Raw genomic sequence first — 144,179 nt, forward strand, 5'->3', positions numbered from 1 at the left:
TAGTAATGGGGGTGTCTTATAGACGCCTCTCCATTACTAACCTGGGCTTGATGTCAGCTGGCATTATAAGCTGACATCAACCCCAGCCCTATTACCCCACTGCCACCGCTACAGGGCAGTGGGAAGAGCGAGGCTAAGTGCCAGAATTGGCGCATCCTATGGATGCGCCATTTCTGGGGCGGCTGACGGCTGGTGTTTCTAGCCTGGGAGGGGGCCAATATTCATGGCACCCTTCCTGGGCTATTAAAATCAGCCCCCAGCTGTCTGCCGAGCCTTTGCTAGCTATTAAAATAGGGGGGACCCCACGTCATTTTTTGGGGGGGGGTCCCCCATTTTAATAGCTAGTAAAGGCTAGGTATTCAGCTGGGGGCTGATATTAGTAGCCTGGGAAGCTCCGTGGGTATTACCCCCTTCCCAGGCTTCAAACATCTGCCCCAGCAGTCTGCTTAACCTTCGCTAGAGACTAAAATTAGGGGGAACCCCACGCCAATTTTTTTTAAATAAATCCTTTATTTTAACACTAAATGACAAGTACAGTAATCAACACTATCACTGTACTTCTTATATATGTGACTGACATGTTTCTATGTATCTAATCTATGTGTGATGCTCTATTCTTTCTATTCTAAATTGTCGGGTACAGATGCTGAATTGCAGGCCGGCTTTTTTAAAGAGACAGTGCATTAAAACACTAATTTTTTTAAATAAATCCTTTACACTAAATGACAAGTACAGTATGCAATACTGTCACTGTACTTCATATATATGTGACTGACATGTTTCTATCTATCTAATCTATGTGTGAAGCTCTATTCTTTCTGTTATAAATTGTCGGGTACCGTTGTATGCCGCTGCTGAATTGCCGGCTTTTCATATTTCACTGTGAGCACTGTTCCCATCGATTTGGGCAACCACCTCCCCCAAAACATTCTACAATATTGTTAATTGTTTTCCTTCATGTAGAATTAACCTACAAGGAAAGAAAGGGTTTATTTTCATTCCGATATTTGTGTCCCATTGACTTGCATTGGTTTCCGGTACCGGAATCAGCGATATCCGATACTTTTTGGGTATCGGTCCGATCCAATCCGATCCGATATTTCCTGATATCGGAAGGTATCGCTCAACACTAGTGAGCAGCATATCTACAAGGATGAGGGAGCAGCATATATACAAGGATGAGGGAGCAGCATATATACAAGGATGAGGGAGCAGCATATATACAAGGATGGGGGAGCAGCATATATACAAGGATGGGGGAGCAGCATATATACAAGGATAGGGGAGCAACATATATACAAGGATGGGGGAGCATATATACAAGGATGGGCAAACATATACCAGGATGGAAGGGGGAGCATATTTTTTCTATCTGCAGACTCATGCCCCTGCTCCTGTTTGTGGCTGCTTTCGGTTCCCCTCGCCTGCTCTATGTAGGAGTTGTTTTTCTAAACTAAAACCTCAGTATTCTGGTTAAATGACCGTGTTGGCACTATGGGATAAATAAGTGGGTTTTGGGTTGCAGTTTGGGCTCTCGGTCTGTAAAAGGTTCGCCATCACTGACCTAGGATATTTTGGAGATATTGTCACTGCAGTATTCAGGTGTCACCATCTAGAGGTCGAAATGCAAATTACTACATGGATTCTTAAATTAAGAAATAGGGAGTCACATAGCAAGAGTGATTTGTATCATACTATCAAAAAATACTGCATCTTTTTGTAAAATCATCTCATATACAGTACTGTGCAAAAGTTTTAGGCAGGTGTGGAAAATATGCCGCAGAGTAAAAAGCTTTAAAAATAGAAGTGATAATAGTTTATTTTTAAGAACAGTTATTAGGCTATGTTCACATGCTGCGTTTTTTCAACCCTTTGCATAACTAATAATCTTTTTATTTATATAGCGCCAACATATTCTGCAGCTCTTTACAATTCAGACAATTTACAGACATTCTGAGCGCTGTCCCCATCAGGGCTCACAATCTACATTCCCTATCAGTATGTCTGATACAAATGGAAGCAAGGGGACCCTCTGGGTTCTGTTATAGGACGGAAAATAATACTCCAATATTTGCAGTGGGTTTTTCTGCTGCAATTACTGAACATGTGAACATACCCTTATGACGTTTCTTTATATTTTAGTGGTTAAAATATAATTCAGAACCTTAAATTGTTTGTTCCTCCATATTCTGAGACCTGCATCTTTCCGCTCATGGAGCGGAGTGAGGTCTTGGTTATTTTTCGCTGGGAGCTGATGCTTTTAACCCCTTCACCACCTTGGGTTTTTCCATTTTTGCGTTTTCGTTTTTTGCTCCCCTTCTTCCCAGAGCCATAACTTTTTTTTTTTCCTTCTTCATGTTTAACATATTGTCTGAATAATTTAATATTTCGATAGATCGGACTTTTTTTTAGTCATGACGATATCAATTTTTTTTAAAATTTTTCCATTTTTGAATGGGGACAAAGGAGGTGCAGTTTTTTATACATTTTTATTTTTTAAATGGAACCTATCATGTGAAAAAACGCTATCAACCTGCAGATGTGGGGTTACTCTGAACTTGCTCGGCGCCCGCACTTTTAGCCCCGCTGCCAGGAGGAAGCTTTATTCCTCCCGGCACTGGTGTAACCGCACCCCCCGGCATTGATTGACAGCAGCTCAGCAGTACGACCGGACGACAGTCAGTGCTGGAGGCGCCACTCTCTATGTACAGAGCAGTGACTGTACCCGCGCCACCGCACCTATGACTGGAAGCTGACCGCTGCCAGGAGGAATACACATAATTTCCTCCCGGCAGCGGGGCTCTAAATGCCAGGGCCAGACAGGTTCAGAACGCTATTAACCTGCAGATTAACCCTGTTTTTTCACGTGACAGGTTCCCATCTTTTTATTTCTACTTTTTTTGTACCACTAGGGGATCTCAACCTGCAATTGTTCAATTGCTTACACTAAACTTACCGGCTGCCATGGTAATGTGGCGCCCCTGCGGGTCCAGTTGCCACAGAGGTACTGCATCTCACCCAGAGGTGTGGTACTCCACACTCAGGTAAGGACGGAGTACTACCCGGGACCCACACACCCACATCCAATACTCTCCACTACAGTAGGGAAGGGCGAGATTGATCCTAAGGGAGAGCAGTCCCTGGTCCCTAGCTGGAGGGTGTAACCAGGTAGAGGAGGTGGGTGGAGGAAGACGTTCAGGGGAGCACAGACAGAAAGAGTATAAAAGACAAGGGGAACCATCTAGAAGCGGACAGTACAGAGAGGAGCTCAGTTGGGAGTGGGAGCTCAGGAGGAACTCCGCTCAGGAGAGCAAGTTAGGAGAGAGAGGAGTCGGACCTAGTAAGAGAGGCCCAGGAGGAGAGTGAGAGAAGACGGGAGCAGCGAGAGAAAGGCTCCAGAGACAGAAGGGATCCCAGCGGCACGGTGAGTGCAGGAAGCCACCCGTGCGCCCGAATTCATGCTGACGTGGAGGGATCAGGCCGCAGAGGGGTACCAGCCCCACACTAGTGGAGAACAACCAGGTTCAGCTAGCCAACCGGAGGCTGCAGCATTTGCAAGGTGTTGCAGCCAAAATTCTCAATTATATCGCTGAAAAGGTGGCCACATAGGGTACAGGAGATTGCAAGTCGCCCGACAAGGCCCGAGGCCACTGGCTTGGGACACTGATTGTGAGGCGCAGGGTAGGTGGGTGAGAACCAGCGCCGTGAGACGACCAGGAAAGGTACATAGAACGGGGTCCCGTCCAAGTGCTCCTGAGGTACCTTATAGTTTGCTGGATCACTACCCTGGAGGGGACAGGGCGACGTGGGAAGTTGCTGTTAGAACCTTGCTCTTAGGTTTTTTCTATTGCTGGTCACATGGCCTTGTTGGCCTATTTGGTCCTGCTCCGCCCTTCTGGCTTTGCTGGACTTCATTGTATTACTACTCTTTAGCTAGCCGGTGCTCAGTATCTTACTCTGTTAGTTTGCTTGGTCTTCGGACCTCTGTGTTCTATATATATTGTTTGTTCGTCTGTCTGCTACTATTTCTGTTAGGAGGTGTCCATTTTGCTCCCAGTCCCTAGTACTTGTAGGGATTCCTTCCCCACATCTATAGGTCTCCGTACAGACTAGCTGAGGACTTTAGCAGGTCTGATTGCAGGATCAGGTTCCCTGTTACATCGTAGGGATCAAGCTGAGTTCTATCGTAGGGACAGATCTCCTCTCTTTCCTTAGCTCTGGTAGCAGAACATAACAGTTGCACACTGGTGACTGTAACCTGAGGAACTTAACAACTGTGAGTAAAACCTGAAGACTGCACCCCACTGTGTCCTTGAATAATTGCTGCGCCATCACCTGCATTACACCGCACCAACAACATCTACCTTCAAAATTCATCTTATTCTGCCCTGGGGCTTAGCTCTGCCTGTGGAGAGCTGAACCAACTCTACTGCGTCACCATCAGCTCCAGTGGATCTGCACCACAGCGGCGGCCCGATATAGCCGCATACCACAGGTGGCGTCACGAACATTATCTCTAAAAAAACTTTATTCCCCTTTTACTTATCCTTTAATTTGACTACCCGGGGCCACGGACCGGGTCACTGCCACCGTGACATCCCGAGCACCAACCGGCCCAGCTACCGAGTACCCCACAGCCCCAGGGGGCGCGTCAGTAACCCATCAGCTCCCTGCAATCGCCATTCAGTGATTGACAAAGGCATTTAGATGGATAAACCTCAGCGATCGGAGCGAGCTCTGGTTGCTGCAGTTACAGGCAGTTTTTGGCTGTGTAGCACAGCCGGCATCTGCTACATATGATGTGAGCTCTACTACTCAGTCGGTTTCATACAGGCCTTAGAGACCTGGGACAAAACTACATCATGGGTTTAAGGGAACCTGTCATGTAATATAACACTATTAACCTGCAGATATGGGGTAAATCTGCAAGTAATAGCATTGTGACACTGTGCGGTGCCTGCACTGAGAGCCCGCTGCCAGGAGGAAATTAACTTTATGTCACCCAGCAGCCTCTCTCTGTCAGTCACAGGGGCGGCGCCTGCGCGGCTTCAATCACCGCTCTGTGTATAGTGAGCGGCAGCTGTAGAAAACCCAATATCCAAATGGCATTTTATGGGAATCTGAAGTTCTGTATTCTCATCCATTAGTCAGAATGAAAACGACCACCAAACAGCGTCTCCTGCCCTGGAGGACCAAACACTAGATTTCCAGGTACAGCCCAGTGATTACAGAGAATCACTTGTAATACTTAATTTCTGTCTTGGGAGGCGCTGTAGGGAAATTCAGCACCTGCTGCCGGGTACTCGCTTACTGCAGAAGGGATCAGTTTGGTCTTTATCCGCAGCACATTGGGGTTTCACCTCTGACCCATATGGAGAAACCTTACATGAGACCGTACGACCCCATCAAGACTCAGGGGCGAAACCCACATTCACTACATGGACGACCGATGGAATAAAAACAAGAACAACGATGTAGGGGGTAAACGAAAGATTTTATTTATATATGGGGTTATTATATGTTATAGCATCATGTATATGTGTAAATTATTCTTCTATCAGAATAATCCTATTTATGGGCCGCGTTGATCCAGAGGAAGGCGAAAACCCCCTGTGAGGAATAAGCCAATTGTCCTCATATCAGGGGGGAAAATTCCTTCCTGACCCCAAATATGGCGATCAGAATAAATCCCAGGATCAAGGGCTGAGACCGAAATTAAATTAATTTCTAAAAAATGTATTAAACTATTTATCTTTTCCTTATTTAAGTTCAGAGCTACGGTATATATTATACATTATCTGAAAATCTGCCTATACTTTAAAATGTTTTTATGTATTTATAATAAGCCATTAATATGGGAATTACTTATATAACGGTCAGTTTATATCTATTTAAGGCCGTGTTGATCCAGAAGAAGGTGAAAAATTCCTTCCTGATCCCAAATATGACGATCGGGATGAATCCCAGGATCAACGGCTCATAGCTAATGTGTGATACGTAAGTGTACATTTTTTATTTAAATATTTAATTATTTTCAATTTTTGGAGTAATTTATTTTTATATTTATTTTAACTAATTTTTCTTAAACCAAAAAATAAATTATTTTTTCAGATATTTTTTCATTATAAATATAAGAACCTACTTATTTCTTCTATTTTACTAAACCTATCTATGGGCCGTGTTGATCTAGAGGAAGGCGAAAACCACAGGTGAGAAATGGGCCAATTATTCTCATGACGGGGGAAAAATTCCTTCCTGACCCCAAATATGGCGATCAGATTAAATCCCAGGATCAAAGGCTCGTACCTCCCTGTGTGTAATGGAAGTGAGATTTTTAAAAAATATATTTACATTTTTTAATTTTTATATATTTAGACTAAAAATGTTTTTGGTTTGTGTAAAATAAACTATTTTTGAATTTTATTTTTTTAAACTTATTTTTTTGCACTACTTATGTGTGAATCTACTTATTGATATATTACTAAACCTATTTAAGGCCGTGTAGATCCAGAGGAAGGCGAAAACCCCCTATGAGGAATGGGCCAATTATCCTCATATTAGGGGGGAAAATTCCTTCCTGACCCCAAATATGGCGATCAGATTAAATCCCAGGATCAAAAGCCGAAATCTCTATCTACGTCCTATGTGTCTATGTTTGTGTGCCTATACCTGTAGTGTAGTGTAGGGTCTACACCTATCATGTACTGTGGATGTGATGGATGATGGGTGCAGTACTTACCCGGCCTGCGCTGAGGTAAGTTCAGGGATAATGGCCAATATTATACTATTGTTCCTGAACTCACCAGATGGAAACTTAGCACAGGCCGCTCCTGGGGCGCAGAAGACCTTCGGGCTGGAGGGATCTCAGATGCCAGCCATGGATTGGAGGAGGCCAAGTCAAGGGCCTGGTGCAGCGACACGATGGCAGTGGTCCGACATGAAGGTGTTAATGAGAGACATGATGTTCTAGGGCAGCCGAGGTGACAAACAGCAGCAGAGATGTGAGGTACGGGTCAGGAGGCAAGAAGTTCTGGGCAGTTGGCACGGGTTCATCCTGCAAGACATAAGAGGAAGACATTTCAATAACTTCTAGCTCCTGGATCTTCTGTTATCTTAGAGGAATGGTCATTATAATGAACCATTCCCCTATGTAACATCAGATATAATGTACACATCTAATGATCGGTGTCCTGTGTGTACAGCGGTCACTCACCAGATGGTCGTGGATTCTTTCACAGCCCAGATATTCTCATCCACCTAAGAATGACAGAGACATAGTCATTGACAGAAACAGTGGGAGAAGACAAAGATGGTCATAATGGCCACAAGGTGAGAAGAACATTTGATGGGATTTATCCTCACAGAGGATGATCTTACCGGGCCCAGCTTGATGACCCATAATTGAATCCGGCCATGGGGTTAAAGGCTTTCTTATCCTCCGGCCACTGTAGCTGATGGTTGTCCAGAACTGGCCTGAATGGTACGAATGGCGGCTTTGCTCTCCTTTTCTCTAGATCCTCCCAGCCGATGTTGGTAAAGAATGGATGCTCTCTGATGTTCCCGCACACATCCAATCGTTTCTCAGGATTTTTGCACAGCAGCTTCTTGATAAGAGCTTTCAAGTCAGCATCAAGCCAAGATGGAATTTCAGGCTCTCCTCTGGTTATCGCTGTGTAAGCCATTTTGCTGAAAGAGCCGGTGTAAAATGGGGAGCGTCCTGTTGCCATCTTGGACACCACAATCCCCAGGCTCCACCAATCCACTGCTGTGCCATATCCTTTTTTGAGAAGCACCTCAGGGGCCATGAAGTGGAAAGTGCCCGTCACTCCTGAGATGTTTTTGGAGGAGGTGACCCCATCTTGGGCAAGCCCCAGGTCAACTACACGGATGTGGCCATCGGCATCCAACATGATGTTTACTGGCTTAATATCTCTGCAATGAAATAAGAAAACATAATAAGAAATCTACCCCATGATACAGGAGATGGAAAATGGGTCACTGCAAGATCAGATGGACTAGGCAGACAGGAGCCCAGGAAAGTTGGGGGCAATTTTTTGAGCATGTAGAGGGGACAGAGAGAAGGAGGAAAGTTGTGCTTACCGGTGGACGATGTTGTGTCCGTGGAGGAACTGGAGACCACATACAATCTCTGCTGTGTAGAATCTGATGGAGAGAACAGAGTGTAGTATCAATGTCATCACTGATACCTCCTTCCCTCCTGGGCTACATGACCTGCCAGTCCTCTCCCAGCTACATCTCCACCTCTGCTTTTATTTTCACCCCTCTGCTCTCTTTTTCGTATATCTTCCTCATACTCACCTTACGCTGTCGATGTTCAGGCAGCCGCACATGTCAATCAAAGCCTCGAGGCTGCCGCCGGACAGATACTCCGTGATGAAATACGCCAGCTTCCGAGACTGCTGTGCGGTATAGAGGTGACATAAGAATGGGCAGTCTCGGGCCGCGAGGAGTATCCGCCGCTCTCTCATAAGGATGTTTTCCTTCACCTTCTTTTTCTTGATCATTTTTACAGCCATAAAGATGTTTCGGCTGGGGACTGATGTCAGGACCACCTGAAGAAAGAAATAGGGAATGCTTAGAAAATGTGTATGGGAGGTGGAGAACAGCTGGTTTATCACTGCACAAGAAACGGGTGGGCTGAGTGGTGAGAGAGTCTGATGGTAATGTGGCGCCCCTGAGGGTTCTGTCGCCACAGGGGTACTGCATCTCTTTAATGAGGTGTGGTATCTCCTCTCCGAGGTAAGGATTAGTGTTGAGCCACCCCCGTAGTCTTCGAGTTCGGTTAGTCGAACACCCGTATGTTCGCCGAACTGTTCGACGAACTGTTCGACAAACACCTTCGAAAACCATTAAAACCAATAGCAGGCAAAAAAAAACACATAGAAACACATAGAAAACACCTTCAACGGTGTCGAAAAGCTGACAAACTGCTCAGAAGACATAACTAACACATGGAAAAGTGACAAGTACATATAGTCATGCGAAAAGAAAAGAGGTGGAGGAGTAAAAGGAGGGGGAGACACAGATATAGGCATGTCATGCCCTTCTAAAACCAAAAAAGTGCGAAGCCGACACGGCCAGTCCGTTCCTGCCCGTGCCACCTCCGTGTCGCCGGGTTTGTGCCAGAGCCGAGGTGGACCCTGACGGCCAGACCCCCTCTCCCAATACTGGTGCCTGTCCGCTGGTGGGTCGAGCCCCCCCGCGGTGGGGGGGGAGGGGGGAGTAACATCTGCAGAAGAAAGACCATCTTCCAGCCAAACTAAGATGTCGACTTCTTTTCGTGGACAATGTGATAAGATCCCTTTCTTACGGACATGCCCATCGCTACAAATTCCAGATGAGGCACAAAAACAGCAGGTGCTTCAACGGATATCAAGTGCTCCTTCAAGTGGGCTCTCCTCCACCTCAACTTCAACATCACAAATACTCCAGTCCTCAGAGGTGTCACCCCAATCGCACTTGCTTCCTCACAGCTCCCAAGTCTCCAGCTGCCCGTCTGAGTATGGGGTAACACAGATGGTTGAGTCTGCACAGCTGTTTACTCATACTATAGCCTGGGAAACGGAGGTCTGCTCCAGAGCTTCGGTTAATCCAGACGAGGAAATGATCTGCACTGATGCCCAGAATCTTTATAAGTTGGATCCAGGACCTGATGAAGAAGGTTCTGAGCATAATGTAGACCCTCGTTCCCAAACTGTAACTCCTGTTGGTGGAGACAATGATGAAGACGATGATGAGACTCAAATATCTGATTGGAGCGACAACTTGACTTTTCGGTCAGGGCAGGAAGAGGTTGGCTCTGAGGACGACGGGTGTGAGAACACACAGGGTGATGATGACGAGGTTGGAGATCCCACTTCCTGTCAACCCACAGTCAGCTAGTCGATGAGGTCAGCAGAGGAGGTGGAGGAGGATGTGACTAGCCCAGGGGATGGGGATGACTCGGTACCCGGGCCTTTGCCTGGCTTTGGGGATGTCGCGGTGGTCAGCTCCCTGGCCCGTACCCTGGGGTCACTCTTTAAAAGGGTGGATAATTGTTAATTTTATAAGAGTTCGTGACGCCACCTGTGGTATCTGGTGAGAAGCACCAGCGCTGCAGCAGTCCACTGAGGCCCGTGATAAGGCAGCTCGATGGTATAGCTCCCCACAGGTGGAGCTAGGTCTCAGGGCAGCGTATGCAGGGGGAATGCAGCACAGGCAAGACCCAGCTGGGTCAGAGCAAGAACGGGAACGGACACGGTAGTCACTTCAGTACCTTTTACTGGTGGAAATTCAGGCACATCCCGGAGCACTGTAGGGTGAAGGGTGCATATCAGGATCCTCCCCAATGAGCGGGTGTAGGGCCTCCTGTTTCTTGCCTCTGCGTAGTAAGTTTCTGACCTGCCTGGAGCTAGGCCTAACTTTGTCTCTGTCCTGCGCTGGCTGACCTTGTGGTAGGGCCTTCTCTTGGAGTTCACGCTCCCAGTATGCGGGGCCTAAGCGTCTCCTGGCTCTGTTATGTATCAGCACCTTAGCGATCCTGGGACTTGTAGTTCTCCAGGGATTCCAGTTATGCCTTACTGGGTCATAGAGATCCCGGTAAGCTCGGATCCGGTGTCCGGTAAATGCTTCGGGGTGAGCTGGTTAAGCTCCTCTGCCCCTTATGTACTAACTCGCCACTCGCCTTCGGCCTACTCGGGCCCTCACTAGGCTATACACACTAACGGCAGCTTGCCGCGCTTCACCGATCTTATGGCGCCGGCACACCTTAAGCTCTAACTGGGCTCCCTGAATCTAGCGAGCAGGAGCCTCGTGCTCCACTGCTGAACTATTAACTGAGTTCTCTAGACTAGACTGAGCTCCACTGCAGACTGACCTCTCTTAGGCTTCTCTACTGCAGGAACTCTTCAGAAGAACTGAACTGCCTAGCTCCACCTTCCCTATTTATATCCCTAACGGGCTCCCTCTGGTGGTCTGAGGTGGAAGGTGGAGATGTGTGAATGTTTATGGGGGCCTCTTGTGGAGGGTTCCATCAATGCACTCTTCTAGGATCTGTGATACCAAGAGCAGCGGGGCATCACAGATGCTATTGATGATGAGGTTAGGTTGCGCCTTCCTGGACAGAGACGTAGTACTGGAAGCACGTCAACAACTGCATCCTCAACCACAACTCTGCCTCTGACCACAAGTCATAGTGGCTCTTCAGGTCGCATGGGCTCTAAGCCTTGCATAGCCTGGGCATTTTTTCAGATCGATAAGGATGACCCAACTCGTGTTATCTGTAATATTTGTCACCAAAAGCTAAGTAGAGGCCAAAAAATCCATAGTTTGAGTACTTCATGCATGTACCGTCACATGGATATGAAGCATAAGTTACAGTGGGAAGCTCACTGTGCTACAATGCGGCCTAGCGGGCCGGGCCAACCACTGTCTGCCCCATCTTGTGCATCCGCAGCCTCTTCATCCTCTGTGACTGGGGGGACAGCAGTCACACATGTTTTTGGACGTAGACCTGCCACCTCTTTACCCGCAACAGCCAGTGTGATTGGCAGGTCGTCAGTTCATTGGGAAGTGGAAACACCTGCTGGTGTTGAGCGCTCTCCGACATCGAGAGTACCACCTTTGGATCAAGGCAACCTAACATGTCCGCCTGCATCTTCCTCACAGACCGGCAGTTTGCCGGGGACACCCTACTCAACCCCGTCTAAGCACAACAGCCAGCCCTCGGTTCCTCAGATGTGGAAAAGTAAAAGACCATTTCCTCCTAGCCATGACAAAGCTAAGAGGTTGAATTTCACCATCTGCAAGCTCTTGGCTACAGAAATGCTGCCTTTCCGCCTGGAGGACACAGAGGATTTTCAAGACCTTATGTCCATCGCAGTGCCCCAGTACCAGATGCCCAGTCGGCACTACTTCTCAAAGAAAGGTGTGCCTGCTCTCCACCAGCATGTCGCACACAACATCACCGCTTCTTTGAGAAACTCTGTGTGTGACAGGGTGCATTTCACCACAGACACTTGGACAAGTAGGCATGGACAGGGGCATTACATGTCGCTGACTGGGCACTGGGTAACTATGGTGACAGCAGGACAAGGGGCTGCTGTCCAAGTCTTACCATCCCCACGAGTTGTGCGTCAATCCTCTTTATCTCGAAGTTCCTCCACTGCTTCTGCCTCCTCAACCTCCTCTCGGTCCTCCACCTGCACCCAAAGCCTGTCTGGAAATGCCACCTGCTTTCTAACTGCACAGAAAGAATCCTGCACACCTCCTTACTATGCTGGCAGCAGGGCTCAATGGCATCAGTGTTCACTTTGAAATGTCTGGGAAATGTGAGTCACACAGCTGAGGAGTTGTTGTCAGCTCTGGAGACCCAGTTTCATGAATGGTTGTCTCCACTGGACCTGAAACCAGGGAAGGCCGTGTGCGACAATGCTGCAAACCTGGGTGCGGCCCTTCGCCGGGGCAATGTCACACACGTGCCTTGTATGGCTCACATGTTGAACCTGGTTGTCCATCAATTTTTAGCCCACTATCCCGGACTAGATGGCCTTCTGCAGACGGCACGGTCGCTGTGTGCTCACTTCCGCCGTTCGCATCCCGCAGCTCAACGACTTACATCTCTACAGAAGTCGTTGGGCCTGCCAGTTCACCGGCTGAAATGCGATGTGCCGACACGGTGGAATTCAACTCTGCACATGTTGCAGCGACTGTGGCAGCACCGACAAGCCCTGGTGCAATACGTTCTGACGTATAGCCTGGGCCAACGAGATCCAGAGGTGGGGCAAATCACGCTGCAGGAGTGGTCTCAGATCAGGGACCTATGAAGTTGACGCGCCCCCTGGGCCGTGGGGTACCCGGAGCCGGGCCGGTAGACGCTGGGGGTTGTAGTCACTGTGGCGGTGACCCAGGGCGGTCAATCCAAGGGTAATTTGTATATATGGGTTTTATGATGTCCGACTACGCCACCTCTGGAGTGCGGCAAAAGGGGCCGCTGCTGCGGAACAGTCCTCTGAAGCTGGTGGTTTTGCAGCAATGGTATTATTACTCCCCACAGGAAGAGTGTAGCTTCAGGGCAGTGTGGGTGGATGATGGTAGTTGTAGGGCAGGGAGTCAGTAATGAACACAGAGTCCATGTGATGCAGTCCCAAGATCTTTACTCACAGTTGTTGCAGTCCAGATTACAGGTACCAGAGCAATCTCCCCCGTTGTGCTGTGCATACTCAGTGAGGGGCTCAGTCCACCCCCAGATAGCTCTGGGGTACTTAGCAGGACCCCCTTCTGTGTGTCCTTTCTCTGGCCTTCTCCCTGCACCTCACACCCAGTGACACTTCTATCCGGTATCCTCGGGCCTTGGCGGGCGACGTGTGTTCCGTCCCCTGGGTCCTATGTGGCTACCTTCTTAGTGAGACTGGTGTGGACTTTGGCCTGCAGTAAATGAAATGCTGCAGCCTCCGGTTTCTAGTTGAGCCTTGCTGTTTCTCCGCTAGTTGAGGGACCGGTTCCCCTTATCTGGCCTGACCCCTCTACCTCCTGGTAGCAGCGGGAGTACAGGTGGCCTTCTGCACGGCCCGTACCCCTAGGGTCCCTTCGGTTCCTGGAGCCTTCCTGCTCCCACTCCTCTCTTCTCTCCTTCAGTCCTGGGCCTCCCAGGCTAGGCCCGCCTCCGGCGCAGAGCCTCTGCTCCTGTCACTTTTCCTCCTCTGACTGGCTTGCTCTTTCTAAGATGGCTTCCTATTTATACTCTCCCTGTCATGTGCTCCCCTAAGCTGCTCCCCTAAGCACCCACTATATAGGACCCTCCCGCCAGCTAGGGACCTGGGACTGTGCTCTCCCTTAGGAGTAATCTCACCCTACACCCACTGCGGGTATGTGTTGGATGCAGGTGTTAGGGTCCCGAGCCATACTCCTTCCTTACCTGAGGGTGAGATACCACACCTCTGGGTGAGATGCAGTAACTCTGTGGCGACTGAACCCTCAGGGGCGCCACACACCCTTCTGCACAGTTTTGAAATGGCTACGAAGATGTTTAGTGCTGACGACGATGCCATTATTAGCATGACTATTCCGGTTATTTACATGCTGGAGCACACATTAAACAGAATTCAGAGTCAGGTGGTGGGACAAGAGGAGGTGGAGGAAGTAGAGGATTGGTTTGCGGAAGGGATAACATCTCCAAGGTCCAGACGGTTGGCAGCACCAAGGCAGCAGGCATGGGAGGGTGGGGGAGAGGGATTAACCAGGGCGCATGGTAGCAGCCAAACTGTTGAGGAAGGTGCAGGAGCCGAGGAAGAAGTGGAGGACGAACTGGCGATGGGCATGGAAGACTCATCAGATGAGGGAGACCTTGATCACATTTCTGTTGTGCGAGGTTGGGGGGAGAGGGCAGAGGAAGGAAGCATGATTGTTACCTCGCTACCAACACAACAAGGACTTTGTCCTCCTGGATGCGCAAGACACATGAGTGCCTTCTTGCTGCACTACCTGCAACATGACCCTCGGATTGTCAGAATTCGAAGTAATCCCGACTACTGGGTTGCCACACTCTTAGATCCCCGGTACAAAAGTAAATTTGCCGAAATAATTCCTGCCATAAAAAGGGATTTACGCATGCAGGAGTATCTGCAGACTCTGTTGCAGAATCTTACATGCGCTTTTCCACAAAACACCAGTGGTGCACGTAGTGAATCTCACAGCTCTAACTTGCCAACCGTGGGACTGTCGAGTCTTCATCACTCAAACCGTAACAGTAACACAGTATCTACTGGTAACAGCAATTTTGTGGAATAGTTTCACCACTTTTTTAGACCATCCTTTGCAAGGCCACAGGAGACAAGAAGTCTGACACATAGTCAACGCCTAGAGAGGATGGTACAGGAGTATCTCCAAGTGAACATCGAAGCCATGACTGTCACTGGACTCTTGTTCATTTTGGGATTCCAATCTGGAAAAATGGCTGGAGCTCGCCACTCACGCCTTGGATATCTTGTCATGCCCTGCAGCCAGCGTTCTCTCTGAACGTGTGTTCAGCGCTGCTGGTGGTGTGCTGACAGATAAGCGCACACGGCTGTTCACTGAGAATGTAGACAGACTCACGTTCATAAAGATGAACAAATCATGGATTCGCAAGGACTTTTCTACCCCTGTGTCATCCTGGGGAGACTAAAAGCTTGAGGATTTCGTAAAATCACCTCACCAACCATTTTAAGCAACTGTGGGGCAATTGATGCCACTTAACCCTAGAACGCATGACCATAAAAATCTACACTTTCACATACCTGGGACCTTTCAGGCCCGTGTGCAAATAACATGGAATAACTCAAACTCAAATGACAAACAACTATATACATGAAGAATACCTAGAGTTTCAAAATTCTAACTGAAGTAATCTTGCAGAAAATAGAAAACAATTAACAGGGCGGGCCTGCGAGGCCCCAGGTATGCGTTCTAGCGTTAAGTGGTGTCTGTGCCACAATTTTGGGAAAAAATGGAGACTCTTTTTTGAGTCCCCTTGCTGTGTCTTACGTGACGTTGGCATCGTCAATTCCAGGTGGGTTGGGTCGCTCCCCCCCCCCCTTTTAACTGTGAGAAACTACATACATTATGGCTTGGGGTAACACAGATGGTTGAGTGTGAAGAGCTGTTTACTCAGAGGTCTGCTCCAAAGCTTCTGTGTCTGCTAGTCAGCGTAGAATTTTTAACTGCATCTAGCCTAGGCAATACTTTGGGCGTAGTAGCCCAGCTGCGAAGCAAGCTGCACCGCCTGTGTATCTAATAAGAATTTTTAAATGCATCTAGCCTAGGCAGACTGTGGGGACCCCCAACCAAACCCAGACGCTCAGCCCCCCTACCGCCCCCCTTTCCTTGACGATACAATAATGTAACTCTTACAACTGGATGGGTGAGGATCGGTCACAGCTTTATTAACTCTTTATACTCATTCCATTAGAAAGGCATTTTATTTCTAAAATAATTCAGCTTGTTGCAGCATGCCCTGGGTCTCCACTCTGGCAAGTTGGCCAACAAATGTAACTCTCCAACATGTCCTTTCTATTTCCAGGCCACGGAGGATCCTGCGTACTCGTATGCAGGACTCTGACCCCCACCCATCACTCTTAATGCTTGTTCCACTCCGTCCTGGAGTCCTGACAGGAATATGTCTAGTCCAATATCCATTAAGTGAACACCGTCGGGCCGTATGAGGCCTGCTTTATCTCCTTCCAGTTGTCGGTGTCGTATCACTACACCGCCTCTGTCGCTTCTAAATTTTGCCATCCGAATATTTATTACCCGCCTTGTCCGTTCGATGGCCGTGATGTCTCGCGCACCTTGCCACACCGCTATCGGCACAATCTCTGACCATACTATAGCTAGTTTTGTGAAAAATTCTCTGAAGCGCTCAGTGTCTAGTTTCATTATTGCCATTAGTTATGCGCTCTTGTGATGACCTAGGTCGTTTCCCCTGGCCTGTATAACTAAGATGACCAGACCTCTTGCCTCTCTCCCTACCTTGATTACCTCCATTAGTACCTGTGGCCATAGCAGGCCTCTAATACCTCTGCAGTTGAAATATGTGTTATGAAACTCTAATTTCCTCCCGCCTGGGTGGACTTTCGCCCTTTTTTCTGCCCAATATATATACGAGTGGCCTATCACCCACACTGTTGACTTAGCGTCACCTGTAGAAGAAACAAACCACGTTAGGATAACAAGTCCGGTCTTATGTATCTCGCCAAACACGTGGACGCCATCTCCCTATCCTCTGAACTTCCGTTTCTGACAGTCCTGCTCTTGCTGCTTCCGTGGCCGCGGCTATGCGGAATGAGTGTGTCCCATAATCTTTGGGGTGATTCCCTGCGGATGTTATGCATTTATTAAATATAGCTTGGAACTGGTATCTTGATAATGGCATTCCATCAATGTGTGATAGGAAGAAATTACTTTGTGATCTGATGGTTATATATGTTTTTACTATTGTTACCCGACTCAGTGTACCGTTTGTGGGTTGTAGAAGTACCCAAGTGCCCCTGCCTGCTGGAACCGTTTTCGATTGGCGTATGCGTAGACGTATAGCATTATTGGCTATGACTACGTCCTGGTGTAATAAGCCTCCACTGGTGGTAATTTTGGATTGAGGGACTAATTCGCTTATACATAGCGCCCCGAAGAAGGCGATCGCAAATGCAGTAGACAGTAGTGTTGCTTCAAATTGTGAGTGTCATGTTAATGGTGTTAGGGATGTGATGTGAGAAATCAGTTTTACTGACACGGGATGGGACGTCTACACTCCTGACTTGGCTGACCCCTTTTCCACCCTTTTATGGATTGTCTGATGATGAATCTCTTTGTCACATCTCCTCAATTCAGTAGTTGGAAGTGAAATGCTACTCCGGTCAGACACCGCTGCGCTGACGCCCCTGAAAAGCCCCTCATCATTAGCTGGTGGAGAAATTCTATGGTGACTTGTAATCTGGCTTGTTCACATTGGTCAACCCGTCTGCCTGCTACTAGTCGTGTCCACTCTTCCCATGCCTTACCGTATGCTTGCCACGTCGACGGGGCAACTGACGCTCTGATTAATGGCATCAACTATTCGCCACTAGATCCCATAGGGAGGGTGGGCAACTGTTGCCCGATGGGTGGGCGCTGGGGAGGAGCTCTGTGAAAATCTGCCAATTTAGACCCCTCAGCATCGTGGCTAGCGCGGACCCATACATTGTGTTTTAGGCACAGGAATGCTAGCCGGCGTAGTTGGCCTAGCACTGGGAGAGACGATAATGCCATCTTATTAATGCAGTGCTCTAGGCTGGTGTTTTTTGTTATGAAGCGTATATTTTTGTTAGCCAGGCGCGCGCCCCATATTTCTATTGCTACCACTATTGGGAAGAAAAATTATTTTCCGGGCTAGATGCAGCTAAAAATTATTATTAATTTCAAAGCTGGTGGAGCTTGGTATAGATGGCCTAATACAATGATTACCACACACTACTGCTATGCCCAAAATTATTTTCCAGGCAAGATGCAGCTAAAAATTATTAGTAATTTGAAAGCTGGTGGAGCTTAGTATAGATGGCCTAATAGATTGAGTACCACACACTGCTACAGGCCCAAAAGGTTTTACTTGGGTAGGTGCAGTAAAAAATGAGTATTACATACACAGGTGGTGTAGCTTGCAACACAGATAGGCTACTCCACTGCCTAACACACTGCAATAGGCCCAAAGGATTTGTTTAGCTAGATATAGCCAAATGCTGTCAAAAACACTTTCACAGCACTGGCACAGACCTGCCTGGCAAAAAGTGATAGGAACTGATGTAATCTAACCCTCAAAAGGGCTGCAATTACAAACTAGTCCCTACTCCCTAAACCTTTCTGTCTATTTAAGAGAAAATTTGCTTGCAATTCAGTTACACAATATAGCGCTAACAGCAGCAGCAGTGAGAAAATGGTGGCGACGGGGAAAATGGCTGGGTCTTACAGGGCAAGGACATGTGACATACACAGCCAATGACACATGCCCTTGCTTGTGTGAAAAAAAGCAGTTCGCTCCGTGTGTGCGCTGCTGATAGATTGCACCTCCCCACTGTAAATGCGGGAAAGAGAAAAAAAAAATGGAGATCTTCATTATTCCTGCAGAGATCCATCCCCTGCCCCTCCCCCCACCCCGCTGTACACTCAAACTGTGTATTAACATTATCAGCATTACTGAGAAAAAATCCAGTTATGATTTGGGTGCACGAACAGTTATCGAACGTAACCTCGAACAGCCGGATTTTTTTCAAATCGTTCGGGTTCGTCGAACGGCTCGAACACCGCCCAAAACCACTCGAATTTGAGATTGGCGAACAGTTCGATTCGAACACCGCTCATCTCTAATGGTCACATGCCGACTAGACATGCGTGGCCTCATTCTATACAAATTACTTGAGTGAGGCTGGTCACGTTTAGTTGGAATGTGGCCAGAAATATGAAAATCTCATACTTGGACTCACATGACCTTTCAGGATTCTCCTGTACTGGAGGAAAGGTGAAAGTGTGCAGTGCATGCGCTGCGAGTATTCAGAAGTCTGCAGTCACCTAGAGTTCTTCCGACTTTATTCACAAACCTGGACAACCCTTTTAATTATACAATTAAGTACTGTAGCATGCCCAATCCTAACAGCGTGTAATATACTCAATGTCAGGATTCAGCTCTGCTAGCTGGGTCCAGCAGACACCACATGACCACTCGTATGTGATTTTCATACTTACGGTTATGTGACAACTAGCCTGTAGGCTGTAGTTTTTGACTGAAATTGAGAGAATTAGGAAGAGTAGGTAGTCACGTGACTGTCAAAAAGCAAATCGTAGATGAGCGGTCACATGACTACTATTCAAACTGCATGAGCGGTGTGTGTGGGGGGCGCCAAACTGAATTCCTGCTCCGGGTGCCGGAAAACAGATCTGCCTCTGTGCTAAGCTTGCAGATATGGTCAGAAGGTTCTGTAAGACATTGCTCTATAGATCAGATATTCTTCCAAAAACAAACCGCCTGGAAGCCGCCTTGTCAGATTTATGCTTAAGAACTAATTATATTTTACTTTAAATATTTCTAATAAAGAAAATAATCAATACAGTAATTATAATCCATAATATTCCAATATGTTATATTACTTGTGATACGTCTGATATAGTCTAGCTTTAGTAAATCATGTTTTGTTTCTGTAAAGGAAATCAAGGCTGAGCCTGCAGATATTGTTAGAAAGTTCTGTACCATGTTATTCTATGGATAAAATGTACTCACAGAAACCAGGTGTCTGGAGGTCTCCTGCAACAGACTTATCCTTGAGAACTAAGAATTGTAATGTTTAATCTGAACATGCATGGAAACTTTGTTACTGTGAGCCAGAACTTTGGTTTAGATACTGCACTCTCTGTAACAGAGTAGGTCCCTCTCTCATTCATAGGGGTCCTGTATACACAATTTATGTCTCATCTCCATCTCTGAACTGTAACTATTATTCAAAATACATTTTTCTCTCATTCTAATCACCTGTGAATATGGATGTTTTGCTTGGAATACAGATTTCCATGTCATTTCATTATATTGTCTGGGCGTGCGTGGAAACTCCATGTGACGCGCCCCCTGGGCCAGTGTTGTTTGGGGGATACCCGGAGCCGGATCAGATGGGGGTTGTAGTCTCCGAGTGACGGTGACCCGGTCCGTGCCCAGGGTGTCAAGCTCAGTGTGTGGCAGTCCTACAGATGTTGCTGGATGTTCTTTCGTGTCGACTACGCCACCCGTTGATTTGCGGTCAATACGGCCGCTGCTGCAGCAGGGTCCGCTGAGGCTGGTGGTGTGTGTGCAGCTTCTGGTGGTATAACCCCCAACGGGAGGGGTATAGCCTCAGGGGGTCAGTTGTAGAGGGTGGTGGTTGTGGTGGTGCAGTGAGGATGGTATTAAGACTCAGAGTCGGGCTGTGCAGTTCAGGGTGTTTACTTACTGCTGTTGTTCTGGTCACTCCGGCCTTGAGTGACCGCCCGAGCCGTGCTGCGTCCACCAGGTCCTGGACTCGGCCAACCCCCAGGTAATTCTGGAGCGTGATCCTGAGCTCCCTTTCTGACGTTCCTTTTCTCTGGCCTTCCCCACCAGGGATCCACCTATGTCCAGCTCCCTCGGGTCTCTTGGTGGGTACACCTCCTCTGGGTTCCCTGACCCTATACTTGGTCTGCCTTTCGGGTGGATATAGTGGGGGGTCGTGGCAGATCCTGCCCACAACCTCCGGTCTCTGGCTGAGGATTAGTGCCCTCCACCAGCTTGGGATCCGGTACCCTTGTGCCAACCCTTCACCCTGTTGCTTGTATTTGGGCTCTTGGGGTTCCCTCTTCTTCCCCTCTGGGTCCTTCTGACTCCTCTCTCTCTTCCTTCTTTCAGGACTGCTTGACCCTCTACAACAGACTGACTAGTAGCTGTCTGCCTGTCTGACCCTGATCTAAGATGGTTCCCACCTTATATACTCCCTCTATGTGTGAGCTCAGGTGACCAGCACCCAATGAGCTCCTAGCTTTACCCAGACTGCTCCCCCTATCTGCCCCTACACTACTGGGATGTTCCACCCCCCTCCCACTCCAGCCAGGGACAGACACTATCGTACCTGCACATAAACTGGTGGGAGTACCGTTGATCTGTCCCCCGGAAATGGGATGTATGTAGTGTATGCAGCCTACTGAGCTCAGTTCCACACTCCATCCTTACCCGGGAGTGGAATACCACACCTCTGGCTTGAGGTGCAATACCCCTGTAGCAGCCGAATCCTCAGGGTGCTACATTCCCCCCTGGTAAATCACAGCACGTCCTCGGGCTGTAAGAGAATAAACATCCAAAACATACAAATTTTTTTCCATAAAACATAAACATATAAAACAGTATATATATCAGCATAAACTTTTCATAAATAACATTCTTGTTCCTCCGGCCACGGTGCAACTTGTGACCGGGTAAAGTGCGACAGTCTCTTCAAGAAAAACAACAGTTTCCTATAAAACCGGTAGGGGGCGCCTTAGAAAGCGCAACTATATACAGGGGAAAGTATGGCCGCTCTCAGTCCTCGGCCAGGTATAAGGAAGGAATGACCGCTCTCAGTCCTCGGTCAGTTGGATTAAGGGAAATACGGGTAACAGTTTAAGCTTGTCCCAACGGGGACATATTTAAAGCAGCAACAGTTCACTGTACCCCGGCGGGTAACTATTTACAGTCTCTTTACCGTACTTTAACGACGGCGTCCTCCTGCTCCTTCTTTATCTTCAGACCCGTCCGGGTCCTCTTGCTCCTCCTCACACCGTAGCTCCTCCTCCGTCAGCCGGTGTACATGGAGGGCGTAGGGTCCTTTGGCACACTTGTGCCGGGTGAACGTGACCTCGTCCCCTACGTACAGGTCACGACCTCTGTGTCCCTCCGGCAGATGGCTCTCTACGTCTCTGCGGGTTACAAAGACGTCGCCGGGGGTATGATGGTCTCTTATGAAGCCCCACCCATGCTGCAGGTTGAATTTAATCACAGTCCCGGTGGTACGGGGACCATGAGCTGCACGGGGGTTCCTCCTGGTCCGGCTCTTCTGCCCTGCGCTCTGTTCTTGCAGCCGCTGCTCTCGGATCCGCCTCTCTTTCCGTTCTCGCTCGAAGTCTGCCAACTGCTGGCGGCAGCACTCCACTCGCTCTGCTGCAGCTGCCCGCGTTTCTTGAGTGAACCCCATGAGGTCTCCTCCGGTGGGGTTCCACTCGAATTGTGCTTCTTCTAGCGGGAGCGGGGTTCTCCTGACGGGCTTCGGAGCCGGAATCAGAGGCTCGCACAGGGGCCTTGCTCTTCGGAGTTCCAGTTGGTAGTACTCCTGGGGCCATACAAAGGGCTGCCCATCCGGGCACGTGTGCTTGGCAAATAGATCTTCGCCCAGGTGCGGCACTCGAGATGTTGAGGGCGCGTTGATGGTAGCGGCGCCCGGGTTGACCAGGCCTTGCGACCAGGCTTGGGGCACCCTAAAGGTAAAGGGCACTGTAAGGACGGCGGCGCCCGGGGGTACTCGGCCCTGCGACCAGGCCGGTGGCTCCGCGGAGGTAGGGGGCGCTGTTGGAATTGCGGCGCCCGGAGGTACTAGACCTTGCGACCAGGCCGTTGGTATTTCCTGTTTGGTCGCGCTCAGGGTCGAGGCGTGTGACGTCACAGGGGTCGCGGCCGCGGCTTCTGCTTGAGGCCTAGTCCGGCACGGTGACGATGCAGCGACGGGCACGGCAGGGGGAATTTCGGGCTCTGCGACGGGGAGCTGGGACAGGTACACGGTTTCTCGGCTCGGGGTAGAGACGTCCCCTTTACCTGCCTCCGTCCGTTCAGCTCCCTCCTCGGCGCCGTCTCCGGCCTTCACTCCTCCTGCACCATCCTCAGAGGCGGTCTGTCTCCTCGTCTCGGGTGGCGTGCTCCGCTGACGGGTTCCGGTCTGCTGGGCCATCTCACGGCTCCACTCCGTCAGCGTGTCTTGCTGCACCTGGGCCATCCTCCGTGCGAGGCCCTCCAGCGCGGTCTGTGCACACTCCCGGTCTCGGGGGAGCTGTGCCAGGATCTCCACTAAGCCTAGTGGGGTTGTTGCTTGCAGCAGGCTCCTGACCACTGGGTCGGTGCTGCCTGTCTCTCCCTCCATCTCCGGGTACGCTTTCTCCGGAGTCCTCTCCAGACTTCTTGTCTCCGGGTGCGCTCTCTCCAGACTCCTCCAGGCTGCACCCATCTTCGTTCTTTTGTTCAGTCTCCGCCCACATTGAGGGTGGTCCCGGGGCAACTTTGTGATTGTCAGTTCCAGGGGCAGTTCTCTTACGCTGATGGACACTTCCAGCATCACAGTCTCTGTTGGTGGGCGCGGTTTCCGCTTTTGGCGCCATTCTTCGACCTGGCCCACGATGGGAGGTGGCCTCTTGCCACCCTCTGGCACGCCCATAATGGCGTCCGCTCTTCCAAGGCGGGAAATCTTTGGAAATGGCGGGAAAAAGCTGCAAATGGCGGACAACCGGCGGGAAACGACCTGTGATGGGGTCCGTTGGCGGGGACCCTCCGGAACCGGCGGGAGACTTCTTTTTAAGGTAACGGTGAACTTTTCTTCAGGCACGCAGTACCCGGTTGTTGCGGGCACGTTATCCTGCCGACTACGCCAAAGTTGACGCGCCCCCTGGGCCAGTATTGTTTGGGGGATACCCGGAGCCGGATCAGATGGGGGTTGTAGTCTCCGAGTGGCGGTGACCCGGTCCGTGCCCAGGGTGTCAAGCTCAGTGTGTGGCAGTCCTACAGATGTTGCTGGATGTTCTTTCGTGTCGACTACGCCACCCGTTGATTTGCGGTCAATACGGCCGCTGCTGCAGCAGGGTCCGCTGAGGCTGGTGGTGTGTGTGCAGCTTCTGGTGGTATAACCCCCAACGGGAGGGGTATAGCCTCAGGGGGTCAGTTGTAGAGGGTGGTGGTTGTGGTGGTGCAGTGAGGATGGTATTAAGACTCAGAGTCGGGCTGTGCAGTTCAGGGTGTTTACTTACTGCTGTTGTTCTGGTCACTCCGGCCTTGAGTGACCGCCCGAGCCGTGCTGCGTCCACCAGGTCCTGGACTCGGCCAACCCCCAGGTAATTCTGGAGCGTGATCCTGAGCTCCCTTTCTGACGTTCCTTTTCTCTGGCCTTCCCCACCAGGGATCCACCTATGTCCGGCTCCCTCGGGTCTCTTGGTGGGTACACCTCCTCTGGGTTCCCTGACCCTATACTTGGTCTGCCTTTCGGGTGGATATAGTGGGGGGTCGTGGCAGATCCTGCCCACAACCTCCGGTCTCTGGCTGAGGATTAGTGCCCTCCACCAGCTTGGGATCCGGTACCCTTGTGCCAACCCTTCACCCTGTTGCTTGTATTTGGGCTCTTGGGGTTCCCTCTTCTTCCCCTCTGGGTCCTTCTGACTCCTCTCTCTCTTCCTTCTTTCAGGACTGCTTGACCCTCTACAACAGACTGACTAGTAGCTGTCTGCCTGTCTGACCCTGATGTAAGATGGTTCCCACCTTATATACTCCCTCTATGTGTGAGCTCAGGTGACCAGCACCCAATGAGCTCCTAGCTTTACCCAGACTGCTCCCCCTATCTGCCCCTACACTACTGGGATGTTCCACCCCCCTCCCACTCCAGCCAGGGACAGACACTATCGTACCTGCACATAAACTGGTGGGAGTACCGTTGATCTGTCCCCCGGAAATGGGATGTATGTAGTGTATGCAGCCTACTGAGCTCAGTTCCACACTCCATCCTTACCCGGGAGTGGAATACCACACCTCTGGCTTGAGGTGCAATACCCCTGTAGCAGCCGAATCCTCAGGGTGCTACACATGCATGAGAGAAATTTACATTTATATACTTCACCCTTTTGCAAGAAGGCCGACCCACTGCTCATTCCTAGAGGTTTCTGTAGAAGTTTTTTTTATATCTTAGCCTTATCTATACCTTTTTTAATTGTAAGTTTATTCTAAATTAACCTCCATTTTATTCAATTACCTATGAAGAACTGGTTTGTCCAGAAGTCTGCACCGACTTCTGCTCTCAAGCTCATCCAGTGGCCAGTATCATTATGGTATGGCATCCATTGGCCAGTATCATTATGGTATGGCATCCAGTGGCCAGTATCATTATGGTATGGCATCTATTGGCCAGTATCATTATGGTATGGCATCCATTGGCCAGTATCTTTATGGTATGGCATCCAGTGGCCAGTATCATTACGGTATGGCATCCAGTGGCCAGTATCATTACGGTATGGCATCCAGTGGCCAGTTTCATTATGGCATGGCATCCAGTGACCAGTATCATTATGGCATGGCATCCAGTGGCCAGTATCATTATGGTATGGCATCCAGTGGCCATCATCATTATTATACACACTATAATCCTCCCAATTTGCATCAAGATAACAGAACAGTAGTGTTGCGCAGACGTGCTTGGATAAGGTGTCATCTGAGCATGCTCGGGTGCTAACAGATTATCTTTTGCGTGCTCTAATAATATGTTCACACCGCCGCGGCTGCACACAAACTGGCAAGCCCAGCATGTATTGCGGCGGTCTAACAGCCGTGAGACATGCAGCCGCGGTGACGCAAACATATTTTTCAAGCACGCCGAAGATACTCTTAGCACCCGAGAATACTCGGATAACGCCTTATCGGAGCACGTTAGCTTATCACTACAGAACAGATCTGAACAGTGCTCAGGATTCTCCTCACCTAGCACCCTGCCGAGAATAATAAATGCCTGTAGCCAATTTCCAAAAGTGCCTCCTACATTGCTCACCCTCCACCTCCCTATGCTTTTTCCCTGCTCCCACATTTCAGTGATGAAACACTCAAGAGGCAGTAAAGTAGATATAGCTGCAGTTTTCCTTTTCCAAATATTTTTAACTTCCATTTTTTAAATGAGGCCCTAATGGTCCTTGAAAGCATACACACACGCTCCCAAGTCAGACTTTGTTGCAGACGGACAAGCCTATTTTTGGTAACAGTCTCTGCTGCCACTGGCCAAGTCCCAACACATCCTTCCGCATCATCAACCCTAACAGACCATGCTGCTACAGGCCCCTCACACTGTTGTCCCAACTGCAACACCCGGTGGCCTAAAAGATGTACTCGGGTTACCGTACGTGAGGTGTGAAAGCGTGTAACTGGCATGTCTCACCGGAGGTCATCACCACAACCCACTAATGGTCCATCCTAACTGACTCTGGGCACTCTGAGGACCTGATGCAAAGTATCTTCTGGATTAACGACCTCTGATGAAGCCTGCAATAATGAAAAATAATAATAATAAAGTAAACTCTTCTGCATTGCACTGAATGACCAGCAGGTGGCAATGAAGTCACAACATTAACTAGCCCCCTATTGTAGAAAACCTAAACACCATCAGGTGGCGCTGAGGCTTCATGAGAACGCGCCACCCCCAAACTTAAAAGGCTTTTCCACTATTCAGACAACTTCTCAATCACTGTTTCCCCTCAGTAAAATAATAACTATTCTACTCTGTGCCATTCCAGCAGTGTCAGCACTGGCTCTCCCGGGGTCCGCAATCCCTGCGGCCAATCAGAGGTGTCAATGTGGCACCCCAGGGGTCTGGTTGCCACAGTAATAGAATTATTATGTCTGAGAGCAAGTGGGAGGTTTCTCTGGTCAGGAGCCCTAAGCATGCAACACTGCCCGCCCAGACCTGGGAGGGGAGGAATCTGCCCTTATAAACTGGGTCTGGGGCGGGATTAGGTGAGTCAGAGCTTGGAGAGGGAAAGATACAGCAAGAGCTCTGTAGGAGCAGGATTGAGTGCCAGAGGCTGGAAGCTAGATAGCTCACCTTGGCTGAAGACACTAAACTCGGACACGGAGTCCGAGGCTGTGGGGACATCCAGGTCCAGCAGCAGAATCCAACCGGCAGGGGATTCCAGGTCCTCTGGCCTTAGAAGCCCGGAGGCACGGTCACAAGCAAGGGACCAGCACCGCCGTCGTGGAGCGGAGGCTAACAGAAGGCCCCAAGTCACCGGCCATACGGGTGAGCACCACACGGTATACTCAGGGACGTGGGCTATTTCTACCCGCATAGAGCAAGGTAGCCAGGAAAGAGTGCAGATAGACGGGGAGGCCTACAATTCCACCTGGCCAGGGGGAGATCCTGCTTGCTCACAGACTGACCAGGCCTCTACTGCTAACCAGTACTCCCGGGAGGGTCTGCTCTATACCATCAGTAAAGACCCTGAACTGCACCACACGTCGCCGCACCAACACCTTAGTACTGGGACGTTCACACCATCACTCCCATCATCCACACTAGCTGCCCTGTGGCGTAGTCGGACATTTGTTATTACACTAAGACTGCCACTGGTTTGACCACCCTGAGCCACGGACCGGGTCGCCGCCACACTGAGACTACCACAACTAGCATCCCACCAGAGGCCCGGCTCCGGGTTCCCCATGCGGCCCAGGGGGCGAGTCAACTTTGGCGTAGTCGGCAGGATTTCGTGCCCGCAACCACCGGGTACTGCGTGCCTGAAAAAGACTTTTGTACTTACCTGTGGTGAAGTTTCCCGCCGACCGGAGTAGTTTCCCGCCATCGGACGCCATCTTGGGTCGTTTCCCGCCATCTTCTGCAGTCTTCCCGCCATCCGCAGCCACTTCCCGCCATCGGACGCCATCTTCGGGACGCCGCACGGGAAGAAGAGGGACGTGGACGCCGAAAGCGCGCGAGAGCCGAAGCTCCACCCCACGCACTGACGCTGCACAACGTCCTGGAAGGGAGGAAGAGCGACGCTGACGTCATCGAAGTGCGACGCCAGGTCCTCTACCCCGACGATTGACCGCGGAGCCGCGGCCTACGGAAGAAGAGCATCGCAAGGTAGGCCACGGTCCACTAGGGGGGTAGAAGGATGTTGGATACCGAGGGGAGCTCCACCGCCACACCGGCCGCCAGCGCAACCGCTGCAGCGGTCATGCCATTCACCATGCCCTATATCCCGGGGGCAACCTGGCTACCCCAGTACTCAGGGGAGTCACATACCCTAAGTGACTTTAGGGAAAGATTGGATAGCCTCTTCCAGGTATACCCCCTCACGGAAGAGCAAAAAGTAAGCATCCTGGAGGCCCAGTTAATCGGGGCAGCCCAAAGGGAGGTAAAGTCCTGGTCACCTGGGAAGAAGAGGACTGTCAGAGAAATACTAGCCCGGCTGAAAGACACATTTGATACCCGAACCTCAGCCAAAATAAAGCTCAGATTTTACGGGTGCAAACAACGGGCACATGAAAGTATAAGACTATGCTCTAAACCTACAAGAGGCCCTGAGAGCCATTAAGCAGGCAGACCCTGACAGCGTGGGAAATGAAGACAAGCTGTTGACCGAACAATTTATTGAGGGTCTACTGTGCAATGCCCACCGAACCCAGTTGCGGGCAATGGCCTTACAGGACCCTGACCTGGACTTTGTACAGTTCAAGGACAGAGCCATCCGGGTGCTCGGAGAACCGGCACCAGGTGGCGCTGTGACCCACAGGTGCCCTGCTATCACTTATCACCAGGACGCGGCGCCCTTGTCTGCAGGGCCTGTGGGAGCTGATGCGCAGGCTTTGAACAATAACCCGACTACAGACCTGCACCATCAGGTCCAAGAGCTGACTAAGAGCGTTGCCGCGCTAACCAGAACTGTGCAGTCTTTACAGGTCTCTTCTCCAGGAAAGATCCAGCTGGCATCTGGACCGGAGGACGTCCCGTGGCGCCGACTGAGGAGGACCCCATCGGCCAGAGGGAGACCCAGCGACAGGTACAACGAGGACGGACGACCCATCTGTCGCCACTGCAATCAACCCGGACATATGGCAATGTACGGTCATTTAAACGGGCACAACCTGGGGTAGAAGGCCAACCCCCAGGCCTAAGATCATCAGGCCCATCGAACTGGCGTGACAAGTACGTAGGGGGATGTCCGGTCTTGCCTGTGGTACTGGACGGCATTCCTATGAGTGCCCTACTGGACACCGGGTCACGGGTCACCACCATCTCGTACGTGCTCTTCAAGCAGTACTGGAATGACTCGGACATAACCGGCTACCCAGATGACGACCTGAGCATTATCGCCAGCAATGGTCAGCCCATGCCACAGATAGGATTTAAAGAAGTGAACATCAAGGTCGGTAAAGTTGAACTGCCGGCACAAGGACTGATCATTGTGGACATTGACCGTCGCTAGAGTCACCCAAAAATAACCCTAGGTACTAACGTAATTGAAAACTGTCTTGCAGAGGGGATTCTTATTTTGCAGCAGGTTGCCAAGAACGCCAGTTCCAGCCAGCAGCGTGTGCTCCAAAAAGAGATCCGGGCACTGATGAAGCAGCAACAAGTGGAACTATCTGGTGGTGAGATAGGTAGCGTGAGAATGTGTGACCCGTTCCCTATTGCCATGCCCCCAAAAAGTGAGATGATGATTTGGTGCCGGGCAGCTATTGGTCTAAGAGGTAGAGACTACCAAGCAATGGTAGAAACCATCTACTCAGACAGTAGGCCCACCATTTTGACAGCACGGGGGGTGGTCGATGTACGTCATGGGAGGGTGCCCGTCCGCATCATAAATATCGGGGAGAGAGAAGTATACCTGCCCCGGTATGCCACGCTAGCCAAATTGTTCACCATAAACCAGAACTCTGTACAGGCCGTGGAACCCTTGCCTCCATCTCAACCAGAGGAAGGTAACGGCTCAAAGAAACCAATGGAGGACTGGTGTCAGCAACTGCATTTGGGTACTGACTCCACTCCCTCACACCAAAAACAGGGAGTCTACCGGGTGGTTCAGGAGTACGAGAGAGTGTTTAGCAAACACCCGCTAGACTTTGGGCGAGTAAAGGGGGTAGAACATCACATCCCCACGGCAGACCATCCTCCCATAAAGGAGAGTTACCGACCCGTACCCCCTGCACACTATCAGCACGCCAAGGGGATGTTAAAGGACATGAAGGAGGCTGGGGTAATTAGGGACAGCTGTAGCCCCTGGGCAGCTCCACTAGTCTTAGTGAAAAAGAAAGACAACACCATGAGAATGTGTGTAGACTACAGGAAGGTCAACCATATCACACACAAAGATGCGTACCCGTTACCAAGGATAGAAGAGTCCTTAGCTGCATTAAAATCTGCTAACTTCTTCTCTACTTTGGACCTCACTAGCGGGTACTGGCAGGTTCCTGTGGCAGAGGCGGACCGGGAGAAGACCGCATTCACCACCCCAATGGGTCTCAGCAAATTTAACTGTATGCCGTTCGGGCTCTGCAAGGCACCAGGAACCTTCCAATGGTTGATGGAATGCTGTCTGGGACACCGGAACTTTGAGACGGTCCTATTATACCTGGACGATGCCATCGTTTATTCCAAGACTTACGAGGACCACCTGAAACACCTGGCAGAAGTGTTTGATGCCCTGGCAAGCTACGGCCTAAAGGTGAAACCCTCCAAGTGTCACCTCCTGAAACCAAAGGTGCAATACCTGGGACACGTGGTGAGTGCTGACGGAGTGGCTCCCGACCCCGATAAGATCACCGTGATTAAAGACTGGCCAAGACCCTCCAGCATAAAGGAAGTGCGGCAGTTCCTCGGGTTGGTAGGCTACTACCGAAGATTCATTCCCGGTTTCACCAAAATGGCAGCCCCTATGCAGGACCTCCTGATAGGTCAATCTCGGAAAGCCAAAAACCAGAAGCCGCCCTTCAGGTGGGAAAAGCTGGAAGAGGAGTCCTTCTGCCAGCTGAAGATGGCCCTCACGGGGGATGAAATCCTGGCGTACCCTGATTAGAACCAGCCCTTTATCCTCCACACGGACGCAAGCAACATCGGGCTAGGAGCCGTACTGTCCCAGATCCAGCAGGGGAAAGAACGGGTAATCGCTTACGCCAGCCGAAAGCTACGGCCCACGGAGAGGAACCCTGATAATTATAGCTGATTCAAGCTGGAGTTCCTGGCAGTGGTGTGGGCAGTGACCGAACGTTTCAAGCATTACCTTGCCTCTTCCAAGTTCACCGTGTACACGGATAACCCGTTGACACACCTGGACACTGCAAGGCTCGGTGCCCTGGAGCAGAGATGGATGGCCCGCCTGTCCAACTATGAATTCACCATCAAATACCGGGCGGGACGCTCAAATGCCAACGCGGATGCCCTGTCTAGAATGCCAAACTTACCGGATGTAGGGGAAGATCCAGAAGAAGTCGAGCTCCCTGCGTTCCACCGTCTTGGGATTACCCTGTATTCCCACCGTGTGAAGGGCAGGCGCTCTGTGACATTCAATCCCTTGCCCCACTACAGCTGGGCGGAAACGCAAGACAGTGATCCCGCAGTCCGTCTGGTGAAGGAAATGCTGACACAGGCCGATGCCCGTCTTGACCCAGACACTCCGGAGGAGACCAAGCAACTGTGGAAGGAGAAAAGTAAGCTGTTCCTCTACAGGGAGAAGCTGTGCCGAAGAATGGTTAATTCTCGAACACATGAGTTGACCTGGCAGGTAGTGGTCCCAAGACGAGACGCGGCTATGGTTCTGGAGGCATACCACAACGGAGCAGGACATTTTGGATGGAAGAAGCTGGAGTACTTGTTGCGTGAACGGTTCTACTGGGTAGGCATGAGAGGAGTCATCGAGAGGTGGTGCAGAGACTGTGGCCCGTGCAACCTAAGAAGAAAGGACCGTGCCAGCCAGAAGACTCCCCTGCAGCCCATCATCACCAGACAGCCACTGGAACTGGTAGCCCTGGACCATGTGAAACTGGCTCCAAGCAGATCTGGGTATGTCTACGCCCTCACAATCGTAGATCACTACTCCCGGTTCCTGGTGGTGGTTCCCGTCAAGGACTTAACGGCTCAAACAGCAGCTAGAGCCTTCCAGCAGCACTTCAGCCGTCCACACGGGTAGCCGGAGCAAGTGTTGACAGACCAAGGACCAGCCTTGGAAGCAGAGGTCTTCCAGGAGTTCTGCAACCTGTATGGCTGCAAGGAGATAAGAACAACGCCCTATCACCCGCAGACCAACGGACTCTGCGAAAAGATGAACCAGGTGGTGATAGATCTGCTAAAAACATTGCCCCTGGAAGAACGCAGCCTGTGGCCTGAGAAACTGCCCGATCTGGTGGACCTGTACAACCACATCCCAGTAGGTTCCACCAACTGTACCCCGGCTTACCTAATGAGAGCAAGACCTGGTAAGCTACCTATTGACATGGATATGGGAGTCCTGACGCCTGAGGACACCTCGCCAGAGGCAGACTGGGATACAGAACGGCAGCAGCAGTATCGGAAAGTACAGGAGAGCGTCGAGCGAAGTCTCTGTCAATCAAGAGAAAGGCAGGAGAGGACTTATAACCAACATGCTCCCGCTGTTCCCCTGGTACCTGGAGAGCAGGTCTTGAAAAGAAAAAGGCGGCTCCATAAGTTGGACGACCAGTGGAAAAAGGACCCGAACACCGTACTGCCCTCAAGCCACAATAATCCAAAGGTGTACGTCATCAGCAAGGATGGAGGAGAGACCACAGCCACTGTCTCCAGAGACCACCTGAAAAAGTGCCCCGAGAAGTTGCAAAACACGGATGAAGATCAGGAAGACCCTCAACCCGTAGAGGAAAAGGAGGAAATGATCAGCACCGTACTCTGAGACTTTCCCCGGTCCTGGACACAAGTAAACAACGCTATCGTGGTGCCCGTCCTCACCTTTCTCCAGCCAGCCCCTCAAGTTCCTACAGAAGACCAGGTAGAGCTGGAAGAGCAGCCAGCCCAGGAGGCAGAAGAGTCCACACCAGCAGCGCAGGAGGATCAACCCTCTGCTAGTAGTGAGCCTGCCATGCCCCTAGTGAGCCAAAGAGTGCGCAGACAGCTGCCCAGCTTACCCATAACACATCCTACACCCTGTAGTGCAGGACCAGTTAGTGAGCTCCGTAGGTCCACTAGAGTCACTAGAGGTCAGATGCCCGCTCGCTGGAAAATATAAAGTAATGCACTGTAAATTTACCTGTTTCTTGAAAATGTTTATGGTTTTTGTTGTTGCCTGTTATTAATTATGTTTCTCAGTTACCCTGCAGATTTATTTGGACTAACAGGTTATGGACGCTGGATAACCGAAACAATCTTGTAGATAGTTGCACACTGTGGCCGCAGAAGAGAAAACCTGTCTGGCGTGGCCTCCTTGCGGCCCAAAGTAGCTAGCTTCAGCCTTGCAGCCACGCCCAAGGCCAACGCAAGGGGTTTGCTTTGGACAGGTCCCCTACTTCGCTTAAAGCTTCACCTTGGGTGACATGGACACCCTCTTGTTTCACAAACTTCACCTTGGGTGATATGGACACCCGGTTGCGGACACGCCGTGACCTTTAAAGAACTAAAGCTTCTTGTAAATATGTTATTGTATTATCGTTTATACCCTTGTATTTATGTTTCTTTAAAAATGTGTTTAGTCCCGGAGTACTAAAATTTACTAGAGGGGAATGTGGCACCCCAGGGGTCTGGTTGCCACAGTAATAGAAATATTATGTCTGAGAGCAAGTGGGAGGTTTCTCTGGTCAGGAGCCCTAAGCATGCAACACTGCCCGCCCAGACCTGGGAGGGGAGGAATCTGCCCTTATAAACTGGGTCTGGGGCGGGATTAGGTGAGTCAGAGCTTGGAGAGGGAAAGATACAGCAAGAGCTCTGTAGGAGCAGGAGTGAGTGCCAGAGGCTGGAAGCTAGATAGCTCGCCTTGGCTGAAGACACTAAGGGACCAGCACCGCCGTCGTGGAGCGGAGGCTAACAGAAGGCCCCAAGTCACCGGCCATACGGGTGAGCACCACACAGTATACTCAGGGACGTGGGCTACTTCTACCCGCATAGAGCAAGGTAGCCAGGAAAGAGTGCAGATAGACGGGGAGGCCTACAACTCCACCTGGCCAGGGGGAGATCCTGCTTGCTCACAGACTGACCAGGCCTCTACTGCTAACCAGTACTCCCGGGAAGGTCTGCTCTATACCATCAGTAAAGACCCTGAACTGCACCACACGTCTCTGTGTTTCATCGCCGCACCAGCACCATTAGTACTGGGACGCTCACACCATCACTCCCATCATCCACACTAGCTGCCCTGAGGCAATACTTCTCCCGTGGGGAGTTATCCCATACTTGGCTGCGCTTACAACATCAGCCTCAGCGGCCTGCAGCACAGCGGCGGTCCCCACTGACCGCAATCCACGGGTGGCGTAGTCGGACATTTGTTATTACACTAAGACTGCCACTGGTTTGACCACCCTGAGCCACGGACCGGGTCGCCGCCACACTGAGACTACCACCCCCAGCATCCCACCAGAGGCCCGGCTCCGGGTTCCCCATGCGGCCCAGGGGGCGAGTCATCTTCACTCTCTCGTACTTTGGAGGAATTGACCGCTGCAGCTGCTCTCCCACTTCCTCCAGATGTCAATGTTGTCTGTAGGAGAGGAAAGTGAAGCCAGCGCTGAATGTCACGCCAAAGATGGCTGCCCTCCTATTATATAAATCTCACTATAACTCCACCAGCCTATCACATTCCTAGTTCCACATCCAACCTCCATATCAAACCCTGTAATAAACCCTTCATTACCTGGTCTTGTCAGGACCTCAATAAACCCAGCCTTTTTGAGGCCTACTTCTGTACGGCCATTAATAATGCACTGGTGTAAATAATGTGTGTGAGGTAAATGGTGTGGAAAACCGGATTGTAATCAAGCAATGATTTCTTCAATTGGACTGCAATGTCCTGAACCATACGACTTGTACCAGTCATGTGACTTATGCTGCCCCAGGACTACAGCCATATTGGCCAAAGCTGTGATATCACAGAGGCACATACCAGCATGTGGAAGCATGGCGACATAGCGATGACATCACAATGGCAGGTGCCGGAATGTGGAATCTATGACATAGCGATGACATCATAATGGCAGGTGCCGGAATGTGGAATCTATGACAACGATGACATCACAATGGGAGGTGCCGGAATGTGGAATCTATGACAACGATGACATCACAATGGGAGGTGCCGGAATGTGGAATTTATGACATAGCGATGACATCACAATGGCAGGCGCCTATATACACAGAAGCGCAGGTGAGAGGAGACACACAGGAGCTTAGAAACCACAAGGAAGGCAAGAAGAATCGATTGGAGAACAGGGACAGGAGAAGCCAAGAAGAACAGAATAACCCGCTTCTTAGCCTTCACTGAGCCATGACAAGACTGAGCGGATGGAAGCGGAGGAGGAGACCCAGGACCCCGTCACATCCACCTGACTGATGAGAAAGGGGAGAAATTATGTAGATTATGTAGCAACATTACAACTATTCTTGTTACCCATAGCAACCAGTCAGAGCTCAGCTTTTATTAAAGGGGTATTCCCATCTCCAAAATCCTCTCCCAATATGTAGTAGGTGTAATAATAATAATAATATTAGATATCCATGCTTACAACCACCAGTTATCTAGTTGCTAGTGGTCGTAACCATGGATACCTAAGGTCCTGCAATGCCTGCACATGAGGAAAGAGACAGCGAAGCAGAAAAACTATTCTACATTTCTAATTGGAGGTTTTTGCTAATATTATTATTACACCTACTACATATTGGGATAGGATCTTGGAGATGGGAATACCCTTTTAATCTCTGATTGCTATGGGTAACTAGGAGAGTTTGTTGCTCAGCTTTGATGAGGGATGACAGATTTTACTAGACTAAGTGGATATCATTGGTGCAACCAGAGCAGCTGCACAGGGGGCTAATAGGTTAGGGGGTCACTCACCTTCATTTTGTTAATTCTGTGTATTGCTGTAGCAGTGCTGTGCGCGTATATTGATGCCGTGGGGCAGGGGCGTACATAGAAATCATCGGGCCCATAGCAGAAGTTTGAGTTGAGGTCTCTCCCTTCAAAAGAAATGAATAAAACAATTATATTTGTCAGTGTCACAACTTTCCAGCCTTTACATAGTAATTTTCCTCCTGCTGAAGTCCTAGATTCCCCTCTCATTGCCACCATAACGTATGATGCCAAAAAAAGTGCCCCCCAAAAACAGTATGATACCCCCCATGGTGAATTCCTCTACCTTAACCTCCACATGTACAGTAGGGTCATCAAACTGTGCCCCCCCCCCTCAACTCCCAAGGCAAAGTAAGGTGACCACAACACAGTAATCCCCCAACTTTGACCCCCACACAGCCCTCCATGCAGTGTACAGCCCTCCATGCAGTGTAATGGGCCTACATACAGTATAAAGGCCCCACACTGTACAATAGTCTGCACTAGCCCTCCAAACAGTATGATGGACACCACATAGGTCAGAGTAATATTCAGCTCACCCTTGAAGGATTCCCAGCGGGTTCCATATAACGAAGCACAGGATCCAGTCTCTGCCAGATGTAGAAGCAAGGTGCATCCAAATCCAGTACAAAAAAAGTCTTTATAAGAACGATTGAAACAATGGCATTGTTGTGACACCATTTAGGTGTAGTTGGGGGTTTGGAAGATGCACAAAAGAGGAGTCTAAGAACATGCAGAGTGTTCAAAACGCGTTCGGTGTTGCACATTTTCTACACCTTCCAAACCCCCAACTACAGCTAAATGGTGTCACAACAATCCATTTGTTTTTTTTACTGGAGCTGGATATTCACTTCAATCCAAGCATGATGGACCCCACACAAACCTTAACACTGTATAATTGCTTGCATACTGTATAATGGCCCCACACAACCCTTCAAATATTATAATGGCCCCCCATAGTATAACACGCCACCATAATCCTCCATACAATAAAATACTCACTATAGTCCTCCACAGAGCATAATTCACTTCCCCATGGTCCTCCTCACAGTAATATGCACCCGCCCATAGGGTAAAACGCAACCCCACCCCCCCATAGGGTGAAGCTCAACCCCCCCCCACCCCCCATAGGGTAAAATGCAGCCCACAGTTTTCCAGTATTATGGGCACCACGTACTCACTGATTTTATTTTTAAGAAAAATACAATACTCACCGCTCCTTGTTCCCCCACTGCTTCAGTCTCTGCAGCGCATATACTCACCTCAGCAGCTACACTATCTGACACAGCATGGAGTGCGATGAAGTGTCGTCATCGTGCCCGCTGTGTCAGATGCAGGAGGGAGGGAGCATTAAATGCTGCCGTTCAGTCAATACCATGGTTAATCACTAACAGGGGCATTTAAGTGTCCTGGTAGCTACTTCACTCATGTACCTCTTCCCATCGCCCCATAGAAGTGATTGCCGAAGATTTACCATGGCAGTCAGGGGCCTTAAAGAAGGATTCAATCACTGCCATCTTAGTACTCCTATAAAGCTCGGCTTCACAAGAGAATGTCAATTAAACTACATGTATATACTGCAATAATACAAAATATAGTATAAGGGGTTAAATGATCACAAGTCCACTAAGTTAACTTAAAAATAAAGTAAAAATTGAAAAAGTTTTGAAAAATATGAACGTTTAAATTATACTTCAACCATTATGTTAAAATACCCCCCAAAACAAAAAATGAAATGCTCTTCTTCACAAAAAAACACAATCAAAAGCAATGACATTTAATGCAACCCAAAAAGGTATCAAAAACGGATCAATTCACTTGTATTGAGAGAGGCCGAACACATCCAGTCGGCACGTGATAGCGTGTATGCAAATTGCAATCTTGCGGCGCCAGTACTAGAGAAATTCTGTCCGCTCGCACACTGTGCACTTTAAGGAGCCACAAGTCTGACTGCAGATGGCGCCCCAAACCTGGGCAAACCTTTTAATATACCCCAAAATTGTATCAATAAAAGCTACGCAAAATCACACAGTCACAAAGGTCCATCAACAGAAAAAAAAATGTAAAAGGTCTCAGAATATGGTGACCCAAACCAATTTCTTTAGTGTTGTTACATAGTTGTTTAACCACCGTGGGAGATAAAACAACTTGAGTTTGGTATTGCGGTTATCTCAATGACCTGGAGAATTATATTATAATCTAAAAACAAATCCTTAAAAGACAATAGTGGAATTGCTTTTATCTCATTATTTCATCCCAACAAAGATTTTTTTTCTCTCCACATTTCAGACATATGATAAATATATAGTTGTATAGTTTGTTTTTATCTTAGTGGTGAAAACATTTTATTTTATTTCATTTTGCAACAAAGAAAATAACTCGTTTCCCACTATTTCCTGTGGCCAAATATTTTCCTATTGGTAAAGCAAAATGAGGATTTAGTTTGTGTGAGTGAAGCTCATGTTTTTATTGACAAAAGTTTAGAGAACAAAGAAGATTTTGATTATTTTTTAAAATCATTATTTGGGTATGTTATATGGTTATTAAAGGGGTAAATAATTGCTATGGAGCTAATATTATGGGTTCAATAATTTAACATTTTTATATGGCGAAATGATTAAATGCTACTTCCGCGTCTTAAATTTTTATACCTTTGAAATCGGATCGGGGCCCGCCTCTGCCCACCGGGACAGGCGATCGGGGCCCGCCTCTGCCCACCGGGACAGGCGATCGGGGCCCGCCTCTGCCCACCGGGACAGGCGATCGGGGCCCGCCTCTGCCCACCGGGACAGGCGATCGGGGCCCGCCTCTGCCCACCGGGACAGGCGATCGGGGCCCGCCTCTGCCCACCGGGACAGAACTACCCCGATGCCGTGAGCGGTAACTACGTCAGGTGGGAGCTTCTAGAACTACCCCTCATGAGCGGTTCTATTAGTACTCCTAGTTTGCTGTTCTTGAGCTACCCATTGTGTGCGGTTCTATTAGTTCTCCTAGTGTGCGCTTCTAGAACTACCCCTCGTGTGCAGTACTAGAACTACCCCTGGTGCCGGTGTGTGCTTCTAGAACTACCCCTGGTGGGCGGTTCTAGAACTACCCCTGGTGCCATGATCAGTTCTAGAACTTCTTCTAGTGCGCGGTTCTAATACTGCTCCTGGTGGACGCTTCTAAAACTACCTCTGGTGGGCAGTTCTAGTACTACCCATGGTGGGTGGTTCTGAAACTACTGGTGCTGATGGGCGCTTGTAGAACTACCCCTCGTGTGCGTTTGCATAACAACCTTTGGTGTGCAGTTCTAGAACTACCCCTGTTGACGGTGGAGGCTTCTAGAACTACCCCTGGTGGACGCTTCCAGTACTACCGATTGTGGGTGGTTCTATACGTACTCCTAGTGAGCAGTTCTAGAACTACCCCTGGTGCCGGTGGGCGCTTCTAGAACTACTCCTAGTTTGCAGTTCTAGAACTACCCCCTGGTGCCGGTGCGCGGTTGTAGAACTACCCCTGGCAGGCGCTCCTAGAACTACCCCCCGTGGCGCTTCTAGAACTACCCCTCGTGGGCGCTACTAGAACTACCCCTCGTGGGCGCTACTAGAACTACCCCTCGTGGGTGATACTAGAACTACCCCTCGTGGGTGATACTAGAACTACCCCTCGTGGGTGATACTAGAACTACCCCTGGTGCCGGTGTGTGCTTCTAGAACTACCCCTGGTGGGCGGTTCTAGAACTACCCCTGGTGCCATGATCAGTTCTAGAACTTCTTCTAGTGTGCGGTTCTAATACTGCTCCTGGTGGACGCTTCTAGAACTACCCATGGTGGGCGGTTCTATTAGTACTCCTAGTATGCAGTTCTTGAACTACCCATTGTGGGCGCTTCTAATACTACCTCTGGTGGGCAGTTCTAGTACTACCCATGGTGGGTGGTTCTGAAACTACTGGTGCTGGTGGGCGCTTGTAGAACTACCCCTCGTGTGCACTTGTAGAACAACCCTTGGTGTGCAGTTCTAGCACTACTCCGATGGGCGGTTCTAGAACTACCCCTGTTGACTGTGGAGACTTCTAGAACTACACTTTGTGGGTGGTTCTAGAAGTACTCCTAGTGAGCAGTTCTAGAACTACTCCTGGTGGGTGCTTCTAGAACTACCCCTGGTGGGCGCTCCTAGAACTACCCCTGGTGCCGGTGCACGGTTGTAGAACTACCCCTGGCGGGAGCTCCTAGAACTACCCCTGGCGGGCGCTTCCAGAACTACCCCTGGCGGGCGCTTCTAGAAGTATCTGTGACACCCCAGGGGTCTGGTTGCCACAGTAATAGAGATATTATGTCTGAGAGCAAGTGGGAGGTTTCTCTGGTCAGGAGCCCTAAGCATGCAACATGGTCCGCCCAGACCTGGGAGGGGAGGAATCTTCCCTTATAAACTGGGTCTGGGGTGGGATTAGTGAGTGAAGACAGAGACAGAGCCTGCAGAACAAGCAGAGGAGTCAGAGCCTGGAGAGGGGAAGTAAGAACCAGGAGCTCTGTAGGAGCAGCAGCTGAAGGCCAGGGGCTGTGAGCAGAGATATAGCTCGCCCTGGCTGAAGTTACTAAAACCGGACACAGGAGTCCGAGGCTGTGGGGACTGATATATACCCAGCAGCAGAAACCAGCCGGCAGGGGATTCCAGGTCCTCTGGCCATAGAAGCCCGGAGGCTCAGTCACAAAGAAGGGACCAGCGCCGCCATCCAGGAGCGGAGGCTAACAGAAGGCCCCAAGTCACCAGCCATACGGGTGAGCACCACACGGTATACTCAGGGACGTGGGCTACTTGAAACCGCTGACAGCAAGGTAGCCAGGAAGAGTGCAGATAAACGGGGAGGCCTACAACTCCACCTGGCCAGGGGAACTCCTGCTTGCTCGCAGACTGACCAGGCCCCTTATACTAGCCAGTACTCCCGGGAGGGTCTGCCTTGTACCATCAGTAAAGACCCTGAACTGCACCTCACGTCTCTGTGATTCCTTGCCGCACCAGCACCATTAGCACTGGGACCCTCACACCATCACTCCCATCATCTCTCACATTAGCTGCCCTGAGGCAATACTTCTCCCGTGGGGAGTTATCCCATACTCGGCTGCGCAAACAACATCAGCCTCAGCGGTCGGCAGCGCAGCGGAGGTCCCCACTGACCGCAATCCACGGGTGGCGTAGTCGGACATTTGCTATACATTAAGACTGCCACTGGTTTGACCACCCTGGGCACGGACCGGGTCACAGCCACACGGACACTACAACCCCCAGCATTCTACAACAGGCCCGGTTCCGGGTTCCCATGCACAACCCAGGCCCAGGGGGCGCGTCAACTTTGGCGTAGTTGGCAGGATTTCGTGCCCGCAACCACTGGATACTGCGTGACTGAAAAAGAGACTTTTATACTTACCTGTGGTTAAGTTTCCCGCCGTCCGGAGTCGTTTCCCGCCATCCGGAGCCGATTCCCGCCATCAGACGCCATCTTGGACCGTTTCCCGCCGTCTTCTGCCTTCTTCCCGCCATCCGCAGCTGCTTCCCGCCTTCGGACGCCATCTTCGGGACGCCGCACGGGAAGAAGAGGGGCGTGGACGCCGAAGCTCCGCCCCACGCTCTGACGCTGCGCAAGGTCCTGGAAGGGAGGAAGAGCGACGCTGACGTCATCGGAGCGCGACGCCAGGTCCTCAACCCCGACGATTGACTGCGGAGCCGCGGCCTACGGAAGAAGAGCATCGCAAGGTAGGCCACGGTCCACTAGGGGGGAGGAGGATGCCGGATACCGAGGGGAGCTCCACTGCCACAGCCACCGCCAGCGCAACCGCTGCAGCAGTCATGCCATTCACCATGCCCTATATCCCGGGGGCAACCTGGCTACCCCAGTACTCAGGGGAGTCACATACTCTAAATGACTTTAGCGAAAGACTGGATAGCCTCTTCCAGGTGTACCCCCTCACAGAAGAGCAAAAAGTGAGCATCCTGGTGGCCCAATTAATCGAGCAGCCCAAAGGGAGGTAAAGTCCTGGCCACCTGGGAAGAAGAGGACTGTCAGAGAAATACTAGCCCGGCTGAAAGACACATTTGATACCCGCACCTCAGCCGAAATAAAGCTCAGATTTTACGGGTGTAAACAGCGGGCACATGAGAGTATAAGAGACTATGCTCTAAACCTACAAGAGGCCCTGAGAGCCATTAAGCAGGCAGACCCTGACAGCGTGGGAAATGAAGATAAGCTGTTGACTGAACAATTTATTGAGGGTCTACTGTGCAATGCCCACCGAACCCAGTTGCGGGCAATGGCCTTACAGGACCCTGACCTGGACTTTGTACAGTTCAAGGACAGAGCCATCCGGGTGCTCGGAGAACCGGCACCAGGTGGCGCTGTGACCCACAGGCGCCCTGCTATCACTTACCACCAGGAGACGGCGCCCTTGTCTGCAGGGCCTGTGGGAGCTGATGCGCAGGCTTTGAACAATAACCCGACTACAGACCTGCACCATCAGGTCCAAGAGCTGACTAAGAGCGTTGCCGCGCTAACCAGAACTGTGCAGTCTTTACAGGTCTCTTCTCCAGGAAAGATCCAGCTGGCATCCGGACTGGAGGACGTCCCGTGGCGCCGACTGAGGAGGACCCCACCGGCCAGAGGAAGACCCAGCGACAGATACAACGAGGACGGACGACCCATCTGCCGCCGCTGCAATCAACCCGGACATGTGGCAAGGTACTGTCATTTAAACGGGCACAACCTGGGGTAGAGGGCCAACCCCCAGGCATAAGACCATCAGGCCCATCAAACTGGCGTGATAAATATGTAGGGGGACGTCCAATCTTGCCTGTGGTACTGGATGGCATTCCTATGAGTGCCCTACTAGACACTGGGTCACAGGTGACCACCATCCCGTACGTGCTCTTTAAACAGTACTGGAATGACTCGGACATAACCCGCTACCCAGATGACGACCTGAGTATCATCGCCAGCAATGGTCAGCCCGTGCCGCAGGTGGGATTCAAAGAGGTGACCATTAAGATCGGTAAAGTCGAACTGGCGGCACAAGGACTGATTATAGTGGACATAGACAGTCATGAGAGTCACCCTAGAATAACCTTGGGAAGTAATGTGATTGAAAATTGTCTTGCAGAGGTGATTCTCATTTTACAGCAGGTTGCCAAGAACGCCAGTTCCGGCCAGCAGCGTGTGCTCCAAAAAGAGATCCGGGCACTAATGAAGCGGCAACAGGTGGAACTATCTGGTGGTGAGATAGGTAGCGTGAGAATGTGCGACCCGTTCCCTATTGCCATGCCCCCAAAAAGTGAGATGATGATTTGGTGCCGGGCAGCTATTGGTCTAAGAGGTAGAGACTACCAAGCAATGGTAGAACCCGTCTACTCAGACAGTAGGCCCACCATTTTGACAGCACGGGGGGGTGGTCGATGTACGCCATGGGAGGGTGCCCGTCCGCATCATAAATATCGGGGAGAAAGAAGTACACCTGCCCCGGTATGCCACGCTAGCCAAATTGTTCACCATCAACCAGAACTCTGTACAGGCCGTGGAACCCTTGCCTCCATCTCAACCAGAGGAAGGTAACGGCTCAAAGAAACCAATGGAGGACTGGTGTCAGCAACTGCATTTGGGTACTGACTCAGACTCCCTGTTTTTGGTGTGAGGGAGTGATCGGGTGGTTCGAGTGTACGAGAGAGTGTTTAGTAAACACCCGCTAGACTTCGGGCGAGTAAAGGGGGTAGAACACCACATCCCCACGGGAGACCATCCTCTCATAAAGGAGAGATACCGACCCGTACCCCCGGCACACTGCCAACACGCCAAGGGGATGCTTAGAGACATGAAGGAGGCTGGGGTAATCAGGGACAGCTGTAGCCCCTGGGCAGCTCCACTAGTCTTAGTGAAAAAGAAAGACAACACCATGAGAATGTGTGTAGACTACAGGAAGGTCAACCGTATCACACACAAAGATGCGTACCCGTTACCAAGGATAGAAGAGTCCTTAGCTGCATTAAAATCTGCTAACTTCTTCTCTACTTTGGATCTCACTAGCGGGTACTGGCAGGTTCCTGTAGCAGAGGCGGACCGGGAGAAGACCGCATTCACCACCCCGATGGGTCTCAGCGAATTTAACTGTATGCCGTTCGGGCTCTGCAACGCACCAGGAACTTTCCAACGGTTGATGGAATGCTGTCTGGGACACCGGAACTTTGAGACGGTCCTGTTATACCTGGACGATGTCATCGTCTATTCCAAGACCTACGAGGACCACCTGAAACACCTGCCAGAAGTGTTTGAAGCTCTGGCAAACTACGGCCTAAAGGTGAAACCCTCCAAGTGTCACCTCCTGAAACCAAAGGTGCAATACCTGGGACACGTGGTGAGTGCTGACGGAGTAGCTCCTGACACTGATAAGATCACAGTGATTAAGGACTGGCCAAGACCCTCCAGCATAAAGGAAGTGCGGCAGTTCCTCGGGTTGGTAGGCTACTACCAAAGATTCATTCCCGGTTTCACCAAAATGGCAGCCCCTATGCAGGACCTCCTGATAGGTCAATCTCGGAAAGCCAAAAACCAGAAGCCGCCCTTTAGGTGGGAAAAGCTGGAAGAGGAGTCCTTCTGCCAGCTGAAGATGGCCCTCACGGGGGATGAAATCCTGGCATATCCAGACTACAGCCAGCCCTTTATCCTCCACACGAACGCAAGCAACATCGGGCTAGGAGCCGTACTGTCCCAGATCCAGCAAGGGAAAGAACGGGTAATCGCTTACGCCAGCCGAAAGCTACGGCCCACGGAGAGGAACCCTGAGAATTATAGCTCATTCAAGCTGGAGTTCCTGGCAGTAGTGTAGGCAGTGACCGAACGTTTCAAGCATTACCTTGCCTCCTCCAAATTCACCGTGTACACGGATAACAACCCGTTGACACACCTGGACACTGCAAGGCTCGGTGCCCTGGAACAGAGATGGATGGCCCGCCTGTCCAACTTTGAATTCACCATCAAATACCGGGCAGGACGCTCAAATGCCAACGCGGATGCCCTGTCTAGAATGCCAAACTTACCGGACGTAGGGGAAGATCCAGAAGAAGTTGAGCTCCCTGCGTTCCACCGTCATGGGATTACCCTGTATTCCCACCGTGTGAAGGACAGGCGCTCCGTGACGTTCAATCCCTTGCCCCACTACAACTGGGCGGAGACGCAAGACAGTGATCCCGCAGTCCATTTGGTGAAGGAAATGCTGACCCAGGCCGATGCCCGTCTTGACCCAGATGCTCCGGAAGAGACCAAGCAACTGTGGAAGGAGAAAAGTAAGCTGTTCCTCTACAGGGAGAAGCTGTGCCGGAGAATGGTTAACTCTCGAACACATGAGTTGACCTGGCAGGTAGTGGCCCCAAGACGAGACGCGGCTATGGTTCTGGAGGCATACCACAATGGAGCAGGGCATTTCGGATGGAAGAAGCTGGAGTTCTTGTTGCGTGAACGGTTCTACTGGGTAGGCATGAGAGGAGCCATCGAGAGGTGGTGCAGAGACTGTGGCCCGTGCCACCTGAGAAGAAAAGACCGAGCCAGCCAGAAGACTCCCCTGCAGCCCATCACCAGACAGCCACTGGAACTGGTAGCCCTGGACCATGTGAAACTGGCTCCAAGCAGATCTGGGTATGTCTACGCCCTCACAATCGTAGATCATTACTCCCGGTTCCTGGTGGTGGTCCCGGTCAAGGACTTAACGGCTCAAACAGCAGCTAGAGCCTTCCAGCAGCACTTCTGCCGTCCACACGGGTACCCGGACCAAGTGTTGACAGACCAAGGACCAGCCTTCGAAGCGGAGGTCTTCCAGGAGTTCTGCAACCTGTATGGCTGCAAGAAGATAAGAACAACGCCCTATCACCCTCAAACCAATGGACTCTGTGAGAAGATGAACCAGGTGGTGATAGATCTGCTAAAAACGTTGCCCCTGGAAGAACGCAGTCTGTGGCCTGAGAAACTGCCCGATCTGGTGAACCTGTATAACCACATCCCTGTAGGTTCCACCAACTGTACCCCGGCTTACCTAATGAGAGCAAGACCTGGTAAGCTGCCTATTGACATGGATATGGGAGTCCTGACGCCTGAGGACACCTCGCCAGAGGCAGACTGGGATACAGAACGGCAGCAGCAGTATCGGAAAGTACAGGAGAGCGTCGAGCGAAGTCTGTCTCAAGCTAGAGAAAGGCAAGAGAAGGCTTATAACCAGTATGCTCCCGCTGTTCCCCTGGTACCTGGAGAGCAGGTCTTGAAGAGGCGGCTCCACAAGTTGGACGACCAGTGGGAGAAGGACCCGTACACCGTACTGCCATCAAGCCATGAGAACCCAAAAATCTGCGTAATCAGTAAGGATGGAGAAACCACAGCTATTGTCTCCAGAGACCACCTGAAGAAGTGTCCCGAGCAGCTGCAAAGCCCTGAAGAAGATCAAGAAAACCCTCAACCCGCAGAGGAAAGGGAAGAAATGATCAGTACCGTACTCGGAGACTTCCCCCGGTCTTGGACACAAGTAAACGGCGCTGTCGTGGTACCCGTCCTCACCTTTCTCCAGCCAGCCCCGCAAGTGCCTACAGAGGAACCGGTAGAGCTGGAAGAGCAGCCGGCCCAAGAGGCAGAAGAGTCCACACCAGCAGTACAGGAGGATCAACCCTCTGCTAGTAGTGAGCCTGCCGTGCCCCTAGTGAGCCAAAGAGTGCGCAGACAGCTGCCCAGCTTACCCATAACACCTCCTACATCCTGTAGTGCAGAACCAGTTAGTGAGCTCCGTAGGTCCACTAGAGTCACTAGAGGTCAGATGCCCGCTCGCTGGATAATCTAAACTAATGCACTGTGAATTTATCTGTTAACTGTTTATGGTTTATGTTTGTTGCCTGTTATTAATTATGTTTCTCAGTTACCCTGCAGATTTATTTGGACTAACAGGTTATGGACACTGGATAACCGAAACATTCTTGTAGATAGTTGCACCTTGGTGCCTCTTGTGAAGACGGCCGCGGAAGAGAAAACCTGTCTGGCGTGGCCTACTTGCGGCCCAAAGTAGCTAGCTCCAGCCTTGCAGCCACGCCCAGGGCCAACGCAAGGGGTTTGCTTTGGACAGGTCCCCTACTTCGCTTAAAGTTTCACCTTGGGTGACATGGACACCCTCTTGTTTCACAAACTTCACCTTGGGTGAAATGGACACCCGGTTGCGGACACGCCGTGACCTTTAAAGAACTAAAGCTTCTTGTAAATATGTTATCGTATTATTGTTTATACCCTGTATTTATGTTTCTTTAAAAATATGTTTAGTCCCGGAGTACTAAAATTTACTAGGGGGGAATGTGACACCCCAGGGGTCTGGTTGCCACAGTAATAGAGATATTATGTCTGAGAGCAAGTGGGAGGTTTCTCTGGTCAGGAGCCCTAAGCATGCAACACGGTCCGCCCAGACCTGGGAGGGGAGGAATCTTCCCTTATAAACTGGGTCTGGGGTGGGATTAGTGAGTGAAGACAGAGACAGAGCCTGCAGAACAAGCAGAGGAGTCAGAGCCTGGAGAGGGGAAGTAAGAACCAGGAGCTCTGTAGGAGCAGCAGCTGAAGGCCAGGGGCTGTGAGCAGAGATATAGCTCGCCCTGGCTGAAGTTACTAAAACCGGACACAGGAGTCCGAGGCTGTGGGGACTGATATACCCAGCAGCAGAAACCAGCCGGCAGGGGATTCCAGGTCCTCTGTGACTGAGCCTCCGGGCTTCTATGGCCAAAGAAGGGACCAGCGCCGCCATCCAGGAGCGGAGGCTAACAGAAGGCCCCAAGTCACCAGCCATACGGGTGAGCACCACACGGTATACTCAGGGACGTGGGCTACTTGAAACCGCTGACAGCAAGGTAGCCAGGAAGAGTGCAGATAAACGGGGAGGCCTACAACTCCACCTGGCCAGGGGAACTCCTGCTTGCTCGCAGACTGACCAGGCCCCTTATACTAGCCAGTACTCCCGGGAGGGTCTGCCTTGTACCATCAGTAAAGACCCTGAACTGCACCTCACGTCTCTGTGATTCCTTGCCGCACCAGCACCATTAGCACTGGGACCCTCACACCATCACTCCCATCATCTCTCACATTAGCTGCCCTGAGGCAATACTTCTCCCATGGGGAGTTATCCCATACTCGGCTGCGCAAACAACATCAGCCTCAGCGGTCGGCAGCGCAGCGGCGGTCCCCACTGACCGCAATCCACGGGTGGCGTAGTCGGACATTTGCTATACATTAAGACTGCCACTGGTTTGACCACCGTGGGCACGGACCGGGTCACCGCCACACGGACACTACAACCCCCAGCATTCTACAACAGGCCCGGTTCCGGGCTCCCATGCACAACACAGGCCCAGGGGGCGCGTCATATCCCTGGCGGGCGCTTCTAAAACTACCCCTGGCGGGCGCTTCTAGAAGTACCCCTGGCGGGCGCTTCTAGAAGTACCCCTGGCGGGCGCTTCTAGAAGTACCCCTGGCGGGCGCTTCTAGAAGTACCACTGGCGGGCGCTTCTAATAGTACCTCTGGCGGGCGCTACTAGAACTACCCCTCATGGGCGCTTCTAGAACTACCCCTCATGGGCGCTTCTAGAAGTACTCTTAGTGTGCAGTTCTAGAACTACCCGCAGAGCCGTGAGCGGATCTAGAACTTCTAGTGTGCGGTTCTAATACTGTTCCTGGTGTACGCTTTTAGAATTACCCCTGGTGGGCGGTTCTAGAAGTACTCCTAATGTGCAGTTCTCGAACTACCCCTGGTGACAGTGGACGCTTCTAGAAGTACTTCTAGTGTGCAGTACTAGAACTACCCCTGGTGCCGGTGTGTTCTTCTAGAACTACCCCTGGTGGGCGGTTCTAGAACTACCCCCAGTGCCATGAGCTGTTCTAGAACTTCTAGTATGCGGTTCTAGAACTACCCCTGGTGCCGATGGGTGGTTCTAGAACTACCCCTGGTGGGCACTTCTAGAACTACCCCTGGTGGGCACTTCTAGAACTACCCCTGGTGGGCACTTCTAGAACTACCCCTGGTGTCGGTGGGCACTTCTAGAACTACCCCTGGTGTCGGTGGGCACTTCTAGAACTACCCCTGGTGTCTGTAGGCTCTACTAGAACTACCCTTGGTGTCTGTAGGCACTACTAGAACTACCCCTGGTGTCTGTAGGCGCTACTAGAACTACCTCTGGTGGGCAGTCCCAGAACTACCCCTGGTGGGCAGTCCCAGAACTACCCCTGGTGGGCAGTCCCAGAACTACCCCTGGTGGGCAGTCCCAGAACTACCCCTGGTGGGCAGTCCCAGAACTACCCCTGGTGGGCAGTCCCAGAACTACCCCTGGTGCCGGTGGGCACTTCTAGAACTACCCCATGAGGGCGCTTCTAGAACTACCCTCGTTCCTGGTGTACGGTTCTAGAAATACCTCTGGTGCCGATGGGCGCTTCTAGGACTACCCCTGGTGCCGATGGGCGCTTCTAGGACTACCCCTGGTGCCGATGGGCGCTTCTAGAACTTCCCCTTGTGGGCGCTTCTAGAACTACCCCTGGTGGGCGCTACTAGAACTACCCCTGGTGGGCGCTACTAGAACTACCCTCGTGGGCGCTACTAGAACTACCCTCGTGGGCGCTACTAGAACTACCCTCGTGGGCGCTACTAGAACTACCCTCGTGGGCGCTACTAGAACTACTCCTAGTGTCCAGTTCTAGAACCACCCCCAGTGCCGTGAGCGATTCTAGAACTTCCGGTGGGCGCTTTTAGAACTACCCTTGGTGGGCGGTTCTAGCAGTCCTCCTAGTGTGCAGTACTAGAACTACCCCTAATGCCGTTATGCGCTTCTATAACTACCCCCTGGAGGGCGGTTCTAGAACTACCCCTGGTGCCATGATCGGTTCTAGAACTTCTTCTAGTGTGCGGTTCTAATACTGCTCCTGGTGGGCGCTTCTAGAACTACCCCTGGTGGGCGGTTCTAGAACTACTCCTGGTAGTATACATCTATTCTATATTTTTCTATTTTAACTATTGTATGTACATTGGTGTGAGTGCCTGTCTCTATGGTGTCTTACTTAACCGTGTATTTATTATAGGTTTTTTAATTTCCTATTTATGCATAATTTGACAATTTTGTTCGGTTGTTCTTGATTGGTTCTTTGACATTCCTAGTTTGCCTATGGGGTCAATGCACCAAAATGAGTCATCTAGCGTCAATGAACTTTAACCACCTTCACTGCACACGTCAGTGTTGTGCCCTTCTCCCCCGCCCCCCCAAATAGCTGCAAAGTCCCACCTGTATACTGGAGCCCAAGACCACAAGATCACATGCTGGATCTCTGGCACTCATGAGGTCATGTGCAGGGGCCTCAGGAGCCTCCAAACACCACACTGACATCTGTCTTGTCTCCTCCACAACTGAGCAACATCAGAAACCCAGCTAACAGACATTGCTGTCACTGCAAACACTCATTGGATTAACTGACACGATGTCAGCAAGTTGCTGAAGATCTGGATACTGCAGCCATGAGATCTGTGGCAGCATTAGGCAGATGGGACACTGCAGCTAATAGAGAGTAAGAGTGCAACAGAGATGGCCCTAAACTGCATTTAAAGGGTGTCAGGAAAACTTAGTCAGACTTTGCAGCCCTCTGGCGCTCCCTTATCCTGCTGGTCAAACACGGTATTGACTGAGGATAAGCGACAGGGCGCAGCTGCTCTCATTTATGTCGACTATTGTGGCTCGTGATGTGACAGGACGTATATATACCACCAGTTCAGTCCAGGAACGTATATATACCTAAATCCCACCACCCTCAACCACAATATCACATAAATACACCGTATGCTGCCACCACCGATCTCTTAACAGGTGGATTGGGTACCCGTTAGGTAACGTGAATTAGCGGGTGAGGAACGTGTTTGCTCGACATAGGACAAGAAGAACGAAGCTGGTAAATAATAATTTACTCCCGAAAGTTGGCAGTGTTTACAAAAGATATACAAGATATTATAAAAGAGACAATTTACATATATGCATAAAACAGTTATTAAAATAAAAGGGGTAAATAATAGCAAAACCTGCGCCACGAGGTGATGGTCTCAGATTCTGTGGCGGGGACGGCTCCCCGGAAATTAGGTGTGATTCCTCCACGCAACGAGGAGTGCTTGCATCTGACGTCCCTGGGTTGGAATGAGCCAACATGGACGATCTGGTTTTTAGTAAGGAGGCAAAACACTAGGACACACCCATGTTGTTTACCTCACACGGGGCTCTGTTTTGTGAACCCACCCAGCTGCACAAGACATAAAAATCCTTCATCTTCCATATCTTGGTATGGGGGGGGGCCCACATCCAAGATGAATACATCATTTTTTTTTTTTTTTTTTTAAGGTTGAAGGAAGACTAAGTCCATCTAGTTCAACCCATAGCCTAACATGTTGATCCAGAGGAAGGCAAAAAAAAACCATGTGGAAAACACTAAGCTCCACATTGGGGAAAAAAATTCCTTCCCGACTCCATACGACAATCAGACTAGTTCCCTGGATCAACGCCCTATCAAGGAATCTAGTATTTATAACCTATAATATTATACTTTTCAAGAAAGGCATCCATGCCCTTCTTAAATTTAAAAAGTGAATCACTCGTTTCAACATCATGCGGCAGAGAGTTCCATAGTCTCACTGCTCTTACAGTAAAGAATCCCCGTCTGTGATTATGATTAAACCTTCTTTCCTCCAGACGTAGAAGATGCCCCCTTGTCCCCGTCTCAGGCCTCAGAGTAAAAAGATCAGTAGAAAGGTCTTTGTACTGTCCCCTCATATACTTGTACATAGTAATAAGATCACCTCTAAGCATTTCTTTTTTCCACAGTAAATAACCCCAAGTGTAATAACCTGTCTTGGTATTGCAGACCCCCCAGTCCTCTAATAACCTTGGTCGCTCTTCTCTGCACCCGCTCTAGTTCAGCTATGTCTTTCTTATACACCGGAGACCAGAACTGTACACAGTATTCTAAGTGTGGTCGCACTAGTGACTTGTATAGAGGTAAAATTATGTTCTCCTCGTGAGCATCTATGCCTCTTTTAATGCATCCCATTATTTTATTTGCCTTTGCAGCAGCTGCCTGACACTGGCCACTAAACGTGAGCTTGTCATCCACCAATACACCCAGGTCTTTTTCAGTTACAGTTTTGCCCAGTGTTTTACAATTAAGCATATAATTATACATTTTATTTCCTCTGCCCAAGTGCATTACCTTACATTTATCCCCATTAAAGCTCATTTGTCATTTATCAGCCCAAGCTTCTAGTTTACATAGATCCTCCTGTAATATAAAATTGTCCTCCTCTGTATTGATTACCCTGCAGAGTTTAGTGTCATCTGCAAATATTGAAATATTCCTCTGTATGCCCCCTACAAGGTCATTAATAAATGTTAAAAAGAAGGGGGCCCAATACTGACCCCTGTGGTACCCCACTGTTAACTGAGACCCAGTCTGAGTGTTTTCCATTAATAACCACCCTTTGTTTCCTATCACTGAGCCAATTCTTAACCCACATACATATATTTTCCCCTATCCCCATTGTTCTCATTTTATGTATCAACCTTTTGTGTGGAACCGTATCAAAAGCTTTTGAAGAGTCCATATACACAACATCCACTGCATTTCCTTGGTCCAGTCCCGAACTTGCCTCCTCATAAAAACTGATCAGATTAGTTTGACAGGAACGGTCCCTCGTAAACCCATGTTGATATTGGGTCATGAGGTTATTCTTCTTCAGATACTCTATTATAGCATCTCTTAGGAAACCCTCCAGGATTTTACACACAGTAGAGGTTAAGCTTACTGGCCTATAATTTCCAAGTTCAGTTTTTGTCCCCTTTTTGAATATTGGCACCACATTTGCTATACGCCAGTCCTGTGGACCCTGTTATTATTGAATCTTTAAAGATTAAAAATAATGGTCTATCTATGACGTTACTTAATTCCTGCAGTACTCGCGGGTGTATCCCATCTGGGCCCAGGGATTTGTCAACTTTAGTGATTTTTAGACGCCGCCGTTCTTCCTGCTGGGTTAAGCTAGTGACATTTAATGGAGAATTTTTGTTATCACTAATCATGTTTTCTGTCATGCGATTTTCTTGTGTAAATACGGTTGAAAAAAAATCATTTAGCATATTGGCTTTTTCCTTATCCTCATCCACCATTTCACCCAGACTATTTTTAAAGGGGGCCAACATTATTATTTTTTAGTTGTTTACTATTTATGTAGTTAAAGAATATTTTGGGGTTATTTTTACTTTCTCTGGCAATGATTCTCTCTGCCTCAATCTTTGCTGCCTTGATTTGCTTTTTACATAATTTATTTAATTTTCTATATTTATTTAATGCCTCATCACCACCTACTTGCTTTAGTTCTCTAAATGCTTTTTTTGTCACTTATTGCGCCCCTTACAGCTCTATTTAGCCATAGTGGTTTCCTCCTATTTCTAGCATGTTTATTCCCAAAGGGTATATATTGTGCACAGGTACTATTCAGGATGTTAATAAACGTCTCCCATTTGCTTTGTGTAGCTTTATATCTCAGGATATCGTCCCAGTTTATTGCACTAAGATCATCTCTCAACCGTTGGAAATTAGCCTTCCTGAAGTTTAGTGTCCTTGTAACCCCTCTACTACACATCTTATTAAAGGTTACATGAAAACGTATTATTTTGTGATCACTATTACCCAAGTGACCCCCAACTCGTATATTTGATATGCGGTCTGGCCTATTGGTTAATATTAGGTCTAGCAGTGCCCCCCTTCTTGTTGGGTCCTGAACCAGTTGTGAAAGGTAATTGTCTCTCATAGTTGTCAAAACCTATTACCTTTGCTTGAACTACATGTTTCTGTCCCCCAATGTATTTCAGGGTAGTTGAAGTCTCCCATAATAATGACTTCTCCTTGAGTCGCTGCTTCATCTATTTGCTTTACGAGGATATTCTCTGCTACTTCCATTATTTTTGGAGACCAACCCCTAACAGTAATTTATTATTTTTTCCCCCTCCCCTTATCTCCACCCACAGGGACTCTACATTTTCATTAGATTCACATATATCCTCCCACAAGACAGGTTTTAAGGATGATTTTACATATAAACACACCCCCCCTCGCTTGTTTGTACGGTCATTTCTGAACAGACTATAGCCCTGTAAATTAACTGCCCAGTCATGGCTCTCGTCCAGCCACGTATCAGATATTCCTACCATGTCATAATTATTTTCCAACAAAATTAATTCTAATTCCTCCATTTTGTTGGTGAGGCTTCTGGCATTAGTGTACATGCATTTTATGTATCTCTCTGTACCTCTATTCCTTCTTACTTTATTGGCTGTTCTAACCCCACCCCCAATTTGTGCCCAGGTCACTATCTGCACTATCTTCCCCACCTATAAAATGAATACCCTCCCCCCCAATCCCTAGTTTAAACACTCCTCCAACCTTCTACCCATTTTCTCCCCCAGCACAGCTGCACCCTCCCCATTAAGGTGCAGCCGGTCCCTAGTATAGAGTCTGTAGCCAACTGAGAAGTCGGCCCAGTTCTCCAGGAACCCAAATCCCTCCTTCCTACACCAGTTCTTGAGCCACTTATTTATCTCCCATTGCCTCTCTGGCGTGGCACGCGGTACCGGAAGTATTTCAGAGAATACCACCTTGGAGGTCCTTGCTTTCAGCTTGCAGCCTAATTCCCTGAAATCATCTTTAAGGACCTTCCACCTACCTCTAACTTTGTCATTTGTGCCAATGTGCACCATGACCGCTGGGTCCTCACCAGCCCCTCCCAGTAATCTGTCAACCCGATCAGCGATGTGCCGGACTTGAGCGCCAGGTAGGCAGCACACTGTTTGATGATCCCTGTCTTTGTGACAGATTGCCCTATCTGTTCCCCTAATAATTGAGTCCCCCACTACCAGCACCTGCCTGGCCTGCCCTACTCTCCTATTTCCCTCTTTACTGGAGCAAACACTCCTCCGGCTTTCAGGGGACATGCCTTGCTGCAGCAGTGCTACCCCTGTACCGTCACTCCCCTCATCTGCCAACTTTGCAAACTTGCCAGATCAGGACTAGCCTCCCTTGCACTCTTCCCTCTACCCCCCCTTCTAACTGTCACCCAACTAACGGCCTCACTGTCCTGCAGCTCCAGACTACCACCCTCCCCCACATCTACCCCAGTGAGATGCTGCTCAGTGAGCAGCAGACTCCTTTCCATGTTGTCAATGGATCTCAGTGTTGCCAGCTGCTCATTTAGATCCAGTATCTGGGCTTCCAAAAGCACAACGTGCTCACATCTCACGCAGCAGTAAGCAACCACGACCGGCTGTTCAGGATTGCATACATGTGGCAAGATGTACACTGGATAGCATTGTCAATAATGGAGCTCATTTCCTAATGGGGATTGCAATAGACAGAATGTTAAGTAAAAAGAAAAGCAAAGAATTAATGAAATGCAGACAGCAATTCAGTCCAAAGTCCTCCCTTCCAAACTTCCTGAATCCAAGTCACTGAAAAATAAGTCACACACTTACTTTCGTTCGCACTTATGCTCTGGTCACACTCAGCTCGTTCACACTTGCAAATTAAGAGATTTAAAGAGGTTTTGTTCTGTTTTTTTCCCCTTTTCCAGCAATGCACCCTTCACCTCAATGCACTTCCAAAGGAAAGTTTGCCGTCACCAATATTGACGTAGATTGATATCAAATATGATATTTCTATGACGTTCAGAAGCTCAGAAACCATTTCCTAGGTTTCTGGTGGTTTCCCAGTTATGAAAGATACACCATCATAACTGGAAAAAGGCGAGCATCCCAAAAATGTGGTCCATGTGTTTGTGACCGTCATGTGCATTATTAAACTTGACATTAAAAGTTTGTACAGTTACACAATAGGGCTTTGGAGGGGAAATCCAGTGTATACCAGTATGCTTGCCCTGGGCTGAGGTTTATGGCGGTTATAAAAATTCCTTGTTTGGGGGAAGCAAGAGTAGAGTTCTATGGAGGTCCCTTCCAAGTGAACAGGGGGCGGAGATATAAGACATCTCTGGCTGTCCTTTCAACATTTTTAAAACTAGGACAAAAATACATTTTGCCTGACAAAGGGAATGTCACCAGGTTTCTTGCCACCTGATCTGAGCACAGCACAACGTGGGGACAAAGATCACCAATTCCAGCGACGTGTTGCTCTCTGGGCTGACTGATGTAGTTTTGATAAGTGATCCTCCACCAGCAGGAGACTGCCACCAGAGGACTAGTAAAGCTGCTGCCATGTAGTCCAACCCTGTCCCCACAACTGATGAATAGCTCTGTACACTGTGCATTGGTAGCTTTCTGCATATCAGTGGTGTGGGTGGGGTTATACAGAGCCCAGCATTCAGAGAATTTGTAGATCTGCAGCAGACACAGTTAGGGTATGTGCCCACGTAGCGTTTTTCAAGCGGATATGCTGCAGAATTTCCGCAGCGTAAAGGCTTGTTTAACGCTATGTTATCCGCCCCCCAATGTGATTACGCAAGTTCAATGCCCATGCTGCGTTTTTTTCCGCAGCGATTTTGCTGCGGGGAAAAATCCGCAGCATGTTCATTCATTTTGCGTTTCCGCAAGCGGAATTGCCTTTGCAGTACAATTAAAAACTCAAGGCAATTCCGCATGTGGAAATTGCACGATAAAAGCATGATAAACGCGTGCGGAATTCCACATGCGTTTATCCGGGAGAGGACATGCAGAAATGAAGCAGAAAATTTCTGCTTCATTTCCACAGCATGGGAGCATAGCCTTACTCTCAACTGCACCAAGCGATCCATCACTGTAATCAGGGTCTCTGCTCCTAAATCACCCTGCTCTCAGATGGGGCAGCAAAATCCTGGTGACAAATTCACTAACCCCATCCAGCTTCAGATGCAAGTATTAGAATTGATTCTGATGCTCAAAATTAAATGTAAAGGCCAGTGGCTAATGGCAGGCAATAGGTACAGCAAAGTGTGGAAAAGTTACCTGCAGGATTGTAGGGAACAAACTTCTCAGTGTCGGGGTACTGCTGCTCGTCTGTCTTATCAGAAGTGCCAGAAACCTAGTGGGGAACAGGAACCAGGTCACAAGCTTCATTTATCCAGGGTTTACCATTAGGTTCTCCATATATGATCTGAAAAGTAGTGTTGAGCCACCCCCGTAGTGTTAGAGTTCGGTTCGTCGAACACCTGTATGTTCGCCGAACACCTTCGAACACCGTTAAAACCAATGGCAGGCAAACAAAAACACATAGAAACACGTAGAAAACACCTTCAAAAGGTGTCCAAAAGCTGACAAACTGCTCAGAGGACACAACACACACATGTAAAAGTGACAAGTACATATAGTCATGCGAAAAGAAAAGAGGTGGAGGAGTAAAAGGAGGGGGAGACACAGATATAGGCATGTCATGCCCTTCTAAAACCCCAAAAATGCGAAGCTAACACGGCCAGTCCGTTTCTGCCCGTGCGACCTCCGTGTCGCGGGGTTTGCGCCAGAGCTGCGGTGGAACCTGACGGCCAGCCCCCCCTCTCCCAATACTGGTGCCTGTCCTCTGGTGGCTCGAGCGAGCCCCCCTGCGGTGGAGGCAGGTCTAAGCTTTTTAATTTAAATTGTCTCTGTAATTTGAATGAGCACACTTTAAATCCTTTTACAAGGATCTATTGGAGGGCAAGTCTGATGCCAGCAGCCGCGTAATTCCAGCTCCAGTAGCGTCCACTAAAGCTGCTACAGTTAAAAAGCTTTTATAAGGATTGAGCTTGGCGGTCCACCGCAAAGCGTCCTACCGCCAGTCCCAGCCCCTATGCCTTGGGGTGCCTCCCCGATGCTTTTCACTGAGTGTCCCGGGGGCCCGAAGCATTTCCTTTGAAAAAATTAAGTGTCCAAACTACAGGTGGTGCAGCTTGCTTAACAGTTGGGATAATAAGCTGACTAGCAGACATTGCTACTAGGTCCAAAGTATTTCCTGGGCTAGATACAGTTAAAAATTTGTAATTAGATACTCTCGTTGGATGCTGAGAAAGCATTCCATAGAGTCTCCTGGCACGCCATATATTATTCTCTTAAAAAGCTTGGGGTAGGGATCTAGGGGACCCTTTCATAGGCAAAATCACAGCCCGGTATCGCAATACGTCACCTAGGCTGAAGATGAATGGAACATTTTCATCACCTTTCATAATCACCAATGGGACAAGGCAGGGACGTCCTCTGTCCCCTCTCTTATACATCCTAGTGATGGAGCACCTGCTCTCATCAATTCGCCATAACCCCAATATCAGGTGGATTGAGGTGGCAGGCACAGAGTACAAGTGCTCTGCATTTGCTCATGATGTCCTAGTATATAGCACTCAATCACATATATCCATCCCTGCTGTTATGGCTGAAATCGATCACTTTGTTACATGGTCAAATTTTAAAATCAATGCAGCGAAGTCTGAGGCCCTCGATGTCTCCCTCCTCAAATCCATACAGGATTCCATCCAGTCCAACTTTCCCTTTGCCTGTCCCTCACAGGGTATCAAATACTTAGGAATTCGTATTCATAGAGACCTCTCCCGTCTATGTTATCTTAATTTTGGGCCCTTTATTGAACAACTCCATACAGACCACGGTTGGCAAGTTAGAACTGTAAGATTCACTACGTGAACCACTGGTGTTTTGTGGAAAAGCACATGTACACTGTGTTCCAAATTATTATGCAAAAAGTGTTTAGGAGTGATAAGGGAAGAATTTGTTTGTTTGTCAGTTAAACTCATTGATGGTGATGTGTGTCAGGGCTCTTTATATCACTGTAAGCAATTGCAGACACCTGTGCTAATTAGTTTGGCAGGGGTGTCCAATGAAAGGCAAGACTTCTTAAGAAGGCTGTCCCACATTATTAAGCAGCCTACATTTTCTGCCAAAATGGGAAAGAAAAAGGATGTGTCGGCTGCTGAGAAGCAACAAATTGTGGAGTGTTTAGGTCAAGGCATGACTACAATCAACATTGCTAAGACACTTCATCCTGATCATCGCATAATCAAGAAGTATGTAGCTGATTCACAGTACACATGTGTGCATGCTGATAAGGGAAAATTGAGGACTCTTTCCTACAGGCAATTACGTCAGGTTAAAAGAGCAGCGGCAAAAAAGCCTTGTCATAGCAGCAGACAAGTTTTTGAAGCTGCTGGTGCCTCCAACGTCCCCCGAACAAGATGCAGGGTCCTTCAGAGGTTTGCAGCTGTGCGTAAGTTATCCTGTCGACCTCCTCTATCTAATGTACACAAGCAGAAAGGGCTGCAGTGGGCCAAACAATACATGAAGACGGACTTCAAAACTGTTTTGTTCACCGATGAGTGCCGTGCAACGCTCGATGGTCCAGATGGATGGAGTGGAGGATGGCTGGTTGATGGACACCCCATGCAAACACGGCTACGGCGCCAACAAGGAGGAGGTGGAGTAATGTTTTGGGCTGGAATCATGGGGAGAGAGATTGTCGGCCCCTTTAGGATCCCTGAAGGGGTAAATATGAACTCCATAATGTATGTGGAGTTTCTCAAACAGCACTTCCTGCCATGGTTCAAGAAGAAGAACCGTGTATTCCGCAGCAAGATCATTTTCATGCATGATAATGCACCGTCTCATGCTGCACATAACACATCTGCATCTCTGGCTGATATGGGCATAAAAGGGGACAAACTTATGGTGTGACCCCCATGCTCCCCTGACCTCAACCCCATTGAGAACCTCTGGAGCATCATCAAAAGGAGTGTCTATGATGGCGGGAGGCAGTTCACATCTAAGCAACAGCTCTGGGAGGGTATTCTGTCCTCATGCAAAACAATTGAAGCAGAAACCATCCAAAACCTGACAAATTCAATGGACGAGAGAGTTCAGAAGCTCCTTTCGAACAAGGGGTCCTATGTGCAAATGTAACATCACCTAGAATAAAGTTTTGAGCTGAAAACTGTTTGATTACAGTTTGTAATAACTGGCTAATGCTTATAATTTCAAAAATGACCATTTTTTTGCTCTTTATTAAAAAGAAAAGGTTGATCATAGAGTGTGGGGGATCTAAGAGTGTGGCAACCCAGTAGTCAGGATTATTTCGAATTCTGACAATCTGAGGGTCATGTTGCAGGTAGTGCAGCAAGAAGGCACTCATGTGTCTTGCGCATCTCGGAGCCCCAAAATTATTTTCCGGGCTAGATGCAGCAAAAAATTATTATTAATTTGAAAGCTGGTGGAGCTTAGTATAGATGGTCTAATAGAATCAGTACTGCACACAGCTACAAGGCCCAAATTATTTTCCAGCCAAGATACAGATAAACATGATTAGTAATTTGAAAGCTTATAACGGTTGGTGAGGTGATTTTAACAAATCATCAAGCTTTTACTCTCCCCAGCATGACACAGGGGTAGAAAAGTCGTTTCGGATCCATGATTTGTTCATCTTTATGAACGTGAGTCTGTCTACATTATCAGTGGAGAGCCCCGTGCGCTTATCTGTCAGCACACCACCAGCAGCGCTGAACACACGTTCAGACAGAACGCTGGCTGCGGGGCATGACAAGATCTCCAAGGCGTAAGTGGCAAGCTCCGGCTATTTATCCAGATTGGAAGCCCAAAAAGAGCAAGGGTCCAGTGACACAGTCATGGCTTCAATGTTTACTTGGAGATACTCCTGTACCATCGTCTCTAGGCGTTGACTATGTCAGACTTCTTGTCTCCTGTGGCCTTGCAAAGGATGGGCTAAAAAAGTGGTGAAATGATTCCGCAAAATTGATGTTACCAGCAGATACTGTGTTTATGTTAAGTTTTTGTAGTGCCGGCGTCCCTGCCCTCTGCTAGGCAGGGACGCTGTTCCCCTCACCGCTCTGCTCCGTGCCCGGCGTCCCTCTCCCGCTCTGCTGGCAGCGCGCGCTCCTTCCCGGCCACTGTGCTTAGGGCGCGCGCGCGCGCGCCCTCCCTCCCTAAGGGGCCGCGCGCGCCATCCTAAGGAGTCCCCGGCCAATGGCCGGAGGACTTTACCATATATAAGGCACCTCCTCCAAAATGGAGGTGCCCGAGCAATGTTGTTGCACCGTTCTACTCTGCTTCAGCCCTCAGGTCCCGTTGCCAGTTACCTGCCAGTTACCTGCCAGATTCCTGCCAGCTTGCTGTCCTAATCCTGCCTGATTTCCTGTTACCTGCCTGCCTGCCTGAGGTCCGACGGTCTGCCTTACAACTCCGGTCAGTCTGTCTAAGGACCAACTTGCCCGCTCACCTGGGAGCGCACATCAGCTACCTGCCTGCTTGCCTGAGGTCCGACGGTCTGCCTTACAACTCCGGTCAGTCTGTCTATGGACCAGCTTGCCCGCTCACCTGGGAGCGCTTCTCCGCTACCTGCCTGCTTGCCTGCCCGGAGGCTCCGCTGTCACGTGCTGTGACCACCAGCTATTCCAGACTCTTGCCCGCTCACCTGGGAGCGCTTCTCCGCTACCTGCCTGCTTGCCTACCTGGAGGCTCCGCCGTCACGTGCTGTGACCACCTGCTATTCCAGAGACTCTCGCTTGCTCACCTGGGAGCACACATCCTCCATCTGCCTTGCTAGCCTACCTGGAGGTTCTGCCATCACAGGTCGTACCTACCCCTTACCTAGAGACTGCCCCGGTCACTTGCCGTGACCTCCAGCCCGTTCTTCCAGAGACTGCCCCGGTCACTTGCCGTGACCTCCAGCCCGTTCTTCCAGAGACTGTCCCGGTCACCTGCTGTGACTGCCTGCCTGGTCGCCACCCGCTCCCTTACAAGGACCGCTCCCTTGTATAGTAGCCCAGAGGTTCCGCCTCCAAGACCCGTTACAGTTTGCTCGGGCCATGGAACCCGGTGGCACCCAAGCTCCCTCGCTCTCGGACCTGTGTCATGAACTGTCCCGTCAAAGGTCCCAACAGGAGTCCATCCTGGGTCACCTGCGGAATGTCAATACTCGCCTGGACACTGACTGCTCCACCAACAACCTCCGCCAGTGCCATGTCTCGCAATCCGGCAGCTCCGCTGTCCACTAACACCATGATATCCTACCCCGGACCTCGGCTTTCTGCACCTCCTCGCTTCGGAGGCGACTCAGCCCAGGCTCGGGGCTTCATAAATCAGTGCACCCTGCATTTTGAACTATTGTCCCACCAGTTTAACTCCGACCGAGCCAAAATTGCATTCATCATGTCCCATCTCACCGGGGAGGCCCTGGCCTGGCTAAATCCTCTATGGGAGAGAGGAGACCCCCTGGTGTCCAACTTGCCTGCTTTTCTCACGGCTTTCCGGAAAGTCTTCGACGAACCCGGACGGAAGACCTCATCCGCATCATCGTTGCTACGCCTCCGTCAGGAAAGTCTCACCGTGGGCCAATATGCCATACGGTTCCGTACCCTTGCCTCGGAGCTGGCCTGGGATAACGACGCTCTGGTTTCCGTCTTCTGGGAGGGTCTGTCCGGCCGTATTAAAGATGAACTTGCCGGTCGGGACATTCCTACCACTCTCGATGACTTAATAACTCTTGCCACCCGGATTGACCTACGGTTCCAGGAGCGTGCCAGAGAGGTCACCCGTGAGAGGAGGTTACCACGTCTAGCTCCTACTTTTCAGAAACCCGTCACTCCTTCTGTCTCTAACCAGGTACACCCTCCTGAGCCTATGCAGGTCGACCAGACCAAGATGGTCAAGACCAGTCAGGACTTACGCCGTGCCGAGGGGACCTGCTTCTACTGTGGCAGTAAGGAGCACCGGATCCGTGCCTGCCCGGAGAGGTCGGGAAACGCCTGTGTCTAGGTTCGCTCAGAGAGGTCCACCTAGACAAGAATAAATCCTCTCCATCCCTGCTGTTGTCAGTTTCAATCGTCTACGGGGAGAAACGTTATTTCGAACTAGCCCAACTGGACTCTGGAGCAGCCGGGAATCTTATTTCACAGTCCCTGGTAGAGAAATACCGCATCCCCACCAAACCTCTGGCTGTACCCTTGTCTGTTGCTGCCGTGGATGGGGGGCTCTTACCATGCCCCATCCAACTCATCACCGAATCCATTACTCTGCAGGTGGGAATGCTGCATTCTGAAAGTATCTCCTTCCATGTTCTGCCTGGACTCTCTCACGCCCTCTTGCTAGGCCTACCTTGGCTCCAGAAACATGCACCCGTTCTTGACTGGCAGACCGGAGAAGTCCTTCGCTGGGGACAGGGCTGCCATAAGACCTGTCTGGTTCCCGTTCATCCCGTCCGTCCTTCTCCTACCCCAGCTAATCTACCTGGACTTCCGATTCCTTATTGGTCTTATGCTGATGTCTTTAATAAAAAGGAGGCAGAGACACTACCCCCTCATAGACCATACGACTGCCCTATCGACCTGTTACCTGGTACTTCTCCTCCCCGTGGGCGTATTTATCCATTATCCGCTGCTGAGACCCGGTCGATGTCCGAATATATTGAGGAGAATCTGGCCAGGGGATTCATCCGGAAATCTACCTCCCCGGCGGGAGCAGGCTTCTTTTTCGTCAAAAAGAAGGACGGCTCTCTCCGTCCCTGTATAGACTATAGAGGCCTTAACCAGATCACGGTGAAGAATAAGTACCCCCTTCCGCTCATTCCGGAGTTATTTGATCGTCTGAGGGGGGCTAGAATCTTCACCAAACTGGACCTCCGTGGGGCGTACAACCTGGTTCGTATCAGTCAGGGGGATGAATGGAAGACGGCATTCAACACCCGGGACGGCCACTATGAATATCTGGTAATGCCCTTTGGCCTCTGTAACGCTCCTGCCGTCTTTCAAGAGTTGGTCAATGACATCTTCCGTGACCTTCTCTACTCCTGCGTAGTGGTGTACCTGGACGACATCTTGGTCTTTTCTCCGGATCTCCAGACTCACCGGAGGGATGTTAGTCAGGTCCTGCTCAGGCTCAGGCAGAACCATCTCTACGCTAAATATGAGAAGTGCCTCTTTGAGCAGACCTCGCTTCCGTTTCTGGGCTACATTATCTCTCAGACCGGCCTACAAATGGATCCTGAGAAACTGTCTGCCATCGAGAAATGGCCCCGACCAGAGGGGTTGAAGGCTATTCAACGGTTCCTGGGCTTCGCCAACTATTACCGCCTCTTCATCCCGCACTTCTCTTCCGGACTGCCCCAATTTCCGCGCTCACCCGTAAGGGTACTAATCCCAAAGAGTGGCCGCCTGAAGCAGAGGAGGCCTTTCTTTCCCTAAAACAGACCTTCTCTTCCGCCCCGGTGCTGCATCGCCCGGACGGCAACAAGCAGTTCTTCCTGGAAGTTGACGCCTCCTCCTCTGGAGCCGGAGCGGTACTTATTCAAAAATCATCTTCCGGGAGAATGGTAACTTGTGGCTTCTTCTCCAAACTCTTCTCCTCTTCTGAGCGCAACTATTCCATAGGAGACCGAGAGTTATTGGCCATCAAGCTGGCGTTGGAGGAGTGGCGTTACCTACTCGAGGGGGCTCTTCATCCGGTAATAATTTACACTGACCACAAGAACTTGGCTTACCTCCAGCATGCCCAGAGACTTAACCCGCGCCAAGCCCGGTGGTCCTTGTTTTTTGCTCGCTTTGATTTTGTTCTTCATTTTCGCCCGGCTGACAAAAACGTCAAGGCGGACGCCTTGTCTCGATCCTTTCTGGTGTCCGATCTCGAGGAAGAACCTAAACATATCATCGATCCCGCCAGAGTAATGCAGGTGGCTCCCGTGAGTCTAAATCGTCTCCCTCCCCGTAAGACGTTTGTTTCAGTACCTGATCGGGAGAAGATCCTACACTGGGGCCATTCGTCTAAACTAGCTGGCCACGCCGGTCAGAAAAAGACCCTCCAGCTTATTGCCCGGCACTATTGGTGGCCTACCCTGCACAAGGACATAATAGACTTTGTTTCTGCCTGTGTGTCCTGCGCCCGCAACAAAGTCCCGAGACATCTGCCAGCCGGACGCCTCCTTCCGCTTCCTGTACCTGCTGCCCCCTGGCAGCATATAGCAATGGACTTTATAACTGATCTCCCCGTCTCTGCCGGTTGTACGGTCATTTGGGTGGTCGCTGACCGCTTTTCCAAGATGGCTCACTTTATTCCCCTGCCAGGCCTTCCGTCTGCACCCGAGCTGGCTAAATACTTTATCCGCCACATCTTCCGTCTTCATGGCCTGCCCCTCCACATCGTGTCGGATCGTGGGGTACAGTTCACCTCACGTTTCTGGAGAGCCACTTGTAAACTACTAGACGTCACCCTGGACTTCTCTTCCGCTTACCACCCACAGTCCAATGGTCAAGTGGAGCGGATCAATCAGAACCTGACCAGTTACCTCCGGCACTTCGTTAATGCCCACCATTCTGACTGGGTGGATCTCCTACCATGGGCCGAGTTCTCTTATAATAATCACGAGAGCGAATCCTCCTCCAAATCCCCGTTTTTTGTGGTCTTTGGTCAGCATCCTCGGATTCCTTTTCCTGTCTCCACCTCTGTGGACAACCCGGCTGCGGAATCTCTCGTTAGCAAATTTTCCTCCATATGGGAGAGTACCCGGTCCGCACTCCTTCTGTCATCCGAGCGTATGAAAAGACACGCTGACAAAAAACGCCTGGATCCTCCACAATTTCGTCCAGGAGATAAAGTCTGGCTCTCATCTAAATATGTCCGACTCAAGATACCTTCTTACAAGTTAGGGCCTCGGTTCATCGGTCCTCTGGAGGTCATCAGTCAGATCAACCCGGTGGCCTATAAATTGAAACTCCCGGCCAACTTACGGATCCCTAACTCCTTCCATGTATCTCTCCTCAAACCCGTGGTGCTTAACTCTTTTTCCAAGTCTACAGGTACGCCTCCTGCTACGGTTTCTGCTGAGGACGAGTTTGAGGTAGAGAACATTCTTGCCACCAAAAGGGTAAGAGGAAAGACCTTTTTTCTGGTAGATTGGAAGGGGTTTGGTCCTGAGGAGAGAACGTGGGAGCCCCGGGAGAACATCCATGCCCCTCTCATCCTAGCTAAATTTCTATCTGGCCTAAAAAAGGGGGGGCCTAAAGGGGGGGGGGTACTGTAGTGCCGGCGTCCCTGCCCTCTGCTAGGCAGGGACGCTGTTCCCCTCACCGCTCTGCTCCGTGCCCGGCGTCCCTCTCCCGCTCTGCTGGCAGCGCGCGCTCCTTCCTGGCCACTGTGCTTAGGGCGCGCGCCCTCCCTCCCTCTTAAAGGGGCCGCGCGCGCCGTCCTAAGGAGTCCCCGGCCAATGGCCGGAGGACTTTACCATATATAAGGCACCTCCTCCAAAATGGAGGTGCCCGAGCAATATTGTTGCACCGTTCTACTCTGCTTCAGCCCTCAGGTCCCGTTGCCAGTTACCTGCCAGATTCCTGCCAGCTTGCTGTCCTAATCCTGCCTGCCTGCCTGAGGTCCGACGGTCTGCCTTACAACTCCGGTCAGTCTGTCTATGGACCAACTTGCCCGCTCACCTGGGAGCGCACATCAGCTACCTGCCTGCTTGCCTGAGGTCCGACAGTCTGCCTTACAACTCCGGTCAGTCTGTCTATGGACCAGCTTGCCCGCTCACCTGGGAGCGCTTCTCCGCTACCTGCCTGCTTGCCTGCCCGGAGGCTCCGCTGTCACGTGCTGTGACCACCAGCTATTCCAGACTCTTGCCCGCTCACCTAGGAGCGCTTCTCCGCTACCTGCCTGCTTGCCTACCTGGAGGCTCCGCCGTCACGTGCTGTGACCACCTGCTATTCCAGAGACTCTCGCTTGCTCACCTGGGAGCACACATCCTCCATCTGCCTTGCTAGCCTACCTGGAGGTTCAGCCATCACAGGTCGTACCTACCCCTTACCTAGAGACTGCCCCGGTCACTTGCCGTGACCTCCAGCCCGTTCTTCCAGAGACTGCCCCGGTCACTTGCCGTGACCTCCAGCCCGTTCTTCCAGAGACTGCCCTGATCACTTGCCGTGACCTCCTGCCCGTACACCCAGAGACTGTCCTGGTCACCTGCTGTGACTGCCTGCCTGGTCGCCACCCGCTCCCTTACAAGGACCGCTCCCTTGTATAGTAGCCCAGAGGTTCCGCCTCCCAGACCCGTTACAGTTTTGAGTGCTGAACACTCGACGGTCCCACGGTTGGCTAGTTGGAACGGTGAGACTCACTACGTGCACCACTAGTGTTTTGTGGAAAAGCACATGTAAGATTCTGAAACAGTCTCTGCTGATACTCCAGCATGCGTGCATCTCTTTCTATGGCAGGAATAATTTCTGCAAATTTACTTTTGTACCGGGGATCTAAGAGTGTGGCAACCCAGTAGTCAGGATTATTTCTAATTCTCACAATTCGAGGGTCATGTTGCAGGTAGTGCAGCAAGAAGGCACTCATGTGTCTTGCGCATCCAGGAGCACCAAGTCCCTGTTGTGTTGGTGGCGAGGTAACAATCATGCTTCCTTCCTCTGCCCTCTCCCCCCAACCTCGCACAACAGAAATGTGATCAAGGTCTCCCTCATCTGATGAGTCTTCCATCAGTTCGTCCTCCACTCCTGCACCTTCCTCACTAGTTTGGCTGCTACCATGAGCCCTGGTAAAACCATCTCCCCCACCCTCACATGCCTGCCGCCTTGGTGCTGCCGACCATCTGGACCTTGCAGATGTTAGCCCTTCCTCATGCAACTCCTCCTCCTCTACTTCCTCCACCTCCTCTTCTGCCACCACCTGACTCCGAATTCTGTTTAACATGTGCTCCAGCATGTAAATCACCTGAATAGTCATGCTGATAATGGCATCGTCAGCAATAAACATCTTCTTCGCCATTTCAAAACTGTGCAGAAGGGTGCATAGGTCCCTGATCTGAGACCACTCCTCCAGCGTGATTTGCCCCACCTCTGGATCTCGTTGGCCCAGGCTATACGTCAGAACGTATTGCACCAGGGCTTGTCGGTGCTGCCACAGTCGCTGCAACATGTGCAGAGTTGAATTCCACCAGGTAGGCACATCGCATTTTAGCCGGTGAAGTGGCAGGCCCAACGACTTCTGTAGAGATGTAAGTCGCTGAGCTGCGGGATGCGAATGGCGGAAGTGAGCACACAGCGACCGTGCCCTCTGCAGAAGGCCATCTAGTCCGGGATAGTGGGCTAAAAGTTGCTCGACAACCAGGTTCAACATGTGAGCCATACAAGGCACGCGTGTGACATTGCCTCGGCAAAGGGCCGCACCCAGGTTTGCAGTATTGTCGCACACGACTTTCCCTGGTTTCAGGTCCAGTGGAGACAACCATTCATGAAATTGGTTCTCCAGAGCTGACCACAACTCCTCAGCTGTGTGACTCACATTTCCCAGACATTTCAAAGTAAAAACCGCCTGATGACGTTGAGCCCTGCTGCCAGCATAGTAAGGAGGTGTGCAGGATCCCTTCTGCGCAGTTAGAAAGCTTGTGGAATGACCAGACAGGCTTTGGGTGCAGGTGGAGGACCGAGAGGAGGTTGAGGAGGCAGAAGCAGTGGAGGAACTTCGAGATAAAGAGGATTGACGCACAACTCATGGGGACGGCAAGACTTGGACAGCAGCCCCTTGTCCTGCTGTCACCATAGTTACCCAGAGCCCAGTCAGCGACATGTAACGCCCCTGTCCATGCCTACTCGTCCAAGTGTCTATGGTGAAATGCACCCTGTCACACACACAGTTTCTCAAAGAAGCGGTGATGTTGTGTGCGACATGCTGGTGGAGGAGCGCAGGCACACCTTTCTTTGAGAAGTAGTGCCGACTGGGCATCTGGTACTGGGTCACTGCGACAGACATAAGGTCTCGAAAATCCTCTGTGTCCACCAGGCGGAAAGGCAGCATTTCTGTAGCCAAAAGCTTGCAGATGGTGAAATTCAACCTCTTAGCTTTCTCATGGCTAGGAGGAAATGGTCTTTTACTTGTCCACATCTGAGGGACCGAGGGCTGGCTGTTGTGCTTAGACGAGGTTGAGAAGGGTGTCCCCGGCAAACTGCCGGTCCGTGAGGAAGATGCAGGCGGACATGTTAGGTTGCCTTGATCCAAAGGTGGTGCTATCGATGTCGGACAGCGCTGAACACCAGCTGGTGTTTCCACCTCCAAAGAAAATGATGACCTGCCAATCACGCTGGCTGTTGCAGGTAAAGAGGTGGCAGGTCTGCGTCCCAAAACAGGTGTGACTGCTGTCCCCCCAGTCACAGAGGATGAAGAGGCCGCGGATGCACAAGATGTGGCAGACGGCGGTTGGCCCGGCCGGCTAGGCCGCATTGTAGCACAGTGAGCTTCCCACTGCAATTTATGCTTCATATCCATGTGCCGGTTCATGCATGAAGTGCTCAAACTATGTATTTTTTGGCCTCTACTTAGCTTTTGCTGACAAATGTTACAGATAACACAAGTTGGGTCATCCTTATCGATCTGAAAAAATGCCCAGGCTATGCAAGGCTTAGCACCCATGCGACCTGAAGAGCCACCACGACTTGTGGTCAGAGGCAGAGTTGTGTTTGAGGATGCAGTTGTTGACGTGCTTCCAGTACTACGTCTGTCCAGGAAGGCGCAACCTGACCTCGTCGTCACTAGCATCCTCCTCCACCTCCTCTGCTGACCTCATCGACTGGCTAACTGTGGGTTGACAGTAAGTGGGATCTCCAACCTCATCATCATCACCCTGTGTGTTATCACACCCGTCGTCCTCAGAGCCAACCTCTTCCTGCCCTGACAAAAAACTAAAGTTGTCGCTCCAATCAGGTATTTGAGTCTCATCATCGTCTTCCTCATTGTCTCCACCAACAGGAGTTACAGTTAGGGAACGAGGGTCTACATTATGGTCAGAACCTTCTGCCTCTGGTCCTGGATCCGACTCAAAGATCCTGGGCATCAGTGCAGATCATTTCCTCGTCTGGATTCACAGAAGTTCTGGAGCCGACCTCTAATTCCCAGGCTATAGTATGAGTAAACAGCTCTGCAGACTCCACCATCTGTGTTACCCCATACTAAGACGGGCAGCTGGAGACTTGGGAGCTGTGAGGAAGCAAGTGCGATTGGGGTGACACCTCTGAGGACTGGAGTATTTGTGATGTTGAAGTTGAGGTGGAGGAGAGCCCACTTAAAGGAGCACTTGATATCCGTTGAAGCACATGCTGTTTTTGTGCCTCATCTGGAATTTGTAGCGATTGGCATGGCCGTAAGAAAGGGATCTTCTCACATTGTCCGCTAAAAGAAGTAGACATCTTAGTTTGGCTGGAAGATGGTCTTTCTTCAGCAGATGTTACTGTTGCTTTAACACCTACCCCATGGATACAACCTTTCTTTCCCTTCCCAACATGCCTATTACCCTTTCCACCAGCAGCAGGCCTTTTTCCACTCATTTTGGTGGTTAACTACTTAACAACTCTGGAGTTGTTTGTTTTTTGTGCAATGGATGGGAACCGAGCAGAGCTGAGTGGCCAAACTGTGGTATTAGCCCAAAAGTATTGGCTGGGCTAGATGCAGATAAAAATTATTTTGAATTTGCAACCTGGTGGAGGTTAGTATAGATGGACTAATAGAACAAGTCCCACACACTGCTACAAGCCAAAATATTTTTTCAGAGCTAGATGCAGATAAAAATTATTTTGAATTTGCAACCTGGTGTAGGTAAGTATAGATGGACTAATAGAATGATGCTATGCCCAAAAGGTTTTACTTCACTAGGTGCAGTAAAAAAATTTGCATTCTATACACAGGTGGTGTAGCTTGCAACACAGATAGGCTACTCCACTGACTAACACACACTGCAAGAGGCCAAAAAGGATTTGCTTTGCTAGATTTAGCCAAATGCTGTGAAAAAAACTTGCACAGCACTAGTACAGACCTGCCTGGCAAAAAGGGATAGGAACTGATGTAACCTAGCCCTCAAAAGGACTGCAATTACAATTAGTCTTTACTCCCAACCTATCTATTTAAGAGCACAATCCTGCCTGATAAAAGTCGTAGGAAATTATGTAACCTAGTCCTCAAAAGGACTGCAATCACAACTATTCCCTACTCCCAAGCTATCTGTAGATTTGTGCGAAAATTGGCTTGAAATTAACACAAAGTATAGCGCACACAGCAACAGCGGTGCCGTCTAACACGCAGCTGCAGCAGTGAGAAAATGGTGGCGACGGGGAAAATGGCTGGGTCTTATAGGGCAAGGACATGTGACATACACTGCCAATGACACATGCCCTTGCTTGTGTGAAAAAAGCAGTTCGCTCCGTGTGTGCGCTGCTGATAGGCTGACAGATTGCACCTCCCCACTGTAAATGCGGGAAAGAGAAAAAAAAATGGAGATCTTCATTATTTATGCAGAGATCCATCCCCTGCCCCTCCACCCGTCCCACTGTACACTCAAACTGCGTATTTACATTAATTTTCAGCATTACTGAGAAAAAATTCAGTTATGATTTTGGTGCACGAACAGTTATCGAACATAACCTCGAACAGCCGAATTATTTTCAAATTGTTCGTGTTCGCCGAACGGCTCGAACACCGCCCGAAACAGCTCGAAGTTGAGATTGGCGAACAGTTCGAGTCGAACACCGCTCATCTCTACTGAAAAGGAGTCAGCCAAGTCCTTGTGGCCTGCCATACACTGTTTGGCTAGCAGCCATCTCTCCCAACATACAGATGAGCTCTCATGTGTTCTGTGGGGAGGAGGGTAATCTGCTGCCCCTAAGCAATTTGTGCCTAGAGAACAAGGAGCGGATATTTGAACTGAACATTTGTTAGGGCAGCGAGGAGACCCCCATACACATTACACAGCTAGATTAGCCAGATATTAGCCCACTTTAATCCAACAGAAAACAATGTGACTTGTAATTGTGGCGCCCCTGAGGGTTCAGTGACTACAGAGGTACTGCACCTCACCCAGAGTGTGGTGTCTCCTTCTCTCAGGTAAGGAGGGAGTGCTGCCCAGAACCCCAACACCCGCATTCAACACTACACTGCTCCAGGCCGGCTGGAGGGGCAACATGCATGAGCGCAACTGCTGAGCCCTGTTCCTGGCTGGAGTAGGGGGAACCCAGAGGTAGGGGGAACCAGTAGTGGGTGTGGGTGGAGGAAGTAGTTTAAGGGAGCACTATAGTAGTAGGTATATAAAGGGGAGCCATTTTAGGGTGGCAGGAGAGTTTGGTAGAGGAGTCAGTGGAGAACAGTCAGGGATCAGAGTCTCTTTAGGAGCTCTGCTCCACAAGCAGGGCCCAGTGCTAGAGGCCCAGGAGGGGAGCAGAGGAGTAGCCTCCGATCTAAGGAAGGGATCCTAGGGTGTACGGCGAGTGCAGGACGGCACCTGTATGCCCCGCATCTGTCAGAAGACAGGGATCGTAGGCCGCAGGAAGGGGACGGACCCCTGGTCCAGCCGTGTAACTCCAGGTCTTGGCTGGGAGGCTTCTGGCTTATATAGTCAGTTGCCGAAGCCTCATTCTAATCCCTGTGAGGGACAAGCAGGTCCGGGAACCCCAACGTACAGGAGGGGCTTCAGAGCACCCGAACGGGATTGAGAGTGGGAAGCGCAGGGCAGGAGGGAGAAAGACCCAGCGTGAAGACGGTCTAGCTAGTAACACAGAAAGTGGAGTTCTGTCAGGTGCTCCTAATCTACCTGACGAAGTGTTGAACCCCTGCCTGGTGAACGCAGCGCGACGTGGGAGGCCCGACAACTGTACAGTGCACCAATGGAACTGTCATAAGAACTGTGAATAAAGACTCAGATGACTGCACCGCACTGCCTCCGTCCATTCTTTATCTGCGCCATCTTTCCCTCCCTGCACTACAACGCCCAGCGCATCTTTCACCGCCTTACACCGCCCTGGAGCAAGCTCTACCTGTGGAGAGCCACACCATCCCTGCTGCCACCAGCTCCAGAGGACGGCTCCGCAGCGGCAGCTCCCTTTGGCTGCCTTCCACAGGTGGAGTCATGAACACTTTCCCCAGATCCTCCAATATCTTCCCCTCTTTACTGACCGCCCTGGGTCACGGACAGGGCCAGCCACGGTGATATCCCCTATACCGGCATCCATAGGCCAGCTGCCGAGTACCCCACGGCCCAGGGGGCGCGTCAGCTCTGGCGTCACGAACAGGATACGTGACCAACCAGTTATCGGCGGGTGAAGTGTGCCTAAAGAACTGTGTAATGATACTGAATGTGGTGCCCGCCCCAGAAGAACGGGCGCCATTATGTGCGTGACCAAAGACAACAGTATGGAACCTCCCATCATGGGCCGGGTCCCAGAATGGCACCAAAAGCATACCCTGCCCCTTGCAACTGTCCGCATAGATGTGTCCGTCAAGGCAGGGAGGCAGTCACAAGGAGTGACCGACAGCAGATTGCCATGGGACCGCCCCCGAAAGAGGAGGAGGAGGAGGAAAGAAGGAATGGAGACAGGGTGTGGTCTTAACCAGTCTAGACAGACCGCACCCGGCAGACAACATGGACGGAAGTCAGGATCAAGCCTCCGCCTCTGGCCTGCTGCCGTGGCAAGCGACCCCCCTCACCCTGGAGGGAGAAGCCAGTAAGTTATCCCCGGAGGACGCGGAGTTCCTCCAGAGTGAGATTCTGGAGCTGAGCCAACAAGTGGACCGGGCCCAGCAAGCAGCAGTTACCAAGTGGAGGAGCGAGCTGTTGGAGAAGTTTGCAGCACGGTGTAGAGCAGCACAGGATGCCAGCAGCGGCAACCCAGCGGAGCCCGCTGAATACCAGGAGGCCGCGTGCAGCACACGAGCAGGTGGGAAGAAATCCCCTGTCCCAGGCGCTGCAAGCGCCGACCTGCTCCTGGGCCTCCTACACCAGCACTCTCCGTACCCCGCCATGCCCTCCCTGGAGAAGCTGCTCAGCCCGGAACCTCCACCCCCGGGCACTGAAGTTAGGAACCTTCTGCTGGGTTCCCTCCCGGAGCCTCCACCTCCGGCACCTGAGTGGGTGTACGGCGCGCCGGTCTTAGATTGGTCCGCCCGGTTTGAGGACCAGCAGCCGTGCCCGCTAGTGTTGATCGAGCACTAAAATGCTCGGGTGCTCGAAGCTCGGGCCGAGCTCGCCGTGATACTTGGGTGCTCGACCCAAGCAACGAGCCCAATGTTAGTCTATGGGAGACCCGAGCATTTTTGGCATGGCACTCCCGGCGGTCTTTTAAAAGCCTAACAAGTGCCCAAAACGATTGCGACAGTGCTCAAATGACATGGGGACAGCAAGGGGATCGCCCAAGGAAGCATTTCTGATGCCCAGGTCACTGCTGTCAACAACGTGGTCAGAGGTATTAAGCCACTTTTAAGGGCTCACAATAAAACATTCAAAAACTGCTTTCCTGTGAAATATGTTAAGGAACTGCCTTTCCAGGGTAAAGACTTGTGTAGAAGGTAAAATAAATAACCCCCCCAAAAAAATACTCCTCCACACCTTGGGCTATGTTAACAAGTAACATTTTTTATGCGTTTTTGCACTTTTGTATTGCTTTCAACCGTGACAAATGCATTCACTGGGAAATGTCATTTTAACATTTTACAACCTTATCTGACCATGTGCTGTGTGACAGATGCATATGTAGCGCCCCGAGGGTTCGGCCGCTACAGGGGTATTGCACCTCTGCCAGAGGTGTGATATTCCACTCCCGGGTAAGGATGGAGTATGGACCAGGGCTCAGTTAGCTGCATACAGCGCACACACCCCATTTCCGAGGGACAGCTCAACGGTGCTCCCACTAGACAGAAGTGCAGGCATGACCGACTATGTCCCTGCCTAGAGTGGGGAGGGGGGTGGAACACCCAGTGCTGTAGGGGCAGATAGGGGTTGGTTCCTGAGCGTAGGAAGGAGCTCATTGGTTGCTGGTCACCTGGGCTCATGGTCAGAGGGAGGTATAAAAGGTGGGCACCATCTTAGAACAGTGTTCAGTGAGAGAAGGAGTGCAGCCAGAGAGGGCTGACAGGGAGCTGTGGCTCAGTCTGGGCCCAGTTCCACGAGGCAGGCCTAGAGGAGAGGCCGGAGCCTGAGAGGAGAAGGAGAAGTGATCCTAGAGAAGAGGCCGAGGAAGGAGGAGAAGTGGGAACAGGAAGGAACGGAAAAGGAGAAGAAGAGACAGAGAAACAGAAGGGCTCAGGAACAAGAAGGTGGAAGGGACCCTAAGAACCCACGAGAATCCAGGGTGAAGGGTCAGGCAGATTAAGGGTACCGTATCCCAAGTTGATGGAGGAGAAACTACCCTTAGCCAAAGACCGGTCGTCGTGATCATTTATTGGTGCGACACCTCATCAAACCTGCTAGGAAGGCACCATATAGGACAGCGGAGGACGGGGCCCACGTTTAACCGCACAACTCCGCGGCAGCTGGACAAAAGTGGGTCACTGGTGAGGCAGGCCAGAGAAAGGACAAAAGGGGGTCCTGAGCCATACTCCTGAACTGCCTGGGAGTTGACTGAGCCCCTCACCTGGTGGACGCAGCACGGCTCGGGCGGTCACTACCTGTACAGAAGTGACCTGGAGTACCTGAACTGTGAGTAAAAGACATTGAACTGCAGTACGTTGTCTGTGTACTCTTTCGCACCTCCAGCACTACCGGTACTGGGACTATCACCACTATCACTCCCACCATCCACTACACTGCCCTGGGGCTGCACTCTTCCCGTGGGGAGTCACACCATCCCAGCTGCATACATCGGCCCCCAGCGGACTGCCTTGTAGCGGCGGTTCCTAATAACCGCAATCCACGGATGGCGTAGTCGGACATTATCCATAGTGCATAGCAGACTACCATTGGTCTGACCACCCTGAGCCGCGGGACCGCGCCGCCACTACTACTCCCAGCGTCCCCCTACTGCCCGGTTCCGCGTGCCCCACGGCCCAGGGGGCGAGTCACATACAGTGCTGAAAAGACATGGGAACAGCATGGGGAAGACCCCTGGAAGCATCTCTGACACCCAGGTCACTGCCTAAAAGTGTGCCCATCAGAAATCTTCCTTGCCGCATCAGAAGATGCAGACTTGCAACTATCCCCGTGCAAGTTCTTGTCCCAGGGTATTGTTCAATTGTACCTCCCCCATTCCTTGCAATGCAAGCGCAAGTATGCAACCTGCCACCCACCCACACCCAGGCTGCAATACCATACTGCTTGCTTTCACTTGAAATTGGGCCTTTTAGGCATGTGGAGGCGAAATCTGGCCACCACGTCGTGGCTGCGTTGGCGGCCTGGAATCCATACTCCGTTCCCAGCCGCCCGGCAGCCGGGTGTCCACACTCGGTCCCCAGCCGCCCCGCAGCCGGGTGTCCACACACGGTCCCCAGCCGCCTGAGGGCAGCCGGGTGTCCATAAACGGTCCCCAGCCGCCCCTATTTCTCCTGTCAACTTCCCCCCACACACTTTTCTTAGCCCAGCCTGCTTTAGGGCAGCATTGGACGAGACCACCAGAGAACCAGACTCCTCTGGTAGGCCCTGGCTTCTCCATCAGGGGAGTTGAGAGTGCCAAGGTGAGGAGCATGATGATGATGAAAGTTAGCATCTGCTTTGTTTTCTTGGAATGCAAGCATAAGTGTGCAGCCTGCCACCCACCCACCCCCAGGCTGCAATACCATACTGCTAGCTTGCACTTGAAATGGGGCCTTTTAGTTTGGAGGAGGCCGAAACTGGCCACTACCTCATGGCTGCTTCGGCAGTGAGGTATTCAAACTCAGTCCCCAGCAGCCCCTATTTGTCCCGGTGTGCCTTATACATAAGGTTAAGCGTGTATACCAAAACATTACCTGTGCCCTCCCCAGTGCATATAGTGGGAAGGACAGCCTATTCCGCTGTAGTGTGTGCATGCCAAACCCCTGTTCATGGTACATGCGAAGTTGCCTCCCACCCTGCACCTGTCGTTGCAGACTTGCAACTATCCCCGTTCAAGTCCTTGTCCCAGGGCAGTGTTCAATTGTACCTCTCCCATTCCTTGCAATGCAAGCGCAAGTATGCAGCCTGCCACCCACCCACCCCCAGGCTGCAATACCATACTGCTTGCTTGCATAAACGGTCCCCAGCCGCCCCTATTTCTCCTGTCAACTTCCCCCCACACACTTTTCTTAGCCCGGCCTGCTTTAGGGCAGCATTGGACGAGACCACCAGAGAACCAGACTCCTCTGGTGGGCCCTGGCTTCTCCATCAGGGGAGTTGAGAGTGCCAAGGTGAGGACCATGATGATGATACAAGTTAGCATCTGCTTTGTTTTCTTGAAATGCAAGCGCATGTATGTAGTAGCGGCTAGGCCTGAGGTAGTCAGCGTTTTGGCGCATATCCTACCTCCTCCGAGGATTGCTGGATGTTTTTCTGCTACTATCACAGTTCTATGACTCCCGTTAAAACAAAGCTTCAGGTGATAAATGATGGATTAGGTAGTGGCAAAGGAGAAGGAGCAGGAGGAACAGGGACCATTCACATCAATATAAGGCCAGTCAACCACATATGTCTTGTAGGATATGTTTCTGTAACAAAAGGAGCGGTTCGGCTACACAGTTCTAGGGCATACAGTGAGTGCAATGCCTACCAAAAATTTTGAGGCACTCCAATGCCCCTTGGAAATGATATGGAGGTCAGAGGGCCTTAACTAAACCGTTTTTTCCATTTATACCAACTGGGTCTCCTGTACACTGTTAGCCTAAGCAGTGAATGGAAGGCTTTCCAAAAATTATGAGGAACTTGCAATGCCCCTTACAAGAGCCATGCAGTACAGCATATTACAAACATAAGTCCCATTATTGGAGAGTGGGTCTCCCATAGTATTTGCTTATGCCTTCCAAGCAAAAGCTTCAAAAAATTAGGAGGAAATGCAGAGCCCGTTCGAAGGCTCGTGGAGGTCCCAGTAGCTTAACAAGATGGTTTTAATGCCCCTTACAAGAGACATGGAGGTCAGAGTGGTATAACAAGACACTTTTAATGCCCCTCAGAAGAGACGTGGAGGTCAGAGTGGTATAACAAGATGCTTTTAATGCCCCTTACAAGAGACGTGGAGGTCAGAGTGGTATAACATGACGCTTTTAATGCCCCTCAGAAGAGACGTGGAGGTTAGAGTGGTATAACAAGATGCTTTTAATGCCCCTTACAAGAGCCATACAGTACAGCATCTTAAAAATATTATTCCCATTATTGGGGAGTGGGTCTCCCACAGTCTTTGCTTATGCCTTCCAAGCAAAAGCTGACAAAAATAAGGACGGAGGAACTTTCAATAATGGCAACACGGACCACGGTCACCCTGGTGGTATAGTGGTGGTGGAGGCTGAGGATAAGGAGAAGAACATAAAACAGCCGAAATGAGGAAGCGTATACCCATGTGTGGGTGTGAAGTGGTGCATGGGAATACACCTCCCGAAATAACACCGTGGATTTGACTTTATGTTACTCTGCTGTCATTTGGTGGTGATGAGAAGTCTTTCCCAATCTAGCCCTTGTTCATTTTGATAAGGGTCAGCTTTGTCAGTTGACAGGAGAGTGTGCTCATCAGTTATAATTCCCCCAGCGGCACTAAACACGCTCCGATAACACGCTAGCGTCAGGGCAGGCCAGGACCTCCAAGGCGTACAGAGCGAGTTCATTCCAAGTGTCCAGATTGGATACCCAATAATTAAAAGGCACAGAGGGAGCACGCTGGTACGGTCGGCAAGGTACTCCCTCACCATCTTTTGAAACTTTCCACTCCTTGTGAGAGTACCCCGCGCCTCAGGGTCTGAGAAAACTGTCCCAGAACGTTGACAGTGTTCCCCTGCCTCTACTAGATTGGAGTTGCCTCTCTCTCGCTTGTACGCTTTGGTTGGTCAACGAACTGTGACCTCTGCCGCTAGAGTGTTCAGATGGGAATTTTTTTTTTAAACAGTTCTGCAGCAAGGGCCTTCTGGTACTGGCCCATTTTTGTAGACCTCTCCACCTCAGGAATAAGAGAGTGAAAGTTCTCCTTGTAGCGGGGGTCTACAAGTGTCACCAACCAGTAATGACTGTCACCCAACATTTTAACAACGTGAGGATCACTGTTAAGGCAGCGCAACAAAGTCAGCCATGCGTGCTAGACTGGTAACGGGCAAGATTTCCGTGTCCTCACCAAGATGACGACTGACCATGCTCTCCTCCTCCCCCCTGTCCTCAGGCCACCCACACTGAACCGACGGTATGACACTTGTACAGGTACTACCATCTACAGCGCATGATAACAGCTCCTGTTCCTCCTCCTCCTCTCCCTCTGTCCCCCAATGCACGTTGGGATGAGATGAGGCTGGGCTGTGTGTAATCGCCCACTACGGCTTCTTGATCCATCTCATCATACTTCGGCTGCAATGCCTCCTCTTTAATTCTCTGCAGAGAGCGTTGCAAAAGACAGACAAGTGGGATGCTGACACTAATGATGGCGTCATCACCACTCACCATCTTAGTGGCCTCCTCAAAGTTTGTCAGGATGGTACATATGTCAGACATCCAGGTCCACTCATGAGGTCATATGTGTGGAGTCTGACCTGAATATTGATGGCCTTGTTGCAGCTGGTACTCCACAACTACTCTTCTGCTCACAAATCCTTTGCAACATGTGGAGGGTAGAGTTCCAACATGTGGGGACATCACACACCAGTCGGTGTGCCGGAAGCTGCAAACGCTGCTGCAACACAGCAAGGGCGGCGGAAGCTGTAGCCGACTTGCGAAAATGAGCTGACAGGCGGCGTACTTTCACGAGCAGATCTGGCAACTCGGGGTACGATTTAAGAAACCGCTGAACCATGAGGTTAAGCACATGAGTCAGGCATGGTACGTGTGTGATCTCGCCTCACGTCAGAGCTGCCACCAGGTTACGGCCATTGTCACACACGACCATGCCTGGATGTAGGTTCAGCGGTCTCAGCCACAGATCTGCCTGCTCTTTCACAGCTGTCCACAACTCACAAGCAGTGTGAGGTTTATCACCTAAGCTTCTGAGTTTCAGCACAGTCTGTTGCCACTTGGCGGAGGCAGTACTGCAGTGCTTCCAGCTTGTAACTGATGTGGTGATATCTGAGATGGAGGCTGAACATGAGGAGGAGGAGGAGGAGGATGCGCAGGAGCTGTACACTGTGGGGGCAACTCTGACTGACATAGGGCAAGTAATCCTCGGTGTGGGGAGGATGTGTTCCGTCCCAAGGTCCAACTGGGTCCCGGCTTCCACTATGTTTACCCAGTGTGCCGTCAGAGAGATGTACCGTCCCTGGCCACAAGCACTTGTTCCCGTGTCCGTTGTCAGGTGGACTCCTGGTAACTGCGTTGTTGAGGGCACGGCAGATGTTTTGGGACACGTGCTTGTGTAGTGCGGGGATGGCACACCAGGCAAAATAGTGTTGGCTGGGGACCGAGTACCTACCGAGGGACGGCCACCGCCATAAGCTTGCGGAAGGATTCCGTCTCCACCAGCCTAAAAGGCAGCATTTCCAACGCAAGCAGTCGTGAAATGTGCGAATTTAGGACTGTGGCCTGTCGGGCGTTAGCTGCGAATTTCCGCTTTCGTTCAAAGGTCTGGGATATGGACAATTGAACGCTGTGGTGGAACGTGGACGTGGATTCTGTTTCTTGAGAAACTGGCATAACAAGTGAAGACTGAGAGGAGGGGGAATCTTTACATGCAGTATGGACAGGGGATTGCCTTGCACACACAACAGGGGGTTCTATTGCACGCACAACAGCGGAAGCAGCAGTGGTGACACCCGCTGACACTGGTCGTGGACCCTGGGGTTCGTCCCACAAAGTTGGGTGCTTTGCTGCCATGTGCCTGATCATGCTGGTGGTGGTCAGGCTGGTAGTTTTGTCACCCCTGCTGATGTTGGCATGGCAGGTGGTACAAATGGCCTTTTTGGGGTTATCAGCAGAGTCTTTAAAAAAATTCCAGACTCTGGAAGACCTACCGCTTGTACTGGCAACGTCCCTCGTGTTGGTGTTACGGGAAACGGTTGCCTGCCTTCTGTCTGCGGCCACCACACTGCTTCTTCCTGCCTGTTGGGGTACTCTGCCTCCCTCCCCCTGTGTGCTGCTGGCCTCACTCTGCATGTCCTCCTGCCACGTTGGGTCAGTTACTAGATCATCCACCACCTCCCCTCTTCCACTTGCGCACCACGATGCTCCTCCTCACTTCCTGGCAATTGTGTCTAGTCATCGTCCACCTCTTGTGACAAATTGACAGCGTCGACTTCCTGTGGCCGTGGCTGTTCAAATATTTGGGCATCGCTACATGGGATCTCCTCTTCCACCACTTCAAGCGTAGCAGGCGAGGGGCACAAATATGGAAATGGACCAGTGAACAGCTCTTCAGAGTGTCCAAGTGTGGGATCAATTGCTGTCTGACGACACTCGGCATGGTGGGAGGAAGGAGCATCAGGGTGAAGAGGAGTATGCGGTCGAGATTCACGGCTACTAAGAGTTGACCGTGTGGAAGACAGAGCGGAGGTGGTGGTGCCCAGGTAACTGGAAGTATTATCTGCTATCCAATTAATAACCTGTTCACACTGATCAGTTCGCAATACTGGTGTTGTTCTGTGCTTCCCTAGTAATTCGATCAAGAAGTGGGAGCGAGAAGATGTGGCTGTTGGTTGTGGCACATTTTCACCTTGGCCACGGCCCCGTCCTCTGCACGCACCATCACCAGAACGTCCAGTTCCACGTCCCTTGCCACACGCTTTGCCCATTGTAAAGGAAGTAAAATAGCTAACCCTTTTTCCATTGATAGTGCGAGTGTAATAAAAAGTAGATTAGAACCGTGGAAGAGGAAAACCACAGTTCTATTTCTCTGGCCTACACCCGACTGTTTGTTTTTTTTAGATATAGAAAGGCCCAAAACTGGATACTACACAGATTTTACCCGTTGAACTGCAAAACCACACTTCTGTTTCTGTGGCCTATACCAGACTCTTTTCAACAGATATATTTGTTTCTGCAAAATCAGAGACACTTTTTTTTGGGGGGGGAGGGGACACCAATAGGTTAATAAGACGGGTATTTGTACAGTGTGTAGGAGGAAAAAAAAAAAGAGGATTTCGATGAAAAAAAGGGATTTTTACTGGGCCCCCGAGACCTGCAGCTAAGTCTAGCAATTTCAGAAACAGGAGCACACAGGACTGTAATGCAGCGTTTGATGGTATAACCACTGCGTCTCCTATATAGCCTGCCTGATATCTGGGATGGATATTAGTCCTGAGAAGGACTGTTTGTTCTGGCAGCCTTTACAGACCCTACAATAACTATTTTGCAGCAAAAAACTCTCCCTAGCTCAGCAGCGCTGTCTCTACACTGTCTGATCCGGAGCATCTGTGTCCAAGATGGCGGCGCCCGGTTTTAAATACTCGAGGTGACGCTGTGCGGCCAGCCAATCACTGTAATGCCCACTAACATGGCTGCGGCATTACAGTGACTGGCTGGCAATCCCTGCATGTTCATTGGCTCTGTAAAGAGCGCCAAACATGCAGGACGGAGACCAGAGCTCCCGCCCGAGTAACCCGGAAATGCTCGGTGCTCGCCGAACATCCCGAGTAGCGTGATGCTCGGACTAGTACCGAGCAGAGTCTAGCATGCCCGCTAGTGAGTAGTGCCCGCTACTCCCGACACCAGGAGGGGCGACCTGATGGGGTTCCCACAGGAGACCCAGGTCGAAGCCCTGCGGAGGAAAGAATTCTGCAGGCGGGAGCTCCAGCAGCTGGAGAAGGAGCTGCGCGCTCGGTGGGCGCGTTGCGAGCGTCTGGAGGCCAGGAACAAGGCCGCAAAGGCTCAAGTCCGTCAGGAGGAGTCTGCCCACCCCAGCCCCCGCGAGGAAGGACTCGTGGTAAAGTTTGACCTGAAAGCTGGGTGGGGCTTTATACAGGATCCAAACTTTGCGAGGGACATTTTCGTAAACCGGCGGGATGTTGAGCCCGAGCTGGAACAGGGTCATCCCGACCGGAATCTATACCCCGGTGACCATGTCACCTACACACGTCACCACGGGGAACGCGGGTGGTACGCCGTACAAGTGTACCGCGTGGTCGAGAACACCCCCCCGCTGGACATACCTTACGACCCGGCTGGGTCAGGTAAGAACCAGCAGTACCCCAGGCGGGGACCACACTATTAATCCAGCAAGTAGGACTGAATACTATGTAAATAGTCACCCGTAAGGGTGCAGTAGTTGAAGTTTGAAATAATGTTTTCTTAGAGTGTGTGTTTTCATAATTACCCGTCAGGGTATACAGACTCCAGGCTGGGGACTGTGAACAGCCGAAAACTTGTCTTGTATATAGTTCTGCACTTCTTAAAGTGCTTCCTATTGGTTTTATAAGTACGATCACATGACCTCAGAAGAAAAACCCGTTTGGTGTGGCGGAAGACGTGGTCCATCACCAGGATCACCCATGCCCTGCAGCCACGCCCAGGGCCTACGTTGAGGGTTTGCAGACGGGTCCCTCATGCTGCTAAATTTGCACTCGTTTACCAGAATGTTATGGAAAGTGTTTTATAATGATAAATATACTCTGTAACGTTAAAGTGATGTGCCTCCCATAAAGGAAAGATATATAATCTTATATGCAAATGCATTCTTAAAAATTTGCATGTCTAATATGTTTTGCTCTGTTCCAGCCCGCGGACGTGCTGTGTTTTACCAAGGGGGGGGGGGGGGGGGGGAGTGTGGCGCCCATGAGGGCTCAGTCGCCACAGAGGTACTGCACCTCACCCAGAGGTGTGGTGTCTCCTCTCAGGTAACATGTAAGGAGGGAGTGCTACCCGGAACCCCAACACCCGCATTCAACACTACACTGCTCCAGGCCGGCTGGAGGGGCAACATGCATGAGCGCACCTGCTGAGCCTGTCCCTGGCTGGAGTGGGGGGAACCCAGAGGTAGGGGGAACCAGTAGTGGGTGTGGGTGGAGGAAGTAGTTTAAGGGAGCACTATAGTAGTAGGTATATAAAGGGGAGCCATTTTAGGGTGGCAGGAGAGTTCGGTAGAGGAGTCAGTGGAGAACAGTCAGGGATCAGAGTCTCTTTAGGAGCTCTGCTCCACAAGCAGGGCCCAGTGCTAGAGGCCCAGGAGGGGAGCAGAGGAGTAGGCTCCGATCTAAGGGAGCGATCCTAGGGTGTACGGTGAGTGCAGGACGGCACCCGTACGCCCCACCTCTGTCAGAAGAGAGGGATCGTAGGCCGCAGGAAGGGGACCGGCCCCTGGTCCAGCCGTGTAACTCCAGGTCTCGGCTGGGAAAACCAGAGCTTCTGGCTTATATAGTCAGTTGCTGAAGCCTCATTCTAATCCCCGTGACGGTCAAGCAGGTCCGGGAGCTCCAACGTACAGGAGGGGCTTCAGAGCACCCGAACCAGATTGAGAGTGGGAAGCACAGGGCAGGAGGGAGAAAGCTAGACAGTCTTCACGCTGGGTCTAGGAACACAAGAAAGTGGGGTTCTGTCAGGTGCTCCTAATCTACCTGAGGAAGTGCTGAACCTCTGCCTGGTGAACACAGTGCGATGTGGGAGGCCGACAACTGTACAGTGCACCAATGGAACTGTCATAAGAACTGTGAGTAAAAGGCTCGGATGACTGCACCACACTGCCTCCGTCCATTCTTTATCTGCGCCATCTTTCCCTCCCTGCACTACAACGCCCAGTGCAACTTTCACTGCCTTACACTGCCCTGGAGCAAGCTCTACCTGTGGAGAGCCACACCATCCCGGTTGACGTAACACCAGCTCCAGAGGACTGCTCCGCAGCGGCGGCTCCCTTTGGCCGCATTCCACAGGTGGCGTCACAAACACTTTCCCCAGATCCCCCAATATCTTCCCCTTTTTACTGACCGCCCTGGGTCACAGACCGGGCCAGCCACGGTGATATCCCCTATACCGGCATCCATAGGCCCGGCTGCCGAGTACCCCACGGCCCAGGGGGCGCGTCATAATAGTAGAAAATGCCATGTGATCTTCTTGCAGATGTTTCCTATGGCATTTTAGGATTATGTAGATACAAGTCTGTGCATCAGTACAGGGCAGAACACAAGAGTGGTGTATGATCAGAGCTGCGGTAATACATTATACCTGTATAACAATTGGCGCAGGCTTTGGTACTTTCCGGTCTCCTTTCAGAGGCTGCCCGTTCTTCTGGGTCATTACTTGCTTGTTGACATTTCCTAGAGCTTTTCTTGATGTTTTCCCACATGATACAGAACCGCGCACTTTTGACAAGTGACTTTCCTTTAGGGAAATATAGATCATGTGAGGACGGTTCCTGAGCCAACCATGTGGAGCATCAATGGGCATGAAAGTGAAAGATTGCCAACACCAAAGCTGCAGAGGCAAAAGTCTTCCAATACACAAGGAACAGAATTATGCCCACCTGGATGTCAGGTGTACTAGTAATCCCAGCACCCAACCCTCATGCCCAAAAGGACTACGTCATTTCTGCACTAAAAGTATTTCACGTGTCAAAACCCCACTGAAGTGGCACTTTAACCCCTTACCAACATGATTTGCAGTTACATCATATGCCAGCTCTGACTTCTTGCCTGGAAGATGATGGCTGTGATATTTAGCCATCATCTGCCTTTAATAGCCACATGTAGAGCAGAGCTCCACCTGTTAGAGATGGACAGCAGCATTAACAGCGAACTGAGAAGGGAGTCATGCCATGTGCCCAACTGTGCCCCTGTAACACGATCGTGGGATGCCATCACTGCCAGGAAGGAGTCTGCTGAAAAGACCCATGCCTGTCATGACAGATCTGAGAGTGCTGGCTATATACTGCAGTATTGCTGTACATAACACAAGAAATCAGATGATAGCATGTTCACATCCCCTAAGGCTATGTGCCCACGATGCAGAAATGCTCCGGATTTTTCCTGAGCGTTTCTGCATCTCCCCTGGCAGAAAAAAGCATGCGGATTGTACATGCGGATAGTACATGTGGATAGTACATGCGTTTTTCCTGCCACGGACATGCGGATGTGAAGAGCTCTTCACATGCATTTCCACATGCGGGTTTTCAAGCGCTTTCCAAGCGATTTTAGCATCACTTAGAAAGTGCTTGTCAACTTGGTCACACTATATAAATCCATGCAACCGGCATGGATTTATATAGTGTGATCCGAGAGAATGTCAAAAAATAAAAAATAAATCTATACTTACCATCCGATGGCCCCCGGAGTCTTGCTTCACTCGGTGCTGACTGCTGGCAGATCGCGGTACACTGCACTGAAGGACCTGCCGACATCAGCATTGCGTGACCCGTCACATGAATATGACGTCAGCGCAGGTCTTTCAGTTCATCGCGATTTGCTGGCATGAGAGGAGGAGCGCAACGGGGACCGCCAGAAGGTAAGTATCATTTATTTTTTATTTTATTCTTTTTTTCACAGTTTCTATGGTACCTGGGTCCGGAGGAGAGTCTCCTCTCCTCTACACCTGGGTACCATCCGCACATTGGAACACGTGGATTGCGCATCTACATATACAGTGATGCATAGTCCATGCGTTCTAATGCAAGTCAATGGCAGCGAAAACGCAGCACTTCCACAAAATAATTGGTAGTGCTGGGTTTTTTTTCCGCAATGATAATCCGCAGCGGAAACTTCCACAGCATGTGCACAGCACAAGCGGATTATCATTGGGGAAGATGGCAGGCCTTCTACCATGCGTTTTTTAAGCATTTCTGCAGCGTTTTTGCCGCTGCGGAAACACTTAAAAAGGAATCGTGGGCACACAGCCTAAGGGGACAAAAAGGAAAAAGTTTAATCTCTACATTCAAATCACTCCTGCCCCTCTATGACCCATTTTAAAATAAAACATATGGGGGCTACTTCTGTAAAAGTCCAATCAAAATATAAAAATAATTAACCTGATCGACATAAAAACAAAAACCCTCATATGGCTGTATTGACAGAAAAATAAAGCTACTGCTCTTAGAAGAATAAGAAAAATGCAGAGCCGGGAAATAAAATGGTCAGGAAGGGGTTAAATTCTGCCACTTCTATAGAAAATTGAACCCATTTCGCTGACTGCCTTCAATGGCAGCCAAATAAGGCAGAGGGTTAGAGGAATACCGACCTTATATTGTAGACTTCTAGGATGCTTAAGAAGTGGACAATCCCTTTAAGCTACATTGTGCAGACAAAGCCGTGGCAGTGTAGAAGGCCGACAAGATCTCAGTGGAAAGGCTGCAGGTTTGCGTCTGCATTAGGCAAGTTATAGAGGTAGAAGTGTTGGGACCTTGTTGCTGTGCAGGTAGAATCTGGAGCCTCGGCACCGTCCTGCGGAGCCCATACTACAGGGAGGAGGAGCAGCGCCATGTGTAGTAATCTGAGCAGGATAGTCAGTGTTCAGCCAGCACTGATGGAGACTGACACCCCAACTCATTACCCAATACATGACCGGCTTAAAGACCCTCTCCCATCAGAGCTTATCCTCTTACTATATTGTAATCAGATTATACAGCACGGCACTTACAGCGGCTCATTATACCTTTCTACTGGGCTAATTATTCTCTTTTCTCTGCTCTATGTAGAATTAGCTGGGTCCCCTCCTGACCCAGCCGCTCTCATCCCCCTGCCAGGGACTTTTGCAGTGACTTATGACTCCTACAAGGAAAACTGACCTCCTGTTTCTACATACAGCTTATAAATATTAGCAAAAATGTCCAATCACATTGTAAATATAACGACATCCAAAAATGTGTGCGTCCAATGGACATTCCACACGGACAGTGTAGACCATAGACAGTTATGTAAAAGAATGGGAAGCCACTAGGTGGCAGCACAACGTCACATAACAGGATTTTTTATCCAGATGGCTGTGAATCTACTAGTCATTAGGTTACCTGACTCAAGTAATCATTCATAGATCTCCACAGCCAAATGTAGATGTATTGAAGTAGAACAGTGAGAGCAGAACCAGTTAGGCTTGTATTTTACCAGTGAGATTCAAAGACACAATTTAAACTTCCTTGACATTACAATAATAAATACCAACCAAGGCCGGTTACCACAACACTGAAAACTGACAGCCACAAGTGGGTTACTATCCTGGCAGAGCTACCATCCGGCTCCCCTACGTAGAGGAATACCGAAAAGCCAATATATACGCCTAAGGAGAAATTGCTCAACGGTGAATGAGTACATGATAAAATCGAGGGAATTACAAAAACGCTTCCTACAAAAGGGATATCCTAAAAAAGTGCTAGGCCAACGCCCTTACAAGAGACAGAAATTCTCTATTGACCCCTAAAGCACGAGAACAACAAGATAATGAGATCCATCTAATAGGAACCTACGACGACCGAAATCAGGGGGTGATGAACATACTCTATGATCTTTGGGCAATTTTGAGATCAGATAAAGATCTGCAAGATGTGGTCCCTGAGAGCCCCAGGGTCACATACAGGAGAGGCAGGAACCTTAGAGATCACCTTGTGCGCAGCCACTTTGTGGAGGACAACACGGGCAAAACAACGTGGCTGAGCAGTGACACCACGGGGACTTATAGATGTGGTGACTGCAAAGCCTGCAAATACATCAAGCCTGCAAGAAATTTATCAGTGCCACAACCAAACTAGAAGACCAAAATCGCGAATTCGCAAACTGCAAGACGCAAGGAGTAATCTATATGGCAACTTGCCAATGTCCGATGAACTACATCGGCAAAACCAAAAGAGTTCCGGAGACGGATATTGCACCATATCGGTTATGTCAGACGTAGAGAGGACACAACTCTCTCGAGACACATGCTTGAGAAACACACCTTGGACCCGTTTTCTTTATACTTTCAAGCCATTGAAGTAGTACGCCCCCCCGAGAGGAGGTAATTGGGACCAACTGCTGCTTCAGAAAGAAAGTAGATGGATCCATAGAATGAAATCCTATAACCCACACTACATAAATGAAACATTGTCCTTCTCATGTTTCATTGACACATAATAACATTTTCACCCCCTATGAAACCTCTTGAACCTCGCTAGACCTAAAAACTCTCTAAAATATAATATGTAGAATCCAGTCCATGTTCTTCATAATGGATATTGGTCCACATAACTATCAAATCAGCGCCATATAGGACCAAAACTATTAAAGTTATTATACTTTAAAATCACAAAATGACCTCTTGAACAAATTGAACTTTAATAACAATTGGACAAATTTCATCAGAATTTCTTCCTTTGTTTTTAGATTATAAAATACTCATCTGAAGACTTAATAATACAGATACATCGATACAATCAGACACACTGATACAATCAGAATAAAAGTCATCCCAATGTCTATTATTATGGACATATTGATACGATCAAATGAAATGAACTTTGAGGAAATAGACGTCCGCAAGCGTTTGCTGGTGCGGAAGCAGTGACATAGCCAGATGGCATTTGTCACGATGAAAGGAAGTTCTGCATCGATGTAAGTGTAGGTGGGACGAGGTAGCACATGAAACAGGCAGATCTGTCTGTAAACAAAACAAATGACAAACTACGAACAAACACTATTAACAACTCATATCGCAACAAACTCAGAGACGACATTATAAGATGCAATGCAATATACCAGTCTCCTTCCCTAGATATAAAAGACATATTAATACTGTGAGATCGCAGTGCAGCCAAGACATCTCTGTGAGAAAAAGATCCTATTGGAAGAATGAGACGAGTCCCTGCATGATTATATGATCGCAACATGATACGCCTGCAACGCACCCGAGTCACTCGATTGGATGACAGAAGGGGGGGCGCACAAGAGGTGGCACCAACTTTCCTATAAAGTCACGCTGGTTTAGCCGCCAGACGCTGCCGGCAACCCTGCCAATAAGTTTATTACAAAACTATCGTACTATCAAACCAAAAAAGATCATAGACTGAGCCCCTGATGACCATGAGAGTCTCATATAAGAATGATGAAACGCGTAGGGCTGAGCATTTCTATAGAAAGTACTACAAGAGATGATTAGCCAGGCTACCTCAATATAAAGCTCCTAGATCAGGAGAAACAAGCACCGCACCGGTATATGACGGCAGCACTATAAAGCCGTTCTGAAGAGAATAGCACAGGACATGGTAAAATGAATATTATTAATGCCATTATCAGACTGCAGACTCACAATGAGGAGAAATGAGATGGCATGATTTCTAATAGCCAGAGGCTAAATTGAAAAGGGAGTTATAAATATAAATAAAGAGATACCCCTAGGAATTGTGACTAATCCCTGGCCTCCCAACAAGACAATATATATAAATGGTTAGCCGGTGAGATAAATTAAAACCATACACAATAGTCCTATGTTTAGGATAATTTTAGGAAATTTGTCACGGATTTTGGACACTTAATATCTTTTTAAAATATTGAATAAAGGTTATTTTTTATATTTTACTCCCATTGGATTTGACTGTGAAATACTGCAGAATTATCTTGGACCATATTTATACTATATAAAACAGTGAGGGGTCAATATTGGTTTAGTAGTTTCCATATTACTCTGGATAGGCTTCTCAGTGTCTGCGGCATGGCAGGCTGGATGGCAGCGTTCTGCTACGATCCAGCCTGCCATCTCAATGTAGCAGAGCTGGAGCCGTCGTGGGAACCATGGAAAGGTAAAGATGAGGTTCGTTAATTATTTTACAGCTATTGCAGGAGACATTGGCTTCAGCTGGAATGGGCGTGACGGTAAGTAGAGTTTAATTTAGGATATTAAAGTATTGTGTTTATTTCAATTAAAAGATTTTATTCTGGGTGTTGGTGTTTTATTCACTTTCACTATGGGGTTAGTAATGGGCGCGTCTTATAGACACCTCCTCATTACTAACCTGGGCTTGATGTCAGCTGGCATTATAAGCCGACATCAACCCCAGCCCTATTACCCCACTGCCACCGCTACAGGGCAGTGGGAAGAGCGAGGCTAAGTGCCAGAATTGGCGTATCCTATGGATGCGTCATTTCTGGGGCGGCTGAGGGATGGTGTTTCTAGCCTGGCAGGGGGCCAATATTCATGGCACCCTTCCTGGGCTATTAATATCAGCCCCCAGCTGTCTGCCTAGCCTTTGCTAGCTATTAAAATAGGGGGACCCCACGTCATTTTTTTTTGGGTCTCCCATTTTAAGATGGCGGATACACAGGTGCAAAATACTGATGAAACAATCACTCACAACCTACCATTTCATGGAGGGGGTGACTGCCTAGTATTAGAATTGCACAAAGATAGGCTTTTATAGGGTGCTGTTCACACTAGGGTAGTGCACAGTATCCGGCTTACAGCCTATTAGTTACGCCCATACTATTCGACTAGGCGGGCTTCCCGGTACTAGGGGGTGCACTTGGATAGTACCGGGCAGCCCGCCTAGTCGAATAGTATGGGCGTAACTAATAGGCTGTAAGCCAGATACTGTGCACTACCCTAGTGTGAACAGCACCCTATAAAAGCCTATCTTTGTGCAATTCTAATACTAGGCAGTCACCCCCTCCATGAAATGGTAGGTTGTGAGTGATTGTTTCATCAGTATTTTGCACCTGTGTATCTGTGGTGCCCCTGAGGGTTCGACCGCCACAGGGATGCTGCACCTCTTTAATGGGGTGTAGTGTTCCTCCTTTGAGGTAAGAACAGTGCGATGGTCAGGACCCCAGCTTCACATCCAACACCACACTTCTCCCACCAGAGGGGCCTATTTGGCACTAGGTGCTGCCCCTACTGGAAGTTGGGAGACTGAGGAACCAAGAGATAGGGGAACCACTTAGTGGGTAAGGGTGGAGGATTCACATTTTAGTGACACTTTAAATTTCATATTTAATACACAGCCATTTTTGGTTCTGGGTTCTTTGATCGTGATCTCCCTCCCTGTGTGGACCTGCAGAGGATGGAGACACGGCCCTCGTATCTTGGCCTTGGGTCGAGGGGCAGGTTGCAGATAATGTATGCCTCAGCCCGGTCAAGGACCATGACCAAGAAGGCCTGGAGCTTAGGAGTGTAGTTCCACCGCAAATGGATCCCGGGGGGATGCAGACGGAGCGGTATACGCCACCTGTCCTCGCCAACCTGATCTATTCAGAGGGATTCTGGCTGCAAGAGGGGTACCGGCACCCGACACCTGACCTTGCTACTCTATGTCCTGGTCAGGGAAGCCCGGCAGGCCCTGAGGATCCCACCGGGTAACGGAAGGAGCGGAGCTGCCACACGTACCCTTTTTCTGAGTGAAGTTCAGATAGAGATCCAGCCTATCTGACGCACCCCCTGGGCCATATTCTTTATGGGAATATCCGGAGCCGGATCAGATGGGAGTTGTAGTCTTCCGAGTGGCTGTGACCCGGTCCGTGCCCAGGGTGTCAAACTCAGTTGTATGTGGCAGTCCTACAGATGTTAATAAGTTCTTAATGTCGACTACGCCACCCGTTGTATTGCGGTCACTATGGCCGCCGCTGCAGCAGGGTCCGCTGAGGCTGATGGTGTAGGTGCAGCTTGTGATGGTATAACCCCCAACGGGTGGGGTATAGCCTCAGGGGGTCAGGTGCAGAGGATGGGGGTTGTGGTGGTGCAGCATAGGTGTTAAATGAAGACAGAGTCGGGTTGTGCAGTTTAGGGTGTTTTTACTCACTGCTGATGTTCCGGTCACTCCAGCTTCAAGTGACCTCCCGAGCCGTGCTGCATCCACCAGGTCCTGGATCCAGCCAACCCCCAAGCGAGTCCGGAGCGTGACCCTGAGCTCTCCTTCTGTCCTTTCTCTGGCCGTCCCCACTATTGATCCACCCAGGTCCAGCTCCCTCGGGCCTTCTGTTGGGAGACCCTTGGCCTTGGGTTCCCTGACCCTCCACGTGGTATGCCTTCGTGGTGGATGTGGTGGGTGGCCGTGGCAGACGCTGCCCACGGCCTCCGGTCTCTGGCTGGGGTGTGTTTTTGCCCCCACCAGCTTGGGTTCCGGTACCCTGATGCCGACTCTTCACCCGTGGATTGGATTTGGGTTCTTAGAGTCCTTTCTTCTGTTTCCCCCTCTGGGTCTCTCTTTCTTCTCCTCTCTCACTCTCTGGGGCTGCTCTGCTCCTCTTCCTCTGACTTCTCTGCAAAGGCTGACAGACTGACCCTGTTCTTAGATGGTGCCCACCTTATATACACCCTCTATGTGTGAGCTCAGGTGACCAGCACCCAATGAGCTCCTATCTTTACCCAGGCTGCTCCCCCTATCTGCCCCTACACTACTTGGGATGTTCCACCCCCCTCCCACTCCAGCCAGGAACAGACTCGGTCGTACCTGCACATTTCTAAGTGGGAGTACCGTCGGTCTGCTCCTCGGAAATGGGATGTGTGTAGTGCATGCAGCCTACCGAGCTCAGGTCCACACTCCATCCTTACCCGGGAGTGGAATATCACACCTCTGGGTTGAGGTGCAATACCCCTGTAGCAGCCGAATCCTCAGGGTGCTACATATCTACACACAGACAGGAAAGGACTCTGTCTGAAGTCTAAGAACACTCTGGTGCGGGGTTCTGATTGAACACTGGACTTACTCGGAGGTTGTCGGACCCCCCCGTCTCTGGTGACCGCAGAACTCCGCGAGGAGCAGGGAGAAGCCTTTCAACTGCAATCTCCACAGTGAGTAAAAACCCTGGAAGTTAACCTCTATGGCCTCCGGACTCTTTATTCTGCATTACACCGCACTACGCAGCACCAGGCCTCCTATACTACAACCCATCCTGTCTCTCTGCCCTGAGGCCCTGCTCCGCTTGTGTGGAGTAGTACCAACGACGGCTGCCATAACATCCTGCCTCAGCGGACTGCAGCAGCGCTGGTGGCCTTCACCAGGCGCCACAGGTGGCGTAGTCAAGATCAGCCACTCAACCCGGATAAGCACGTACCATCCTTTTTAATGTGACGGCCCTGAGCACTGGGCACGGAGCGGGTCCGGGCCATGGCTGCACCCCATCGACAATATAGGACCCGGCTCCGAGTCCCCCAACCCCCAGGGTAGGGCTTCCAGCGTCACACATATCCGCCATCTTTATGTGGGTCTGCTGCATCCTGGTAGTGCATTTGGCTTTGAAGATCTGGCCAGGAAAACACTGCTGCCCTTTCCTCACCCCCAGCATAGTGAGCGGGGGTGAGGAGCAAGGGGGAATGGGTGTGTGGAAATAATATAAGGAACAGGGAGGGATGTGTCAGGAGACAGAGTAGGGGGAGAAAAGTTTGTGCGGGCACATAATAGAGACTGGGTAATGTGGGGAAAGGGGTAACATGAAGAGACAGTGTGAGGGCATACCAAAGGAGACAGTACATGTACTGATGGTGGTTCTAGTGATGTTGTACTGTACTGATGAGGGTTGTGATGCTGTATTTCTGCATACTGCTGGTAGTTCTATTGATGTCTTTTTGTGCAGTTATTGGTTCTGATCCTGTACACATGGAACAGTCCATAACTTGTAAGATTACATGATACATGGCCATGTTAATAAAGTGTTGTGCTGTCTGAGAAGAGTTACTGTTTTTATTTGTTTTAGGAAAATTAAAGGGTTTGTTCAAGTTTGTGATGAAAGTCTGCAATCACTGACAGCATAGCTCTGAATTCTCATCGTGCGCATGTGCACTGCATGCGGTCAGGATTCTCTGGTGCTAGTGGTGAGAGCAGGAAGTCTTGAAACCACAATTATGCGAATTGCATACACATGATCACATGCCGACTAGACATGCATGGCCTCATTCTATACAAATTACTTGAGTGAGGCTGGTCACGTTTAGTTGGAATGTGGCCAGAAGTATGAAAATCTCATACTTGCATGCACATGACCTTTCAGGATTCTCCTGTACTGGAGGAAAGGTGAAAGTGTGCAGTGCATGCGCTGCGAGTATTCAGAAGTCTGCAGTCACCTAGAGTTCTTCCGACTTTAATCACAAACCTGGACAACCCTTTTAATTATACAATTAAGTACTGTAGCATGCCCAATCCTAAGAGCGTGTAATATACTCAATGTCAGGATTCAGCTCTGCTAGCTGGGTCCAGCAGACACCACATGACCACTCGTATGTGATTTTCATACTTACGGTTATGTGACAACTAGCCTTTAATCCTGCTTCTCTTCATGAAATAGGGGCTGTAGTTTTTGACTGAAATTGAGAGAATTAGGAAGAGTAGCTAGTCACGTGACTGTCAAAAAGCAAATCGTATATGAGCGGTCACATGACTACTATTCAAACTGCATGAGCGGTGTGTGTGGGGGGCGCCAAACTGAATTCCTGCTCCGGGTGCCGGAAAACAGATCTGCCTCTGCTAAGCTTGCAGATATGGTCAGAAGGTTCTGTAAGACATTGCTCTATAGATCAGATATTCTTCCAGAAACAAACCGCCTGGAAGCCTCCTTGTCAGATTTATGCTTAAGAACTAATTATATTTTACTTTAAATATTTCTAATAAAGAAAATAATCAATACAGTAATTATAATCCATAATATTCCAATATGTTATATTACTTGTGATGCGTCTGATATAGTCTAGCTTTATTAAATCATGTTTTGTTTCTGTAAAGGAAATCAAGGCTGAGCCTGCAGATATTGTTAGAAAGTTCTGTACCATGTTATTCTATAGATAAAATGTACTCACAGAAACCAGGTGTCTGGAGGTCTCCTGCAACAGACTTATCCTTGAGAACTAAGAATTGTAATGTTTAATCTGAACATGCATGGAAACTTTGTTACTGTGAGCCAGAACTTTGGTTTAGATACTGCACTCTTCTGTAACAGAGTAGCTCCCTCTCTCATTCATAGGGGTCCTGTATACACAATTTATGTCTCATCTCCATCTCTGAACTGTAACTATTATTCAAAATACATTTTTCTCTCATTCTAATCACCTGTGAATATGGATGTTTTGCTTGGAATACAGATTTCCATGTCATTTCATTATATTGTCTGGGCGTGCGTGGAAACTCCATGCATGAGAGAAATTTACATTTATATACTTCACCCTTTTGCAAGAAGGCCGACCCACTCCTCATTCCTAGAGGTTTCTGTAGAAGTGTTTTTATATCTTAGCCTTATCTATACCTTTCTTAATTGTAAGTTTATTCTAAATTAACCTCCATTTTATTCAATTACCTATGAAGACCTGGTTTGTCCAGAAGTCTGCACCGACATCTGCTATCAAGCTCATCCAGTGGCCGGTAGCATTATGGTACGGCATCCAGTGGCCGGTAGCATTATGGTACGGCATCCAGTGGCCGGTAGCATTATGGTACGGCATCCAGTGGCCGGTAGCATTATGGTACGGCATCCAGTGGCCGGTAGCATTATGGTACGGCATCCAGTGGCCGGTAGCATTATGGTACGGCATCCAGTGGCCGGTAGCATTATGGTACGGCATCCAGTGGCCCGTAGCATTATGGTACGGCATCCAGTGGCCAGTAGCATTATGGTACGGCATCCAGTGGCCAGTAGCATTATGGTACGGCATCCAGTGGCCAGTAGCATTATGGTACGGCATCCAGTGGCCAGTAGCATTATGGTACGGCATCCAGTGGCCAGTAGCATTATGGTATGGCATCCAGTGGCCAGTATCATTATGGTATGGCATCCAGTGGCCAGTATCATTATGGTATGGCATCCAGTGGCCAGTATCATTATGGTATGGCATCCAGTGGCCAGTATCATTATTATACACACTATAAGCCTCCCAATTGGCATCAAGATAACAGAACAGTAGTGTTGCGCAGACGTGCTTGGATAAGGTGTCATCTGAGCATGCTCGGGTGCTAACAAATTATCTTTTGCTTGCTCGAAAAATATGTTCACGTCGCCGCGGCTGCACACAAACTGGCAAGCCCTGCATGTATTGCGGCGGTCTAACAGCCGTGAGACATGCAGCCGCGGTGACGCAAACATTTTTCAAGCACGCCGAAGATACTCTTAGCACCCGAGAATACTCGGATAACGCCTTATCGGAGCACGTTAGCTTATCACTACAGAACAGATCTGAACAGTGCTCAGGATTCTCCTCACCTAGCACCCTGCCGAGAATAATAAATGCCTGTAGCCAATTTCCAAAAGTCCCTCCTACATTGCTCACCCTCCACCTCCCTATGCTTTTTCCCTGCTCCCACATTTCAGTGATGAAACACTCAAGAGGCAGTAAAGTAGATATAGCTGCAGTTTTCCTTTTCCAAATATTTTTAACTTCCATTTTTTAAATGAGGCCCTAATGGTCCTTGAAAGCATACACGCACGCTCCCAAGTCAGACTTTGTTGCAGACGGACAAGCCTATTTTTGGTAACAGTCTCTGCTGCCACTGGCCAAGTCCCAACACATCCTTCCGCATCATCAACCCTAACAGACCATGCTGCTACAGGCCCCTCACACTGTGGTCCCAACTGCAACACCCAGTGGCCTAAAAGATGTACCCAGGTTACCGTACGTGAGGTGTGAAAGCGTGTAACTGGCATGTCTCACCGGAGGTCATCACCACAACCCACTAATGGTCCATCCTAACTGACTCTGGGCACTCTGAGGACCTGATGCAAAGTATCTTCTGGATTAACGACCTCTGATGAAGTCTGCAATAATGAAAAATAATAATAAAAAAGTAAACGCTGCATTGCACCAGATGACCAGCAGGTGGCAATGAAGTCACAACATTAACTAGCCCCCTATTGTAGAAAACCTAAACACCATCAGGAGGTGCTGAGGCTTCATGAGAACGCGCCACCCCCAAACTTAAAAGGCTTTTCCACTATTCAGACAACTTCTCAATCACTGTTTCCCCTGAGTAAAATAATAACTATTCTACTCTGTGCCATTCCAGCAGTGTCAGCACTGGCTCTCCCGGGGTCCGCGATCCCTGCGGCCAATCAGAGGTGTCTGCACTCTCTCGTACTTTGGAGGAATTGACCGCTGCAGCTGCTCTCCCACTTCCTCCAGATGTCAATGATGTCTGTAGGAGAGGAAAGTGAAGCCAGCGCTGAATGTCACGCCAAAGATGGCTGCCCTCCTATTATATAAATCTCACTAGAACTCCACCACCAGCCTATCACATTCCTAGTTCCACATCCAACCTCCATATCAAACCCTGTAATAAACCCTTCATTACCTGGTCGTCAGGACCTCAATAAACCCAGCCTTTTTGAGGCCTAGTTCTGTACGGCCATTAATAATGCACTGGTGTAAATAATGTGTGTGAGGTAAATTGTGTGGAAAACTGGATTGTAAACAAGCAATGATTTCTTCAATTGGACTGCAATGTCCTGAACCATACGACTTGTACCAGTCATGCGACTTATGCTGCCCCAGGACTACAGCCATATTGGCCAAAGCTGTGATATCACAGAGGCACATACCAGCATGTGGAAGCATGGCGACATAGCGATGACATCACAATGGCAGGTGCCGGAATGTGGAATCCATGACATAGCGATGACATCACAATGGCAGGTGCCGGAATGTGGAATCTATGACATAGCGATGACATCACAATGGCAGGTGCCGGAATGTGGAATCCATGACAGCGATGACATCACAATGGCAGGTGCCGGAATGTGGAATCCATGACAGCGATGACATCACAATGGCAGGCGCCTATATACACAGGAGCGCAGGTGAGAGGAGACACACGGGAGCTCACAAACCACAAGGAAGGCAAGAAGAATCGATTGGAGAATAGGGACAGGAGAAGCCAAGAAGAACAGAATAACCCGCTTCTTAGCCTTCACTGAGCCATGACAAGACTGAGCGGATGGAAGCGGAGGAGGAGACCCAGGACCCCGTCACATCCACCTGACTGATGAGAAAGGGGAGAAATTATGTAGATTATGTAGCAGCATTACAACTATTCTCGTTACCCATAGCAACCAGTCAGAGCTCAGCTTTTATTAAAGGGGTATTCCCATCTCCAAAATCCTCTCCCAATATGTAGTAGGTGTAATAATAATAATATTAGATATCCATGCTTACAACCACCAGTTATCTAGTTGCTAGTGGTCGTAACCATGGATACCTAAGGTCCTGCAATGCCTGCACATGAGGGAAGAGACAGCGAAGCAGAAAAACTATTCTACATTTCTAATTGAGGTTTTTGCTAATATTATTATTACACCTACTACATATTGGGATAGGATCTTGGAGATGGGAATACCCTTTTAATCTCTGATTGCTATGGGTAACTAGGAGAGTTTGTTGTTCAGCTTTGATAAGGGATGACAGATTTTACTAGACTAAGTGGATATCTTTGGTGCAACCAGAGCAGCTGCACAGGGGGCTAATAGGTTAGGGGGTCACTCACCTTCATTTTGTTAATTCTGTGTATTGCTGTAGCAGTGCTGTGCGCGTATATTGATGCTGTGGGGCAGGGGCGTACATAGAAATCATCGGGCCCATAGCAGAAGTTTGAGTTGAGGTCTCCCCCTTCAAAAGAAATGTAAAAAAAAATTATATTTGTCAGTGTCACAGAAGAGCAGATCTCACAACTTTCCAGCCTTTACATAGTAATTTTCCCCCTGCTGAAGTCCTAGATTCCCCTCTCATTCCCACCATAACGTATGATGGCAACAAAAGTGCCCCCAAAAACAGTATGATACCCCCCATGGTGAATTCCTCTACCTTAGCCTCCACATGTACAGTAGGGTCATCAAACTTTCCCCCCTCCCCCTCAACTCCCAAGGCAAAGTAAGGTGACCACAACACAGTAATCCCCCAACTGTGACCCCCACACAGCCCTCCATGCAGTGTAATGGGCCTACATACAGTATAATGGCCCCACACTGTATAATCGTCTGCACTAGCCCTCCAAACAGTATGATGGACACCACATAGGTCAGAGTAATATTCAGCTCACCCTTGAAGGATTCCCAGTGGGTTCCATATAACGAAGCACAGGATCCAGTCTCTGCCAGATGTAGAAGCAAGGTGCATCCAAATCCAGTACAAAAAAAGTCTTTATAAGAATGATTGAAACAATGGCATTGTTGTGACACACCATTTAGGTGTAGTTGGGGGTTTGGAAGGTGCAGAAAATATGAGTCTAAGAACATGCAGAGTGTTCGAAACGCGTTCGGTGTTGCACATTTTCTGTACCTTCCAAACCCCCAACTACAGCTAAATGGTGTCACAACAATCCATTTGTTTTTTTACTGGAGCTGGATATTCACTTCAATCCAAGCATGATGGACCCCACACAATCCTTAACACTGTATAATTGCTTGCATACTGTATAATGGCCCCGCACATGACCCTTCAAATATAATGGCCCCGCACATAACCCTTCAAATATTATAATGGCCCCATATAGTATAACACGCCACCATAATCCTCCATACAATAAAATACTCACTATAGTCCTCCACAGAGCATAATTCACTTCCCCATGGTCCTCCTCACAGTATAATACACTCCCCATGGTCCTCCACACAGTAATATCCACCCCTCCATAGGGTAAAACGCAGCCCACAGTTTTCCAGTATTAGGGGCACCACGTGCTCACTGAATTTTTTTAAGAAAAATACAATACTCACCGCTCCTTGTTCCCCCACTGCTTCAGTCTCTGCAGCGCATATACTCACCTCAGCAGCTACACTATCTGACACAGCATGGAGTGCGATGAAGTGTCGTCATCGTGCCCACTGTGTCAGATGCAGGAGGGAGGGAGCATTAAATGCTGCCGTCAGTCAATACCATGGTTAATCACTAACAGGGGCATTTAAGTGTCCTGGTAGCTACTTCACTCATGTACCTCTTCCCATTGCCCCATAGAAGTGATTGTCGAAGATTTACCATGGCAGTCAGGGGCCTTAAAGAAGGATTCAATCACTGCCATCTTAGTACTCCTATAAAGCTCGGCTTCACAAGAGAATGTCAATTAAACTACATGTATATACTGCAATAATACAAAATATAGTATAAGGGGTTAAATGATCACATAAGTCCACTAAGTTAACTTAAAAATAAAGTAAAAATTGAAAAAGTTTTGAAAAATATGAACGTTTAAATTATACTTCAACCATTATGTTAAAATTCGCCCCAAAACAAAAAATGAAATGCTCTTCTTCACAAAAAACACAATCAAAATCAATGACATTTAATGCAACCCAAAAAGGTATCAAAAACAGGTCAATTCACTTGTATTGAGAGAGGCCGAACACATCCAGTCGGCACGTGATAGCGTGTATGCAAATTGCAATCTTGCGGCGCCAGTACTAGAGTAATTCTGACCGCTCGCACACTGTGCACTTTAAGGAGCCACAAGTCTGACTGCAGATGGCGCCCCAAACCTGGGCAAACCTTTTAATATACCCCAAAATTGTATCAATAAAAGCTACGCAAAATCACGCCCTCACAAAGGTCCATCAATAGAAAAAAAAATGTAAAAAGGTCTCAGAATATGGTGACCCAAACCAATTTCTTTAGTGTTGTTACATCGTTGTTTAACCACCGTGGGAGATAACCACAATACCAAACTCAAGGTGTTTTATCTCAATGACCTGGAGAATTATATTATATTCTAAAAACAAATCCTTACAAGACAATAGTGGAATTGCTTTTATCTCATTATTTCATCCCAACACAGATTTTGTTTCTCTCCACATTTCAGACATATGATAAATATATAGTTGTATAGTTTGTTTTTATCTTAGTGGTGAAAACATTTTATTTTATTTCATTTTGCAACAAAGAAAATTCCTCGTTTCCCATTGTTTTCTGTGGCCAAATATTTTCCTATTGGTAAAGCAAAATGAGGATTTAGTTTGTGTGAGTGAAGCTCATGTTTTTATTGACAAAAGTTTGGGGAACATAGAAGATTTTGATTGTTTTTTAAAATCATTATTTGGGTAGGTTATATGGTTATTAAAAGGGTAAATACTTGTTATGGTGCTATTATGGGTTCAATAATTTAACATTTTTATATGGCGATTGGATTAAATGATACTTCCGCGTTTTAAATTTTTATACCTTTGAAATCAGATCGGGGCCCGTCTGCCCACCGGGACAGGTGATCGGGGCCCGTCTGCCCACCGGGACAGGTGATCGGGGCCCGTCTGCCCACCGGGACAGGTGATCGGGGCCCGTCTGCCCACCGGGACAGGTGATCGGGGCCCGTCTGCCCACCGGGACAGGTGATCGGGGCCCGTCTGCCCACCGGGACAGGTGATCGGGGCCCGTCTGCCCACCGGGACAGGTGATCGGGGCCCGTCTGCCCACCGGGACAGGTGATCGGGGCCCGTCTGCCCACCGGGACAGGTGATCGGGGCCCGTCTGCCCACCGGGACAGGTGATCGGGGCCCGTCTGCCCACCGGGACAGGTGATCGGGGCCCGTCTGCCCACCGGGACAGGTGATCGGGGCCCGTCTGCCCACCGGGACAGGTGATCGGGGCCCGTCTGCCCACCGGGACAGGTGATCGGGGCCCGTCTGCCCACCGGGACAGGTGATCGGGGCCCGTCTGCCCACCGGGACAGGTGATCGGGGCCCGTCTGCCCACCGGGACAGGTGATCGGGGCCCGTCTGCCCACCGGGACAGGTGATCGGGGCCCGTCTGCCCACCGGGACAGGTGATCGGGGCCCGTCTGCCCACCGGGACAGGTGATCGGGGCCCGTCTGCCCACCGGGACAGGTGATCGGGGCCCGTCTGCCCACCGGGACAGGTGATCGGGGCCCGTCTGCCCACCGGGACAGGTGATCGGGGCCCGTCTGCCCACCGGGACAGGTGATCGGGGCCCGTCTGCCCACCGGGACAGGTGATCGGGGCCCGTCTGCCCACCGGGACAGGTGATCGGGGCCCGTCTGCCCACCGGGACAGGTGATCGGGGCCCGTCTGCCCACCGGGACAGGTGATCGGGGCCCGTCTGCCCACCGGGACAGGTGATCGGGGCCCGTCTGCCCACCGGGACAGGTGATCGGGGCCCGTCTGCCCACCGGTGGCAGCTTTTGAAAGTACTCTTAGTGTTCGGTTCTAGAACTACCCCTGGTGCTGGTGGGTGCTCCTGGAACTCCCCCCCCCCCCCTTTGTGCGGTTCTAAAACTGTCCCTGGTGCCGGTGGGCGCTTCTGGAACTACCCCTGGTGGGCGCTTCTGGAACTACCCCTGGTGGGCGGATTTAGAAGTATTCTTAGTATGCAGTCCTATAACTACCCCTGGTACCGGTGGGTGCTTCTAGAACTACCCATTGTGGGTGTTTCTAGAACTACATCTTGTTGGTGCTTCTAGAAGTACTCCTAGTGTGCGGTTCTAGAACTACCTCTAGTGTGCAGTTCTAGAACTACTTCTAATATGCAGTGCTAGAACTACCCCTGGTGCCCGTGGGGGTTCTAGAACTACCCCTGGTGCCGTGAGCAGTTCTAGAACTTCTTTTAGTGTGCACTTCTAGAACGACTCCAGGTGGGCGCTTCTAGAACTACCCCTGGAGGGCAGTTCTAATACTGCTCCTGGTGGGCGTTTTTAGAACTAGCCCCAGCGTGGGCGCTTCTAGACCTACCCCTGGTGGGCGATTATAAAACTACCCACAGTGTAGTGTGCGGTTCTAATACTGTTCCAGGTGGGCGCTTCTAGAACTACATCTTGTGGGCGCTTCTAGAAGTACTCCTAGTGTGCAGTTCTAGAACTACCCCTGCTGCAGGTGGGCGGTTCTAGAACTACCTCTATTGTGCAGTTCTCGAACTACTGCTAATATGCAGTTCTAGAAATACCCCTGGTGCCCGTGGGAGGGTTCTAGAACTACCCCTGGTGGGTGCTTCTAGAAGCACTCTTAGTGTGCAGTTTTAGAACTACCCCGGTGCCGTGAGCGGTACTAGAACTACACCTGGTGTCGTGAGCGGTTCTAGAACTTCTTCTAGTGTGCGATTCTAATACTGCTCCTGGTGGGCGCTTTTAGAACTTCCCCTGGTGAGCGGTTCTAGAAGTACTCCTAGTATGCAGTTCTAGAACCACCCCTGGTGTCATTGGGCGCTTCTAGAACTACCCCCTGATGGGCGCTTCTAGAAGTACTCCTCGTGTGCGGTTCTAGAACTGCCCATGGTGCAGGTGGGCGATTCTAGAACTACTGCTAATATGCAGCTCTAGAACTACCCCTTGTGCCCTTGGGGGTTCTACAACTACCCATAGTGAGCGCTTCTAGAAGTACTCTTAGTTTGCAGTTCTAGAACTACCCCCGTGCCGTGAGCGGTACTAGAACTACTCCTGGTGGGCAGTTCTAGAACTACACCTGGTGTCTGTGGGCGGTTCTAGAGCTACACCTGGTGGGTGGTTATAGAACTACCCCTGGTGCCGTGAGCAGTTCTAGAACTTCTTTTAGTGTGCGGTTCTAATACTGCTCCTGGTGGGCGCTTTTAGAACTTTCCCTGGTGGGCAGTTCTAGAAGTACTCCTAGTATGCAGCTCTAGAACTACCCCTGGGGGTGCTTCTAGACCTACCCCTCGTGGGCGCTTCTAGAACTACACCTAGTGCCGGTCAGCGGTCCTGAAACTACCCACGGTGGGCACTTCTAGAACTACCCCTCGTGGGCGCTTCTAGAACTACACCTAGTGCCGGTGAGCGGTTCTGAAACTACCCCTGGTGGGCGCTTCTAGAACTATCCCCGGTGGGCGCTTCTATTAGTACTCTTAGTGTGCAGTTCTAGAACTATCCGCAGTGCCATGTGCGGTTCTAGAACTTCTAGTGTGCAGTTCTAATACTGCTCATGGTGGGCGCTTTTAGAACTACCCGTGGTGGGCGCTTCTAGAGGTACTCTTAGTGTGCAGTTCTAGAACTACCCCCGGTGCCGGTGGGCGCTTCTAGAACTACCCCTCATGGGCGCTTCTAGAAGTACTCCTAGTGTGCAGTTCTAGAACTACCTGCAGTGCAGTGAGCGGTTCTGGAACTTCTAGTGTGCAGTTCTGGTGGGCACTTTTAGAACAACCCCCGGTGCCGATGGGCGCTTATAGAACTACCTCCGGTGGGCGCTTACAGAACTACCCCCGGTGGGCGCTTCTAGAAGTACTCCTAGTGTACGGCTCTAGAACTACCGCTGGTGCCGGTGTGCGCTTCTAGAACTACCCCTGGTGGGTGGTTCTAGAACTACCCCTGGTGCCATGATCGGTTCTAGAACTTCTTCTAGTTTGCGGTTCTAATACTGCTCCTGGTGGGCGCTTCTAGAACTACCCGTGGTGGGCGGTTCTAATACTACCCCTGGTGGGCAGTCCTAGTACTACCCATTGTGCTGGTGGGCACTTCTAGAACTACCCCTGGTGGGTGGTTCTGAAACTACTGGTGCCGATGGGCGCTTCTAGAACTACCCCTGGTGTGTGCTTGTAGAAAACCCTTGGTGTGCAGTTCTAATACTACTCCGACGGGCGGTTCTAGAACTACCCCAGGTAGGCAGTCAGAGCTACCCCTGGGAACGGTGGCCGGTTCTAGAACTACCCCTGGTGGGCGCTTCTAGAACCACCCCTGGTGTCATAGTGTGCTTCTATAGCTACCCCAGGCGGGCGCTTCTGAAACTACCCCTGGTGGGCGGTTCTGAAACTACCCCTGGTGGGCGGTTCTGAAACTACCCCTGGTGGGCGGTTCTAGAACTTCTACTAGTCTGCAGTTCTAATAACGTTCCTGGTGGGCGCTTCTAGAACTACTCCTTGTGTTTGGTTGCGGTTCTAGAACTACCCCTGTTGCCGGTGGACGCTTCTAGTACTACCCATTTTGGGTGCTTCTACAGCTACTCCTAGTGTGCAGTTCTTGAACTACTCCTGGTGCCGTAAGTGGTTCTAGAACTTCTTCTAGTGTGCAGTTCTAATAATGCTCCTGGTGGGTGGTTCTAGAAGTACTTCCAGTGAGCAGTTCAAGAACTGCTCCTGGTGGGTGGTTCTAGAAGTACTTCCAGTGAGCAGTTCAAGAACTACCCCTGGTGCCGGTGGGAGCTTCTAGAAATACTCCTAGTTTGCAGTTCTAGAACTACCCCGCGTGGGCGCTCATAGAACTACCCCGCGTAGGCGCTCATAGAACTACCCCGCGTGGGCGCTCATAGAACTACCCCGCGTGGGCGCTCATGGGAACTACCCCGCGTGGGCGCTCATGGGAACTACTTGCTTCACTCGGTGCTGACTGCCGGCAGATCGCGGTACACTGCGCTGAAGGACCTGCCGACATCAGCGTCGCGTGACCCGTCACAAGAATATGACGTCAGCGCAGGTGCTTCAGTCCATCGCAATTTGCCAGCATGAGAGGAGGAGCGCAATGGGGGCTGCCAGAAGGCAAGTATCATATTTTTTATTTTATTCTTTTTTTCACAGTTTTTATGGTACCTGGGTCCGGAGGAGAGTCTCCTCTCCTCTACACCTGGGTACCATCCGCACATTGGAACACGTGGATTGCGCATCTACATATACAGTGATGCATAGTCCATGCGTTCTAATGCAAGTCAATGGCAGCGAAAACGCAGCACTTCCACAAAATAATTGGTAGTGCTGGGTTTTTTTTCCGCAATGATAATCCGCAGCGGAAATTTCCACAGCATGTGCACAGCACATGCGGATTATCATTGGGGAACATGGCAGGCCTTCTACCATGCGGTTTTTAAGCGTTTCTGCAGCGTTTTTGCCGCTGCGGAAACACTTAAAAAGGAATCGTGGGCACACAGCCTAAGGGGACAAAAAGGAAAAAGTTTAATCTGAACATTCAAATCACTCCTGCCCCTCTATGACCAATTTTAAAATAAAACATATGGGCGTTATCCAATCAAAATATAAAAATAATTAACCTGATCAGTGAACGGCATAAAAACCAAAACCCTCATATGGCTGTATGGACAGAAAAATAAAGCAACTGCTCTTAGAAGAATAAGAAAAATGCAGAGACCGGAAATAACATGGTCAGGAAGGGGTTAAATTCTGCCACTTCTATAGAAAATTGAACCCATTTCGCTGACTGCCTTCAATGGCAGCCAAATAAGGCAGAGGGTTAGAGGAATACCGACCTTATATTGTAGACTTCTAGGATGCTTAAGAAGTGGACATTCCCTTTAAGCTACATTGTGCAGACAAAGCCATGGCAGTGTAGAAGGCCGACAAGATCTCAGTGGAAAGGCTGCAGGTTTGCGTCTGCATTAGGCAAGTTATAGAGGTAGAAGTGTTGGGACCTTGTTGCTGTGCAGGTAGAATCTGGAGCCTCGGCACCGTCCTGCGGAGCCCATACTACAGGGAGGAGGAGCAGCGCCATGTGTAGTAATCTGAGCAGGATAGTCAGTGTTCAGCCAGCACTGATGGAGACTGACACCCCAACTCATTACCCAATACATGACCGGCTTAAAGACCCTCTCCCATCAGAGCTTATCCTCTTACTATATTGTAATCAGATTATACAGCACTGCACTTACAGCTGCTCATTATACCTTTCTACTGGGCTAATTATTCTCTTTTCTCTGCTCTATGTAGAATTAGCTGGGTCCCCTCCTGACCCAGCCGCTCTCATCCCCCTGCCAGGGACTTTTGCAGTGACTTATGACTCATACAAGGAAAACTGACCTCCTGTTTCTACATACAGCTTATAAATATTAGCAAAAATGTCCAATCACATTGTAAATATAACGACATCCAAAAATGTGTGCGTCCAATGGACATTCCACACGGACAGTGTAGAGCAGGGGTCTCAAACTCGGCTGGGTATATGGGCCGCATATGGAAAAAGTTAGAATTTAGGGATACCATCTTTTTTTGTATACACCGTCTGAACATTTTTGCTGTGTTTATTTTATTTTTTTATAGCTTGGGTCGTTACGGATGTGGCGATAATAAATGTGCACTTTTTGTGTTTACTTTAGTTTATATATTTAGTTTATATATAAAGCAGCATTTTTAGTGGCAAAATATTTTTTCATGCTTTATTTTTAATTTTACAATTTTGTTTCCCTCTTTTGGCCACAGAGTAATATTGTTTCACAATTAGCACCATATATAGTAATTCTGTCAAACATCTAGTAATGTGCCCCATCCAGGTGGTCCCCATCTGGCAGTAATGTGCCCCATCCAGGTGGTCCCCATCTGGCAGTAATGTGCCCCATCCAGGTGGTCCCCATCTGGCAGTAATGTGCCCCATCCAGGTGGTCCCCATCTGGCAGTAATGTGCCCCATCCAGGTGGTCCCCATCTGGCAGTAATGTGGCCCATCCAGGTGGTCCCCATCTGGCAGTAATGTGGCCCATCCTGGTGGTCCCCATCTTGCAGTAATGTGGCCCATCCTGGTGGTCCCCATCTTGCAGTAATGTGGCCCATCCTGGTGGTCCCCATCTTGCAGTAATGTGGCCCATCCTGGTGGTCCCCATCTTGCAGTAATGTGGCCCATCCTGGTGGTCCCCATCTTGCAGTAATGTGGCCCATCCTGGTGGTCCCCATCTTGCAGTAATGTGGCCCATCCAGGTGGTCCCCATCTTGCAGTAATGTGGCCCATCCTGGTGGTCCCCATCTTGCAGTAATGTGGCCCATCCTGGTGGTCCCCATCTTGCAGTAATGTGCCCCATTCTAGTGGTCCCTATCTTGCAGTAATGTGCCCCATCATAGTGGTACCCATCTTGTAGTAATGTGCCCCATCCTGGTGGTCCCCATCTTGTAGTAATGTGCCCCATTCTGGTGGTCCCCATCTTGTAGTAATGTGCCCCATTCTGGTCCCCACCTTGTAGTAATGTGCCCCATCCCAGTGGTCCCCATCTTGTAGTAATATGCCCCATTCTGGTGGTCCCCATTTTGTAGTAATGTGTCCCATCCTGGTGGTCCCCATCGTGTAGCAGTGTGCCCCATTCTAGTTGTTCCCATCTTGCAGTAATATGCCCCATTCTAGTGGTCCCTATCTTGTAGTAATATGCCCCATCCTGGTGGTCCCCATCCTGTAGTAATATGCCCCATTCTGGTGGTCCCCATTTTGTAGTAATATGCCCCATTCTGGTGGTCCCCATCTTGCAGTTATGTACCCCATCCTGGTGGTCCCCATCTTGCAGTAATGTGTCCCATCCTGGTGGTCCCCATCTTGTAGCAGTGTGCCCCATTCTAGTTGTTCCCATCTTGCAGTAATGTGCCCCATCCTAGTGTTTCCCATCTTGTAGAAATATGCCCCATTCTGGTCCCCACCTTGCAGTAATGTGCCCCATTCTGGTCCCCACCTTGTAGTAATGTGCCCCATCCCAGTGGTCCCCATCTTGTAGTAATGTGCCCCATCCTGGTGGTCCCCGTCTTGCAGTAATATGCCCCATCCTGGTGGTCGCCGTCTTGCAGTAATATGCCCCATCCTGGTGGTCCCCGTCTTGCAGTAATATGCCCCATCCTGGTGGTCCCCGTCTTGCAGTAATATGCCCCATCCTGGTGGTCCCCGTCTTGCAGTAATATGCCCCATCCTGGTGGTCCCCGTCTTGCAGTAATATGTCCCATCCTGGTGGTCCCCGTCTTGCAGTAATATGCCCCATCCTGGTGGTCCCCGTCTTGCAGTAATATGCCCCATCCTGGTGGTCCCCATCTTGCAGTAATAAGCCTCATTCTTGTGGTCCCCATCTTGCAGTAATGGGCCCCATCCAGGTCCCCATCTGGTAGAATTGTCCTCTGCGCTGTTCTTCACACACACAAAGATTAAGAAAAAGAAAAAAAAGATTCCTTTCACCTGTCCTCCGTTCCCTCTGCTTCCTTTGTGCACATGTGGCCCGCGGGCCGCGTGTTTGAGACCTTTGGTGTAGACGGTTATGTAAAAGAATGGGAAGCCACTAGGTGGCAGCACAACGTCACATAACAGGATTTTTTATCCAGATGGCTGTGAATCTACTAGTCATTAGGTTACCTGACTCAAGGTCCTTTATAAGAATGAAATAATCATTCATAGATCTCCACAGCCAAATTTAGATGTATTGAAGTACAACAGTGAGAGCAGAACCAGTTAGGCTTGTATTTTACCAGTGAGATTCAAAGACACAATTTAAACTTCCTTGACATTACAATAATAAATACCAACCAAGGCCGGTTACCACAACACTGAAAACTGACAGCCACAAGTGGGTTACTATCCTGGCAGAGCTACCATCCGGCTCCCCTACGTAGAGGAATACCGAAAAGCCAATATATACGCCTAAGGAGAAATTGCTCAACGGTGAATGAGTACATGATAAAATCGAGGGAATTACAAAAACGCTTCCTACAAAAGGGATGTCCTAAAAAAGTGCTAGGCCAACGCCCTTACAAGAGACAGAAATTCTCTATTGACCCCTAAAGCACGAGAACAACAAGACAATGAGATCCATCTAATAGGAACCTACGATGACCGAAATCAGGGGGTGATGAACATACTCTATGATCTTTGGGCAATTTTGAGATCAGATAAAGATCTGCAAGATGTGGTCCCTGAGAGCCCCAGGGTCACATACAGGAGAGGCAGGAACCTTAGAGATCACCTTGTGCGCAGCCACTTTGTGGAGGACAACACGGCAAAACAACGTGGCTGAGCAGTGACACCACGGGGACTTATAGATGTGGTGACTGCAAAGCCTGCAAATACATCTGGAAAAGCAAGAAATGTATCAGTGCCACAACCAAACTAGAAGACCAAAATCACGAATTCACAAACTGCAAGACGCAAGGAGTAATCTATATGGCAACTCGCCAATGTCCGATGAACTACATCGGCAAAACCAAAAGAGTTCCGGAGACGGATATTGCACCATATCGGTTATGTCAGACGTAGGGAGGACACAACTCTGTCGAGACACATGCGTGAGAAACACACCTTGGACCCGTTTTCTTTATACTTTCAAGCCATCGAAGTAGTACGCCCCCCCGAGAGGAGGTAATTGGGACCAACTGCTGCTTCAGAAAGAAAGTAGATGGATCCATAGAATGAAATCCTATAACCCACACTACACAAATGAAACATTGTCCTTCTCATGTTTCATTGACACATAATAACATTTTCACCCCCTATGAAACCTCTTGAACCTCGCTAGACCTAAAACCTCTCTAAAATATAATATGTAGAATCCAGTCCATGTTCTTCATAAAGGATATTGGTCCACATAACTATCAAATCAGTGCCATATAGGACCAAAACTATTAAAGTTATTATACTTTAAAATCACAAAATGACCTCTTGAACAAATTTAACTTTGATAACAATTGGACAAATTTCATCAGAATTTCTTCCTTTGTTTTTAGATTATAAAATACTCATCTGAAAACTTAATAATACAGATACATCGATACAATCAGAATAAAAGTCATCCCAATGTCTATTATTATGGACATATTGATACGATCAAATGAAATGAACTTTGAGGAAATAGACGTCCGCAAGCGTTTGCTGGTGCGGAAGCAGTGACATAGCCAGATGGCATTTGTCACGATGAAAGGAAGTTCTGCATCGATGTAAGTGTAGGTGGGACGAGGTAGCACATGAAACAGGCAGATCTGTCTGTAAACAAAACAAATGACAAACTACGAACAAACACTATTAACAACTCATATCGCAACAAACTCAGAGACGACATTATAAGATGCAATGCAATATACCAGTCTCCTTCCCTAGATATAAAAGACATATTAATACTGTGAGATCGCAGTGCAGCCAAGACATCTCTGTGAGAAAAAGATCCTACTGGAAGAATGAGACGAGTCCCTGCATGATTATATGATCGCAACATGATACGCCTGCAACGCACCCGAGTCACTCGATTGGATGACAGAAGGGGGGGCGCACAAGAGGTGGCACCAACTTTCCTATAAAGTCACGCTGGTTTAGCCGCCAGACGCTGCCGGCAACCCTGCCAATAAGTTTATTACAAAACTATCGTACTATCAAACCAAAAAAGATCATAGACTGTGAGCCCCTGATGACCATGAGAGTCTCATAAGAATGATGAAACGCGTAGGGCTGAGCATTTCTATAGAAAGTCCTACAAGAGATGATTAGCCAGGCTACCTCAATATAAAGCTCCTAGATCAGGAGAAACAAGCACCGCACCGGTATATGACGGCAGCACTATAAAGCCGTTCTGAAGAGAATAGCACAGGACATGGTAAAATGAATATTATTAATGCCATTATCAGACTGCAGACTCACAATGAGGAGAAATGAGATGGCATGATTTCTAATAGCCAGAGGCCAAATTGAAAAGGGAGTTATACATATAAATAAAGAGATACCCCTAGGAATTGTGACTAATCCCTGGCCTCCCAACAAGACAATATATATAAATGGTTAGCCGGTGAGATAAATTAAAACCATTCACAATAGTCCTATGTTTAGGATAATTTTAGGAAATTTGTGACGGATTTTGAACACTTAAAAAATTTTTAAAATATTGAATAAAGGTTATTTTTTATATTTTACTCCCATTGGATTTGACTGTGAAATACTGCAGAATTATCTTGGAGCATATTTATACTACACTGCTCAAAAAAATAAAGGGAACACTCAAATAACACCTCCTAGATCTGAATGAATGAAATATTCTCATTGAATACTTTGTTCTGTACAAAGTTGAATGTGCTGACAATAAAATCACACAAAAATCATCAATGGAAATCAAATTTATTAACCAATAGAGGCCTGGATATGGAGTCACCCCCAAAATTAAAGTGGAAAAACACACTACAGGCTGATCCAACTTTGATGTAATGTCCTTAAAACAAGTCAAAATGAGGCTCAGTATTGTGTGTGGCCTCCACGTGCCTGTATGACCTCCCTACAAAGCCTGGGCATGCTACTGATGAGGTTGCGGATGGTCTCCTGTGGGATCTCCTCCCAGACCTGGACTAAAGCATCCTCCAACTCCTGGACAGTCTGTGGTGCAACGTGACGTTGGTGGATGGAGCCAGACATGATGTCCCAGATGTGCTCAATCGGATTCCGGTCTGGGGAATGAGCGGGCCAGTCCATAGCTTCAATGCCTTCATCTTGCAGGAACTGCTGACACTCCAGCCACATGAGGTCTGGCATTGTCCTGCATTAGGTTTCACCCAGGGCACCAGCATAAGGTCTCACAAGGGGTCTGAGGATCTCAACTCGGTACCTAATGGCGGTCAGGCTACCTCTGGCGAGCACATGGAGGGCTGGTAGGTCCTTTCACAAGCATTTTGGTCGTACTATCGCTTCTGGTCGGCCTGGGCTCGCGTCATTGTCGTGCACCAGCTGTGCCAAGGCCTGCATTTTGTCATGGAAGCGTAAGACATTCAATGACTGACACTCCAGGGGAGGCCAAGTCCCCTTCCCAGACCTCCTTCACCAGAGCCAGGTGCCCCACGCACGCCAGTCGTACAGGAGCTCAAAAGGGAGAACCCCGTTGAGGCCCGTGGAACCTCCCGGTAGGCAAGGAGCAGGTGTGGGAGGTACCGCGCCCAGTCGTGCCCCTAGGAGTCAACCAACATCTTAAGCATCTGCTTCAGAGTGCCAGTTCGCACAGGCCATTGGTCTGTGGGTGGTATGGGCTGGTCACCAGATTTTGCACCTGTATTTGCTTACAGAGGGTCTCCATCAGCTGCGACATGAACTGGGTTCCCCGGTCGGTGAGCATTTCCTGGGGAAAACACACTCGGGAGAACATCTTCAGTAAGGCGATAGCCACCTTGTCTGCCCGAATGGATGACAAGGCTACCGCTTCTGGGTACCGGGTGGCATAGTCTACTACCATCAGTATGAAGAGTTTCCTGGAGCTGCTGGGAGTGGCCATCGGGCCAGCCAAATCCACAGCCACCCTCCTGAAAGGCTCTTCGATGATGGGCAGAGTTACCAGTGGGGCTTTGGGCCACCGCCCCACCTTCCCCACCCTCTGACAGGTGTAACACGAACGGCAGTAGACAGTTACCTCAGCCCCCAACCTTGGCCATTAGAAATGCTGGGCTAGCCTGGCCTTGGTCTTATGGATCCCTAGATGTCCAGCCATCGGAATTTCGTGTGCCATCTGCAACAAACTCCACCCTGAACGGATAGGGTACCACTAACTGTCGATCCCTGGGCCACGCCTCCGGTGAGCCTCGCTGGACTGTTACCCGGTATAGCCATCCTTCGTCCCAGACCACCCACTGGAGGACCGAGTTCGAGGGAGGCTGTGTCGCCCGCTCCTCACGAGGCTTCAGGCTGTCAGTCTCTAACGCCACCTGAAACCCGACTGGACATGGCCAGAATAGACAAACCTGCCACGTCTCCTGGCCTCCATCTGACCCGGCAGCCACTTGGTCGGAAGGGGAGAAGCCGTCGGACTCCCGAGGGGCCACTAGGGCCCGGGTGCCGCCACTGCAAGCAACAGTGGCTACGGCCGCTGAGACCGCGGGTAGCGCCAGTTTCTCCTCTGCTTCTGACCAAGCATCTGGTCTAAAAGGACTACCCTGGCCCTCTAACATCCTGGTTGTGGAGGAACCCTACCATGCGGCCTTACCTGGGAGCCCTATCTCTCCTGGAACTGCCCCGCCCTCCATGGCATGCTCCCCCTCTGCAGCTGTTTGCCCCTTGTCTGCCCCCTCTGCAACAACCTCACAGGACAAATTTCTCCAGCCTGCCGTATGGCCACATTCTGAGGCCTCATCACAGCTGACTTGATTGATCTCGTCCCCCATGGGGAGAGAGGTGTTAGGGGCTCAGGGTGGTAGTTGTGGTGAGGGGCTGCTGTGTTCCCACACTCTGGCTCCCTGATAAAGACACATGTCCCAATTCTCCTGTGCTCTGTATGTGGTGTGTAACACTCACGTTTTGGTCGCAGATCTCTGCTGTCTTCGGTTCTTCCACCTCAGGAACCACCGCACACACATTAGGGAACTTCCACTCCATTTTATAAAAAAGAACTTTACTTGAACGTTTGAATACAACTTCATACAGCATGCAGCATTGATCACATACACCTTGGCGATGGACAGCGCCGGCTTGATGCCTCCAATCCTGGAGCCGGCGAAAGTTTTATCAGGTATCAAATCCTAGGGTGACACCAGTTCGGGCCGCACAAGGGTCATCTCAGCACCGGTGTCTCACAGTCCCATTGCTCTGGCGTGGCCTATGGTAACAGTCTGAAAGTTGTCAAGGGACCTCCCACCACCCCCACTCACACACAAAACAGTGGACAGATTCTGGGACGAGGATCAACTGCTCTCATTAGGGCCCACATGTGATCGACCCAGCAGTCTGCAGGACACCACTGCATACTCTGGAGCTTCTTCCGGTATGACTCAGGAGTCAAGTTGTACTGCCAGACCAGAGCCTGCTTGAAGTCCTCATAGCTCAGGGTGGTCTCACTGTGCAAGTACCCAAAGATTTCCAGGGCCTTACCCCTAAGCTGAGGGGTTAGGAACCGGACCCACTGTTCCTCAGGCAGATGGTACTGATGGCAGTTTTTTTCAAATGCCAGCAAGAAAGTGTCCAAGCCCCCTCCTTTGTGCAGAAGGGAGAAGTCATTCGTCCATAGCTTCGGGACTCGGATCTCAGGGGACTTGCGACTGGCTGGGGCCTGCAGTTGGAGCTGGAACACATCTTTCTGGTGCTCGTGCTCCCGCTGACGTTCTGCCATGAGGGTCTCATAGGTGGCCCTGTCTCCAACCTGGAGACTCGCTAGGGAAACTTGTATGAGGGGGTCAGGTGGTGGGTAGCCCACTGCGGGACCGACCACTGGTGAATCTCTCTCTGGGGGGCCTAAGTTGGACTCCCCTTCTCTTAGAGTAACGTGGTCTTCCACCTCCTCAACACCATATAGTGTATTGGCCATCTCCTTGGTTTTGGCCCTGGTGCCACTGGCCATCCTTGCACTCTATGGTCAGTGACACCGAACTGCCACCTGATGCACCCACACACCCCTTACAGTATTTGCACTCGGACTGTCTAGTGCTGAGCTGATCTTAAGTGTCTGAATATGCGTTACACACACACACTATTATCTTGATCCCACCGCTTGCCACCAATGCAAAGAAATTGGCAGCAGGAGGGACCCCACAGAATCCTACCACTGTCGGAACTGATGAATCCACACCCCACCACCTGCCTGACGTCACAATTACGTGAGACGGAGCACGTGGTACGGATCTGTCATTTGCACCATCGTGACATTCCGCACCCCCTCGAGGACGTGTAAGGTCAGATTGGTACAGTTCTACACAGACAATGGGACCTCTGCTTATAAAATATATAATTCCCGGCATGACTATATTCTCAACTACAGCTGGAACTTTTATGCTGAAAGGGGCCCTGCCCACACATTCCCCTGTCATGACCTCACTGTGGGCTTGGCACCACTTCATGGTTTTATTAAGATCTCTAACTTCCACAATAACTCCTCGCTGGTTGATCGCAGAAGTTTCCATGTAATATCACATTTCTTATTACAAATTTACCTAGAGACTAGACATGACATATCTTCCTTCTTGCATCATAGCGCACCCGTACTGTTCTCAGATAAGGAAAAATATGTATATTGTTCCTTAGCTAACCCTGCCACTAAAAATATGTATCCTATCACAATCAGCGTTATAGAAACTCTGATATTCCATATTTCATTTCAGTGCCTACCAGACTGCAGCTTGAATACATGTGCAAATGGAGATGAGCTAAGCTTCAAAGGAATTCTAGGAGCTGTATCCTTTTCACCCAGGTGTCAATTCATCACTCCTGTCTCCATTTTATATGGTGATTAGCCTGAACACTTGGTGGATCCCGCTATTTGCATATGGGCAATTGGGAAGAGTGTAAGCTCTTGCTCCTTTGACAAATGGTAGATAGGGGAGGAGGGAAGAGTGAGTGGGATTTCGGAGGGGGAGAAAGATTCTCAATATTTCTATGACCGTGACATTTCCCATTCTCTTGGGATCTCGAAAATCTAGATTATGAATAACTAGGACATGCTATAATTCAATACAGAGTTATGGGAATACTGTATCTGACACAAAGGGCATGCTGCATGGCTGGGGTCCAAAGGGGGTCTTGCTGTGGCAGCTTCTTGGCTGAGAGCTGCTGTGAGACATTTGTCACTCGCTGCCTCTCTGCCCCCTCCCTTCTTAGCTGCAGAAGTGTCCAGTTACAACTGTATGCTGTAGACCTCTATAATCCCGCCAAACAGGGCACAATGATTGACATGGGGTTAAATTTTCAATATTCTTCTCGAGGCAAAATCACAATAAAAAAAGATGGCATCACTTGCTAACTTCTGTGATCAACCAGTGAGAAGTTATTGCAGAAATTATAGATTTCATAAAACCATGAAGGACAGAGATGAGCCCACGTGAGGTCATCACAGGGGAGTGTGTGGGCAGGGCCACCCCTTCAACATAAAAGATCCAGCTGAATATGGGTCTATACTCATGCCGTGAGATACATATTTGTAAGCACAGGTCCTGCTCCATAACAGTCCATTGGAGCACCTCTCCTCCAGGTAAATTGAATAGTCTCTGATCTGTCTAGTAAGTTCTTCCATTAATACCTTTTATTTTGTGTAACTGTATATGTATTGTACTGTCCCTCTTTGTAAAATCCTTTGTATATTTTTTCATAAACCTTGCCTCCCTTTGGATTAAATATAAAATGTATTAGTCCTGTTTCTTCTGTTCTGTAATCGTTCCTCCCCCGAAGCCATACGCTACCAGAAAGCAGGAGTCCGATCAGGCCTGTATTTAGAACTGATCGGTGGTGGCAGTGAATACTATTAATTGGGTTATCGTGAAGCTGGCAATAATCGTATGGGGGCATATACACATTCAATGCGTTGAAATTCGGAGGCGTGTACGCCATACGCTCACGGCTTGCTTGCCGGTAACTACATAGTGAGTAATCAGGATAGTCTGTGTGTGCAAATCCCTGACAAATTGGTGGCAGCGGTGGGATATTGTAAGATCTCGCCGATGCCTTCCCCCATAGTTCACTATCCAGCTACATCTAATTTTCCTACTTGTCAACTGGGCATTCTGCATATGGGCTGCTTAGATTGCCCTCTTTTGTCCTATTGCAAAAGAGGAGGTGAGAGGGGTGAAGGAATGCTCCTTTACTAGTGGCTTCAGAAATTGCAATATTTTCTATGACACGGTGCAATACCACATTATTATACTATATAGTGAAAATACCAGTTTCCTTCAAAGCTCTGATTCAGATCAGTTCAAATATAGTCGAGACAGGGACCTTCAGCATGCCACCAGCTTTCATTTTAACTCATCGGCCTCATCCCAGAGCGCAAATGGGAGCCAGCGGCATTTAAATGGTTAACAGCTGCGGCCGAAACGAAGCTCTGACTGCGACTGTTAGAGATAAAATGTCAGCTATATAGAAAGGGTTGTCCACTACTCAAACAGCTCTCAATCACAATATTTCCTACATATAAAACAGCTATAATCACCTTTTGTGCTGTTGCTGTTCTACCCAAGTCTGCGCTTAGTCTCCCAGGACTCTAGTGACCTCATATCACGCAGTCAGTAGCCATTTCACTCTCACTTCCTTCAGACGAAAGGGACACCCTAAAGAAGTGTAATCTGCTGCTGCTCTCTGGCTGTCAGTTCTGTTCAAAGGATGAAAGAGTGATGCAGTTGTAGCGCCCAGAGAGTTCGGTCGCTACAGGGGTATTGCACCTTAACCAGAGGTGTGATATTCCACTCCCAGGTAAGGATGGAGTATGGACCAAGGCTCAGTTAGCTGCATACACACACTCCTCATTTCCGGGGGACAGTTCGCAGATGCTCCTGTAGCACCCTGAGGGAAAGAGAAGAGAAAAGATGGGTGTCGCTTGGAGCAGTCTGGAGCGAGCGCACCCGGAGGTAAGAGGTCTAACAAGGAGTAGCGGAGGAGCTCACCCGGAGATGGAGAGAAAGCAGAACAGCACCGGCCCGCTGGCCAGGAGTCTGCTAGAGACCGAGGAAGGAGGGCAGAGCAGCACCGGCCCGCTGGCCAGGAGCCTGCCGGAAGCCGAGCAGAGCAGCACCGACCCGATGGTCAGGAGCCTGCTAGAGTCCACAACCCCGCTAGGTCTAGCGGAGATCCTAGCGCAGCTTCCCCGAGACCGGGAGTGTGCACAAACTGCCCTGGAGGGCCTCGCAAGGAGGATGGCCCGGGTACAGCGTGAGATACTGGCGGAGTGGAGCCGGGAGATAGCCCAGCAAGCAGAGACCAGTCAACGGAGCACGCTACCCTGGAAGAGGAAGCAGACCGCCTCTGAGGATGGCGCGGGAGGACCCAAGGCCGGAGACGGCGCCGAGGAGGGAGCCGAACGCATGGAGGCAGGTAAAGGGGACGCCTATACCCCAAGCCGAGAAACCGCCCACCTGCCCCAGCTCCCCGTCGCAGAGCCCGAAAGTCCCCCTGCTGTGCCCGTAGCCGCCAGGTCACCGCCATGGACTAGGCCCCGACCGGAAGCCGCCGCAGCGACCCCTGTGACGTCACGCGCCCCGACCCGGAGCGTGACAAAGCAGGAATTACCACCAGCCTGGTCGCAAGGCCTAGTACCCCCGGGCGCCGCACCACCAACAGCGCCCCCTACCTCCGCGGAGCCTCCGGCCTGGCCGCAAGGCCAGGTAGCCCAGGGCGCCGCCGTCCTAACGGTGCCCTTCACCTTCCAGGTGCCCCAGGCCTGGCCGCAAGGTCTGGGCAACCCGGGCGCCACCACCACCGCGACCGCGCCCGCAATACCTAGGGTGCCACACCTGGGGGAGGACCTCTTCGGCCAGCTCACATGGCCGGACGGGCGGCCCTTCATCTGGCCCGAAGGGTACCCTGAGCTGGAGCGGCAGCAAAGACTAGGGCCCTTGTGTGAGCCCCTAATCCCGGCTCCGAAGCCCGTGGCTCGGGTCTCGCCTCCTCTAGCAGAAGCCCAATTCGTGTGGGACCCCACGGGAGAAGATTTGATGGGGTTCACCGGAGAAACTCGGGCAGCCGCAGCTGAACGTACAGAGTGTTGCCGTCAACAGCTGGCAGAGTTTAAGAGAGAACGGGAGGAGAGGCGGGTCAGAGAACAACAGGCCCAAATCCAGAGCGCGGAGCAGAAGAGCCGGACTAGGAGGAACCCCCGTGCAGCGCATTGTCCCCGCACCATCGGGACAGTGATAAAGTTCAACCCGCAGCATGGGTGGGGCTTTATTCGGGACCGTAACAACCGCGGTGACGTTTTTGTGACCCGCAGAGACGTCGAGTCCCACCTGCCGGAAGGTCACAAAGACCGTGACCTCTACGTCGGAGACGAGGTCACTTCCACCCGGCACAAGTGTGCCAAAGGACCTTACGCCCTCCACGTACACCGCTTGACGGAGGAGGAGTTGCGGTACGGAGAGGAGGAGCCAGAGGACCCGGACGGGTCTGAAGCAACACCGTATCACTAAGAAAAAGCAGGAGGGAGCCGTCGTTGAGGACGGGAGTAGAGACTGTATATAGTTGCCTGTCGGGGCACAGTGAACCGTTACTGCTAAAATAGTCCCCGTTGGGACCAGTGAACTGTTTACCCGTTAACCCCTTCATCCTACAGGCTGAGGACTGTGAGCAGCCATTCCCTTCCCTCTACCTGGCCGAGGACTGCGAGCGGCCAACTTTCAACTTTCCCTGTATATAGTTGCGCTTCCTAAAGCGCCCCCTACCGGTTTTATAGAAAACCAGATTTTTCTAAGAGACTGTCGCACTTTTCCCGGACACACGTTGCACAGTGTCCGGAGGAGGAACCAGAGACAAGAGAAGTCTACGAGAATGTTTATATAAAAAGTTTTATATATATATAATGTTTATATGTTTTATATGTTCATATAAAAATTTTGTATGTTTTGGTGTTTTATGTCTTACAGCCCGAGGACGTGCTGTGATTTACCAGGGGGGAATGTAGCACCCTGAGGATTCGGCTGCTACAGGGGTATTGCACCTCAACCCAGAGGTGTGATATTCCACTCCCGGGTAAGGAAGGAGTGTGGAACTGAGCTCAGATAGACTGCATGCACTACATACATCCCATTCCAGAGGAGCAGGCCGACGGTACTCCCACTTAGAAATGTGCAGGTACAACCGAGCCTGTTCCTGGCTGGAGTGGGAGGGGGGTGGTACATCCCATGTAGTGTAGGGGCAGATAGGGGGAGCAGTCTGGGTAGTGATAGGAGCTCATTGGGTGCTGGTCACCTGAGCTCACACATAGAGGGATATATAAGGAGGGCACCAACTTAGATCAGGGTCAGACGCTGAGAACAAGTCAGTTGGAGAGGAGAGAGAAGGAAACAGCAGCCCTGGAGAGAGAGAGAGTGGAGCAGAGAAAGACCCAGAGGGGGAAGACTGAAGGGACCCAAGAACCCAAATTAGAGCACCGGGTGAGGAGTCAGCAAGAGGGTACCGGAACCCAAGCTGGTGGGGGCAAAGACATTCCCCAGCCAGAGACCGGAGACCGTGGGCAGTGTCTGTCACGGTCACCCACCACATTCACCCCGAAGGCACACCACATGAAGGGTCAGGGAACCCAGGGCCAAGGGTGTCCCAAAAGAAGGCCCGAGGGAGCTGGACCTAGGTGAATCACTGGTGGGGACGGCTGAAGAAAGGACAGAGGGAGAGCTCAGGGCCACGCTCTGGACTTGTTTGGGGGTTGGCCGGATCCAGGACCTGGTGGACGCAGCACGGCTCGGGTGGTCACTAGCAGCTGGAGTGACCAGTACAACATCAGCAGTAAGTAAACACCCTTAACTGCACAACCCGAGTCTGTCTTCATTGCCGGCTGCATCGCACCACCACAACCCCCATCCTCTGCGCCTGTCCCCTCTGAGGCTATACCCCTCCCGTTGGGGGTTATCTCACCAAGCTGCGCACCCACCATCAGCCTCAGCGGACCCTGCAGCAGCGGCGGCCACAGTGACCGCATCACAACGGGTGGCGTAGTCGACACAAAAGAACTTTAGTAACATCTGTAAAGCTGCCACATAACACTTAGCTTGACGCCCTGGGCACGGGACTGGGTCACAGCCGCTCGGAGACTACAACCCCCCATCTGATCCGGTGCCGGGTATTCCCCTCAAAAAGGAATATGTCCCAGGGGGCGCGTCACTCCCATTTATTGCAGGCACAACTGACCATGTCCCTGGCTGGAGTGGGGAGGGGGGAGAGAACCCGGTGATGCAGGAGCAGAAGGGGACGGTTTCTGGAGCATAGGAAGGAGCTCATTGGTTGCAGGTCACCTGAGCTCAGACACAGTGAAGCAGATAAAAGGTGGGGGCCATCTTAGGAGAGTGTTCAGTCGGTTAGTTCAGAGAGGGAAGAAGTTCAGCCAGAGAGGGCTGACAGGGAGCTGAGGCTCAGCTTGGGCTCAGCTCCACGAGGCAGGCCTAGAGAAGAGGCCGGGGCCAGGAAGGAGAAGAGGAGAAGGAGAAGGAAGGAAGAAAGGTGGAGAGAAAGAGGAGTAGAAAGGCTCCAGAAACAAGAAGGCAGAAGGGACCCTGAGAGAGAGAACTACATAACCGGACACTGGGATCCGTGGCTGTCAGGGTTGCAAGCCCGGCAGCAGATAACCTACCTGCGAGGGATTTTAGATCCCTGGGCCTGAGAAGCCTGGAGGCTCCGCCACACAGAGGGACTGGTACAGCACAGAGAAGCAACAGGTACCTAAGGCCCGAGTCGCAAGCCATACAGGCGTAGTACACGGCCAGCTCAGGGACGTGGGCTATCACACCACTAAAGGGGGAGATAGTCAGCAAGGGCAGAGAGAACGGTAGGCCTACCCACTCACCCTGACCAGTGGGGCTCGCCTGAATGTTCTCAGACACCCAGGCCCATTCCTACCCTGTACTCCTGTTGGGTCATAAGTACCACCTACAATAAAGACCCTGGACTGTTTGAAGTAGACTCTGGACCTTTATTATTGCGGCCTGCACCATCACCCCCAGCATCCTATTACCTGCTCTGAGGCTACACTCTTCCCGTGGGGAGTTATCCTATCCCTGTGCTGCATATCTACATCAGCCTCAGCGGTCTGCCTTGCAGCGGCGGTCCTCCCTGACCGCAATCCACAGGTGGCGTAGTCTGACATTCAAAACCCTACAAATAGATTGTCACAACATTTGGTCTGACCACCCTGAGCCACGGGATCAGGTTGCCACTACTACCCCCATCATCACACTGAAGCCCGGTTCCAAGTGCCCCACGGCCCAGGGGGTGAGTCACAGTCACTGATTGGCTGCAGGGATCCTATGATTAGTCATGCATGTGACTCGCCCCCTGAGCCGTGGGGTACCCGGAACTAGGCCTTCTAGTGTACGGTGCTGATGGGGGTAGTAGTGGCAACCCGATCCTGTGGCTCAGGGTGGTCAGACCAAATGCTGTGGCAGTCTATTTATAGTTTTGTGAATGTCCGACTACGCCACCCGTGGATTGCGGTCAGAGATAACCGCCGCTGCGAGGCAGACCGCTGAGGCTGGTATTAGTGTGCAGCACAGGGATAGGATAACTCCCCATGGGAAAAGTGTAGCCTCAGGGCAGTGAAAGTGAATGCTGGGGGTGATGGTGCAGGCGCAGCATAAATCACACAGAGTCCAATGATGCAGTCCAGGGTGTTTTACTCACAGTTGATATCCAAGTCACTTCTGTCAGCAAGGACTGCCCGAGCCGTGCTGTGTCCACCAGGTGAGGAGCTCGGTCAACCCCCAGGCAATTCAGGAGTATGGCACAGGACCCCCTTCTGTCCTTTCTCTGGCCTCTCGTGCCCCACCAGTGTCCTGACTTCTGTCCGGCTACCGCGGACCGTGTCGGGTAAGCATTGGCCTTCACTTCCCGCTATCCTATATGGTGCCTCCCTAGCAGGTTTAGCAGGGGGTCGCACCAATAAATGGTCACAACCTCCGGTTCTTGGCTGAGGGTAGATTCGCCTCCACCAACTTAGGGATCCGGTACCTTTCCACGGCCTGACCCTTTCACCCGGTATAATGGGGTTTGCAATGGTTGCTGGCCGTTCTGCACTCTTAGGATCCCTCCTGCCTTCTTGTTTCTGGAACCCTTCCACTCCTCTGTCTCTTCTCCTTCCTTCCTTCTTCTCTTCTTCTCTCTGGCCCCGGCCTTCTCTCTAGGCCTGCCTCATGGAGCTGAGCTCAGGCTGAGCTGCTGCTCCCTGTCAGCTCTCTCTCTTACTACTCCTACTATTCTCCTAGACTTGAGATGGCTCCCACCTTATATCTGCTTCTCTGTGCTGAGCTCAGGTGACCTGCACCCAATGCGCTCCTTCCTATGCTCCAGAAACCGTCCCCTTCTGCTCCTACACCACTGGGTTCTCTACCCCCTCCCCACTCCAGCCAGGGACATGGTCAGTTGTGCCTGCAAAAATGGGAGCACCATCGAGCTTTCCCCCGGAAATGGGGAGTGTGCGTGTGCAGCTAACTGAGCCCTGGTCCACACTCCATCCTTACCTGGGAGTGGAATATCACACCTCTGGTTGAGGTGCAATACCCCTGTAGCAACCGAACCCTCGGGGTGCTACACATGCCCCAGGAGACCAGACACAGACATCACTGGAATGGCGTTGGCTGCAGGGTTCCCGTGATATGTCATGCATGCTCCAGGAGACCAGACACAGACATCACTGGAATGGCGTCGGCTGCAGGGTTCCCGTGATATGTCATGCATGCTCCAGGAGACCAGACAGACATCACTGGAATGGCGTCGGCTGCAGGGTTCCCGTGATATGTCATGCATGCTCCAGGAGACCAGACGCCGACATCACTGGAATGGCGTCGGCTGCAGGGTTCCCGTGATATGTCATGCATGCTCCAGGAGAGCAGACGCCGACATCACTGGAATGGCGCCCGCACCAGAGGAGAGCATAGCTGCTATTTCACATGATTGAAACCGTAATTAAGAAGGGGTTGTCTGAGTAATGGACAACCCCTTTATTTCAGTCTGCATCAGACACGTGTGGAAGGAGTTCAGCTCCTGAGCCGCCTCCACATGTGTTCACCTCAGCGCGGACGTACAGTTACGCCCATATATGCAAAGGGGTCAAATTCATATAAAACATTAAGTGTTATTCTGAATTTATCTGCCTTTCATTCATTTCTAACAGTAAATCCTCATAGTAGTTGGTGCTCAGTTTTTCAGATTCAGAGCTCCAAATTTTCATAAGCAAAATTAAAGGGGAGGCATCATAAAAAAAGTTTTCTTTAAATGCATTCAAAAAAGTTGGTGATATTTTCCCATATCAAAATTTATATTTAAAATTAGAAATCTTAGAATTTTTTACACTGACCACTGAGGCTATTCTATGTTCATATGTCCTGTTCTTTCAGGAAATCTACATTAACAGCAATAAACTCACTTAGACACTATGGGCCTCATTCAAAGCCAGAATACTAGTGTAAAAAGCTTTGAAAAGTCACAAAGTTTTAGCGCAACTCGAAGCTGGGCTGAAATTGTGACTTTTTAGCGTTCACACTCCATTTTCACCCAGCCCTGATAAAGTGGCACCAGCAAAATTTTATAAGCTGTGGCATTCTCTGTGCGACATATCTTACTCCAGTCACTGACTGGAGTAAGATTATTGGCAAGGCACACATGGAGACACACAAGGCGCTCGCTAGTTCTCTGATAGTCCTGATTCATTGACCTCTGCATGACTCTAGCACACCGACCTCATCAAGATTAGCATGAACACCACTGGTCGGAAGTCAGGGCCTCTGTTTTGCATTGAAGCGTCCAATGAGCTTGTACAAAGATCATTGGGTGAAGGGGAGTAAGGTCAGGTGTGACATCAACTGTGATTGGTGGAACCTGCGTTATCAGCTGTATGTTACCGGTCATTGTAATCCGGCCTCTGATAAAAAGCTTTGCTGAAAATTCTTCCTGAAAGGACAGAAGTAAATGTCTAAAATAGCCCTGGTGGCCAGTGTGAAAACTGCAAGATTGTGAGAAGAAAGTATGAAAACATTAAAAAAAACACACGGAAAACAAACTAATTTAAACATTTTCTGATGACTAGATCTGAGCGAATCGATTCAACGGGAATCAAATTCATGTTGAATTTTTGTGCCTAAAATGAATGTCACCTTTTGAGACATTGCAGAAGATTGCATCAGTCAGAGAAGACGGGCTTTCCCAGAATGCCTTGCTGCCATCATATTAGGTCTCATCTGCATTGCACGCACGAGTTGTAGCAGTTTTAATGGATAGAACGTGTACTCAATGTATGGTGCTATTCACACACCAGTGTTTTTTTACACACCCCTTGTGTCCATACAGAACACACAGAGCCATGTCCATTTTTTTTCCGGCAGCACGGATGACACGGAGGTCCAATAGTGGTCTATGGGTCTGTCAGTGTGCCATCAGTGTCCTGTACAAGTTTAACATTGTATAGGAGAAGCTTTGTAATTTCTTTATCCATCGGTGAAAAACACTGATCGAAAACTGAGGACACCGGTACCATTTTTTCACGTACAGGTTTAAACCCTGCACATGTGAATGAGGCCTAACATAGTATAGCTCAGACAATTAAGAAGGACTATTATAGCAAGTATAAAAGCAGAAGCAGGAAAGGAAGCAGCCATTTTGTGGTGAACCTGGATAGAGAAAAGTACATCACAGCTCACAGCCTAGCCATAGAAATAGGGATAGAAAGCCATGAAACATGATAGAAAACAGACAGAGAGAGAGGGCGACATCAATGCAGTGAAGGGGATTAGTGTGTTAAGGAAAAAAGGGAATGGCGTCATACATGTTTTTCAGGGCAAGTAGAGGCTTTGGAAGACATTTGCAGAGAATGGAATTTCCTGGGAAAACTCTGCAAATGTAAGTTTCAAAAGTCTTGCTCATCTTTACTGATCGGTCATTATCCATTGGTGGCAGTTTTACCTATAGTATGTTCCCCTCCATACAGGGCAATAACTCCCCTGTGGGCCTCATTGTTCCAGTTACCTTACACATCTTCCTTCCGTGTAGTGCACATTCCCATCATCTTCATGCTTTCCCATCCTGCACAGCCGGCTGCAGCGGAGGAGGATCAGGACAAATTCCTATCCTCCTCCTTGAGGGATAAGAGGGAATGTGGAGCCATCACCCTGCTCCATGCTGCTCTGCTCCTCCAAGCTAATTACTCTAAAGGCAAACCTGGGACTGAGCTTTATATTAACTCTTCTCCTCCCGCCTTCTGGATGCTACATAGCTAATCTGTTGGGTTAACCCTGTAGTGTGTAAAGTGCTGAATTATACAACAGTGATATGTCTTCTACTCACAAAAATGGTGTAAGTGTGATGAGTGTTTTTGATCAGTTTCATCACAGTTTGGTCAGGGTTCATTAGCTTTTCTCAGCTGAAAATAAAACTGATGAATGTTTCTCCCCCTTCTCATAACCAACAGTCCATTTCATGACTGGCACACAGATGACATCCAAATGCTGTCCACATTTTTTGCGGCCTAATAGACTTGCATTGGTGATACTGTATATAATTTTGTGTGGACCACTTAGGCCTCATTCAGACATCAGGTTTTTTCATGTACGAGAAAAATGGAGCGAGTTTAATCAGTGATTTTTACCTTAGGTTGGTCAGAATTACATCAGTACTTTTCCCATCGGTCAGTCAAACACGGACAAACTTCATCCGAGTTCTGGCCCATCTTTTAACAGACCCGGACACTTTCATTGATGAATTTGATCTGACACTTGAATCAATATAAAACATATCTCAATGAAAAATCATGGACATGTGAGCATCCCCATAGACTGTCATAGGTACACATGCTACCTGTGAAAAAAATAAAAAATAGCACAGAAACTAACAGGTGAATGAGCCCCAAGACTGTGAAAATACACTGGCATGTAAACAGGCCCATAGACATGGGTGTACATAGAAATCATGGGATCCCATAGCAGAAGTGCTAGTTGCCCCCCACCCAACAAAAAAAATAACATTCGACGGGGTCACAGAAGAGCATATCTCACAGCTTTCCAGCCTTTAGAAAGTAATTTTCCTCCTACTGAAGCCCCAGATTCCTCTTTCATTGCATGTTTAAAGTATGATACCAACAAAAGTGCCCAACAAACACAGTATGTGAATTCTTTCACAGTACCCTGGACATGCACATAATGATGACCCTACTGTACTCGACTTCAACTCCCCCGGCAAAGTATGGTGACCGTGACACAGTGTGATCCCCCAGCTTTGGCCCCCACACAGCCCTCTATAAAGTATAATAGGTCATCATACAGTATAATGGCCCCACACCTCACCATGCTGTATAATGGCCCCCACTAGCTCTCCAAACAGTACAACCAAACAGTGCAATGACCCCCACGGCCCTCCACATGGTATGATGGTCCCCACTCAAACCTTCACACTGTATAATTGCTTGCATACAGTATATTGGCCCTCACATAGCCCTCCACAAAGTATAAAGGCTCCCACATAGCCCTCGAAATATTATAATAGCCCCCACATAGCCCTCTATATACTATAATGGGCCCCATATTCCTCCATATTGTATAATGCAAAATCATAATCTTTTATATAGTGTGCTGAACCCTATAGTCCTCGATATAGTATCATGCACTCCCCATAGTCTTCCATATAGTATAATGCACTCCCCATAGTCCTGCATATAGTATAATGCAATCCACATAGTCCTCCATACAGTATAATGCACCCCATATTCCTCCATATACTATAATGCACTTCCCATAATCCTCCATATAGTATAATGCACTCCCCATTGTTCTCCATATAGCATAATGCACTCTCCATAGTCCTCCATATAGCATAATGCACTCCTCCATATAGTAAAATGCACTCCTCATAGTGCTCCATACAGTAAGATGCACTCCTCATAGTCCTCCATATAGTATAATACACTCCCCATAGTCCTCCATACAGTATATGGCACTGCCGATAGTCCTCCATGTAGTATAATGCACTCCCCATAATCCGCCATATAGTATAATGCACTCCCATAGTCCTCCATATAGTATAACACACTCCCCATAGTCCTCCATATAGTATAATGCACTCCCCATGGTCCTATATAGTCCATACAGTATAATGCACTCCTCATAGTCCTCTATACAGTACTATGACCACCACAATGTGTTCATTGATTTAAAAAAAAAATACTCACCTCTCCTCCATGTTCTCCGCTGCTCAGGTCTATGCAGCAAGCATTCTGAAGTGCCTGCACATCTCAGGGCAGTGGATGCCATGTAATGATGTCATAGGGCCCGCTGTACTGAGACGTCAGATGCTGAGGAAGAATGACGAAGTAGGAAGTCACAGGCCCCATAGTACTCGCGTGGCCTATGTTCCAACAGTGAGCTTTTGGTTTGCTTTTGACACTAATTATTTTCTGTGGCAAAAACTGAGTGTTTTACAATTCAAGCAAAGTGGATGGAATTTATAGAAACCTCATGGCCACTGTGCTTTAATTTTATTCAGCGTAAACTGAGCTGCGGTGTGTGTATCAAATCCACATCATGTCAATTTCTCTTGTGAGTATGCTGAGTTTTATGTGTGGATTTTCCCCATAGATTTTCATTAGATGCCGAAAATCTGCAGGTAAAAACGCACATACATAGTCCTGCATATAGTATGGTGCAATCCACATAGTCCTCCATACTGTATAATGCACTCCACATAGACCTCTATATAGTATAATGCACCCCATATTCCGCCATATAGTATAATGCACTCCCCATAGTCCTCCACATAGTATAATGCACTCCCATAGTCCTCCACGTAGTGTAATGCACTCCCCATAGTCCTCAATGTAGTATAATGCACTTCCATAGTCCTCCATATTGTATAATGCACTACCCATAGCCCTCCATACAGTATAATGCACTACCCATAGTCCTCCATATAGTATAATACACTCCCCATAGTCCTCCATATAGTATAATGCACCTCCATCGTCCTCCATACAGTATAATGAATTCCCCATGGTCCTCTATACATTACTATGACTACCAAAATGTGCTCATTGATTTAAAAAAAAAAATACTCACCTCTCCTCCTTGTTCCCCGCTGCTCCGGTCTATGCAGCAAGCATTCTGAAGCGCCTGCACATCTCAGGGCAGTGGGTGCCATGTAGTGATGTCATCAGGCCCGCTGTGCTGAGACGTCAGACGCTGAGGAAGAATGATAGAGGAGGAAGTCACAGGCCCCATAGTACTCTTGTGGGTTATGTTCCCACAATGAGCTTTCGGTTTGTTTTTGACAATATTTATTTGCTGTGGCAAAAACAGAGTGTTTTGCAGTTCAAGCAAAGTGGATGGGATTTTATAGAAACCTCATGGCCACTGTGCTTTAAAGGGGTTGTCCACTACTTTCACATTGATGCCATATCCATAGGATAGGGCATCAATTTATGTTTGCCCGGGGTCCCGCACACAGCACCCCCGCCATCAGCTGTTATCGGTGCCGGCGGTGGCCGCCGGCCGGAAGTGCTTACCTTCCGGTGACTCGTCGCCATGTTGTAGTGGTCGGCACTTGTTAGTGCACATCAAACTGCCACTCAATTGAATGGGAGGCGGATGTGCAGTACCCCGCGGCGGCCACTACAGATGGATGGCCAAACACCGCAGGCAAGTACTTCCGGCCGGTGGCCGCCGCCGCCAGCACCGATAACTTCTGATCGGCAGGGGTGCTGCGTGCAGGACCCCGGCCGATCATACATTGATGCCCTATCTTATGGATATGACTCGCCCCCTGGGCCGTGGGTTACCCGGAACCGGGCAATAGGGCAATAATGGGGGTAGTAGTGGCAACCCGGTCCATGGCTCAGGGTGGTCATACCAAATGTTGTGGCAGTCTATTTGTAGGGTTTTAAATGTCCGACTACGCCACCCGTGGATTGCGGTCAGGGTTAACCGCCGCTGCAGTGCAGACCGCTGGGGCAGATGTAGGTGTGCAGCACTAAGTAGTATAACTCCGCACGGGAGGAGTGTGGCCCCAGGGCAGTATATAGATGGATGATGGAGGGGATGATTCTGACCGCAATAGCCAGGAAACGGAGGCCTCTTAAACAGTTCAGGGTCTTTATTAGAACAGGTGAGACGACCCAAAAACAGTCCCGGCTAGGAGGGGGCCTGGATGTCTGAGAACAAGTGGGAAGCTGGCCCTGGTCAGGGTGAGGGTGAAGGCCTACCATGCTCTCTGCGCTCTTTCTGGCTATTTCCCTCCTTGTGGTGTAACAGCCCACGTTCCTGAGCTCACCGTGTCTTCTCGCCCGTATGGCTTGCAACTTGGGTCCCTTTCTACTCTTGGCCTGGTGCAGCTTTGCTGGTCCCTTCTGCTGTGGCGGAACCTCCGGGCTTCTTAGGCCAAGGAACATACAGTCCCCTGCGGGCTGGTTATTTGCTGTAGGACTTGGATTCCTAACAGCCTCGGACACCAAGTCCGGTAGATCAGTTTCTCTCTCAGCCAGGACAGGCTCTCCTCGCCTTCCGTCCCTGGCTCGTGGCTCCTCTACTGCCACACGACCTCCTCAGCTTCAGCTGAACTGGCTCTCCCTTCTCTGGGACACCTCTCACTCCAGAGACAGGTCGTCCAGAACTCTCTAACCCTGCCCCCAGTTCCAGCTTTTATAGGGTCAGCCTGCTCCCCCTACTGACTTGGGACAGGAGGTGCTGCATGCTAATGGTCCCTGACCAGAGAACCTCCCCCTTGCTCTCAGACACAGCTTTATTATACATTTGTGGCATCCAGGCCAGGGTGACACATTCCCCCCTAGTAAAACTTAGTACTCCGGGACTAACAGGAAACACAAATATAGGTTATAAACAACAACATAACATATGTACAAGTGCATTTTGTCCTTAAGGAAACGGCGCTTCCGCGACCGGGTGTCCATTTCACCCAACAAGGCGAAGTCTTTGAGCGATGTGGGGACCTGTCCAAAGCAAACCCCAAACGTTGGGCGTGGCTGCAAGGCAAAACTACCTACTTTGGACCACACGGGGCCACGCCAGACAGGTTTTTCTTCCGTGGCCGTCTTCGCAAGAGGCACCAACTGCAACTATCTACATGATAGTTCCGGTTATTCATCGTCCATAACCTGTCAGTCCATGAGCTAGAAAAACTAGAAAAACATAATTAATAACCAGGGTACAACATAACACATTAAATACATACATTATCCACTTAGATCTTCCAGCGAGCTGGCATTTGCCCCTTAGTGCTTCGGGTTGACCTACGTAACCCACTGTCTGGTGGTGGTCTAACCTGGTTTTTCTCACTAGCGCTCGGGGTGCAGTCACTGGCTAAACTTACAGGCAGGGCAGGCAGCTGTCTGCGGGTCCTCTGGCTTACCGCAGGCATGGCAGGCTCACTGTCAGCAGAGGGTTGACTCTCCTGGGCTGCTGGTACAGGCCCTTCTGCCTCTGGAACTGCTTGTTCTTCTCCACCTTCCTGCTCTGGTGTAGGTTGTTGCTGAGCCGGTTGCAGGAAATGCAGGACGGGTACCACTATGGCACCGTTTATTCGAGTCCAGGACTGAGGGAATTCTCCGAGAATGGTGCTGATCATTTCTTCCTTGTCCTCTGCGGGTTCAAGGTCACTTTGATCCTCTTCTGCACTACGGAGTTGCTCGGGGCACATTTTTAGGTGGTCTCTGGAGACGGTACTAGTGGTTTCTCCTCCATCCTTAGTGACCACGCACACCTTCGGGTTGTCGTGATCAGACTGCAGTACTGTGTAGGGTTCCCTTTCCCACTGGTCATCCAGCTTATGTAGCCTTCTCTTTCGCTTCAGAACCTGCTCACCAGGTTCCAGGGGACAAGCAGGGACGTGTTGGTTGAAGAGCCTCTCTTGCTTTTGTCTCGCCTGGGCCAGGCTCTTCTCCACACTCTCCTGTACCTTCTTGTACTGCAGTCGCCTTTCCGTATCCCAGTCCGCATCTGGGGAGGTGTCCTTGGGTGTTAGGACTCCCATCTCCAGGTCTATGGGCAGCTTACCTGGTCTGGCTCTCATCAGGTAAGCCGGGGTGCAGTTTGTAGCATTCACCGGGATATGGTTGTATAAGTCTATCAGGTCCGGCAGTTTTTCTGGCCACAGGCTGCATTCCTCCAGGGGCAACGTCTTCATGAGATCAATGACTATATTGTTCATTTTCTCATACATCCCTTTGGTTTGTGGGTGGTAAGGCGTTGTCCGAATCTTCTTACAGCCATAGAGGTTGCAGAACTCTTGGAAGATTTTGGCCTCGAATCCAGGACCTTGGTCTGTCAGGACCTGTTCTGGATACCCGTGTGGGTGGCAGAAGGTTTGCTGGAAGGCTCTGGCCGCCGTTTGAGCTGTCAAGTCTTTTACCGGGACCACCACTAGAAATCGGGAATAGTGGTCCATGATTGTCAGGGCATAAACGTATCCTGACCGGCTTGGAGCCAATTTGACGTGGTCCAGAGCTACCAGATCAAGAGGCTGCTTGGTGACGATGGGCCTCAAGGGTGTCTTCTGGCTGGTGCGGTCCTTCCTCCTTAGATTACAAGGGCCACAGTCTCTGCACCACTTCTCTACAGCCCCTCTCATGCTGATCCAGAAGAACCGTCCTCTTAGCAGGAACTCCAGTTTCTTCCAGCCGAAGTGCCCCGCTCTGTCATGGTAAGCCTCCAGGACCATAGCTGCATCTCGCCTTGGGACGACTTGCCAGGTCAGCTCGTGCGTCCGGTGGTTGACGAGTCTTCTGCACAGCTTACCTTCATAGAGGAACAGCCTGCTCTTCTCTTTCCATAGCTGCTTGGCTTCCTTTGGGGCATCCGGATCTAGACGGACGTCTTCTCGGGTCAGCAGGTCTTTCACCATGCGGACTGCAGGGTCACTATCTTGGGTCTTGGCCCAGCTGTGGTGAGGTAAGGGATTGATCATGATGGTTGTTAAGTCTTCCTCCTTCACGCGGTGGGAATATTGAGTGGCCCCATACCGGTGGAATGCAGGGAGCTGTTATGAACTGCTACAAACACTAAGGAAAGAAAGGAAAACTGTCCCTACCATAGGACTAAGCTGATTCCCTACGATGCAGCGGGGGACCTGTTCCTTGTGAACAGACCCGCCTAAGTCCCCGGCTAGTCCGAACGCTGACCTATAGATATAAGGGAGGGGTCCCTACAAGAACTAAGGACTGGGATATAGTTGGACACCTCCTAGCAGAAATTGTAGCAGAGCAAAGACAAACAAACAAACAGAAGTACTAGTGGTCAAAAGACCAAGCAAACTACAGAGTAAGGTACAAGGCACCTGGCTAGCTTAAGAGTAAATGTAACACTGAAGTCCTGCAAGGCCAGGAGGGCGGAGCTGGATTATATAGGCAAAAAGTCATGTGACCAGCAAAATAGAAAAAACTAACAGGAGAGTTCTAACAGTACCCCCTCTTCAATGAGGATCCTCCGGATCCTCCAGGCCCAGGTCTATCAGGAAACCTCCTGTGAAACGCTCCGACAAGTCTAGGAGCAGAGACATCATCCGCCCTTACCCAGGAGTTATCCTCGGGACCGAAACCCTTCCAAGCGACGAGATACTGCAATCTCCCTCTATGCCATCTAGAATTAAGAATGCGAGAAATTTCATATTCACCTTCTTCCTCCACCGGAGGAACAGAGACAGTGGCGTCCCTATCAGAAACATCAGCTTTTTTCAATAAGGAAACATGAAACACCGGATTAATCTTCCAGGAGGTAGGAACCTCCAACCTAACAGCAGATTGGTTAACTACCTGAAGCACCTTAAACGGACCTACAAACTTCGGGCCCAATTTCTTAGAAGGAATCCTCAACCGCAGATTCCTAGAGGACAACCAAACCATGTCACCAACAGTAAACAAAACCTCTTGACGTTTCCTGTCAAAGTACCTCTTGGATTTTTTGTTGGCCTCTTGAAGGTTACGACGTACATCAGTCCAAACTCTCTCCAAATCATCGGAAAAATTCTCCTCCTCCGGCACAGCCGATACCAATTTGGAGAATGACCCAAACGACGGATGTCTCCCAGTACAACAAAAAAAAGGAGAACACCCAGCAGAAGAGGATGTATGGTTGTTAAGAGCAAATTCAGCCAGTGGCAGAAACTCAGACCACCCCTCTTGATTGTCAGCCACAAAACAACGCAAAAACTGTTCAACATCCTGGTTCTTTCTTTCTGTCTGTCCATTAGACTCAGGATGATAACCAGACGAAAATGACAAATGGACTCCCAACCTGTCACAAAAGGCACGCCAAAAACGAGCCACGAACTGAGGTCCCCTATCGGAAACAATGTCGGAAGGAACGCCATGGAGCCTGACAATTTCTTTAACAAAAGCCTTAGCGAGTGTCCTGGCGAAGGGCAGTTTGATGAAGGGAACCAAGTGACACATCTTGCTAAAACGGTCCACGACCACCCAGATAACAGTGAAACCCTCAGAGGCAGGAAGGTCAGTAATAAAATCCATAGCAAGATGCGTCCAAGGAGCACTAGGAACCTCCAGAGGGCAAAGCAACCCCGCAGCAGGAGCATGTGAAGACTTAGATCTAGCACACACAGTACATTGACGCACCCACTTAATGACTTCCTTCTGCCACCCAGGCCACCAAAAACTGCGACCTACAAGTCTCTTAGTCTCCGAAATTCCTGGATGACCTGCCAACCGAGACTTATGACACTCCACAAACAAATCTCTCATAAAGTTCCAAGGCACAAACAACCTTCCATGGGGAGTGTTAGATGGGGCATACTCCTGGGCTTTCAGAATCCCATCTTCCAAAACGGAGTCCAATGCTGCTATCACAACACCTTCCTGTAAAATGCTCTCCTCCTCCTCGCTACCAACCATGGGAGAAAAACTGAGAGATAAAGCATCAGCTTTTACATTCTTGGTACACGGGATGTAAGTAACAGAAAAATTAAACCGCGAAAAAAAAAGTGCCCACCTAGCTTGACGGGCATTCAAGCGCTTGGCAGCATCAAGATAGATCAGATTCTTACGATCAGTAAAAACCTGAATGGTAAATTTAGCACCTTCCAAGAGATGACGCCAATGTTCAAATGCGAGTTTAATCGCCAGCAATTCCCGATTACCGACATCGGAATTAAGTTCGGTCTCAGAAAATTTTTTTGAAAAAAAAGGCACAGGGATGTACTCCATCCTTGTATTCCTGAGACAAAACAGCACCGACCCCCACCGAAGAAGCATCAACCTCGACCAAAAAAGGCTTGGTCTCATCAGGCTGCATAAGGATGGGGGCAGAACTGAACCTCTCCTTGAGATACACAAAAGCTTCAATGGCCTCAGTAGTCCACTGAACCGTATTCGCACCTTTCCTGGTGAGATCGGTCAGCGGCTTAACAATTATAGAAAAATTCTTAATGAATTTTCTGCAATAATTGGCGAAACCCAAAAATCTCTGTATTGGTTTCAAACTAATAGGCCTAGGCCATTCCTGCACCGCCTGAACCTTCACCGGATCCATCTCAAAGCCCTCACTGGAGATAATGTAGCCCAAAAAACTAATTCTCTGCACAGCGAACTCACATTTCTCCAGCTTAGCAAAAAGTGAATTGTCGCTTAACAACTGCAATACCTCACGTGCGCTCTGCCAATGAGACTCCAGATCCGGCGCAAAAATCAAAATGTCATCCAAATACAACACCACATTCTTACCGATCAACGGTCTTAGGATGTCATTAATAAGGTTCTGAAAAAAAGCTGGTGCGTTGGTAAGACCAAAGGGCATAACCAGATTCTCAAAATGACCCACTGGAGTGTTAAAAGCAGTTTTCCACTCATCACCTTCCTTCATACGTAACAAATTGTATGCCCCCCGGAGATCAATCTTAGAGAACCACTTGGCCCCCACTAACTGGTTGAACAAGTCAGGAATTAATGGCAGTGGGTAGGAATTGCGTACTGTAATTTTATTAATTTCGCGAAAGTCCAGACATGGACTTAAACCGCCGTCCTTTTTTTTTCCAAAAAAAAATCCAACAACCACAGGTGACTTAGAAGGTCTAATGTGACCGGCGGCCAAGCTTGTCTGTATGTATTCCTCCAAGGCCTTTCTCTCAGGGATAGTAAGATTAAATAAGCGACTCTTGGGAAGAGTTGCTCCAGGGACAAACTCAATAGTACAATCATAGTCCCTATGAGGAGGCAAAACTTGCAACTCCTCCTCTGAAAAAACCTTCCAAAAATCCTGAATAGGTACAGGTAATTCCCCTCTTTCCACAGCAGCAATGCGACCGTTACAACATCTATCATAACACTTAGGACTCCAAGACTTAATTTCATTGGTAGACCAGTCCAGTACAGGATTGTGCAATTTTAACCAAGGTAACCCCAAAACCACTGGAGCAGGCAAATTATTTAACCGGTTCCCGACCGCCCACTGTAGATAAACGTCGGCGCTTGCTGGGCTCTGTGCAGCGCCGACGTTTAAAAACGGTGGGTGGTCTCGCAGCGCTCAGGACCCCCAGGGTCCTGCAAGCGCTGCGATTCCGGTGCAGAGCGTTAGCTCTGACAGGGGACATCATCGGGACCTGATTGGATCAGGTCCCAGTGATGTTAACCCTTTGCTATGTTCTATATGCCGCGATCTATAGTGATCGCGGCATATAGAAGATAGACAGAGGAGAGGGGGTCGTCTTACTTACCTCTCCGACGACCCCTGATACCTTCCAGGACCTGGGGTAGCTATGGCAGCTGGAGGTCACATGACCACCTCCAGATCTGCCATATATGGTGTCCTGCCTGGCTCAGCCTGCAGTTGAAGCCTGGCAGGAGACACGGTGTGAAACAGTCAGCAAAGATCTCATGTAATGTAATACATGTCTATTACATTACATGAGATCAGTGATCAGAAAAATAAAAATTAATGTCCCATACAAGGACTAAGTAAAAATGTAAAAAAAAAGTTAAAAAAAAGTTTTTAAACTGTTTAAAAAAAATCACAAAATAAATAAAAAATAAATAAAATATTAAACCAATAAATCCGTATATTTTTACAAAACCAAAAAAAGTACACATATTTGGTATCACCGCGTCCGAAACAACCCAAGCTATAAAAGTGTCACACTAATTAACTCCTTCTGTGCACACCGTAATAAAAATAAATAAAAAACGTGGCAAAAAAATATGCTTTTTCATCATATCGCCAAACAAAAAGTGGAAAAAAATGCGATCAAAAAGCAAAATAGAAATAAAAATGGTACCGCTGAAAACGTCATCTTGTTCCGCAAAAAAAAAGCCGCCATACAGCTCCATCAGCCGAAAAATAAAAAAGTTATAGCGCTCAGAATAAAGCATAAAATTGTTTTATTGTGTAAAAGCGCCAAAAAATAAAAAAAATACAGTAAGTGTAGCATCGCTGTAAATGTACTGACCCGAAGAATAACGCTGCCTGATCACTTTTACCACACGCAGAACGGCATAAAAAAAAACCCTCAAAAAACAATTCCTGAATTGTTGGTTTTTGTTAATTTTACCTCCCAAAAAATGGAATAGAAAGCGATCAAAAAATGTCACGTACCCAAAAATGGTACCAATAAAAATGTCAACTCGTCCCGCAAAAAACAAGCCATCACATGACTCTGTCAGCCAAAATATGGAAAAATTATAGCTCTCAAAATAGGTGATGCAAAAACTAGATTTTGCAAAAAAAAGCGTCTTTTAGTCTGTGACAGCTGTCAATCATAAAAACCCGATATGATTCTGGTATCGCTGTAATCACACCGACCCGAAGAATAAAGTAATCTAATCAGTTATATCACACGAGGAAAGGAGTAAAAAATAAATAAAACCAATTCTTCACCGGCTACTGATTTGTTTATTATGTCTCCCAAAGATCGCAGTAAGGCTCTGCCCACATTTATCCTGCGCTCTGCGCTGAGCGCTTACACAAGAGTTTCCGTGTAAATCTCTGAAATACGTGATTCAGACAAAACCCATGACGGAAGATTCCCTCTAATGAGGCAGATATAGGCCACTGTGGATGCCGTCTGGCCTGGGATCCCACGGTGTCATTTGTTTTAGGCGTGCATAAAAGTGCGGTTGGCCACAGTTTTGTGCACTTCTGAAAAAAAGGACACCGCTAAACAGAGGCCAGACGGAGTCCAGAGTAACTCTGCTGCCTCATTATAGTGAATGGATCCCGCAGGGGTTTCATCTGAATTACATCACTTGGAAATTTAGATGGAAACCCCGATGTAAGTGCTCAGCCTAGAGCGCCGGATAAATGTTACGTAAAATGTTCCCAATAAAAGCTTCAACTCAGTCCTCAAAAAAAGCTAGTCCCCACTCAGGTCCGTCATCTGATAAAAATATAAGGGACTTCCAAGTTACTGGTAGCAGAAAGGCTCTGGAAAAGCGAAATGGCCCTTGCCCCCCAAAAGAAATTCAGAAAATGTTGTGCTCCCAAATTCAAATGCCTATTCTACAATAATTTGTTCTCCAATTGTCAAATAGCACTCCGTCCCCCCAGATCTCGCCGTATGGCTGAGCGGTACAATACAGCCACATATGGGGTATTGCCACTTTTAGTAGAAATTGTGTGACACATTTCGGCACCATTTTTACCCATTGCCCTGTGTGAAAATGTAAAATCTGAGGGTAAAACATTTTTTTGTGGTAAAAATATAATTATGCTTTTTTCACTGCCCAATGGTATAAATTTAAAAATTAAAAAATATTCACTACTTCCCTAGATGAATTCCTTGAGAGATGTAGTTTACAAAATGGGGTCACTTGTGGGGGTTTCTGCTGTTTTGGCATGTCAGCGACTCTTCAAATGTGACATGGTGTCTGCCACCTATCCCAGCCAACATAGCGCTCCTTTCTCTTCCGAACCCTGCCGTACACCAAAGCAGTGGTTTTCCCCCACATATGGGGTATCGGCGTACTCAGTGCAATTTATCCTTTTACCCTTATGATAATGCAAAATTAGGGAATGAAAAACATTTTTTGTGGGAAAAATGTGAAAATTGTATTTTTACGGCTCAATATTATAAACTTCTGTGAAGCACTTGGGGTGCAAGGTGCTCACCACACATCTAGATAAGTTTCCTAAGGGGTCTAGTTTCCAAAATGGTGGCACTTGTGGGGGGTTTCCACTGTTTAGGCACATTAGGGGCCCCCCAAATGCGACATGGCGTCTGCTAATTATTCAAACAAATTTTCCATTCAAAAAGTCAAATGGCGCTCCTTCCCTTTCAAACCCTGCCATGCGCCCAAACAGTAATTTGCCTCCACATATGGGGTATCGGCGTGTTCAGGAGAAATTGCACAACAAATTTCATGGTGCAATTTATCCTATTACCCTTATGATAATGCAAAATTAAGGGATGAAAAACGGTTTTGTGGGAAAAATGTGAAAATTTTATTTTTACAGCTCAATATTATAAACTTCTGTGAAGCACCTTGGGGTTCAAGGTGCTCACCACACATCTAGATAAGTTCCCTAAGGGGTCTAGTATCCAAAATGGTGTCACTTGTGGGGGGTTTCCACTGTTTAGGCACATCAGGGGCTCCCCAAATGCAACATGGCGTCCGCTAATTATTCAAACAAATTTTACATTCAAAAAGTCAAATGGAGCTCCTTCCCTTTCAAACCCTGCCGTGCGCCCAAACAGTGGTTTGCCTCCACATATGGGGTATCGGCGTGTTCAGGAGAAACTGCACAATAAATTTCATGGTGCAATTTATCCTATTACCCTTATGATAATGCAAAATTAAGGGATATAAAACGTTTTTGTGGGAAAAATGTGAAAATTTTATTTTTACAGCTCAATATTATAAACTTCTGTGAAGCACCTTGGGGTTCAAGGTGCTCACCTCACATCTAGATATGTTCCCTAAGGGGTCTAGTTTCCAAAATGGTGTCACTTGTGGGAGGTTTCCACTGTTTAGGAACATCAGGGGCTCTCCAAACGCAACATGGCATCTGCTAATTATTCAGACAAATTTTACATTCAAAAAGTCTAATGGCGCTCCTTCCCTTCCGAACCCTGCAGTGCGCCCAAACAGTGGTTTTCCCTCACATATGGGGTATCAGCGCGCTCAAGAGAAATTGCACAAAAAATTTTGGGGTCCATTTTTTCCTGTTACCCCTGTGAAAATAAAAAAAATTAGGTCTAAAGTAACATTTTTGTGAAAAAAGTTAAATGTTAATTTTTTTCTTCCACATTCCAAAAATTCCTGTGAAGCACCTGAAGGGTTAATAAAGTTCTTGAATGTGGTTTTGAGCACCTTGAGGGGTGCAGTTTTTAGAATGGTGTCACTTTTGGGTATTTTCTGTCATAAAGACCCCTCAAAGTGACTTCAAATATGATATGGTCCCTAAAAAAATGTTTTTGTAAATTTTGTTGGAAAAATGAGAAATCGCTGGTCAACTTTTAACCCTTATAGCTCCCTAACAAAAAAAAAATTTTGGTTCCAAAATTGTGCTGATGTAAAGTAGACATGTGGGAAATGTTATTTATTAACTATTTTGTGTGACATATCTCTCTGATTTAAGGCCATGAAAATTCAAAGTTTGAAAATTGCAAAATTTTCAAAATTTTTGCCAAATTTCCGATTTTTTCACAAATAAACACAAGTGATATCAAAGAAATTTTACCACTATCATGAAGTACAATATGTCACGAAAAAACAATCTCAGAATCAGGGGAATCCGTTGAAGCGTTCCAGAGTAATTACTTCATAAAGTGACAGTGGTCAGAATTGAAAAAATTGGCCCGGTCACGAAGGCAAAAACAGGCTCTGGAGCGAAGTGGTTAAAACATTATCTTTCTTATTATTCTAACATTTGGCAAATATTAAAAATTATGGTAATCCTAATTGACCTAAAACGGGAAAGGTTTATTCTTATTTCATGTCAGATTTTGAGAAAAACATGCATATGTGTCTTTTTATATAGTGTATGTAAACTTCTGGTTTCAACTGTATATATGTATATATGTGCACATCTCATTGCTATAGCAAATCAGTGGGAGTCATCAACAGTGATAAAATAATAGAAAAAAAGGAAGAAAATTGAATCCTTAGAGGAAAAGTAAGATGATTTGTCTAAAAAATGCCAGTGTAAAGAGGCTCGTAAGCTCCCCGGGGAGCCATTGCATGGTTTATAAGCCTCCTTACTCTGGCATTTCACTCTCCTCACTAGGATCTAAGGGGTAAAGTTTTTCCTTCTGAAGTCTCTCACACAGCTAAATCAGATCTCATGCTTTGCACTGCTGAGGGGCAACACCCCGAAACACCATGGCTGCAAATTGAGATTCTAGTTTCCCATTTATCCTAAATCATGTAGAAAGGCTTGTTAAAAGGTTGATATTGACTTTTAGGATTGCTACTTCCAATAGGTGGCACTGGAAGAGACAGTTTGCAAGTTTTGGGTAGAATTTCTCTTCAATAAAAATACTTTTTGATTACACCAGTGATTTTTTTCCTTTCTTACAGACTGGACCAGTCATTGGGGAAGCCCTCGCTGTTTCTTTCTGGATAGATTCCACTTCCTACCACTATGAAATGGAATAAATGCTATGTTTTAGAGAAATTAACAATAGTAATGGTAGTAATCTGACACCATATGATGGCAAATCCAAGCAACATGCCGTCATTTGTAACAATGGGAAAGCCTTTTTTTAAGAGGTTGTCCAGAATAAGGATGCCATATTTCATCGCTTTGTGGAAAAATAGGTAAATCGTTTCTCATGTTATATTCTCTGAACTGTAAATCGTAAACAGTTTCACAAATTTGGTTGAATGCCAGTGGACCCAAAAAATGCTAATTTCTAATAGTAAATTTAAAAATGACTTTTTTTTACTTTTATTTATTTCCAGATAAAGTGAAAGATCGAGGCTCTAATACAATTGGGTCAAGATTGAACCGTGTCGAGGACAAGGTAAGAAAATAAGATAAAACCATATATATTTATATTATGCACAGCTACTACTTACACATACACACATGGAGTACAGGATATACAGACAATTACCACATACTACATACAGAATATTCCTCACTCTCTGAAAAAGTGTAAAATACATAATGGTGCATCCAGACACCAATTCTACAGCGCTGCTCATACACTGCAGAGAGTCTAAATACCTGTGGTCATCTGTGACTTGCACACACAAGTTAAGGTGGCCACACACAATAACTGAAAGTTGATTGCTGGTTCGGCCGTCCACTACCTCTCCCAACTCTCATACACGAGAAGGTTTGGCTTGGTTAAATGTTCATGTGTTTTCAAAGTGGAGAACTGTGAAAATCACTGCCAAACGGCTCTGGCAGCAGCTTATCACCTGAATAACAAAAGGGTCAGGCATTAAGGGTCAGGCAGTTTGAATTTTACCTCCTCTGACCTCATCTGTCAGGGAAGAGTCTGGATGTCCCCTTAGACTATTAGCTTAGTCTATTGTGTATGGAGGCTTAAAGGGGTTTTCCATTACTCAGACAACTCCTTCTCAATCCATATGTGTGTCCCCCAGTAAAATAATAACACCTATACTCACCTCCAGTGCCAGCACTATTCCAGCGGTGTCTGCACTGGCTCTCCTGGGGATTGCGTGTGTCATGGGTGTGTCAGAAGTGACAGACAGTCATCCTGCAGTTGGTTGCAGGAGATCTCTTCATTTGGCCTTACAGACAACTTCTTAGAATATGTATCTCTAGGACCCAGGGGCTAGCTTCCTCGGGCTAATTAACACCCTGGCCTGGATGTATAAATACCTGTTGTGAGCCAGAGGGAGGTGCCAGCGATATTCATTGCCCCTTGTGAAGGCTTGAGCAAGAGCAGTACTTCTATCTCTCTGGTGCTAGAGAACGTGTGCGCATTTGTCTGGAGTCGAGTAAAGCTAAGCGATTTTCCCTTGTTTGTCCCCCCTTGTTGTCTTTAGTGTTCAGTGGGGATCAACTAGTGCTCATCCTTTCTGCTCCCTAGCCTGAGCCTAATGCCAGGGATAGACAGGCTGAGGTATGCGTGCGGCGATTGGTGAAGAACCAATAAAGGGACATTAGTGGAGACAGGGTGACACTAGATCAGCCTAGGAGTTCTCCACTCCCCACTTTCCCTAGTCTGGGTTCCCTTTCCGTTTTCCCTTTGTGTTGCACTTAGTCTTTCCCACACCTTGCGTGACAGCATGACATTATGTCTCATGATTCCTAGGGGCAATCAGTGCTGACTTTACTCTCCCCGCCTTTGGCCAACTTGCATACATCCAGAGGAAGTGAGAGATGTTGCTGCTCTTACTTCCTCCGGATGTACAGGTATGTGCTATAACTGGAGGCAGGAAGAGTGAAGCCAGCGCTGATTGGCAGCAGGGATCACTTGACATAACAATGTCACGTGATCCCAAGGAGAGCCAATGCCGACACGGCTGGAATACTGGAAGGGAGTATAGGTGTTATTATTTTACTGAGGGCAAAAATATATATATGGAGAAGGAGATGTCCGAGTAGTAGAAAACCCCTTTAAGTGTTGGCTACTACTTTCATGGATGTGGACAGAAAGCTCTTTCTGAGTTCATTAAGTAGTTCAATCTGACAAAGGTTTCCAATAGAGTTGGTGCGAGTCAATTCGCAGGACCCAGTCCAT

At 49.4% G+C, this 144,179-nt stretch overlaps 1 protein-coding gene across 1 annotated transcript; it reads right to left on the minus strand.

Moving 5' to 3' along the window:
- Window positions 1-8,315: 8,315 nt before the first annotated feature.
- LOC141229274 (protein kinase C theta type-like) lies at window positions 8,316-106,898 on the minus strand. The gene is made up of 5 exons (XM_073667456.1): window positions 106,700-106,898; window positions 99,048-99,169; window positions 56,872-56,947; window positions 35,821-35,942; window positions 8,316-8,573 (listed from the first exon to the last, which is right to left on the minus strand). The coding sequence occupies exons 2-5, from the start codon at window positions 99,051-99,053 to the stop codon at window positions 8,316-8,318; spliced, it is 462 nt and encodes a 153-aa protein (XP_073523557.1). The 5' UTR covers window positions 99,054-99,169; window positions 106,700-106,898.
- Window positions 106,899-144,179: the final 37,281 nt, after the last annotated feature.

Source organism: Phyllobates terribilis, unplaced genomic scaffold (assembly GCF_046119375.1).
Source record: "Phyllobates terribilis strain yellow unplaced genomic scaffold, ASM4611937v1 Scaffold_472__1_contigs__length_1415193, whole genome shotgun sequence".
Classification (NCBI taxonomy): domain Eukaryota; kingdom Metazoa; phylum Chordata; class Amphibia; order Anura; family Dendrobatidae; genus Phyllobates; species Phyllobates terribilis.

Bases quoted from the DNA above. Each gene is read 5' to 3' on its own strand.
- LOC141229274 (XM_073667456.1), bottom strand. The intron at 35,943-56,871 runs GTAACTTTTCCA...TTTCTTTTGAAG, and splicing joins TGTTCCCTACAATCCTGCAG to GGAGAGACCTCAACTCAAAC. The intron at 8,574-35,820 runs GTGAGTGACCCC...TTCTTTCTTCAG, and splicing joins ACAGAATTAACAAAATGAAG to GTGGTCCTGACATCAGTCCC.